Source organism: Pelecanus crispus, chromosome 6 (assembly GCF_030463565.1).
Source record: "Pelecanus crispus isolate bPelCri1 chromosome 6, bPelCri1.pri, whole genome shotgun sequence".
Taxonomy (NCBI): Eukaryota; Metazoa; Chordata; class Aves; order Pelecaniformes; family Pelecanidae; genus Pelecanus; species Pelecanus crispus.
This window is the reverse complement of record NC_134648.1, coordinates 63180037-63324215: the sequence shown is the minus strand read 5'-3', so window position 1 is coordinate 63324215 and position 144179 is coordinate 63180037. Positions and strand designations below refer to the sequence as shown.

General features: G+C 43.6%; 1 protein-coding gene across 1 annotated transcript; it reads right to left on the bottom strand.

The window, feature by feature from the left end:
* Positions 1 to 30895: 30895 nt before the first annotated feature.
* On the bottom strand, positions 30896 to 140912 carry KIF26A (kinesin family member 26A). Its single transcript, XM_075712661.1, is given in 18 exon segments — positions 30896 to 31071; positions 31613 to 31763; positions 32157 to 32177; positions 32634 to 32824; positions 37517 to 40901; positions 41467 to 41629; positions 43347 to 43506; positions 43805 to 43988; positions 44241 to 44503; positions 44978 to 45071; positions 47065 to 47274; positions 62276 to 62459; positions 84740 to 84909; positions 100971 to 101471; positions 134438 to 134680; positions 137094 to 137186; positions 137188 to 137256; positions 140828 to 140912. Coding segments are annotated over 17 exon segments (6231 nt in total). The 5' UTR covers positions 137230 to 137256; positions 140828 to 140912.
* Positions 140913 to 144179: the final 3267 nt, after the last annotated feature.

Genomic DNA, 144179 nt, shown 5'->3' with positions numbered 1-144179 from the left:
GGGGAGCTATAGTTGATCATTTGCAAAGATCATAAACGTGCACATAAAACATAGGAGGGGAGAAGAGGCAGGAATTAAGGTGTACAGCAAAGGTGCAGCAACAAATTGAGGCAAGACAATTTTAGAACAGAAGTTAAATAAGAGTGAGAAATATTTAGAGTAACTAATCATGCATAAAGCACCACAACTTGTCATCCCAACCCAACAGAAAGGCTGGCAGTAGAGATGGGGGCTGGGGAACAGGCATGACTCATGTACTGGCTAATGTATATTGTAATAGCATCCTGAAACTACTGGCAACAGCAGAAGCACAACTAAACAAGCAAGACCACTCCACTAAATATGCCATTACAATGCATGCACAGTTGTTTTATTATACACAGGCCAGTAGATTAGCAGTCATCACCTAACAACATATGATTAGGTTCACTTCAGAAGCATTTACAGACAGGCAATGTGGATGTCCACAGAAAATACACAAGCCATGAAAAGCTACATGCATGGAAAAACTGGACAAACTTTGCCCTCTGACAGATGACACGCTGATATTTTCCCTCGCCACATGTCAGGGGATAAAAAGGTGTTGTAAAATCTTCCATTTCTTGATTACACACAGCCATAAGTGCTAGCTTGTTTTAATTAAAAGGATGGAACATCAGCATTTAACAAGATTTAGAAAAACTGCTTGTGAGAGAACTTCCATTTACCCTTTGTAATATGCCACTTATAACAACGTACATTCCCCACCCCACATGTGATGCTCATGTTTGTCAGCACTGCTATTTGGGGCTCCCAATACATTTTATAAGTTACACACAAATTAAAATAATGGGTGAGATGATACAATGCCTACCTCAGTTACCTAGCCATGAACTGATTGCACTCCATTTGCTTCCACGGTGCTGCAGTCACTGCCTCTGAGCAATATCATCTAAAATGGTTCCTCTAGAGCAGAATAAAAGACAATTTTTCTAATGTCTTATGGACACTGTTGCTAGCCAGCAGCCTGGCTGTAAATATTTGTTGTGCATTATATAACAACATTGATCATCATTTCCTACTCTAATGGTCTTCATTACATGAGCCTGTTTACAGGCCTTCAGTCCACCATTGAAGTTTCCCTTTAGCTCAGGTTTGAGACACCTTTTTCCCTTTACTTTTTTGGTTTCAAATAATGGTTTTGGAGGCTTAACAGTTGTAACAAATGTAAAGAGCTTAATTTTAAGGTATAATTTTGTGCTTATATTACTCAAAAGCAACTTTGATATAAATAACAGAAGTAGACACAGACCACATGAAATAGCTAATTATTTCAAATCTTTTTTTTTTAAATCAGAATAAGACAATCTTTACAAATTAACTGAAGGCTGCAAGCCAGGTCTTCTGCAGCTGGTACAATAAGTATAGTGTCATCCACCTTCAAACAAACAGACCCTATGAGTCATGTTTCCAACAAGCAGGAAGCAGTTAGAAATGCCATCATTGTTCACATGAGTTTGGAGAAGTCTGAGTGAATCACTTTTTCAAACTTCTTACCAAGAAGCTAAACCAAGAATCTCAGGTATTAGCTTGAAATAAGGCAACAGGACTTTAAGATTACCATCAAATATTAAGAATCAAGATGAAAGCTGAAAAGCTGGAAACACCAGTGCTTCCTTGTAAGAGCAAGAGAGCCGACTCCACTGAAAACATAGCCCATGTTACCATTTCTGCAGTCAACAAATAACATGCTTTCACCTGATGCTCTGAAGATGCAATTAGGAGGCAAATCTTCAAACATTAACTCCCACTCTACCCTTCAGTTCAGGCAATTCAGCCAGGTGCATACAGCAAGTACAAAACAGGGTGACAAAATACCCAAACCTGCCAGCCAGCAAGTAGACCATTGTCTTGCTTTTTCCCTAACCTTAATCCATGCACAACCGAGATTTAACCATGACAGCATAATTCTTTCAGGAATCTAAGCCTTATGCTTATGGCAATGAGTTCTGCAAATTAACAGCAGGAGTGAGGTAAATCAATTACCTACCACATATAGTTAGTCTTGCTTATGTGTACATAAATATGTGCATATACATACAGAAATACATTGGCACAGCCTCCATCATAAGCCACAAATTACTGAGAACTCAGTGCAATGAAAGGAGGGTAGTCATGATGCTGTAGCACATTAGAACAGCCCCAAGAGTCTTGTAGCACATCAGCCTGTAATGATACCCTAAGACCATGACATTCTAGGCCAGATGCATTGGTACAGAGCACATACCACCTTCTTGTCCACAAACACTTCCTTTGGCTCCTGAGATTCAGCCACTTCCCTGCAGAGCCCAGAGGGCAGTTGTAGTTATACTCACTGACTTAACACCTGCTGAGTTTATATTTCTTCAATACATTTTTTTAAACAGAAAAACAAGAACAAAGAAATTTAAAAGCATACGTACATTTGAATAACATTAAAAACAACTTAAACATTAAAGCAACAGCAGGCAGGAAATTATGAGCCAAGACTGCTACTTGGTTCTTTCTGCAACTCACATCATCAGCAGCACTCCTTCCTGTCCTCTCTAAACCAGATGCATGGTTATTTAAATGCATTTATTTAATTTAGCTGTGCACTGCTCCTTCCTCTTGCAAAGCAGATAAAAATCAAGCAAATAGTGATCAAAGACTTTAAAAGATCAGCAGTCAGAAGGACATGGCTATTTTATCCTCCCTTCTCTCTACCCATTCTAGAATAAATTGTAGAGGCTTACTGAGAACTAAAGGGAACAGGGACTCTCCAGTTGCTTCTGACCCTTTAATTAGAGCAGCAGGGTAGAGATAAATAAACCCTGCCTTCTGCCTTTATAATCTTTGATTTCTGACATTGCAAGACACTCTGAAGAAACATTTTAATAACAAAATTCCTCATCTGAGGGAGAGGGAAAGAGTCTGATCTTCCAATCTGGTACAGTAGTTTTAGAGATGAGAATGGTACATTTCTGTTTAAAAAACAATATCCCTTTTAGTTGAAATGGCTGTTGAGTACTTCATATTACACTGCTGCTCTGTAATTAACAGGGGTGTCTTCTGAGTCTGAAAGTAAGTTCTTCCTGAATGTTACTGTGACAGATGTGTTAAATGTAGTGAGCAACTGATTCTCATTTTCATAATGGAAAAAAAAATAAGGACAAAAGCTCAAATTGACTCAAAACAAACCGCCCCATAATATTAGAGGAAGAACAAGTTAAAAACCTACTCCAATTCCAATCTCAAAAGCAAACTCTTCTACTTAATTTGGATGTAACCCTGTAAAGCTTTTCTTTATTATTTAATTATTAAACTGAAAACTCCAGTTTTGAACAAATTGGAAAAATCTTTAAGCATAAAAAATTCGCAGCTAGATGAAATCACTGAATATGATCCAAATTTGTGAGTTTTAGTTGATTTGGTTGGATTTCCAGAAGATTTGATGGTCTTCAAAAACAAATCAGTCCACTTAATACAGCTCTTCATAAAGACTTGCTCGCAGACTCCACTTCAACCTGTACTGACTTTTATTGGCCTCTTTTCATGTAAAATCTCTCTATCAGGACAATGAAAACTGAGACAGATCCTCAAGCTAGTATAAACTAAAGGAACTTCCCTGGCTGGTAAATTTGTGCTACACTGAGATTCTGGTAGTTCATTTCAGCAACAGGCATTGCTGTTATGATTAGTTCAGAAAATATATTCTGCAGAAGACTATACAACACTGGTTTAAGAAAAGTACAGCTATAATTACCTGGTGTAGTTCTTCCAGGTGTAATAATCCAATTCATTTTCATCAGCAAGTGCATGGTCCTCGTTATACGCTAGAGACTCAAGCACAAGCAGTGACAAATGGGCCAGACCCACAACTAGCAGAACTAGCTATGTCAGGAGACACACACCCCACCCCCATCAGTCTGGAGCAGATGATTTTGTGCAATAATCTTATTCTTCCCTCTTTTCCTCCACGCAAATCCTGACCTATGAAGCATTTTAAGAGTCTAACTTAAGAGACTTTTTTAAATTATTTGGGCATCTTCATTGGCAATATACTGGAGGAATAACAGTAAAGGTTCACTTCTCAAAAGGCCATCCAAGAAAGGGCCTTTTTTGAAGGAAACAGTCCTTCATTTCTCTCAGCAACGCAAGACAGCCTCCTTGAAGAGCTTCCTGCTATTCTGCAGGGTGTCTGAAAAGGGGAATTGCTGTTAACCATGCCTCTCAGCCTCCATTGTTATCAGCATCCGAGTTCTATCTTTGCCCATTTTTCCCCCCACCTTTTGCTATTTATATTTCCTCAGACATAATTTCTCACTTTTTAAAAATGGAGGCCTACCTGCCTCATGAGAAGATTTTCAGAGGTAGAAAAAAAAATCAGAGAAAAGTCATCTCCGGTTTTACATATGTTAGTGTAACATGAAGACACAATGCCTTCACTTTTCTCCTGTATATCTACACCTTCATTTTACAATAGACAGACTCACAGTATGGGAGTAAGACTGCAGGTAATTCCCCTCCCTACTGCTAAGATCCCCATGAAGCCTTGGGAGACATTTAGTCTGTGTCTCATACATACCATATCCTCCCCAAGGTGCCAGAAACCTTAGGTTTTGTTGTTATTAACACGCACTCCCTCTCCACTCTCAAATATTAAAACGAAGAGAGATTAAAAAAGCAGATAAATCCCACTAGTCTTAGTTTTCACTGGTTAAAATTGAAGCTTGTACCCCCATTTATAATTCTTTGGACACATCCCAATTATTCCCATAAAAAAAAAAAAATCACAGATGTGTTGATATTGCTTTCGTATGAAACAGTAAAATAAAACAAGCCACAAGTCCTTTAATTTGTCTACAGGTTAAATTGAAATCCAGGTATAATGGGATTTAACATAGATTGAATATCTCTGCTCTACTTCCAATATCACCAAACTCAGCTGAGTTACTGGCTACTGCAAAGTAACTGCATAGTCTAAATAACCACAAGTGTTCAAAAAAAGGACTGATAGGTGCCAAAAAAATCTCCTTCACAAAAGAAATACTTCTGCAATCTGAATGACCAATTTCTCTGCAAGTCCAAAACAAAAAAGGTCTAGACATACTTTGTAGCTAGCATCTGACATATAGTACATTTTCACCTTGGTAAAAATATAAGATCAAAAGAGCATAGTCAAGGGGTATAATTTTCTCCTCCTTTGTCACATCCCAAAATGTTAAGTACACGTTCTTTTCCAGCAATCCCCACACAAAAGGATAAAATGAACATCAGCGAACTTCAGTCTATTAAATGTCACCCCAAAATAGGTAATTACCATATGAACATTAAACTGATGCACTCCTCTCCTTACAAGGTTCCTTTTTACTAGCTAAAGATATTGCCAGATATTAATTGGTGCAGAAATGAAATCTCTTGGAGCTGCAATTCGAAGACCTCCAAAACTTCACCTATCAGCTTATTCTAAACAGTCTTGATAAAACTAGGCCAAAATAAACCTTAAAAAAATAATCACTAAGCATATGTACACAGAGCATGTGGTAGAGCCAGAATTGCATGCAGAACTTTGAATTCATGTCTATGCATATAATCTGCATGGGTCACTTCTCAGCCAGTAATGGCTGGTCTGTTCCTCTATCGAAAGGTTTACTGCACCCCTTTCTGCATCCCACCTGTGAGCTTCATGGTGAAATACAGATACATGAGCATCAGTATATTGTAGGCTACAGGAAAATAGGATATCAGCAACAGGAGTCAGCGGAGCAGTTCAAATCAAAAGCTACAGGCAAATTTAGACTGCACATGAATCTAGCACTTGGTTCATTCACTGAGGGGAAGAGAGGAAAGCCATGCATTTCAGGCTCTTTAAAATTCAGAGCTATTTGGAGACAATCTGATCTAGCTTCACTCCAAAGAAATACTTAACAGGGAATCTCTTTTCTATGATAGTTCCTTCATCAGCTCTTTCCAAAAATACAGGAAAAGGAGAGAAACCCCTGGGGAGTTGACAGGGATGGTGAGAATGACTGCATTCATGTTACATCAAGGGCAGCCATGAGAGAAGTCTTCAAATTAGGTATCAAAGAAGAAAGAATGGAAAGCACTCCACTCCAGACAGACCAAAGCACAAAGCCATGGTACACACATTATTTTAGTTCAGAATGTTCTAGCCAGTTTTGTTCCTGTATAAACTGACACAAAGCTCATTTTTCTGCTTATATAGTACTTAAAGTAGAGGGTACATATAAAAATACACTGATGCTGAGAGGCAGAACAAACCCTGGCATTAAGATTATCTACATTAACTTGCAAATACTCATCTACACCCTTCCAAATGTAAAGCAGCTGATGTTTACCATGAATGAAGAATTTTTTTTCTAGAGGAGTTAAAGAATCTGAAGTTACTTCCAAAGGAAGCAAATGCCTGAAAGCCACATATACACAAATGCTCTGTGATTTTGAGGTCATGTCATATTGTTGATCAGTCCATGTAATCCCCATGTCAACACAGAGAAGTCACATCTGAAAATATGCTACCATCTTTCTAACAAGGTCTCTAATAAATCCCATATCTTTCCATAGGCTCACTTTCTTTGATGCTCAATACTCAAAAGCCATAGCTTGTAAAATTCTTCTCCCAAGCCCACAGCTTTCCACTTCACTACAAATTTTCCTTAACAAGTGCCTGTGAGTACCTGTGTGCTCATAGTGAGAAATGCATTTCCTTGCTTCCTCACTGCAGATTCCCATGTAGGAAACATCACCACAGCCCAAAAACCAGGGAAAACAGGAGAAGAGGCATGTCAAAGCTGCAGCTCTCCAAAAGCTTTCAACACAGAAATGAGCTTTCCTATTTCTATTCCAATATGACAGTAATTTTCTCCATTTGTGTCAAAAGACAAGTCTCATCCACAGCCTCACAGGAGACCCAGTCCAACTGGCACTGCTAATTTCACACAGGCTTGATACACTAAGCTACCAACTCTGACATGTGTTACTGTCCCTACTCCACAGACCTGCTTTCTGACAGAGCAGCAGAGAAAGGGGGGGGGGAACAGGACACCAGTCTGCTTGTAAGGGTTTTATTTTCCACTCCTCAGTATTCATCACCTAGGCATTTATTTGCTGGGACAATCACTATCATCATCATGCTAAATTGACAGAAAACTGGGATTTCTGATTTATACCCACAGCAGAAAGATTCAAAAGGAGCAAGTAGCGCAACATACAATTCAACAGCAGCACACAACTTCTGCACCCAAACCTTTATGGAGAGAGTTGTCTCATCTTACCTCCCTCCCAGCTGCCACAGTCCTCCCCTCTCCAAGCTCTCTGTGAGCTCCTGGGCCTCCACTCCCTTCCATCTGCTCCAGCCTGTATGAAGCCTGGAATTCAACCCTGGACCAACAGATCATGAGCATTGGTCCCATATAGACTAAGTTTTACAGATGCTCTTCAGGATCTAAGCCACAGCTCATGGAGTGATTCATCTGAGAATACCTTGCCAGCTCCTGCACTTGGATTCTGCCTGAGGAGAGCAGCAGCAGCAGCAATAAAAAAGGTCACAACTGTCACTGTTCAGCACACACGTTTTACATGCTGAAATAGTTTTTGCAACAGTTAGCACAGATAGAAAAAAATTCCTTGCTCCAGGATGCTGGCAAGAAAATTTACTCCCTCTACCAACATGTTGGCAAGGAAAATCCACCCCCCCCATGCTTTCAGATTGGAAATTTTCCTCACATCAGGATTCTGGCCAGCGTAACACAGCCCATAAGCATCTTAAAGCTGACATTTTTTATTTGCCTAACAGTAACACCAAAATCTTTCAACACTAGCTTCATTAACTGAGTTAGACATCAGTAAGGATTACTTTCAATACATATATTTTCATCTCTTTCACTAGCACCTTCATACAGACAGATTTTTAGGTATATGAGCTGTTCTACCATGAGGTTAAGAGGTAGCTAAGAGAACATAGGCTCTGTTTTGTGCTTGTGCAGAGAGATTAATTGTGTACAGGATCTGTCACTGACACATTCTGTCTGTTCAGATAGACTTTCTTCTCCAATCCATATCACTACCTTAATTTTGAAGCAAGAACATTCTCAGTTTTGCTGCTAACATGCTACAAGCCTCTAGATTCGGGAAAAAAACAACCTTGCTCTTTATATAAAGGAGGATTTGCAAGAGCTTACTCTCACACTCCTAGGAACGTCACCTGCACAACAGGCACAGCTTCTAGTTTACAGTATATACTTTCCGCAGCATTAGACAAGTTGCTGTGAAAGAGGGAACTAGCCTACAGTTTTTCTCATCTTACACCCAGAAACCGAGGCTCTTGGAGCCTGCCCACAGCTCCAGAAACTCCACATTCACATTACTACACCCCTTAAGTGTGCTGTACACTACTTCTCAGCAGGGTGTATTGGATTAGGTTCACCAACAACTCTGTGGCTTTTAAACAGGAGCAGGCTTGGGACATGGGTACAGAGCCTTATGCATCTGACCATATTAATTGATACCCATTTTTATAGGCCTCACACACTGCAGTATCTACCAAGGGCAACTTTTGACTTCAGGCAGAACAGAGTCATGGTGAGTTTAGCAGCAGCATTTCACAATCAAGGTCTTCCACAAACAGTTATTTTCTGCAAGATGAAAGCAGACTCCCTGGACAGCAAGTAACTGGCTCCCTGCAAACTTAGTGCTCTATGCCCTTCAGATTATGGAAATTGCAGATTTGTTTTCATTATGAGAAATAAACTGATTAGCAGATGGCTATTCATTTTTCCCCCTCTGTCAACTCTAATATAATATAAATTGAAATCTTGCTTCAATGAACATTCAAAGAGCTCTCAGAAAAAAAAAATTAAAGTTCCTGTACATTAAGTGTATTTTTTTTGCAAATGAAGTAAATTAATCTTTTAAAAAGGAAGTTTGTTTTTACATTTGACCGATAGCATGCAATATGATTAAAATGCATTGATCTGCAAGCTTTAAACAGGTGATTGAAGATTAACTTAGACATTAGACCCACTTAGGTTTTACCCACTGAGTGGATATTCTTCAGGCTGCATAAATGCCATTTGCTGTCTTTATTTTGGCTCAGTATCTTTATCAACATGGCAAACCACAACAGGGTGTTAAAGGACAAAAACTCAAGTAAGAAAGTCCCACTTTCAACTTGCCACATTCTCTTTAGGGCCAACAAGTCTGAAGCTTTTGCCTAGACTTTGGTTTCACATTTATGCAGCATGCAGTGAAATGTGCATTTGAAATATGCAGGAAAGAGCTTCTGCAGCAGGCACACAAGTGTGTGCAGGAATGCCTGAGGCCATGGCTGGAAGAAGAGGTCGAGAATACCTGTCACCCTGGATATGTCATTCCATATGTCTTTCATGTCCCACCATTTCTCTGCCTGCTCTATTTTGATTATAAACACTTAGTTGGGGCTGCTCATAATAGCCCAGGGAGGCCTCAGCTGCAAGGAGCTTCCCAAGCACAGCATAATATATGAAAACAAACAACTCTGGAGGGGATTTACAGGACTATAAAAAATACAGGAGAATGATTTATTTCCTCCGTAAGCTGTTGTTCAGAAATCACTGCAAAAGGACAAAGTCACCATTACACTGGTGTCCTCCCCTACCCATTCAGCAGATGCTACTTTAGTAACAGTGTGGTCCAGCCTCACTATAAGTTGTACAAAAAAATACACCACAGCATTTCAGTGTATTGCTATCATGTTTTCACATAATTTATGCCTTCTTGATCCCCAGCTATCACCTAGCCAAGCAATTGCCATCAGCAAACACATTCTCCCAGATTCACAGAGATTAGGGAAAGTGCTGCTGCATTGGTTACAGTAGTTTCCTTCTCTTGCCCAAACAAAGCAGTCAGAGCAGCAGTACACCAGGCTCCAACACAATACCAATCAAAAAATATGAAAAGTTACCATATTGTAATAGCAAATACAAATCCGGGCCAGATAGGAGACCTGTGGAGCAAGGCACATAGTCAATGAGTGTTTGCCTCTCACTGGGAATATATCTCTAGTCAATAAAGCACTTAACCATATGTGTAAGTCACATTGCAGTCAGTGAGCCTTAAAATGATTAAGTACTTTCCTGAACAACAGCTTAAAGAGGAAATAAAGTATTCTCCTGTATTTTTATAGTTTATTTCAGAAGAAGGTCCCTTGATTGAAATAATACTGTTTGTGTTGTAACTATTTGACTCATGGCTTGAATTTCCTCCCATATAGAGTTTCCCCAAAGAACACCTGGAAATTATGAAATAAGGATTTGTCTTAATGGCCATTTCCAGTCTTGCAATAAGGGCATCAATTATCTGTTTCCTCCTAGACAATGAACAATAAATTGTTACCTAAAAAATTCAGTCCAATATTAAAACACATTCTGTAGAGCAGAATAAGATCTAAAGCTGTCATGCTAACCCCAGGCCTGAAAAGGAACTGGACATGAAGTCATCAGGGGCTCTGAGGGAGCAGGCAATACAATTGCTGTATCTCAGCTGACAAAGCCACGGATCTAGACCCTTTCTCAAAGACAGGTTTACCTGCCATCCTCAATGCGTTCAACTCCTACCTCAACTTGAGCTCCAGAGCTCTCTAGAAGTTACAGAAGTAAGAAGGGCTTGCCACTTTAACCCAACTGACATCCTTTGGGTAACTGTTTAAAGCAGGCAGGCAGGATTGAGCATGCTTCAGCCCAGTCCATCAGCAACAGCACTCAATCCTTCCTAAGGAGAGTGCAAGCTCAGAGCCCTGATCAGTCAACCACAGAAAGGAGTGTTGTGTTACAGGACGTGGTTCATGGTCCACATTGGGAAGCCTTTTCTTCATCATATGATGTAGGCCCTCCAGGGTTGCTTTATCACCAGGGATCCTTACAGCCTTCTGCAATTTGCATGGCTTCAAAACTTTAAGAACTTCCTTATTATTTCACCCCAAGAGAAAGAATTAAAGAAGTTTAAAGCCAAGAGATTGGCTTTTTACTGCATGAAATTAATTCAACCAAACACAGCAACCCAGTAGAATCCCCAGACCTCTTTAAATGAGCCCCTACAGCAGATAATCTCTTCTTAATCAGTTTGATGCTCTGATAAATCAGCTCCTGTTTCCTAGCATGGGGAGAAAAGGAGCAACTGAGAAGATGCTTGTTTGAAACAAACTATTTTGAGATAGAAGCTATTTGTATATGTAAATGCCAGAAAGCCTCTGATTTAGAAACACAGGCAATTCATTTCTATTTCAACTCCATAAGTCTGTTTCTCTAATCCTGGGATATTTTGAGGGATTTTAATGTTAGCCCATGTGCATATCATTCCACTTGCCTGCACAGCAAAATTTGCTTGAGTACACAAAACATATAGCAACTTGTTGGGCTGAGTAATAGTAATAATCCATCTAATCACAGTCAATTCAGCTGCTGGTTGCTTATGGGCATCTTTTACACATTAATTTAAAGACTGAATAAGCAAGATCAGAGCAGCTATTTAACAAAGGCATGCTCATAAAGCTCCTCTAAGCACCCAACACTCATTTTCAGAGGCTTGTGATCTAGGAGCATGCTTTTAAAATAAGTTTACCAGCTTTAACCTTTCTGCCTGTCATCAGAAAAACACTCTCAAGTCAGGGAATTTTACTTCATTTGTTACTAACACACACACATTTCTGATCACCGATTTGGGCATTGAGAAAAAGAACACAGCTACACAAACATAATGTGGTGGGGTTTTGTTTGGTTCTTTTGTTTGTTTTGGGGGTTTTTCCACATAAAACATTCATTGTGTCCATTCCTCGGTCTCAACTTGCCTTATTTTCAGTGAGTTACACTCGTCAGTCAAAATTACCCCAGTGAGGTTATGGGCAGCACAGGAGGTCTCAGTGGCACAAGCAGTTTCTTCATTAAGAAACATTTCTTGTTTAAGTGTGTTTGAGCAGGGATACCATGCACTCTAACTGGCTGAGGTTGTGGCCCATGATGGGTTGCCACTGTTGTTTCCAGCTGCCTCAGAGCTGGCTGGCAGCAGTTGTGACCAGCACAGAGCAGTTCATAGCCTAGCCAAACAGGTGACCACTGCAAACTCCCACTGCTTAAACGTGGTGACTTGTGTCCCTTACGCTGTCACAACAGGGAAATAAAGTAGTCCACTAGCTTGCAGCTTCAAGAATGGCTGTGGAAGAACTAAGGGTCAAATTCCCCCAGACTGGGTGGATATTCCCATGTGGAACAAGCACCCCCTGGTCAGGGTGTCAGGAGGTGGTATTACAAAGCATACAGTTAAAAAGCACTACTTCAGTCTTCTGTCCAAACTTGTGCCAAATGTTCTTCCAATCCATGGCACTGTAAACAGGATCTGGTCACTTGGACCATGATTCAGGGTTGATGATACCTCTATATCACTTAAATATGCTGCAGGAGTAGCTGTGCCTCAACCACAGCAACCAAATCATCACAGGGACATGTGTAGTGTGTTATAGGCAAAGGTATTGGAGAAGATCAATTAATTCCTCCCCCAAGACAACAGCACAGCAGTTTGACTGCAGAAGAAGGTGCACTCATTGCTTAAACTCAACTCAAAAGGTACTAGAAGTCAAGCATCAAGAGAACACAAGATCCCTCTGCCTTTCCAGGAGGAACATCAACAATAAATCAGAAAAGGGTTCTGTGAAGACTTGGATGAATATACAAGGGGCTAAGAAGGACTAGTATCCACCGAGAAAGAAATCTCAACATGCAAGAAGCAAGAACAGCTCTTCCTGAGAAGTTTTTTCTGGCTTTTTCCTTTAAAGGCTGAGACACTGAATGCAGATGAAAATTCCAAGGATGAAAGACAGATACATGACAAAAACCAAGTAGTGAAAGTGTCAGCGACCACAGATGTCTACCTCTTCAGGGCAGTAGTTATTCTACAAAGTGCCTGGAACATCCCCAGCAAAACGTCATTCAAGAATCAGGCCTTTTTGTAATAAAACTGTACCGATTGGTGATATGCTTCCCTACAGGCAATAATACCATCCCAACAGGTGGTTCAGGGAAAGCATAGATCAATGGAAGCCATGGTGTTAAAGAAATTAATAATGTCTGGAGCAGGGTGAGGGTTTTTTAGTGGAGCATTTGACATGACAGGTAGGCATGCATGGAGAGGTCACTCGTTCAAGTCCAATATCACATGCAGAACCCAAGTTTCAAAATTTCTATTTGAAGTTGCTGTTGTATGCATTACCTTTCCCTTTCTTCTAACTAGAAGAGATACTAAAAAGACCCCTAGTTCTTTTTAGAACACCACCTTTCTTTTTAAAAGCTCTTATTTACACATGACTAAGAATGTGCCAAGTCCTTGACCATATCTCTGGTAAATATAAATTTGACTTGTCAATATAGCATTTAAATTGGTTTATGAAGCAGCAAGGTCTCTGGGCAATGAAGTCTGCTGGTACTGGCTACCAAATTTTCATATAAAATTAGAGTCCTCAAAGTAATCACTTTTTGACCAGTAAAGATACCATTCTTACATCATTCTATAGTATATTGCATCTAGATTCCTCAAGGAGGCTTACTAATTGCCATAAGCTTCATAATATTCCAGTTAGATGCATTTATTATACCATACATTGCAGAAGTAAACAGAGATTGAGAAGCCAAGTGTCTTGCCCTCAGATCCCTTAAAACAGTCTGTGGCAGATTCAAAGTGTTCTTTATAGCAATGAAAAGGAAGGCTGCTTAATAGCTAAGCACCAGACTGATACTTGGGAGATCTGAAGTCACTCCTTTCCCATACACCTTCTGTTTTGTGGCTGGCATGCTTCCAAATATCTCCAGGTTCATCCCTAGTACGAGTGGGTGAAACCAATTAGACAGGAGCAAGATCTGGGATTCCTTAGATAAGGGCTGAAAGTGTCAAAGTAATACAGCCACACACAGCACAACAAGTACTGCTTGTGCAGTAATGTTTTCCATATGAAAGAAGGGAAAAATAACTCCTCTCTAAATTGCCAACTGTTTAGCCTTAGACAATAAGAACTAAAGCACAGGTTAATCCAAGGAGGTTATACACCTTACACAAGGCAGCTTATTCCACCTTTCTTTTCAAAGTATAAAATGACTTCACATCAAGGCAGTCTTGGAGCCCCAAGAATGTGGGCAAGTTCATGCTAGTGCACTGTAACTGCACATCACAACTTACTGCTTATGCCTATCAGTGCCATACAGACTACCCTATATAGGATCCTTTTTGATTGTGCAGCTTGTTTCATGGCAGCTGAGGCATCCAGACACATAAGTAATTTTCCCCTTTGGGGAAAAACTTGTAAATGCTCACAGGACTCAACTAACCTCTCCCAGTGGAGAGAAGCTATAGGATAAGTATTCATTCCTGTGTGCTTCAGCACCAGTGCCACCACCCCACCTCACACTAACTGGGGGGAAACAGTGACCTGCAATTTACGGAAGCAGCAATAGTTTTATGGAATTAAAGATATGAAAGCAGAGATATAATGGATTGATGTTGGCTTTGACTTCATAATTCCTTCAGTTCTGTGCTTCAATAGACTTATTCAAAAACTTGCTTAATAAGAGAACACACCTTGTGCATACAGGCTCCTAACATACTATGTTGATTTCAGCCTTTCTTTGGTATGTTCCCAGAGCCACTGCAGTACAATTCATATCACACATTAGCTTCAACCTTTTCATTCAATCAGCTGTCAAATACTTACTATACATTGAAATATCTTTCCTTCTCTACAAGAAAGCAAAATTTAAGATTAACAGAAAAGACCCCTAGGTCAGGCTTAGAAAAAAGGTACAGAAAAGATTTGGCTTTTCAAGCTTTCTTCTATAGCCTGTATGTGTTCTTCTGCAGCTCTCCCAGCATCAGTAAGTCTGTTCATCTCAGGGGAATTACATTTGATAGCATATTTAGTTCACAGGACTAGCACAGTTACATTAAACAGAGACTGCTAATAAAACATTACATCTCCCTCCCCCCGGCACTCCATTTGCCATGATGTAAAAGGCAGACACCCCATAGAGAAATTAATCAGAAAGAAGGAAAATGAATCCAAGGAGTGAAAATTAAAGACCCCATGACATCTACATCCATCTACTACATCGAGATGAAACGGTGTCCCAAAACTCAAGGATGTATTAAGATCCTTCTGAGAGATGGAAGTGGTTATAGAATTCAGCATATTATCATCAATATAAATTATAGTTATTTAAATGGAAAGATTTCTTTTTGCTCATCACCAAAGCTCCGCAGAGAACACAATGTCTTTCAGAGGAAAGCACACCTGTTTTACTCTGCAAAGTGATGAAAAAGACTTAAAGCTTAAAGACAGATCCTGTAGTGGCAGTATCAGTCTGACTTCAGTAAAGCCATACTGCTTTACTTCCACTAAGGATACAGCCTAAGAACAAACATTACTCCTATAAAGGGAAATCTGAAGAAGTGTCTGTGTTCAAAGAGACATAATTGGGTGTCCCCACATCCCAATTCTTCCCCAGGTGGTCTAACAGCTCTCAAAGCCTTTCAGCACCTGAGCTATTACAACATAAGGAGTGCCTAAAACTGTCTTGAGGACATCTTCATTTCCATTTAGCCCTTAACCAGATACTCATCTGTCAGCATCCCTACAAAAAGATGTTTGCAGAATCTATTGAGGCTGCATATGGGAAGGATCCCAAATGCTTGGGCTAACAAATTTGGCTGAAGTGGATTAACCTGGCTAGAATGCAAAAGAAGCAATCTTGGCTTTAAGCACACATGCACTACTCTAACTTTTATAGACTTGAACTTGTAGCACAGGGGACAGCTTTAACCAGCAAGGGAAACAGTAAGATGTGGGGAAAAGTGCATGCATTACGCAGCATGTTGTAAACATCCACGCAGATATGCAGGTTTTGCAACACCTTAACTAAATGCCAGGATTTAAATTTATGACATGTGAGCAAGATTATATGAAAAAAAAGCTCACAAACCTTAGCTATTACAGACAATACTAGATTTATGAAGCAATACCCAAATTAGAGCTTCCTCAGAAAGGAATTTAGTAGAGCAAGATGTGAAATGCTACTTTCAAATTTGTTATGCCTGATTCAGGTAGAAGACCTGAAGTTGGAGTGGGGAGCAGGTAGAGAAAGACCCTTAAGTAAGTCACATCCCTCTACAATACAGGATACACACTAAACACAATGTTCTTACTATGTAAGTTAAGTTACACCATATCAGGTGTTTGCAGATGAATAAGGCCAGATCAACCATGCAAGCCTAGTTTTTTTTTTACCAAAGGCTTTATTTTTTACCAAAATAAAAGCTTAACTTCATTTTAAATTTAAGCTCGCCTCTTCTAGACACACATAGCAACTTTAAGTCACTTTAAGGGAGACTGCAAAAATCCCAACAGGACAAGAATCTTAAGTATAAAGTTGCTTCTATTCTCAAACACCAAGATTATTCCAATCTTGGCAGCTCTGGGTCAGAGATCAAAACTGGGCCTTGAGAGATTATTAAACAAGTATTAAAGTACGAGAAGGACTATATTACATCTTCTTGCTAGACAGTCTCATACTTCCTGTGTCACAAAAGCCGTTATTTTTCAGCAAGTCACTGCACACCAGAAGATAGATAGGAAATGGCAAATTTAGAGCTGACTTTCAAAACACATCATAATTTTTCAAAGCAAAAAAAGTTTCTTATCTCATGTGTTTGCAGACTGCTGAGTTGGGAAGAATACAATGATCTCGCCTCCTCTACAGGAAGGATGGTAGTATCAGATTGTTTGAGGGTGGAAAGGGTCTTCCCATGTATTTAAAAGTCCTGTTCACATCCACACTCCAGTAAAAAAAAATCAATCACGGTAAAGACTGCAACCCAATAACAAGACAGATAGTGCTCCCATTAGCTGCTGTTGGTGCAAGCTCACTACTTGTCAGGAACATCTTTGGTACAGTCTTGCCTAATTACAGGAGACACACACCAAGTCCTGCCACCAAAGCACCAGAGGAACAAAGAGCAGCAGGCAATTACTTTGCTACAAAATATGTCTGCTTTTTTTCACTTTGTCCCCCCAAAATGCTCCTTCTGTTTCCCCCACCTTCACAACAGCTTCCTTACCTTGCTGCCACTGCATATGCAAAATAAAGTGCATAACTAACTAGCTGCCCAGGCCCTGCACTTTTCAGAAAAGCCCCTCTGAGCCACTCAGTTCATAAGGACCCCTTTGCTTAAATTTACTAAACAGCCCAGTGCCCAAGCAGCCTCCTATTATTTCAACTTCAGTAACAGAATGCTACAAACATTTCATTGAAGAAGTTTCACTAGATTACTACTTGCTTATGGATCAGACGCTTGATAGTAACAGTTCCTCCCAGTGTTATATTACACTAGACTTCCAACACCACCATCAACAGAACAACAGGAAACCACATGAAAGCACCATGGCTATGTCCAAGACTGTCCCAGTATTTAAGTATTTATTTTGTAAGTGATGAAATTTATCTTGGGCTGTGGCAATATTGTGATACCATGATATCTCATTCCACCACTTCAGTGATAGCAAGGTGCTATCCTGGTTACATGATAGGGAAGAACAAGTACAAAGGGAGTGTTCAAGTAACATCATTCAGTAAAATTATTTATGCTAAATGTCTTCTGGGAGTTAAGAAACATCCTAAATGCATCCTATAAACCTTATGGTGCTGTCTTTGTAAAAGATAGGAGGGGGAAGGATGAGAACATTTGTAACAAATGTTCATGACAGATGAAGTCAGTATACCTACCTATGCTTAATGTTATTTGGAGGATGTTGGTTTATTTACCTGGTAAAAGGGCTAGGTGGAATAGATCTTAGTACTGATCAGTACTACACATGCAAACACTCTGCAAAATATTAACTAAGTGAAATAAAGTGAGTTGGAAGTTGCCATATGTTTCTGACTTTGTAATGCCAGATTTTTGTAAGCCAACTCTCACTTGCTTACTCTTGCCATTTCCCTTGGTTATTTTGCACTACAGCCTTATGAAACAATAGGCATTATTTCATTACTACGTTCAATACTATAGTTTCCTCTCTTCTTAGGTTACCATTACAAGAACAGCAGAAAGAGGGCTATACCCTATAACTTTTAAGAAAAAGGTCTGGCCCCATAGGGGCTTTCTAAATAGAAATGCAGGGTTTTTTTGCCTTTGGCACATTAACCATTCTCTAATACAGCAGGCAAATGATAATTAAGATAAAGCCTTAGGTATATGAATAACTTTCAATACATATGTTAGACTGAAGTCAAGGGTAACTTCACTCAAGGGTTAATAATATGCCCAGGGTTGAGGCCTGTGCGAAATGTCAGAGTTTATCTGAAGCTGTAAGGAAGACTTGTTCTAGCTTTCAAGACTAGCAAGTAAAACAGCTTATTTTAACAAGTTCACAAAGCAAAGCAATGCAAATTTGTTGCTACCACCGTTTGCTGCCTGAATGCGTGTCTGTGCGTATAAAATAAATCATTTAGTTCACATCAGCTTTCCCCAGGAACGTGACAATATCCAATTGTAAAAATATCAATGAATTCCTACCTGAGTCAAGTTTATCAGAAATCAGATTTGCTAGTGGCAGGATGAGTGTCCTTTTCTCAGGAGCACATTTTTGTCCTGCAAATAATATTTCTGCATTTGATTCAAGATGTTTGGGCAGGTCTAGGCAATATTAGACTGGTAGCTCTGGGATGTGATGTACTTTCCAACAGCCAGAGTGAGGAACAAGGAGCCAAGTGTACTACCCACCAGCCTGACTTGTGTGCCTTTGGTCTTCCTCAGTTTACCCTCAATAGCAGTCTTCTAATAATAGCTTGCTTCAGTGTTTGCAAAATATACCAGGCATTAGGCACAGTGCACCTAAATACATATACTAATGATATCTCTTCACAGCAGGGTGCTCAGCTCTGAAAAAGTATTTTGGCATACCATACGAACATGAGAAAAGGCTTAACTGAAAACCTCTTCCCAGACTAAATGCTTCAGTTCAGACTGACAGTTTACATTGGAAGAATCCACATCCACTTCAGGCTAAGTTGTATTTCAAACTAACATAACTTTTGCACTACTACAAGTATAAGAGAACTCTGGTAGGAAATACATGCATCAGCACTTCTTCTCCCTTTAGGCACAGTGCAGGCTTTGAAGTAGCAACAAATGAGAACAGGTGTATTTTGTAAACAAATTTCTACATCAACTTGCAAGATTACCATGCAAAGTGATTAAAAGACTCATCATCTTCCTTACTGTAGAGTAACATAAACAGCTTTTTTTTTTTTGCAAAGATATTAGGTTGATCAATTAGGCCTATTGCAGAAAGACTTGAATTAGTCTGATTAGTCTCAGCTACTTAAATTCAGAAACAGATGCCTCACTTTGCAAGACTGGTGATTAAAGGCTGCATTCACAAAAAAAATTGGATTACACACACTTAAGACAATACCTACTATTTTTCAGCCCCCCCCCCCCCCAGCAGATGGCCCATACAATTAGTGGCTTCAAAAAATTCTCACTAGAACTCCTCCAAAGCTGAGACATGGCCACCCTCACTTCTAGAGACAAAGGTGTGTGCAAGCCAAGACTCTTTTCAAATGTTCTCCTTATATTAGGACTAATCAGACAGGTCAAGAAAGCCATTCAATCCCTTTATACAGTGGTGCAAGTCAAAATACAGTGCTTGCACATTCCCAAAAGAGTCACCCATATGGCTACTAGCAGCATGGGAGAGGCAGAATAATAATATAGGAGGCTCAGCAGCAAATAAAATCCACATCTCACCCTCATAACGCTCCAGCCAGCACAAGCGAGACAGCCAGGACTCAAAGACACAAAATGGCTCATTATCTACCCCAGAAGGCACAGCACTGCCAACACTGCTCTTTATCAAGTCCTTAACAGGTGTAAAATTAGCACTCGTTATTAAAGACAATGGAGTTACATGTATTGCCAGCAGCTGAAGAAATGTGCTAGAATTGTTTTCACCTCCAGTTAATTCGCTACCATTCAATAATGCACACGAAGCCCGTAAATTAGAAAAGTGCTTTCTGAAGCATAGCAGTGAGTTAAGCCAGTGTGTAAGCATCCTTTCTAAACACAGGTGCTTTCCTGAATGAAGGCCTAAGAACCAAATCCTCTTTTCATCAATACTGATGTAAGTTCAGACAAACTAAATTTACCTGAGTGTACTCTCAGGTAAAGCTGTGTCTATGTAATCTGTAACCAGAATCTGGAGCTGTAAGAAATCCTCGTAAGCAGATTCCAGGACAGAGTTATTTTCAGCTTTTCTAACGCCACTGAACAGAGATTGACTGGCTGTGCCGATATCCTCTCTTCTCAGCTACATACAAATTCATTCCCGGAAGCAGAGATAGGTGTTACTGAGAGAAGCAAAACCGTGTTTCAGATGTATCCCATTACGGGAGATGACCTCAGGTTTAGGACTAGAAGTCACTGAATCACTCAGGAGTGTGTAGCTTTATTGCGTATTTTTTCTATTTTAGTACCATGCTCAGCTTTGAAAGCAAATTATTTAGATTCATACTGCACATAGGAACTCCTTTAACTGCTGAGCCATTTTTATTCAATAGCACCGTACATCTCACCACTCCCCCTCTTATCCCCAGTAACTAGGAGGAGGGTTGGCCAACATCAAACAAATCTGACCAAGGGCAGAAATCTCAGTGATAATTACATTCCCACAGGGTTTCGTGAAAACTGGCAGTGAGATAGAGGAGGAAATTAACTCCTCCACCAAGGGAAGGGCAGACGCAAGGTAGGTATCACACAGTCCCCATGGCAGCAATTGGCCAGGCAGCCAGCACGCGAATTGCTCTGCACTAGCTGCAGCGCATGCTGCCTTTTGTCTGCTGGGGTTGGCGATGGGAATGTGCCAGGAGCTCGACATTAGTGGGAGGGGATGAAGAAGAGGCGTTCGTAAGTCAGTAAGAAATCATGCTTCACCGCTTCCCCTGCCAGATACCATGCACAGCCTGAAGTGCAAACTGTGGGGCAAAGCTCTCTTGCATTGATATATTCTGTTACCGGTGTGTGTGCGAATCGTGGGGCAAAGCTCTTTCACATTAATATATTCTGTTACTGGTGTGTGTGGGAATGGTACTGGTTTAAGGGAGAACAATAAACTCCAATATAGCTGCTAACAGCCGCAGGTTCTTTTCTGTTACAGTTTTTCTGCACTTTTCTTGTTGTCATTTTATGATGCAGTCAGAACATGTCTGAAACACCCAATATAAAAAGCAAACTGCTTCTATTCAAAGGCCTCTGGACAAGATCAAGTTTGGACAAAATGAGGGAAAAAAACCCTGTTTGCTAAGGTATGAAACATCTTACCACCGTCCTTGGTTCATCACGCATCTTAGAAAAGGCAAAAATCAACATAAGGCAAGTAAGAAGAGCAGTTTGTCTTTATACAGAGCAAGTCTCCAGCTCTTGTTGGATTGCTAGGTGTGGTGAGTAACCAAAACACTGTCAGGGCTGTCAAGTCGTCACTTAAGCTGGCTACAGTACAAAGCTGAGTCCTTCCACATGGTTAGGGCTTCCCTCTATGTGTGCAGAAGAGCTGCAAAAAAAGACTACAGCCTTTTCACTCCTTGTTCCAAATGCACAGTGAAATCTGTTATTTCTTCATCGGTCTCACATCCCTCTGGGCAATGGGAGTGATCGTAATCTGATGCATGTAAATGCTAACAAAATTCCCGTCTTGACATTAAGTGGTTTAAAACTTAAGGTACAAGAAACAGCAACTGCAGTGCGGTAAGGACAAAAGCTGGAGAGGTTCCAGGTGGCCCACAGGCCCCTGCCACACTGGCACTGACATCTGTGACATTGCTAAAACTAGACCTGGGACTTTTCAAAGACTGAGGACTAGCAGGGGAACTTGCATCATAGTCTGGTTGCCACAGATACTTCTGTCAACCAGTGGAGTTGCTCAGTCATACACCGACCCTCTCCCCAGCCTACACATGGGCACTCCGGAAACGAAAAGCAGCAACAGGTCCCTTACAAGAGCGTGTGCCAACGCGCTGCAGGCTGCCAAAACACATCAGTCATTCACTCTGATAAGGTGACAGCACAACAAAGGCAAGGCCCATGCAACACATTTGTAAACGTAAAGCCACGCTGGCTTTGCTGAAGTATTGCCACATTCTAAACTTATATACAAACAGCAGAACTACTGCCTGTGCAGCTTGTTGCTGTGGGAGATTACAGTTAAATCACCCCTTGCAAAGTATCGGGAGCTCTGTGTAAATAGCAACACAGTGGAAGCCACTTGAAATGCATGCAACAACTTGCATGGGTCCTAGAGTGCCGGAAGCAGCCCTACATCTTCTCAGTTACCGTCAGCTGGAAAATTATTAACTAGCTGCGTACATGCAAGGGGCAGAGAGAGGCTTTTGCCAGAGAAAGGAAGGCAGGGCGCTAGCATTTCCAAAGGTTCCCAGTTAGTTTGCATACAGTGCTGTCAGACTGCTGTGCTCGTTTCCAACCTGATTATTAACACTGCTAATGGGGAAAGGCCTTGGAGGGCAAGGACTGCACAGCTGCATGCCTGGTGCATACAGAGATGAAATTCCTGGCCATATTCCCAACATATACAGACCTATTATATTAACCAATCCCATAACATCAGTGACTCAAATATCACATCCATACCATGAGTACCATCAAGGGGTACGTTTTATGATGCTTTCAAACCTGCATTTACAGTTTACATTTTATGAAGCTTTCAAACCTGCGTTTACAATTTACACACCTGAAAAGGGATCTTCAGTCCCTATGGCAAAGTAGTCAGTGTGCTCTCAGTACACCTGGAAGTCCCTCCTGACAGAGTTAATCAGTAGCTTCCCTAGTTTCTGATTTTAAAGAAAATGAAGTGAGATGTGTCTTCGAAGTTTAATGCTTCCATGCTATTTCAGAGCTTGGCTTGTGTTGGGTCAGCTGTCTATCAAGGACAATCCCATCAAGTAATTTCAATATCCAGGCTGGAGAAGGGAATTTTTCCAAAGTCACAGGACTTTTGAAGGCTCAAGGGCACTCCAGGAACGTACCAGACCTTAGTTTGCAGATCCACTGCATTTTGGTTTTTTCCAAACAGTAGATTAATAAGCCCACATAATAAACTCTGAACATGTAAACCAAGAAAAACAGTTTGTTTCCACATTCAACACTTCCTTCAGCAGCCTGCTGGACACCTTATAGAGAAATTCCGTACAAATGAGCTGTATTGCTGGAGCTCTTTGGAGTACGGATATGTGGTGCATATGCATTATTTCAGTAGTTGCCTAAAAAATAGTCTTAAAAAATCCTAGCAGTGTGAAATTCTGTCTTTTGAACTCAGATTTAGTAATGATTATGGCTCATTGTCTATACCTAACAGCGTGATGAACATATGACACAAAACTGAGCAGTTCTCAAATGCAGTTTAAATACAAGCATAGCTCAGTGAAGTTCAGGAGGAAGAAATTTTGACCTATTATATATGAAGATGACTAAGAAATGTCTCAGCTGTGCATATCAGCACTGCTGGTCCAATTCTAAACTCACTGGCCCCAACACAGCTGAGTGTTGTGAAGTGTCCATTCCCAGTTTTTCTACCACATAGCTTTCCTTTTACCAACCCTTCTCTTCTTATGCTGTATCCTCTCCTGGCAGGGGCCAGCTCACATTGCACAACACCTAATGGCAAACTGCATTTACAACTGGAATATTAGTAAAGAAGAGCTGGAAGAAAATGTGGAGATACTTTAGATATCAAAAAGCATATCAGAGACCAAGCGAGGCATCAATAAGAGGCAACAGCAAGAACACTAGACAGTGCCCTACAGAACACTAAGCACTGGGAAAAGGAGAAAACAGGGAAAGCCTGAGGTTGTAAAAGTGTTTTATAAAATTGCTCCATCAAATCTATACATAGGGGGTTTGGAAATGATTCAGTCAGGAGGAGGCTGAGCAGAGATGTGACCAAGAATATAAACGGGGAGGATGGAAGGTGCAGCACATGGCCGCCCTCGGTCTTTGCCACCCATTTGTGCCTGCCCAGAATGCACAGCTTTTGCAAAGACACGCACAATCCAGGTGCTGGCATTTTCTTTCTTTATGGATGCATTTGTATGCACTATTACATTTTCCTCCTGTTTCCCTCCCCAAAAGCTGAAGGGAAAGCTTTGCTTTCCCTCCCTCATTTTCTGTCATAAAAGTAAATAACATGTCTTCACTGTGAAAACTGAGCAGTTTGAAAATGGCATCCCGTCGGAGCCTGTCTGCAGTGTTTCAGCTGCCATGTCTGAAGGTTTTGCTCTGTGCTCAGCAAAGGACATTGAGAGAGACATATTTTAAAGAACTGTTACATGCTCAATTTGGAGGGAAACACAGTAGTCCACTTTGTCCTTTCCCCTCATACCCTGTCTATTTAAGCTAAAAAATTGTGTTTGTACAGCACTTAGCCCCATGAGACTGAAGCCTTTAGGTACAAATGTAACTCATTTAAATGGTAATGTACAACAAAATGAGTGGCACCCTTCAAAACAAGGGGCATTTGTAAGTATATCTGTGCCAGGTGCTGACAAATGGAGTGTCATTGTTACAGACACAGGGAAAGGTCTCCATGAGCCAATATTTAAAAGTCAGGTTTTGCAGTCAAAGGCCAAACTCTAAAATGTCTGCTTATTTCTCTACTGCCTGTGCCCTGGAGCACTGCGCCTGCTTCCCAGAGAGCAGCGCATTAGGACTCTAAAGGTATTTCCCATACAAGGTCAGATCAATTAAAATGTGCTTTAAATACGGTCACGTGAGCTGTGTCAAGAGCTCTGCAGCCCTGATTAGGTCCCTGACGCTCTGAAGGGCAGAATCTAAGGCAATCCGCTGACCTCGGGTGGGAGAGCCAGATAACAAGGAGGTGTGAACCTGCTTTTTCACTACCCTGGGACTGAAGGCTTTGCTCCTTCTGGCCACGTAATATTGCTGTAACACCAGCGATGCCAGGAGTTAACTAATGACCTGCTGCTTCCCCTACTGAAGTTGACAGCAAAGATCCATTTAGTCTCCGTAAAAGACAGGGTTGTGCTTTCAAAAGTGAGGACAAGCTCTTTTAGCCATCCCAGGGAGACCAGGCAGCACAGTGTGTGCTGCTGCCTTCCTTTGCCAGACCTGATTGGAAGCTCCCACAGAAATATTTACATTAAAGAAATAAATTAAGCAAAACCTTTGCAGAATGAAGCTGTACTGGCTCACACCAGGACCTGGGCCATCCACTTGAAAGACAGATTAACCAAACAAAAGCTGTCTTAGAGAGACCCCCTTACTACCAAGATTTGAGTAAGGTCCTAATCTCTATAGAATATATTAATATAAAGGTACCAGTGACTTATGCTACTGAATAAGTGTTGATGCAATGGACAGAAGGCAGATATGTTACTTGTATTTGCTGTATGAGCATCTCTTTACTGTTCATCCTCCAGTGAGATGTAGCCAAGTGACAGCTGCCCTTCCCTCTCATCCAGGAGCCACAGGAATATGCCCAGGAATAACGTCTCAAGCTGAACACAACAGTCAGAAGCAAAAGGCACATAGAAAAGGTAAAACCAGGCCACTGAGGAAGTGTGCATCACCCAGAGTCCCTGTGTGGGTTGCTCTGAAAGACTGCCCTCCTTTTGCCCCCATGCTCGTGCTGCCCCCGCCCCCCCCAGCTTGTGGGGAGACTCTTGAGAAGGGAAACAAAGATGTGAAATAATGGGCTGCTATGTAAGCTGTGGTAAGGTTACTGCTGTGCCAAACACACCCCATCATCAAGCAGCTCCCCAGCAGGTCTGATAATAAATCTCTCGGAACAGCTACACTGTCAAGAGTTATGTCTTATTCTACGTATCCCACAAACAGATTTCTGCAAGTCAAATTCTGCACGAAGCCATGAGATGCTACATACGGGAGCAGCCTGGGAGGCAGTTTCTGCTTTCTAATTTGCACTTATGATATCATTGCACATCGACAGAATTATTCTTCCCTTCCTCCCAAATACTACTGCGAAGTAAAATATTTTCAGCAGGATCTTCATCTGGTGAAAGTCAGCGTAGCTCCGCTGAACCACTGCTAAGGCAATTTACACCCTCTGAAGCCCTGGAGCTAAAAAATCCAAGTCAATGGGATATAAGCCAAAATCTGAGTGTTTTGCTGGATACAAACCAGATTTACTTGCTCGTTTAAACAGGTGCCTAAGTGCTCTAGTGAATTGGGGCCCAAATACAGCACCATTTTTTATTTGTGTCCACTTTTGCCAGCTTGGACATCTGATACAGAGGTCATCTTATAGCTAACATTTTTGCCTTAAACCCTGCCTATAGCCACAATATAGAACAGCTGCCTGTGGAGTTATGTTCCACACATAACTTTAAAAATAAAATGCAAGTGACTGGAAAACATGGGTTTATAACTAGAAACAGAATACATGGGTACCTTGAAATAGAAATAAATGAAACACTTTCTGCATGCTGAGAAAGGAACAAATAATCTCCTATTTCTATTGCATTCTCTTTCAGTACTGATGTGTCAATACTGCAGTTACAGTGTCCTAGAAATCCCTTAGCTGGAACTGGTTAGACCAGAAGCACTGTAAGGAAATGGGTTTTACACATACGTTAAATAAGTTTTTGCCTACACACCATCTGATTTCTCTATAGGGAATCTATGTTTGTAATAACTGCATTTCCAAACACTTCCAGCAACGTAGCAACATCCCCACAGATGTACACTGCTTAGGACATGGTTAGCAACAGCACAGCTTACAGGAGTGACAACTGAGTCGTCCAACCCATCCATCCAATTTGCAAATTCTGACAAGCGAGTTGAACTCCCACATCCCAGGAGTAGTTTTATATATTGGGCCATGACCACTGAATGGGAAAATGCAAAAGTAAGCTTGGAAGCCGTGTCCAGAATGCAAGGTTCTCCTCTCTTTCCTGAGTCCCTGGTCACCAGGTAAGAGTCCTGCTTTCTCACCTGATTTCTGGACCAGTCAGTCCATAGTTCATCTCTTCCTGAAAGGTGCCTGACCTTGTGACGGAGGTGGTGGGGACCTCTCCTCTCCCGGCCCCTCACACACAGGCAAGCTCACCTCTGGCCTCCTGGTTAGTGAAACCTGGTGAGAGGTGGGGTTTGAGGAAAAGGGAGTTTATGTCCCACTTCCTGAACTTTAATCTTTAGGCTTTATTTAGAGTCACCATTGCACTGGTTTAAAAAAACCAGCAGCTGTCAATACATTTTTTCCTGTTGCTGGGAAATAAGCATAATGTGAGCTGCTTGGTAGACTGGGCCATCGAGGGACCTAGAAAGGGTTGCCCCAGCAAGGAAGAGGTGAGGGATTTCATGGGAAGATCTGCAACCAAGGGAGAAAGAATTCTACTGTGAATTAGCCCTGCCAAAAGTAACTCAGGCAGTTCTCCAACCCCAGTGGTCTTCTAAGGTCTTACTTGATATCGTAACAAACCCAACAGGATCACTTCTTCAAGTGTGCCATTTAATAGCTCTCTTAAATCATTAAATCTCAATAGAAAATTAATGAAATAAAGCATTCCATTTTATTTTGTCATTATCATTTGTAACTTTATATAAGTAAGCCTTTTGCAAAATAGGCTTGAATCATAAACTAAGCATATATTTGTATGAATTTTAACTGAACTGCAAAAGTGACCAAAAAGAAAGGAATATTACAGGCTCTGAGGTCTTGAGATATGAAAGATAATTTACTATCCACAGCTACCAGTGAAGAACAGAATTTGCATAGGGAAAAGTCTGCTATTTCATCCATCAGTGCCTCACCTTATTTTGCATCTCAGGCTTGTTTTGTGTCACCAAGCCAGAGGCTAAATGCATTTAATATGCATGCTATTGCAATGTTGACATGGAACTAAGCAGCCCTGAAATGCCTCTTTTGGTACTTTGTGGAAAACATAGCCATAGTTAGAAATTAAGGAGAAAGTATCAAAGGAGGCAGGACTGATCAGCAAACACTATATAGCGGAATATTTAAACAAATTGTCAGGTTTATAAAAATTGGGATGGATCATTAGTGGCTTGATTTTTTTTATTTATTTCAGAGGATTATAATATTGCCAGAGTGGGGGAGAAACAACTAAGACCTCTGAGGAGAGGATGAAGTGGCTGGCAAATAAAAGAAACAAAAACTCTTGTGTTTTTTCAAGAGGGGGTTACAGGCTACCCTGAAAAGCCTGTGAGCCCAGCCCTGCTGTGCCCAAGGCTCAGAGGCTACCACAGGTCAGCCCAGCTTGCAGCAGCCCCATTAAGACGTGCATCTCCAGAGGACACTGTAATGGCACCAGTGCAAAACCTAACACCCCAGTGCAGAGCTCCCCATGAATATCTTCTCCTTTGGCCCTCTCATTTGGAGGTTTTCCTCTTTGCTAAGAAATACTTGTCCCTCCACACACTGCTGCCTTTTTTATTTTGATTGTATTTATTCATCTAATCCTTGCTCCGAAAAAAAACCCACGATGTATTGAATCATTCCATGGTTTTGCTTCCATCTTTGGAAGAACTGACTTTCTGCACACACACAGAAAGTGAATATAGCAGGCATTTACAACTTAATAAATCTATCTGGTAATCAAGGATATCAGCAAGGGGCTCCTCCAGAAATTCTAGCTGCCACGTTCCCCTGCGTACAACCCAACACAGTGCCAAATGTCAGTAAGCAAACATGGTGCACACTTTTCCAGGGATAAATCACAGAGAGGTAGATAAGAGCAGGGCATCCTTTGTCACCTATGCAAAGTCACAAAGATATTTAAGCATCAAACCCTTGCTCTCACTCTCCCACTTCTCCAGCTGCAGAATGAGGAGGAAAGCATTTCCTCCCTCTCACAGGCCTCTTGTGAGGGTAAGAGAACTTGCTGCTTGGATGCCAGGCTGTTAGGGCTACGCAAGGAGAGATAAAGAGGGAAGGGAAAATTTCACACATTACAGGCCGTTTGGCCAAATAGCTGGAAAATACTCAAGATGGTGTCATTAGAAGCACTAACTTTACATTAAATCTGCCTGGAGTTACTCCAGCCAGCATCAGTGGGAGACAAGGAGCAGGCACAGCTACTGCCTAACCAGAGAGCAAACGCAGCAGTGTCAGGGAGAAACGAATGTAGTCGTTTCCTGTGGTGGACCTACGGGGCCCAGGGCTTGATTCTGGTTCCTAAAGATTTCTTGTGTTTTTAGACCCATTTTTAATTGCTTTGTCTCATCAGGGAAAACAAGCATGTGAGCCGCAGGTCTTTGTTCTGTAAACTACAAAGTGCTAGGAGAATATAAGTATTATCATTGCTATTTATTTCACCCTTTGGTGTTTTCTCTCTCTTTTCCGATTGGTTTATGATGACTAATGTCAAAACTCTGTTCCCAGTTATCTCTCTTGGGCAAAGAGATAATATAATATGACATTTAATACAGTGTACCAAAGGCCATCCTCTCTCTTCCGAACATTAAAATCACATACAGAGCAAAAAGCATCGTAACAATAGATGTATCTTTTATTCACAGATAAAAACTGAAGCAAGCTGTTATAATACATATTTGTACAAAGGATTTGAAAAAACCATAAAAAGGAAGATGATTATAAAATATGATTCATTGTGAAATGTGGTATTACATACACTATTAAACCTTTTCAAAAGTATTTGTTTGGCAACAATTTATCAATAGTTTCCACACTTAAGTGGCCTCCTTCAAAAAAGCACAAATCTCATGCAGCATGTATAAACTTGATCCTGAGGGTTTGCCTTCCTTAGAAAAACTGTAAAAAGATATACTATTTGTCTTAAAAGTTCAAAATGCAAATGCTATATTTATAGTCAAAACTATATAAAAATATGGACCTAACTTAACATTTACAAAAACTTTTTGTTCCCTTTTTTTTTTTTTTTTTTGCTTGTTTTATGGTTTTGGTAATAAACATAATTCTCAATTCCTGCAGTCAGAGAGGAAAAAAGAAAACCAAAACAAACCACAGTGCCCTTTGTAGACTTTCTCACATTAAGTTTACAACTCCAAAAAGACCAGGTCTGTGATAAGTGAGGTTAGTAACCAAGAAAGTAGGTAAGCAGTTAATATATATCTATATATGTATATATAAAATGGAAAACAAACTTTTATTTTGATCTGAAAAAGCAATAATACAAAACCTGAAGGTAAAACAATCATCTCAAAATGCCATAATACACCTTTTCAATAGATAAATGTTCATAAAAATATCTTGAACCCTAACCAAGAAAACAATTATAATACAGTTTTAATTCTGCTACATAAAACAGCTTTTCTATGAAACAAGAAGGCAAGTTCAGGTATGAAAACATAATTTACTTATTGCTTTTGCTACAATGTTGTTTGTTTTTTACATATAGTCATAAATACACTATACAGTATAAAATATTTCGTAGGAATACATTTTGTGGTCTGCTTAGGTTTGCTGGCTTTAATTCTAGCACCAAATACAAAAATGAGAATCAAATGAACTTTAAAGGCACTTCCATTGTATGTTTGTTTGTTTGTTAATTAACATCTTGGTTTGTACTAAATTTCTTTGCTTCCCTCTGGTAGAAGCAATCCTTGATCCTACTTTTGTCTTTGTACAGTTCAAGTCACGTTGAGGCACCAAATGATTTATGAACATTCCCATCCCTCAGCTGTTTCTTTCTCTTACAACATTCATTGTTGCTTTTTAGGCTTCACCTTTCCTTCTTCACTTCCCAGCTACATAATCTCTTTACTTCATGTCAGACGATCCAGCTTCACTTCCTTCAGTCCCTTGAAAAACCTCTCTTCAAACCTCCACTTCCCTTACTCCATCTTGTGCATCTGTTATTCCAATATCAAAACACGTCACTATCATGATATGTGACTTGCACAGATTAACACACTGCTCCAGTTCCTCTGTCACTTGTTCCAGTGCCTCCAGGTACTCCTGTGACTCCTTATCGAGATCGGGATCCACTTCAACTGTCAGACAAAAAATTAGTAAGAGAAACAGCTCATAGCAAAACATTATTCTATCACAAGGGAGCCAGTACTGTAGGGCACAATTTTATTTCTCTTGAACTAAGAAATCTTTTTCACTTAGTTCAGCAGATGCAAAACTCTACCTTAAGGCTCCAGTTAAGCACAGTACTCAGTCTGTGAACAAATCTCATGCCTCAGTTTCCCAGCTATAACATGCATATGGAAACATTTTTTTCCTTCTTTGGAAAGAAGGATAATAAAAGGTTAGATAAATATTTACTATTAACAAGCATCACAGTGAGTCTCTGCATTGTTTTGGCATTCTCTTCTGGTTGGTTTGGAGGGGTTTTTTTTATTAATTTCCAGTACTACTTAGCATTGAATAAATCCTGTATCACAGAAACAGAATGGAATCACAGAGTATTTTAGGACTCAATTCAGCAAAATATTGTGGCAAGTGCTTAGCATTTTCAGTGGGACTGCTCACATGCTGAAAATTTGTTACATGCTGATCATACTGCTGTTTTTGCAAAGTACTTACAGTCTTCTTTCCACTTATTTGGATCCATCATCAACCTGCACTTTGTCTCTTCCAACTCTTCCTTCAAAAATTCATGCTTTGCCTTTACTTCTCTGATTCGCTGCTGGCGCCTTTCTAGTATCTTCAGCTTAGTATGGAAATACATCAGACCCTTTTAAGACACAGAAAGGCCATTGCATGAATTTGCCTGTTATGAGCTGACCTCCAACAGTTTGACACAAATTGCTCCCAGCTCATTACTTGCAAGAGTTAGCAGGTGGGTTGTTTTGTTTGGTTGTGGGGGTGGTGGGGTTTTTTTTGTTTTTTTGATTTGAAGTTTATATTAATGGATTCTAATCTAGAGGAGTAGCGTACTACATCATTCAAGCATTTGCTGCACTTCTCTGAATTAGCAAACATCTCTAATACGTTCTGAAATTACTACTATTTGTAGGGGAATTTTTTTTCCAGCAGTGCAAATGATAAATAACAGCCTAATAATAATGTGGGAGTTATATTTAATCCTGAAACATATGAATTCTTATTTTCTTAAAAGCATACCTACCTTCTCAACATCCTGGAAAGGCTATTATGAAAGAAATGGGAAAAAGGCATCAGAAGAATATAGAATTCTGGTCTCCAAAATAGAATGAGCTGAAATGTTTTCCAATTACAAGTAAATTAAACTCAGTGCATCCCTGATTTAATAGAATCCTGTCATTTACATAAAGAGTTAATGACCCTATAGTTGAGGGAGGCTGTAAGGTTTCATCAGCCAGGCTAAGATTATGAAGTCTTCCCATAATGTATTCATTGGTAACTTCCATTTACACTATCAGTCATGTTAGACACAATTAATTTTAGACAGTAATCATTTTCATTTTCTGTGTTAAGGGTACCCCAACATATGAATTGTAAAATTAATAATTATAGTGCTTTAATTGCAATCAATTTCCTGAACACCATTCCAGCATTCAAGCAAGGATTCTGCCTGTATACTGTAATTTAAGTTGTCTACAGTTGTTGTAAAATATGTGCTGACCTCAGTTTCCTCTTGTCTGTGTCGTTGTAATCGTTCCACATCATCTATCTCATAAACTTTAATTTCAAATGGCTCTTTTAAAGTGCCTGGCAAAGGTGGTAGATCAACCCATTGGCCAGTGACGCTGGGTTTTCTTCCTAGGGAGGCAGCATCTGGCAACGGAGCTGGAATCAGTCTACGACGCTGGAGACCTAAAATACAAAAGACAAGCACTCCTCAGACTCTAAGAGACTATCAGACTGCAGAGTGTACTGCAGTGAATGAATTAAAGAAAGATCTAGGTTCTCAGGATACTTAGGAAGAAATGCTTTTCTTGATCTTTTCCTTTTAGTAAAATACCCTCAGGCTACTAATTGAGTTACTGCCTTGACAAAGTATGTTCCACTTGGTTCATAGACGGGAGTAACAGCAGTTCCTCTCCCACAGCAGATGTCTGAGCATCAGTTCTTTATTCTCTCCTTGCACAAATATTTTGCCTTGATTAATTTTTCTTTGGTGGGCCACAATGGTATTCATTACCTTGCAATGGCAATGAGATAGTGAGTAACTTCAAACCAATACTGATAATGGCAGACAAATCTGGAAATCTCCCACTCCTCCAGTTAAAGCCAAGCAAGGCTATATGAGATGCCTCTCATATTACCTCTTTGCAAAGAGCAAACATGTCCCTCCAGAACTACTACCAAAGCTTTAAGGCATGTATTGGGTTTGCATGGCCAGGTTTTGGTAGCGGGGGGGCTACAGGGGCAGCTTCTGTGAGAAACTACTAGAAGCTCCCCCTATGTATGATAAAGCCAATGCCAGCCAGCTCCAAGATGGACCTGCCGCTGTCCAAGGCTAAGCCCATCAGCAACGGTGGTACTGCCTATGTGATAAGGTATTTAAGAAGGGAGGAAAAAAAAAACCCTGTGCAACTGCAGCCACAGTGAGGAGTGAGGATATGTGAGAAGAACGACCATGCCAACACCAAGGTCAGTGAAGAAGGAGGGGGAGGGGATGCTCCAGGTACCGGAGCAGAGATTCCCCTGCAGCCCCTGATGAAGACCATGGTGAGGCAGCTGTGCCCCTGCAGCCCATGGAGGTCCATGGGGGAGCAGATACCCACCTGCAGCCCAGGGAGGACCCCACGCCGGAGCAGGGGGATGTGCCCAAAGGAGGCTGTGACCCCATGGGAAGCCCACGCTGCAGCAGGCTCCCGGCAGGACCTGTGGACCCATGGAGAGAGGAGCCCAGGCTGGAGCAGGTTTGGTGGCAGGACTTGTGACCCCGTGGGGGACCCATGCGGGAGCAGTCTGCTCCTGAAGGACTGCACCCCGTGGAAGGGACCCACGCTGGAGCAGTCTGCTCCTGAAGGACTGCACCCCGTGGAAGACACGAACTGCTCCAGTGTGGGTCAAGAACTGCAAGCTCATGGGAAGGACCCACGCTGGAGGACTGTCTCCCGTGGGAGCAATCCCATGGCTGGAGTAGGGGAAGAGTGTGAGGAGTCCTCCGCCTGAAGAGGAAGGAGTGGCAGGGACAACATATAATGAACTGACTGCAACCCCCATTCCCCATCTCCCTGCACCGCTGGCGGGGAAGAGGTAGAGAAAATTGGGAGTGAAGTTGAGCCCAGTAAGAAGGGAAGGGTGGAGGGAAGGTGTTTTAAGATTTGGTTTTATTTCTGCTGTGATTTGGTTGGCAATAAATTAAACTCATTTCCCCCAAGTTGAATCTGTTTTGCCCATGATGGTAATTGGCGAGTGATTTCTCCCTGTCTTTATCTCCACCCATGAGCCTTTTGTTACATTTTCTCTCCTCTGTCCAGCTGAGGAGGGGAGTAATAGAGCAGCTTTGGTGGGCGCCTGGCATCCAGCCAGGCTCAACCCACCACAAGGTCCTAAATACCAGCAGCTTTCAATGACCTTGTGGGATTAGGAGGCATTTGGAAGGCAGCAACCAACCAAGCTGCAACTTGAGCCACCTCTGATGTCAAGGCCTATCACCACCCATTTGCACCAGCAATCAAAAGCTCAGAGCATGACAAAACTCACCAATTCCTCAACGGGAGGGCTCCCAGATTTACAATCAAACAGCATACTGCCACCTTGATGCATCTGCTACAGCTCAAGTTTCATGAAGCAGAGGCTGACTTAACGTCCCTCAAAAATGGTGGTACTTTGTACATAAGAGTTAAGTGTCCAGCATTTTTTTGCGATCATAAGTCCTTCTTCATTCCCTAAAAGGCTAACCTTTACAATACATGTGTCAAGGACAAGTACATGCATAGAGCTGGTCAGGCAACGTTAACCTGGCCACAGTCCAATCCCTAGGTAAATAGGAGGGCTGAAGGCCACCAGAAACAAGCTGAAATGTCACATGCTAGCAGTAAGTATAAGCAGGTTTTGGGTGACTGGTGACAATAAATTTAGTGCCCAATTTCCTCCTTTTATTGAAACCAACTCAGAGGTAAGGAGTCTTATTTCTTCTGGTCCTCTTACAAAAGGGAGCACGTCAAATAGGCAAGACAGTGCTGCTCAAGGGACAGTGCAGTCAAAATAACTTCTGGGCTGAGAGGAGAGTTCTGGGCTACAGGAGAGTTAAATACAAGTTAAGGCTGTCAGGTAAGCCCTGTCACAAACTTCAACATGAAATGGAGACAAAATCCCAGCAGGTACCCCCAAAGCAACACACCTCCATAATACCTGAAGAGTTACCTCTGAAGAGTTACCTGCTTTATGTATTCTGAAGAAAAACATCCCTACTTCTTAATTGCGTGCTTGCTGATTTCTAAGTAACAAGAACAATTACAACAGGAATGTTTTGGAAAGGGGAAGACTTGATTCTACTTCAACAGCTGTTCATTATTCTCACAACCCCAGTTCATTTAGCCTGAATCACCACTATAGTCCTACCTGCTGAAATCACCCACTGTAATTCTTTCTGATCATGTAACCCCCTTTGGTGAGAGCAGGATCCTTCTGAAGAGGACACCAAACAGATGCAGACACACACATATTTTAAGCAGACAAACTTCATATCCCTTTCTCTGTACCAGCCAGGGTGAAGTTAAAGGATAAGAGGACAAGGTTTCCAGTGACGTATATGGGAGTAGGATCTGTCCTTCAATCCAGAGACTGCACGACTCCAACACAGTTTGGAGCAACGCAAGCTAGTCCAAGAATTTCTAACACTTTGCGAAGATTACGGTATGTTTTAGGCCAATAATGGGTCTGCACCAAACACTACTTGTAAGAAATATTTCATAAACTTCCTAGGAAACCTCATTTCATGTATAAAACACATTATTGTCTCAAAGTCTACATCACTCCAAAAAAGTAATACATAATTTACTGATATAGAGCAATTTCAATTGGAAAAAGAAATAGTTTGTCATTTTTAAAGACCTTATAAGCATTTCCTGGGGCAAAACCAAATACAAATCCCTCAGTGGGTAATGCCTTCTCAATATGTGTGCAACTTATACAGCTGTTAATATTGATTTGTAGGAAAGGTTTAAGAGGTTGATATGCTATGGAAGGAGAACTGCAGCAAATATTGCACTAAGTTTCCAAAATGATTTATCACCTGCTGAAGCAACTCAGTTGCTTTGACCAGAAAGCACCATGAGATCTACATCAGTTTAACTCATTTGGTTTTACTGCCAGAATCAAGCACATGGGTGTCTACAGGGATTGCAGTAATTACCGCTTTCCAACCAAAAGCTCAGATTCAGCGTATTGCTGATATTAGTTCCTACTATATTTCCAAGTCAGTATGCTTAGGTTGCTGAATGAGGCTGCTGGTCATTAGCTACATGGCACTGACTGCCACCGATTCTTTACAATACTACAGGGCTTCAACCTGGATCAGTAAAAATGAATACTGCAACAGCAGTCATATGAGCCTGATTTTAAAGCTGGCTACAACTAGCAGCACTGACATGAGCACCACCTGTGAAAGCAACAAGGAAAGGCAGTGGATAGCAGGAAAGGGGACTTGGCTCTCGTATGCCCACCTTTGCATGGCGTGGTCGGACATGTCTGCCTTGGCACCATACATGAGCCAGAGCTGCCTCTTCTGAGCAACTCCCCCAGTCAGTCCCCTATTGCTTATTGTATCCACATGTACACTCTAAAATTTCTTTATAAAAACACTATTACAGTGCAATACAAAACTTTGCAATTAGCTGGTAGCATTAACATAAGAGTCGCTGCATCTTACGTACGCGCCCTACTGCTCTGCCCCTAAGCCTTACCTTTGGGTCATCTAATGCACACTCAGCAATCCTCATTAATTCACACACACTCTTCTCCCCTCCAGGCCTACTCCCTTGTTTCCAAACTACAGTCCCAGCCTATCTCACTGAAATTCTCTCACAGACATCTGGCAGCAGAGCTCCTCCTTTCCTCACTGCCCTTCTATCACCGGTCTTCCCTGACACTCACTTGATCCTCACAAAAACTCATCAGCGCCCACCCAGCACCCTCACTCCTCCCAACCCACCCGTAACACCCTCCTATTTCGGGCCGCCCCGGTGCCGCGCTCGCTGCCGACCCTGCTGAGGGAGGAAGGAACGTCCCCCCACCTGCTGGCAGCCATCTGCTGCCTCCTCCCTCGCAGGGAGGCTGCCGGCGCCCCAGGGCACCCGGCACCTCTCCTGCCCTCTCCACCGCAGCACCTGTGTCACACCTGCAGCTTTGAAGTGAAATAAATGACAAGTAGCTGCTGTCACAGCGATACGCATGCACACGCAAGCACATGCAGGCAAGTCCACCTCCCCGCTTTGAGTTTCTCCCAAACCTCCTCTCCCTCTCTGTCAGAGACGCCATGAAACCCCCCCATCCTCAGGGACACAGCGGAGCACCCGTGGACACCGGGCCACTTTCCCCTTCATTTCTTACCTGTTGATCGTTTCTTGGGGGACTTGAGGCTCCTCATCCGGCCCGGCGACGACATCCCGCTTTCGCTCATGGAGTCGTGCGCTGAGGAGGCGCTGCCGGTGGCCTCGCTGTCCCGAATCATGCTCTCGTAGCCGCTGCTGCCCCCGCTGTGGTAAAACAGAGCCGTCCTCCCCATGGCCGGCGGCAGCTCCCCGCTTAGGACACTGCTGTTGTCGCTGCCATGCCCGCTGCTGTACCGCTGAGGCCGCCGGGGCGCCGTTATCTTGCTGTATGGAGACGGCAGCACTGGGATTTGTGACTTCTCGTCGCTGAGGTTAATGCCGCTGTCGTTGCCGCTGTCGGAGTCAGTGGAGCCTCGGAAGTGGCCCACCTTGGCAGAGCCGCCCGACACCAGCTCGTTCACACGGCTGTTGGCCGCCCTCATGGCCTGCTTGGTCCCCATGATGGTCCCTCGGCCGGGTTTGCCGCTGACGGGCTGCACGGAGCGGGGGGCTGCCTTCCCGCTGGGGGCCATGCCAGAGCCCTTCCCTGCGGGCTGCGCCAGGGACTTCACGGAGGAACTGAGAGACTTTGACCCGCTGGCGGAGAGGCCCCTGTTTTTATTCCCGTTCGCTTGCACCTTCTGGTTAGCTGCAGGTTTTGCCTGGCTGTTTTTACCGGGCCCTGGGGCGGTGAAGGGCAGTGGTAAACCCACACCAGAGGCAACCGGGGGCACCCCCAGCCTGGGGACAGAACGCCCTGCCCGGCTGTTGCTGGTGCTCCCATTCTCCCTGGCCACGCTTGCTTTGGATCCGACGGACGTCAGGCTGTCGCACCTCTCCAGGGACATGTGGCTCCCATAACGGTGCACAGCTTCGCTCTTCGATGCCTTTGCCTTTAAGCTGGACGTCATCTTGGGCAAAGAGTGGTCACCCTTCAGGTTCATTTTGCTGCTGGCACTTTCGCTGAAGTAAGACCCGGCTTTCAACCGCAAATCTGCTTCGTCTTCAGCCTTCGGCGTGGCAGCTCTGGCAAAGTCCAGGCTGGAGGCTTTTCCCCCACCATTTCCCAGACCAACGGGTTTCTGCTCCAGGCTCGATTTGCGTACAGGAGGCGTTGGAGGTGTTGGCCCACCTGGTCTGGGCAACACGGTCGACTTCTGTGATGCGTTCTTCTTTCCCAGTGACGATTTCAAGCTGCCAGTGGCCAAGGGAGCATCCGAATTCCCTCGGGTCACACCCTCCGACAAAGTACTGTTAGCGTGCGACACTGGCATCACTCCCAGCGTGGTGGCTCCTCTCTTCAGCTGTGGCATCTTCATCACAACTTCTGACTTCTTTGCAGCTCCGCTGGAGGATTTGCAGGCCATTTCGCAACCATCCACAACCCTCTGCGAACAGGCGAGCATAGTCTGCGACTTCGTTGGCCTGGATGCTGCAGCAAAATACTGGGCAGCTTTTCCTGGCTGCTTCTCAGTACCAAATGCGTGAGATTTTGGAGACAGCAGTGAGTCTGCAGGTTTTGCTTCCAACTGATAATCGGTGCGCAACAGCCAGGGATCTTCAAATATACCACGTGGATTCTGCAGCTCTTTATAGCTGAGGACAGTATTATTGTGGATTGGAGACGAGGTAGTTTTTGTTTTCCTGGGAAGACTAGAATGTATTGTTTCTATCACAGGCATATCACAAGAATTACTAAATTTTATTTTTACAGGCTGATCAGTGACACAAAAAGCACTTTTTGTCTGAGATGCTTTGGTAGTTTCAGAGGTTTGAGGGCTTTTGCTGATGCCTGAGGACAGCTTGCTGGAACTCAAGCTCTCACTCTCTAGTTCAGAGAAGCAAAATCCACTGTCGTTCAGAGCGCTTTTCAGGGGGACAGATAAATGGGATGAATCCAAGTTGAAGGGTTCCTCGGACTTATTACAGCTGTAAGATGACTGTGCGACAAAACTGTCACTAGACTGGGCTCCATCACTTTCAATTGTACAGATGCTGACTTCACTAAGCCACGAACTGATGGAGGAACGTCTGCTGCTCGTAAAGGGATCCTTAGCAAAGGGCACAACAATATCAATATTTACACCAGTAGAAGTCTCCTGTGAGGTATAAGCATCAAACTCATCATTTATGCTGCTGATAATACTGACTGGCCTCGAACCTGATGCAAGGGCCTGAAGGGAGCAGTCGCTGTTAAAGCTAATGATACTGGAAGGTCTTCCATTATCCATAATCCCACTAATGGATAGTTCTTCCACCACAGTGAAAACGAGCTCATCCTCTCCATTCAGCTCAACAGGCTGCTGCAAAGTCACCGTGGTGGTTAGTATATCCCGATCAAAACATTTCCCTCTGATCGCTGACCTGAAGCTGTGTACCTCTATCGCACCTGACTGATTCTGGGCATTGCTACCAACCAGGAACGTGCTTCCCACGGGGTTTTGCTCAGGTTTGTTTCCCATCTGCTTGCTCATTCCCACAGGAGGAGTGCGAACTGCATTGCTATTGTCCAGCTCCAAATTCTCAGCTTTGGAGCTCTGTACATGTTCTTTCTGCTGTGGAGGTGGAGGTGCTGGGCTTGGCAAGGGTCTCTTCACGTACAAGGACTTTTCCTTAATGACACATTCAGCTGTGGCCTTATTCTGCTCCGGATTCCTTGAAGGGCTACACCTTGGGGACTGCAGGGGATCAGTGATTGTCTCTTTCTCTCCCTCCAGTATCGAGTCTACTATTTTGTTGTCAGCTCTGCTTTGCAGCTTGGAAAGCTCTGTTTTCAGGTGAGGTGTGCTCTTTTCATGACAATTGCCATTGCCACCTCTTGGTGCAACAGCTTGGAAAGGAAGGTTATGTCCTTTTTTGGGAGATGCAGTTTCTTGTGGAACTGGTTTCTTAAATCCTCCAGAAGGAGAAGATATTTTTTCCTTTATCAGCTTAGACTGTGCATTTTCAGTACCTCCAGGGACTGGACTACAATTGGACACAACAGAGATTTCTCCACAAGCAAATTTGATGGGTTCCTCACTTCCATCAATGCACTCTAACCTTTCCTGTAGTTCAGCAAAAGTGTTGCATTTAAAATGGTCCTTGTCAGAACTCCTACCAGTAGCAGAATTGTCTTTACTTCTCTTCTTGTTTAGGGATGGGATTATGGGAACAAACTCTGGAGGACCTTCATTATCTGTCAATTCCCTGTCAGACAAAGCTGCACCATTGGGACCAACATAGATGACAGTATCACAAGACTGTTCACTGCTGGAGGAATAATCAGGATCACTAGATATACTCAGGACAGGAAGGTCAGGGTCAAGGGCAACAGTTCGTGGGTGGAATGGTCGCAAATGGGGTGGTCTTCGGACATGTCCTTCTTCACATGAACTCTCTCCTCCAGATGAGCTGGATGCATACTGCAAATGATCAATAAGGCAAAAGTTACTAATATAAATTGATATATAAGTGTATATATATATGTGTACATATAACTGATTAAAAGGTCAGGTTTGCTATATGCTCTGTGCTTTGTGTATATTATCACAACTACATCTAGTGGAAAATGTTAGTGTGCGAATTAAAATACCAGGGTCATGCTACACAGATTTTACTGTATTAGGAGTAGTATAACAAATCACACCTCTTCAGACAATTTCCATTAAATATTATGCATTGTCTTTCTCCTCAACAGTTTTCTGTTCCTTCCTTATTGGTTTTTAATTAATACAAATAGGAGCTTTTGAGATAGTTCCACATATAAGCAAAGAAAGAATACGTGTTTGGAACAAAAAGAAGGGAATTTCAGGATTAAGGATTGGGGGCGGGATGATGGCTCAGTGCCAAGTCATTTGTCAGTTCCTCTCCTGAGCTTTTATGCATTTTGTATTACTTCTTAACGCCAAGAAATCCCATGTTCCCCCACTGAGAGGTTAGGAAAACTCATTTTCAAATGAATTAATGTTTGCTTGCTTGTGAACCAACCTTGGATTTCTTCTTTCTCATTCGGTGGATTCGCGATGCAAGCTGAATGGTGGTGAGAGTTTCTGCATAATTGGCTGGGGAGTCAGAAATATGCGCAATCATAGTAGTTCTGCAGTTGATGTTCCCAAGTGATTCCCTCAACAACATTGTCAACTTGTTGTCCCTGCGTAACAAACGAGAACACTAGGATGGTTTAAAGAAATCACAATCTTTTTTTGCAGATTTTTACACCACAAGCTGTGCTTTCACTCTTATAGGATATATGCATGTATGGTACATGCAGATAAGAAATATGCTCCTATTATTTGACGACACTTAAAATGTGTCTAAATGTACACACACAAAGATACCAATATTTTAATTATTTATCTGCCTGTGTATTTGCATTATGATAAGTCATTTCATTTGTTACTTAGACAATTGTAAAGCCATTGATAGATAACTAGTTCAGTTATCTCAGGCTTAGCTCATATTACCCCAAAAAGCTCACGAGTGCTGTATTTTCAGCTAAGCAGACTTAGTACCCGGATAGCTAAGCTCTGTGAGCTCTATGCAAACAGTTTTGATAATAAGAAAAAAAAAGTCAACAGAAATGGTAAGAAATCTCTAAACAAATATAACAATGTTAGATATCAGAAATATATTATCAGTGCCCCCCCAACTAATCTAGTTTCCATTCTGCCTGCTGTGCTCTGCTCTGACATAGCAAACGGGAAGCAGAATTTCTCTCTGAAGGCTTTCCTGGTCATGCGAGTCCTCTGCCATGGACAGCAAAGCTGACAAGATAGGTGACATTTTGTCCTCCACTGGTCTCCAAGACATCTCTCCCCAGGGCTCCCTGGAGGCTGCTTCCTATCGCGCCCCTGAGGTGGCCCAACATGTGAGATCTACCATCATGCCTGCTCACTAAACCATGGTAGGTGACAAAGTTGAGGATCTGCCTTTCCCTATTCTAACCCATCCACCCTCTACTCCATCCACAAACCTACCAACTAGCCTGAGAAAATTATCCTTCTGCCTAATACAGAAAGAAAGAACACCTGTTTGAGATGCAGCACTAGATAAATATGTGAAATGACATGATTGATAACAACGGCACAAAGTTGTAACGCGTGAAGACAAGCAGCAATTAAACTTAAGGACGGAAGGCCAAGTTCTGGTAAAGGTGTTTACAATGTGGCTGTTGTCTTTAAGCTGGGCTCCCCACAGGTGTATTTGACATAATATTATTGTCAAGTACACTCCACAAAGGAACACACCTAAATGTTCGCTTCTGCTAAACACATGTGCAATGTGGTGGTCGTCTTTTTTTTAATTGAAAAGATGTATCATTCAAAAAGGCATACAGAAATAACAACCTTTGATGACCGTACTTGATAAACTCTCTAGTATTTTCTGAAATTTCAATACAATTTTTAAATTTGGAAAAAAGAGAGAAAATCCTATCAAATTTTGACGAAATTCTTTACTAATGTCCAGCTGGCTGAAATTGGTCTAAATTCCAAACCCAAGAAACAAAGAGGAAATAGAAGGAAAGTTAACATTTTGGCCATTTTCCCCTGCTTTTTTCAACAATCAAACCTTCCCCAACATTTCACCCAACTTAAGTATATACCAGTATGTATATAATTTTTGGCCATGTAATTTCATGTTACTGTGTGACATTTAAAAATTTGTGTGTATATATATTTACGTATAGACAGGTAGATTAATAGGTATATGTATCTGTAATATAGAAGTGACCTTAAAAGAAGACAGACCCCTCTCTGACAGAAATTCCTTTAACTTCATCTTAGGTGAAGAGTAAATTGTTGATGCAATTCATTGCTAAGGTAACACCAGCCACAAACTTAAGATAATGCAGACAATAATTCACTTACTTATATGGCACATGCTTAGCACCATTAATTAAGGCCAAAATTACATTGCCCAGGGCAGACAGAGACAGACACAGAGAGCCTCCTCCATCTCGGCTCTTGCTCAGCACTTTTTCACAGCTCCCTAGATCAATGAGATGCAAACGGCTGCGTCCTCCAGACACTAAAATGAAAAGGGGAAAAACAGTTGTACATCACGTTCTTGCATGGATTCAAGCCAAACTTAGCATTCAAAATGTATTCAAATGAGGAAAATAATGAATACAGCATGGGATAATGACCAAATTAAATATTAATAGTAAGGAAACCAGATATTAGCCACAGCTACTGAAGTTAAAGGTGACTCGACTGGCTTGAGGGTTCACTTCATTTTTTATTTTTACGTTTGTTGCAAATTATTGTTTAAACTAACCCCAAACCATGTCATTTAAAAATAAACAATATGCTAAGAAGATTCATACTTCCTCCTTTGCCACTCTTCTCCATGCGATACTGGTATATGTGAAGAGTAAAGAGCATATGCGAATTCCTCCTCTCTTCTTCCTCACATTCAGGTTTGCTGGTACTTCTGGCAGCAATTGCAGCATCAAGGAAAAAGGCAGCTTTCTCTGCTGTTGGGGCCCTTAGCTCACTTTGGTTTTGAAGCTTGAATATAAACAAGAAAATGACTAATTAGCACAGGGGCATTTTTTTCTTTATTTATTTTTTACTGAAGTAGCTAAATCTCTAGGGCACTAAAAGAAACAAATATGTACACCATGGGAGAAGGGCTTATAAATTAAAAGCAATAAATTTTTTTTACTGTCTTAAAATTTGTCATAATTGTTGTCAGATAAAAGGAAATAAAAAGCAGAAAAATCAGGCTCAGAAAAATCTATGTTGTGATATCCATTATACCTGGGTTCCACATATTGGATCTTCTCTCAGATAAACCCCGGGAGACTGGCCATCCTGAAGGCTGCCAGTGGCTACTTCAGCTAACAAATCCTTAAGGTTTTCATCTTTGCCACTGATCTCCACAGCAGATACTCTAATAGAGAAACGAGTCCCAGTTTTTTCTTTACGTTCATTGATTAATTTGAAGAGCCAAGAAATTGCACAGGGGATGATACCAAGGCTTTGAGTGGAGTTATCTTTCCCGATCATGGTAAAAGATTTTCCTAGAATGAAAAGACAAACAAACTTAATTCACCTTTCTTGCACAAGACAGTGTCTCTTCATATCACCACTGTACATTACATGCAATGCCATGTGCTGCACAGATAATGGGAAAGAACAGATGCAAAAATGCAAAGTATTTAATTATTAATCCATTAGTATTTATTGTTAGTTTTGTAATTTTTGTAACTGAGACCCACAGCAAATTAATGTTAAAAACATCTCTGATCTTTTGATTTTCATCACAATGCATCTATATAAACTTGTTCCTGCATAAATTAATCTGATGTTACGTTTTACCTTTTCAAATTAAAACTTACAATCCCAGTGTAGAAATAAACCATGATAAGTTTGCAAAGCTAATTAAAAAGAAATTCTAATCTATTCATATACTCCAGGTTTATTGTTCCAGAAGCTGACAGCATGTAATTACCAGACTGACATAGTAATTAACTGTAACGAATTTGGGAGCTCACCAAGCTTGACATGACCAAAGCAAAATATGCAACCATCTGCACCATTCACAACAGACTGGATTACTTCTGCTACTGTTCCAGAGCATACCTCAGCCTGAAAGAAAGATTGGAGACAAATAAGTAAAAGAGCATATACTGCTATCGTTTTTACTACTCTTCTGTAATGAAATGAATGACTCAATATTTTTGAGGCGCAATATTCTCCCCATTTTTATGGCATCAGTCCTATTATCTTAGTAACTATGCTATCTTAAAAAATAATAAAATATGCTACTACAGCCTAAAATAGTTCTCAATTCTATTAAACCAATTCTCTTGGAATATTGATTCTATGACTAATGTAGCAAACTGAATGCTATTCAACCAGGCTTCCTGCTGGTATAATAGCTTAGCCAAGGCTATTCAGCAATAGTAGCAACTCCACTGAAATTAAGCTACTCAAGAGTGCTCACAGGAATTAAAAAGACATTTATACTGGAGAAAATGCATTAAGATCCCTGAACAAGATTTCATAGTATCCCATTTTCCTCTTCCAGGGGAAACATCATCATCAGTAAAGAGAACTTGCTAAAATATTTGAGTGTACTAAAACCAGTTTATCCACGTCAGTAAAGGTTTCAAATATACAATAAGATGATCTATTAAGTACAGCAAATGGGGGCAGGGGAGAGGGTTGTGGTAAATATGTAACTACAGTGAAATGATAAGGCTGTTTGCAGGTGCATGGCAGCAAGCTTGCCTCAAGCAACGATGCGTGCACAGAAGTGGCTGCACTGGCCAACGTCGCCCAGAAACGCCACAAGCAGGCCACCCAACAGGCCCACCACGAGGACCTGGAAGAGCTTAGCCCAAACCAGGGTTCAACAACCTGAAGGACTGGTGCCAAAACCAGCAGAGAAGCAGCCTGTGACTGGCCACCTTGCAGCAGGGCTGGCAACACAAGTAAGAAAAAGCCACTTCCAGTTCTGGACTAATGCTGAGATCACTGTTGCATATTTCTGCACAAAGACGCCATCTGAGCTTATGCAGAATCTTAAAACCAGCCTCCTGGCGTGGTTGCCATTGCTTTGGGCACTGATCTGTGTGGGAGGTTATTCTCCATCTTAGTGCTTGGCTAGAACTTGGACCTAATAGATATTTTGGTATCTCTAGTTTGGGACCCAAAAAATTAAACAAAATCCTAGGAGAAGATCTGATGGTGAGATTCTGAACTAGGTCTTGTCATGTTTTCTCAGCATTAATATACCATTTTCACCTTGAATGTTTTGTGGTTTATTTTTCTTTCATCAAACCCTGATTTTTTTTTCAGGCAGTTCAAAGTTGTAGTTCTTCATACTCTGCTTATTTTTTCCCCTCTTTTTAAGGTTCTTCTAGGATTTTTTTACTGAACCCAAGATTTTTCCCGGGAGCAAATTTCAGGTGTCCAATCTCACTGAATATACTGCAGCCCACAAATCCTCTCAAGTACCGGCTATCCCATCTATGTATTCAGATTTCAGGTCTGGGGCTACTACTGTACAAATACACCCTTTTGCAGGGCAAGAGAAAGGCATGCACCATCAGCACCACCATCAAGATAAAACAATCAGTCAAAAACACAGTATAAACAAACTGGAAAAGGCGAGGAAAATATAAAAGCTCCCTAACTGTTTCAGTATAGCAATCCCACAGGGTCAGCTGTATCTTTTCTCCTAACACAGCATTTAGTTTAATGTTAAGCACATGTTCATTTCCCATTGAAAACAGTGGGAAAGGACTTTATTTCAGTGACATCAAACGGGTTAAAACCTAACTGGATGGATAAGTGAATTTCAAATTGGCTGTGTGTCTTCCTCTAACAAGAGAAAATGCAGGAAGATAATTTAGTCGGAAAATCCATCTCCCCAGCTATTACTCCTTAATTTTACATCTCCACTAAACTGAAAATGTAAGAATTTACCCACTTGTCTATTAATTACCATGTTTTTTCCAGGCATTAAGACACCTCATTCAAATAAAATTCCCCAGAAGCAGAAAGAACTCTTTAAGGCAATCAAATGCAGCAGCCATGAGAAGACTCAGGAGGTTTATGCAAGTGACTCCAGTACCTGTGAAGCATCCTGGGGGAAAACCGCATCAAAGGCAAACATCTTTGGGACAGCAACAACGCCCCTCCTGTGACCTGCATTGGAAGGACCACTTGCTGCTGGATCATAAAATGTGATTTGCTTTTTTCGTGGGTCTACCTTTAGGAAGGACATCGATTCGGACGTTTCATGTGCTCCTTGAGAGGGACAAATCCTTACCATCACTTTCACCTGCAAGAATTCAGAAGAAAACGACAACTTGAGTTCCCAGCTACAGATAAATGCATGCAAAGCATTCCTCCCAAACGCACTCCCCCTCCCATGACACATTCAATTTGTAATATTTAGGTGTGTCAGAACAACCGTGGGACAAAAACAGAGCCAGATTTTCCAGCCTGGTTTGCACCCTGGGGTCTTCACTGAACTAGCTTTTAAAGGTGCACTTTGTCCCTTCAATTGACTCTGTTCCAGTTTTCCCATTTCAATTTATAAATGTCTGATCTGCAGGTATAATCTACTGTAGGTATAATACCATGCCTAAAGAAAAGGAAACTCTAGTCTCCTACCTTTCAGGTACTTAATGTGACCAAAAGCACGAACTGATCCACTCTGAGAATCAGTCTGAATAATGCAAGGCTTAAACCGCTAGTGCATTCAAACTGAACTAAATCTAGAAACTCTCAATTCCTGGTTCACATTCTTCTAACAAAAAGGTGCTTCTCTTATAGCCTTTCCAGGCAGACGCCTTTATGCTGTCATTGCTAGGCTCTTTGGTGGTTAGTTGCAGATTTAATGGGAAAGAAGGGAAGGAAAAAAAGCATTAAAAGGTCGAAAAGCTTGAAAAGAAACCACTCACAAAAGTACATTTCTATTGCAGCACTGCAAATGCCAATTTCCTACACATGGCATTTTAAGACAGCATTTTTAGAGAGCTCAGACGTCTTGGCTGTGATTTCCAAAGCCGCTTATGGGAGCCAAGTGACTGGGTCTCACTAAAGTTCAGCAAAGGCTGCACACCTGCTTCTTTTAAGCTTCCTGGAAATCATACTCTTACTTTGAAAAACCGTGAAATATTGCCTCACACCCACTTACAACCATTTATCCTTATGAAATGCTCCCAGGTCAGAAGCAGCATGTTTTATACACCTTGCACTGGAGTAAATGACTATTACAGGCACAGTGAATCACTTTGCCGATCTTCAAGTCTGCACTGCCCAGCAGATCAAACTTAAGAGAAAAGCAATGCTCAGCCAGAGTGACTTTCCATGGCCAATGTGAAATGTTTCAGTAACAAGCTGAACAACAGTATTATCTCCTTATCCAACTACCAGACAACTTTCACAGCACCAGCGTTAACTACCTAGTTTCACTCGGTGAAGAGCCTCCATGGCTATAATGCACCACAGCCAGCAGAGCTGGAACAATATAGACCTGTACTCTCCAGAGCGCCCATCAGGAGCTTCATCTTCTGCAATGCAACTACTGACCCACAAAACACCCACTCCTTTTACAGCACTTGCGCCTGATTCGGGAAGGGGAGTGACAGATAGCGGCCCCTCTGCTGCAAATCACCAGGTGAACCCTCCAAACACAGAGCACGCAGTCGCCTGCTGATCCGAGTCAGGCCCGCTTCCAGCCCTGAGCTGCATGTTGCATGGGGACACTGGGTTGGAAAGTATCCATCTCTGATAAAGAATGATCCTCCTCTTCAGTAACTTTTTGTTGCTAAATTTAACCTTAAGCCTGCCAGAACAATTTGACTTCTATTTATTATGTTCTGAGAATGTTATTTCATTAAAATGGCGTGCACTTATTACACTGACACATTCTTTGTGTCTTTACAAAAAAACGCGCTTTACACTCAGCACTTCCCTGTCACCCCTGTATCCAAAGAAATAATGGCAAAGGAAGAACCAAAGCTGAAAAACTACTTCGGCAAAGCACAACGTGGGAAATGCAGGCAACGAACAGAGCCCAGAGCAGGCTGAGCCACCCTCTAGGACTGCCTTTCACACCAGCCAAGATGACAAGGTACTGGCATACGCACCTGCACCCAGCGGGCGCAAGCGAAATGTAGCGTCCAAGCCAGGATGATCCGCAGCAGACAGGTGGGTGCAGCAGTAAGCACCATGCTGAACTGTCCCTGCCTTTATCAACTGGGGAGGGTAGGTAATTTGAAGATTTCATTTAGGTCCTCAACCATTTCATTTTTCCAGTTCCTACTTTCTACGGGGGCAAAGCTGTACACAGGCATCCCTGCACAGTTACTCAAGCACCCTCACAGAAAATATTTTCCAGAAAGCAGTTATAAAAGCTTTTCCCCAACATTTTTTCCAAACAAAGAGGCTAAGAAACAACCGACCCCTCCAGAAAACACTGCAGGAGACTCCACCAAAGGTAGCAGCAAATTCTTCCACCTATTGACTCAAGCAGTCCCCTGATTTCAATACTTTCTTTTCTTTCCCCTTTCATAGTGATATGAATATGAAAATACAGTCCCAGAAAATAAGCAAACCTTAGAATAAATGAAACAGCTGCTTCAAAAGCAAAGTGCATCAGAGGTGACACACTCAAGGCTGTTTCCCCATAAAAGCTCCATGAAGCCAGCTTTGTGTATTAGCCTGCTAGCTCAACCTTGACATGCTACCAAGGTGCTCAGAAAAATAACTTCCCTCAGGAAAAAAACCCCAACACCTAAAAATATATATTAAAAAAAATACAAATGCCCACTTCAGGGTCACTTGATTAAAATGAATTTTAAAATATATGCTGTTTTCAAAGCACTTCTCTAAACAGTCCTTTCTGTTCTCTCTTCCACCTATTATTAGATTATAGCAGCCAGAGCTTGGATAAGAGGAAAATTGGTTTCCTCCTGACCTAAACAGCAAGTTACCTCCATCAGAGTATTGCTCTCCCTAACACAAAGATGGCTTCACTCCCAGAAAAACCTTGTGTGTCAAATCAGCTTTTTGAGACCACCTCTCTGAAGCAAAAAGATACTAAAATGGCTTCCCATAATGGATCAAGATCCCAAACATAACAGGCCTCCAGGGTCATCTTCATTTTTACAGTGGAAGTGAGCTTTCAAGACAAATGGGAGGAGGAAAAGAAAAGCAGCCCGAGGGAGTTCCTCTTCTGGTGTTTTGTGCATAAAAGCTTATTGGCAGAGTAGAAAAACACTGATTTCAAATTTAGTTTTTCTGCCCACTAAATCTATCTGTAAGTTATGCCTACCAGAAATGGTAGGGTTATGATGTGTCACACTCATTCATGATGCTGAGCCAGACTCTGACTTCACTCGGAAATGAAGCAGAAATGCTCGTGAAAATACCAACTAGCACAAAGATTACTCAAACATACCCCTTTGCAACAGCAAAACCTAAGTGCAGACGGATCCCAGGTGCATGCATGTGCTTCTAAAGAGGAAAATACCAACTAGCACAAAGATTACTCAAACATACCCCTTTGCAACAGCAAAACCTAAGTGCAGACGGATCCCAGGTGCATGCACGTGCTTCTAAATACATAAAAGAAAGGTTTGGTGTTATACTATTTATTCTTCTTACATTTCTTGCCCCCCTGTGTTTCGGGACCAATCTTAAGTGACAGGTTTATATTCTCCGCTCTGAAGTTCATCCCAGTACTCTTCTGGGATCAGTACTGCAGAAAAAGCAGTGTACTACAGAGCCAGCATGGTTCCTGCCTCAAGGATCAACTTAATGGCATCTTCTCCTGGGTCTCTTTATCTAGTTCTTACACAAAAGGCATGCTCACCTGTAGAGACAGCAACATGCAGTGCAGGAAATCATCCAGATACAGGGGCTTGCAGTGAGGGGAGGATTCAAGAAACATGGGAACCTGCAAATTTTAAAGTAACTTTGGCCCGTAACTGGGGAGCATAGCAGCAATACCTGCACTGCACTCTAATGCTTTTATTTACTTAGGAAAATTAATGACTAGAATTAAGTGCAATAACATTAATTTCAGGCCCGCTGAGGATCACACCCTCTGCGGGCAGTTATTCAACAATACGGACAGCTTTCTGGTGGTCAGTTCCAACTGCAGTGGTACCAGCTACTGGTAACACTTGCACAAAGCAAAGACAACAGAAGATAAGGAATTTAGAGGAGAATGAATGAAGAAATGCAAGAATAAGACCGGTCTGAAAGAATAAGAACAGGACGGGGGTGGGGGGGGTGGGGGGGGGTGGGGTGGTGCTAAAAGGAATGGCAAGGGGTGGGGAGAGAGAGAAAGAATACAAAAAAGGAATGACAATACAAATATGGAGATTCCAGAAAAGTCATCTCAGGCTCAGCGCATCTCTGCCCTGACCACTTTTAGACTCCTTAAGGAGAGCTAAGATGGCACATCCTTCCTGCGATGGGGGTGACCCTTCCTGCTAGAACTGCAGATTTTTAGTAACTCCTTTTTTTCCCCCCTTTTGTGTATTTCTTCTTCAATGTCACAGAAAGATGCAGAGTAAGAAAAATAATTACAAGTCAAAGTTTGTCATTATCAAGGATACAAGGATTTGTACATAGACATTCATACAGACATTGAATATTGGATAGAGGCTCCATTTTAATGAGGATGTTGATAGAAAAAGAGGACAGGTTTGTATTTGAGTTCAATTTCTGCAAATAAAAATAAAAGAAACACAAACAGCACAATACTTGCACATTATTAACATTTTTCTCAGTGTCTGAAGACAGCCTAAATCATGCAACCCACTGAAGTATCTCATTAACTGACTCTAATCTGGTGGGTTTTATACACTGGGGGTTAACACTTAGCTGCTGAACTTTCCAAAGTCATGTTTCTGCAGGAACCAGGAGGTCGGCAAAATTGCTGAAGAAAACCCTATTAAAATCAAAAGTGTTTGGGAAAAGAAGATAGCAAATACAGTGTGAATATGCCATTAAAAGATAAAGAAATTAAATAAATGAGCACATAATTTTGAAAAGCCCTAGAAATGGGTGGCATAAGGTCAGAGGCCCACCCACCCAGCACAACAATGGGTGTAATTTTAACCTTCACTGGCAAGAATGGGAGACAGATTCATAGCACTCAAGGATTTTTTTTTTTTTTTTTTTTGAAGTTTATCTGTCTGTCAGCCTACAGTGGAAGTCAGGGAAAAGAAAGGATATAAAAGCAAACATCTGCAAGCTAGAATTCATTTGCTCCAGCTATGTAAGGGCAAACCCAGTGGATGGATGCTGTAGCAGAAAAACAAAAGTCATACTGCAGTTTTAGGCGCACATAAAGAATTTTAAGGGAGACAAACTGGCAAAGGGCAGATTTCTGAATAAAATGAGAGTAGGGAGGGGGAGAAAGTCCCCTGTGCCAAGGACAATGGCTGTATGGAGGACTATGGAGCTAAACCCCATACAGTTTTAGAAACGTCTGATGTGACCACTTAGAGAACCACAGAATCATACAGTACACTCAAATATCAGTAATTTGTTGGAGCCCTGAGCCAAAACTCTAGAGACCTTGACATCTTGGACCCTTATGAAGTCAAATATAGATGCATGTTTAACAGTTCTGACCTAAACAATGAAACATCTCCGAAACTGAGGGATGCAATGCCTGGCTGGTATCTGCCCTTCCTCCTCTTACAGCCCTTCTCCTCCATTGCTACTGCCTTCCCCGTTTCACACCGAAGGGTCACAAGGAGAGACCTTCTGCCCTGTCACCATGTGGCAGTCGCTGTTCCTGTGCTGTGAACTCCTCCAGGAGTGCCATCCCCACATGCCTCCTTTGTGCAGACCCATGATTTGCAGACCCTCCCCCGGCATACTGAACCTGCTGGAGTTGAGGAGAACAGGACGAGAGAGTCACAGCAACCAAAATAATGGGCTGGCTGCAGGACTGGTCAGGATAGCGCAACAAACATCAAGCGTATGTCACTGTCAGAAAGCAGGTTTGGAAAAAGTAAGAGACAGACCAAAAAGCCATGAAACGCAAATTTCAAAGCAACTCTCTGACATGAATGTGAGACTGATGGCCAGAGGCAAGCCATCAGTTTTGTCTAATACAGCCCATATATTTTGGATATGCTGAATCAAATGGGGCTACAGCAAAGCCACGCATCAATGAACACAAAACTCCTCCAAGACCAGTGAGGCATGCATCGTCCCAGAAGAAATCACATCCAAGGCTGAATTTGTAGAGAAAAGAGCCAGTGATAACAGAGAATGACACCATCTTACACAATTTTAGACAGAAACAGCTAGGAGACTGAGACAGTCAGGTTCACATTGATTATTACCCCGTAATCAAAAGAGATGGAAGGGCTATCAACTCTGAGACCAGATGAAGGGGAAGGAAGGTCTCACACTTAAAGAACCAGATGATTTGGATTCTGTCCTAAGACTATGACAGACCTCTACTACGTTTTAGACAACGAATACAGAAAATACTATATATATATATCTCAGAAAGCTGGTCGTTCGCCTTTCAGTGGAGTGAAGGGTGCCAAATACTCTATGCAGTTTAATTTGGGGAAGACATGTAGACAGAGAAGACCCCACTAATTCACTAAGTAATGACTAGACTCCATGGCATTTTGAATGCTGAGGAAATTAAGACCCTGACCCAGCCAAATATGTTAGCACAGGCATAACTGTAACATATGGTACCTCCTTTGAAATCAATGGATGTGCAGTGTTCATGTGTTTATAGTGATGCTTTGTTAGCATTTGATGCTTATATAGTTGTCAAGTTTCAAATTAGACAGAATGAGAGGGAAAAAATAGAAGGAATGAACTAAAAAGCATGTAAAATTTTAGAATACATGCACTCAAGACTTGTTTACTAAAATGAATTCTGACTTTGTATTTTGGGAAAGTGCTGGCACTGTACTGGAATCCATTCTAAAAATGCTGGTCATATTCTGCATTACAGCAGTATCATAATCCCTAAATGAACAAGCAATTTGGTCTTTAGCAATAAATGTCATTATATCAAATTTGAATGAACACTAAATATTCCCTGGAAACACACATCCTTGACAGGCATCGTGCAGCCAGGAAGTTAATTTTGTCCGATGTTCACAAAATGGCGTATAACAGCAGGTTAATTAAATGACTATGTTTAGACATCCACCATTCTGAATTAAGATTTCTCAGCAAGAAATTACAAAGAATTCACATTCAGTTGAATAAAGACCATTTTCCAATAAAATCACTTATTTTTCAACTATGGTGTAAATCAAATTACAAAAGGCCTAGATCAGAGCCAATATTTTTCATGGATTTAATTGTAACTGACAGATATATAACCCTTGCTAAATTGGTTTACTCTGAGTAGTTCTTACAAGCCTTTCATATACTGCCACTACCAATGGATGGCAAATTTATATGCAAAATTGCCATGCTAGCATAGACCATCTAGCTCCCCTGGGAGAACCTAAAAAACCCACTTCTGTATTGTACTCTATTAAAGAAGAATTGATTGTCTACTCCCAACAGACATGAAGAAAACTATTTCATTTTTAAAGGTGAAAACAAAGTAGAAGAAATTGTGAGGTTTTATCTAATTTTTCCACATTTTTGTTTAAGCAGTTCAAGGCATTTCAGCAGGCATGTATGTACCTTGGATGATATGGGACTACATACATAGATAGAAGAGTACTTAGTATGATACATGATTTATATCAGAAATAACACTCCAGTCATTAGGAAACAAGCAGCAATAAAGATGACAAAATTAAGTACCTATTTGTTATCCGTCATCAAACCATTGTAAGAACCAGTGAATGGGACATACAGCACACTTAAGAAAACCCTGCATGATCAGTAAATCATATTAGCAGTACCTTAGCTACAGCTTGGTAAAGCATAAATGAAAGTAAATGTCTAAAACACATAAATGGAGACCAGTATGTATATACCTGTCCAAGAAACATGTCTGACAATTCAGGTTCTCTTTAAATGCTCCACTTCAATTGTCTCACATAGGAGGATTCTGTCATTCTAACATAAAAAATTGACAGGATCCTTGGAAGAGACAAGCACTTAAAGTTGCTGTTGTAAGTGATGCAGTATTATAAAGAATGAGCTGAATAGAACCCCCGAAAAAACATTTTGCATGAAAAAGGCTTCCTACCATGCTAAAGAAAAATAGCAAATTAGAATGCCACACGGCAGCCACTGCAAAAAGGATGTCTTTTTTAATACCACAATATGATAAATTATCTTAAGTAGCACATTAATGTCAGAAATTGAGCATAATCTAACTTCTTTCTAGTGACAATATTAAATGGCTTTCAGACGTCTTTCCTACTATTCTGACATTAAATTTAATAACACCCAGAGAGACCACAAAAATGATTCAGTTACAAGAATCATACTGTACTGGATCATTGCCTTTTAAGTAGGATTCAGCTAAATTATTTGGACTCTGATGTTTTTGGCACGTTCAAGAGAAAGGTATGAAATTTGCTACATAACATTTATCAGTAGTAAGCAAAATTCCTTTCAGTATCCAGTCTGCACTGGTAGTGGGATCTTCCTTTGTGCATGAGAGTTTGATTATTGTTGATTATATGAAAAACTGGTCCCAGAAGACCTACAGGGCTTTTTTTGTTTGGTTGGGTTTTTTTAAAACTTTTCCCTGCTTGGTATTCTTGAGCATGGACAAACCCTGCAAGCACCTGTAAGAATGCATAACATTTTGCACTCTTAGTAAAGAAAATTAAGCAAAAGACTTAATTAAAGATTTGTATCATGTGACAAGTCCACACACTCCTGCTGAAATTATTATAAGGGGAAAAATTTGTATCTGTGAAATGTAAAAGAAATTAATAAGACATTTATTTCCTACCTTCCAAGAGAGCACTTGAAACGATGAGAAATTATAAATAAAAATTGCAAAAGATACATATAGGCTCTCTGCTGTAGTAAGTCTCTAACAACAAACGTATTCAACCATAAAAAGCCACATAGCAATTTCACCATAGACTAACTGTATGGTATGCATGGAGATGATGATGTAAGACTAAGAACAAATGTAGATCTTGGGCTCAAATAGTAACTGAGTTCAAGTGTAAGAACTGGCCATCACAATCTTTTCACATTCCTGCTTCCTCCAGCAGTTCTGACAATGCACAGTTACTGCCTTTGCTATAGTCATACAGCTTACAGAAAGCAGGAATTCAAGCCTCTTCCCTTCCTCAAATGCACATCAAGCTCACAAGTTCAAGACAAGGTCCCACAACCACTGACAGGACCTGTCAGCCGGACAATAATTCCATTTCTAGTCACCACAGAAACACCCAAGATAGTCCTGATGCTGCCTGTGCTTGATTCAATGAGTTCCTTAGATTCAACTGTCCCTTTCCTAAATTATATAATTATATAAGAATAATTCTTATGTGTTTAACTTCAAAAACAATCAAAAGGACTTAATGCATGGGGAAGCTCTCCACTGAATTGGTGCTTTGGCCAAATGGAGTTTCTTTGGCAGGAAAATCCAATAGTCATGGTAGGGCAGCTTTGAAAGTGCAAATCAAATAAGGAAGTTAAAATTCCAAGTACAGATGTTCATTTGCTTGGTGAGATGTTTTTTGCAAAGGTTTAGGCTTACTGCTGTCCAACTCTGCACCAGCAGCGAAACACACACAGCTGCTGCTTCTGCACTCTGGAGTCTTAGGATCCAGCTCTTCCCTCACTCAGCCACAGCAATAGCTCCCCTCTGAGAAGGTAATTTAGAGATATATACAGGGGGAGAAGTGGAAATCTTTACATTTCTTCAGTTGTTACCATCCTCTATTAAACTTCTTTAAAGAGATTACCTCAAGAAAGAAGACCAATAAAGAAAAAAACATCAATGAGTGACTGTTACTTAAGCATTATGAGCCTGAAGAAGAACATGTATTTATGTCACATACTGTTAGAGACCCCCTAAAACTAAAGATACTTAATCTTCTTGCCTCCTGAACAGTCAATAAAGCATATCTTTAGAAGCTCAGACTCATGATAACAAACCTAATGCTGTAGCTTCCGTGATGGCTAGTAAAATGGGTTACGGTCATGCCTGATTTCCTTACAGCTTATTGTTTGTGCATGCATAGTTAGAGCTCCTTTTCTTATGTGCACTACTTTGTGTTAATCAATATTAAAGATCATCTGCGTCTTTATCCACTCAGTAACTTCAGTGTCATGAGATATTTTGGCAAGTCTTCACAGTCAGTTTCAGCTTTGGCTGCTCTGAATACGCAGCTTCACCATCTCATCCAAATCATTTAGGAAGACCCCGAACACCACGGACCTCCAAATGACACCACTGCTACCTTCGCTACAGTGTGAAATCTGCCCTCTTGTTTCCTACCAGTTAATAAACCACTAGAGAATACATGACAGCTTAGGGTTTTTTAAGAAACCTAGGTCAGGGCACTTGTCAAAAGCTTTTTCAAAATCCAAATACACTCAATCAACCAGACCAACCCTATTCAAATGCTCACTGACTTTTCCACAGAATGCTAATGTATGTGTTCTACCTGTAAAAGCTCCACCAACTGATCCCTATAATCCCTGCTTGCTAATTCCTACCTTTATTATTGCTTCAACCACTTTGTCTGGTTGCCTGGTGTGAAAGTCAGCCTTATGACACTATACTTCTAGATTCCCTCTAGAGCGCTTTTTTCCCTTTTGGCCCCAAAGTGACATCACATTTTCCACATTCTGTTCCTATGTCTCATAACGTATTGAATACCAGCTAAAAGACAACCTTGAGCATCAGTGGGGAGAAAAATTGTTAAGAACTACCATTGCAGGGGAAATACAGAAAGCCAATCATATTGGTCATTGTAAGCGTTTCAACACGTACTTTGCTCTAAGCTTTCAGCAGATTTACAAAAGAAGCGGGACTACCTAGAGCGTGTCATTACAGACAATAATAGTCATTGTAGTATTCAGGCCTTACTCACTAGTTCCCTCTTAATATAAACGCTATTTCCACATAGCTGACATATCATTCACCTCTTCAGCTTTTCGTAAAGGGAGCCACATCACTCCCATGGAAGTATCTTGGACACTTCATGGATTTCCAGTTTGTTACTCTATTTTTCATTCTCACATAACTTATACTCTTCTTAAATTTTATTCACAGTAAGAAAAGGCACATTTCTCTATGGAATCTTGTCCTGCTCTGAAAGAAACCATTTGACAAGAAGGGAATTAAAACTTGTCAAGCTATCTGCGCTCAGAGAAATCACCCACTTGAGCAGAATAAGGACTGATCCTCAGTGGGTCATTCTCAGCTTAGTAAAGTGAAATTAGGTGGGAATTAGGCAGCCCATCAGCACTGCTGCATTCTTACCTGTACAGCACAAACTAGCAAGGAACCAGTCCTCCACGTCATAACTAACCATGAAAGACAAAACAGCAGCAAGCCAGGAGGCGAGGAAGGAAACAGCTTCCCCACCAGCTGCTTAACCCACTGTAACCACACAGTAATAATAGGGCAAGGGACACTGCTGACCTGGGAACGATCACACAAACCAAGGAGAGCACCAGCCACAGCCACAGATGCTGCGGTAGGAAAAAGTGACTCCAGAATCCATCACTGATTCTGTCCCCTATGTGTATCTTGTACTTATTATTGGACAGGCTGCAAGAAAAAGCCACAGAAAAAAGATAACCAGGAGGAGTGTAAAGTCAAAAGCTGTTATAAAGAATAGGGACTGAAGTTAACAGAGGACCACAGCACATCTGCCAGCATTTGCTGATTCTTCTCTCAATTGCTATGATACTTAAAACAGTGAGAAAGAAAGGTAATTACTTTATCCCCATCATCCTCATAACAAGATACTAGCTGACTAAATCTTGATCAGCAGAAGCTGGTGAAGATGAAATTATAATGGAGAACGTTACTGCACAGTGGGTTAAACGCTACCAAAAGCTCCTCAGCATTGCTCAGAGAAAGTGTTTATCAGTGTTTAGGACTAAAAGAACACCTGTATAGGACTGACACTTTTCCTTTGACCACAAGTTCTAAGAATTAGGATACATGAGATTTCATTTGTGCTGACTCGTAATTTTTACCAGAAGCTATATTGCTGGAGTTTTTTTCCTATGGGCAAAAATTGTATAAAGTTGCAAAAGAGGAATGGGTTAAGAGAAACATTTAATAGGTATTGTCTATTTTTAATTGTGGATCAGAGAAGAGGAGCATTAAAACTAGTAACTAGTATACCCCATCACCATTTGGATGGTCTAGATCTTAACTCAAGACTAAAGGGCTGATTCAATTAGCAGAGAGCTCTTATTCTCTCCAGCACAGCACAGGATTCTTCCAAATTGTGGTCAAGTATGTGGTGAAAAGGACACAGCTGGGACCCTGGGCCCAAACAAACAGTACCTTCAATAATGTTTTCATCTGCGAGCTAAACAATAGAGACATTTGAGGGTGAACAGCAGCTTGTTGACCCATAAAGTCTAGAAATTCTTGGTGTAGTGTGCCAGGCAGAAGAGAAATAACACCTATATTGCCAGCATGGGATACGTATATATCCCATGTTGGAGGAGAAGCTCACACAGCTGAGCAGCATAGCTGCTCAAGGTCCTGCCATGCACCTTGGCATTCTGATAGAGCTCTTGCCTTTGAAAGCCCTCTGCTGTGCTCACTAATGAAGAAAGTAGGTAGACCACATTACCTAAAGCACAGAATCTCTTGCCATCTGGGATCATGCACTTGATCTTTATTAGACTTTGTTGATCTGTTTGAAGACACCAGATAAATGAGAGCTTTCCATGAGGCACGAGTCGTGCTGGTAAGCTCCACCAGCCATCCTCAAAGCAGAGGAAAAAGGCTGAACTCTCTTGGCTAAACTTAGCTGCAGGCACACAAGTGCAGTGAGGTGCAAAGACAGTTTTATTGAGCCGCAGGCACAAGGAGATACAAGTGTGCTTTAAAAGTCTTCCTAAGGCAAAGAGCTCAGAAATACCCCTGTTATTCCTGGTGCCACAGCCAAGTGCTAAGCTTCATGAAGAAGAGGCAGGCACAACAAATGGGCTGTGCTAGAACACGCACATAGAAAGGGTGTTCAGCAAACCCTCCTCCACCTGGGAATCTCTAAATTACTATGACAGGTTTGCTGTATTCCACTATGTCCTGGTTTCACCTGGGACGGAGTTTTTTGGGTTCCCCCCCCCCCAGTAGCTGGTATAGTGCTGTGTTTTAGATTTAGTGTGAGAATAATGTTGATAACACACTGATGTTTTAGTTGTGGCTAAGCAGTGCTTACACTAGTCAAGGACTTTTCAGCTTCTCATGACCTGCCAGCGAGGAGGTGCACAAGAAGCTGGGAAGGGGCACAGCCAGGACAGCTGACCCAAACTGCCCAAAGGGCTATTCCATACCATATGATGTCATGCCCAGTATATAAACTGGGGGGGGGGGGGGGGGGGTTGGCCAGGGGTAAACTGCTGCTTGGGAGCTGGCTAGGCATCAGTTGGCAAGTGGTAAGCAATTGCATTGTGCATCACTTATTTTGCATATTCTTTTATCATCATGTCCTGGTTTCGGCTGGGATAGAGTTAATTTTCTTCCTAGCAGCAGGCATAGTGCTGTGTTTTGGATTTAGTAGGAGAAGAATGTTGATAACATGCTGATGTTTTTAGTTGTTGCTGAGTACTGCTTATGCTAGTCAAGGACTTTTTCAGCTTCCCATGCTCTGCCAGGCGCACAAGAAACTGGGAGGGGGCACAGCCAGAAGAGTTGATCCAAACTGACCAAAGGGCTATTCCATACCATATGACGTCATGCTCAGTATATAAACTGGGGGGGGGTGGCCGGGGAGCAGCGATCGCTGCTCGGGAACTGTCTGGGTATTGGTCGGCGGGTGGTGAGCAATTGCATTGTGCATCACTTGCTTCGTGTATCATTATTATTATTATCATTATTATACTGTTACTATTAGCATTACTATTTTACTTTATTTCAATTATTAAACTGTTCTTATCTCAACCCAGGAGTGTTTCTCACTCTTACTCCTCCGATTCTCTCCCCCATCCCATCGGGGTAGGGGGAGTGAGCGAGCGGCTGCGTGGTACTTAGTTGCTGGCTGGGGCTAAACCACGACACATCATCATCATTTATTATTTTCCCTTCCTTTTCTGTCCTATTAAATTGTCTTTATCTCAACCCATGAATTTTTTTTTTTTCTTTTTTTTCCTAATTCTCTCCCCCATCCCACTGTTGGGCAGGGAGGGAAGTGAGCAAACGGCCATGTGGTGTTTATTTGCCTGCCAGGTTAAACCACAACACACCATTTAATACTACAATCTCTTTTCTAACACACTGGAAAAACAGGAGAAGAAACCACATTTTCATCTGTGAGTTTCCACCTGCTTAAAATAGCCCGAATTACTCCTTTGTTTTCCATTTAGCACAAACTCACTGACTTAAATACAGAGTATTCTCTGTTAGCAAGTGTCAGTTATAGGTATTTAGGCTGACAATCTCTTTATGTTAATGCTGATTTGTATGGTTACTCAAGGTGCGTATTTTAGCTCTCCTGTGCACATTACATACTTCAATTCTATCTTCAAACGCTAATCTCTTGTAACCTATGTATTCAGACTCTGCTGTGTGGGTGATTAAACAGTTATAAATATGAATAAAGCTCTAAATAATTGGGTTGTATTTTAATTAATTTTAAATAAAATTAGCACAAATTTTACAATTTCAAAGGTGCTGTATTTCCTAAGTTGGAGAGACATCTATTTCTCTCCTGCTAGTTCATTTCCATACTCCTGATTTACAATGACATGTGAAGCAGAGCGAAACAAAGCCCCCTCAACATATCTCCTTAACCTCAAGCAGACAGACAGCACCAGCACCAGGAGCTGAGCTTGGCTGGCAACGCCGAGACTATTTCTGCCAAAGGTGAAGCCTGTACGTGCATTGGGTTTGGACCAATGATGTCAAAGGGAATTTTGCCTCTTACTTTAATAGAGGGAAGGACAAAACAACCTTTGCCAATGTTGTTATCAGTGATGTTAACTGGCTTCAAGGAAGCCAATACTCTAGCACTGCTCTGAGGCTGCCAACTCTTTCCAAAGTCAACAAGTATAACAGCTCTCAGGCACATCCAAATGGTTGTGGCTATCTCTCTATCCCAAGACCTTTCCCTGGAGCCTATCCAACCCTGTTCTAGGCTGAAAGCTTCCAGCCCTGTTAAAATTCATCTAGAAAACTATTTTAAAAAATTGAAATCCAAAGTTACCTTTCCAATGCCAGGGTTGTCCTTGATTTTGGACACAGCTCTCAGAAGGCATGGTGGTGCTGGGGGAGGACAGAGCTGCAGGATGCCACTAAAGTTAGTAGCATAAATAGAGAAGTCGTGTGTGTGTGGCAGGGGCGGATGGTATTTCTTTCTCTTCGAAGACAGGTTAAGCTTCTGTGCTGCTCTGTATAAAAGTAATAGCAAGAAAGGACAATGTTACTAGGTGTTAATGGGAATCTGGACCAGACAAACAGATGCTCATTGTCATCACTGCCTGCTTAACAAATCAAGTCATTGCATTCTAATCTGATTTCATAAGGACAAACCATCAGGAGACTAATAGAAGGAAATATGGGTAGAAAAATTACTGGCAAAATATTCAGTTAATTTATCCCCCAACAGAGTTCCAACTATAATCTAACTTTCCCCTCTTTCCCCCAACAGCTTGACAGCTGAATCCTAAATGCTAAAATCTCACTGACATCATAAAAAGCTGAAATAATCCCCTTGTCACTGGCAGGACCAGATGGACTTTGCTGGTGATAACATTATGAAAGTGGTTCTTTGTACTCTACAAGTTACTCAAGGCAGAGAATAACACTCCAAGTCAGCTGAGCTCAAGATCCTCTCTTGTTGGCTGCACTGAAAATCCTTAGATAACAGAGAATTTCCTTCAAGACAGATTGGTTTTTCCTCCTCAATTCCATTCTTTCACATTAAAAGGGAAAGCTATTAAAGAGACATGCTTTAATGTTCTGAATGATAATGATCCTGCTTTTGAAATGCAGAATTTCAAAACATAAATGGTGAAGAAGAAGGAAAAATTAAAACATACAATTAAAATTGTAACATTCTTCCTTGTGAATAAGAATAGGAACATAATCAGTTTTTCTGCTATTCCCCTTCAGCAACACCAAGCAGTATAGCAAGAAACAAAACCAGAAACTTGACTCTACATCAAAACACACGTGGGAAAAATCACCTTGCAGAGTTAAGTAGAACAGATATATATGTGTTAGTGAGCACATGCTGAGCAACTGGAGGTGGCAGTGAGGGTGAAATCTCAGCTCTGTCAAAGCCAAGGAGAGCTTTGCCACCTGAACAAGACATGTGTGATCTGACCCTAAGACTGTCAGTAGATAGTCCACCCTCAGATACGTATCGTAAAAGCATCCAACGTGCTATCTTTTAATATTACTTTGAATGACTGTCAAGCCAGCAAAAATGCAAAGTGTCACACTGCCAGCATCTGTGGGTGACCTGAGACCATGCTACTGATGCCAACAGATCTTCTGGGTCAAAGCACTGTTCTGGCCCATGCTTGCAATATAAAGACCTGTGACTTAGGCCAAATTAGTTTACAAATATGTGACAAGAAAAGGTCCCTTTATACAATGGCTACTTTATATTTTCATCGTGCCTTTCAGCCCTGGATCTCCAAGTACTTTTCAGTGAGAATGAGCTGACATTAGCATCTGTGAAGTATTACAAGCAACAGACATACGGAGAAATTAAAGCAGTGCTTTTCTGTCATACCTAATTCACAGTAAATCTAGACCCCTAACCTTGTCACGAATCCAGTGATCGGGCAGCCTCAGGCTGAGTCAGCTCAGTAAGCTGACCAGAGAAGGAAACTCTTCCTTTGGTTATATCTGTGGTAGGTTAGAAGCAAAAATGAACACTGAGAGCAGGAGGGCTCCACAGTTTCTTCCAGCAGCACTACTTCAAACGAGTTACAGCACAAAGAACGGGTTGTGCCTGACAGCAAAGTTACTCACTTGGGTCAAGATTAGACAGCTAGTCAGTACGAGGGGCAGGACTCTCAATACAGATCTACAAAATTCACAGTCCTATGCTCTACATTCCCAAATGTGTGTGTTAAACTCCTGGACCTTTTTCCTTCATCAGCTTCTAGAGATGCAGACCCCCTACATGCTTCCTTCTCGCTCTAGAAACACTGCAGTATTTAGAAAAAGACAAAGACTCGTGTGATGAAAAAATGAGGCGTTCCAAACTCAAAGGGAGCCAGAAGCCACTGTCTTGTGAGGGATAAGTTGGACTCTGGCCTCTGAGGAAAGAAGCAGCTTTTGACTCCTGATGCATCCTGATACCAGCAGGAACTGTGTCCCACAGCAAAGCAAAACATTGCAAGCATGGGTTTATACAGAACCTCGGGGGTTTGGTGGCAATGAGAACTGATTTAACTGCCTAAATCTCAAATCCCCTTGCTAATACCTCATTCAGTATGAAAACATACGCTTGAAATAGGACACCAGGCAAACAGTTGCACAACTTCACTATGGTTGCAGCTGCACATTAAAACCGTAATGCCTTCTAAATTATATGCAGCTTTATTGAGCAGAAAAGAGTCTCTACCTGTTGGTACTCTCATTGTGGAACTCAAGATAGTCATTACCCTCTATCTCCAAGTACCAATTAACAACTGTGGTTATTATTTAATCGTCTTGTTGATTAATATCAAAGATAATGTTTATTTCCTTGTTTACATGCTATGATCCCTTGTTGAAATGATAAAAACTTCTCAAGAGAATGTCTTCAAAGTGCAATCAAGATATACATTAAATCCTGATGAAATAATTATTCCTTCAATAGATCTGGCTGAAGGAGCTCCGCTGGGAAACATACATGAGACAGAATGAGATACAAAGGACAAATTTACTCAGGAATCGTGTATTCAAGCACCTAACTAAGCACAAACATGCAATGAGTAAATGCACCCAAAAAAGCCAAGTTAAGCAAAGCATATAAACAAATAAACAGAAAATTCAGCCTTTTTAAAGCATAGCATCTCTCAAAATAGCTCAGTAACACAGTTTTGGACCATTTCAAAAAGCAGATCTAAGATACCAAACCCATTACTAGTTGTCTTAACTTCCCCACCAAGACAGAACAACTTTCAAAGTGATTCACTTCCAACAGTATTCACACACTTTCTGCACCTCCACCGTTCAAAGGACAGTGCCATATGCTAGCTAAAGCAATTAACTGCTATAGTGCTGATCAATCCTCTTCCTATGAGTCTGAAGTGCCACAATTTTACTGAGAAATTTGGCAAAGGGATTGCTGATGTCCATGCGAGATAACAGGAAACTGAAAAAGCAGAGGAACTGGAGTATCTGTTGTAGAAAATAATCAGTGCTTTGATGGCAACAGGCCAACTGCACTAATGTATGTGGTTCACATTTAAAAAGCGTCTCTTCTCAGGCAGCAGTACACAAAGCTTAATTACAGTATCTTTGTGTTTGAATGCAAGAATTATTTTGCCCGACATTGAAATGAGAATGTTTCTGGAGTAGGAACATCACAGACAACATCTTGTACCAGCAGTATCAAACAGCTTGCTGGGTTTGGTCTTGGTTTGATTTTTTTTTTTCTAAAAGGGAAAAGTTAAGGATCTAATGGAAAGTATAGGGCAATTTAGGCACAGTGAATCATCACTATCAAACTGCAGACTCTGAATATGAATGTAAGTAACCATCACCCTCAACTTCTATTAAAAGCACAATTCTTTAACTGCTACAAAAGCCAGCTGGGCAGCAGCTTTCATATGCTTTGCCTGGGCTCCTGGACTGGTCTGGGCAAAGACCACCGCATAAGGACTCATCAATCCTTACACACTCCTTGCAGCACCAGCAATATACTTGGTGGCATCCCAGCCAAGTACTCATTAGGCCAAAATACAGGCCAGGCTGGTTTGGACATGGGCCCAACTGAATTAAACAAAATCCAACTTCACAAAACATCTTACTTCAGTAAAATTCATGAGAGTATGTATTTACAGAGAGCCACTTCTGAGACACTCCAGAGAGCTGGATTTTCTACAGTCCTTATCCAACAATTCATTAATGAATTTACACGTAGGTTTTCAGTACGTTTTTTCTCTATTCCTCTTAGGTGGAATTTGTCCCATGAAGACAAGAAAAGCAAAGCTCTCATAAGCTGGGTCGTTCTTGCCAAGCACAAAAGAGAGAAGTTGGGCTCATACCAGATCACTTCCTGCAGGAGACTAATTAGGTGCCATGACTATTTCCTGATTTGCTTCTTTTTCGCAAATTTAATCTTGCACAGGAGGCCCTCATGTCCATCTTCAGCACCACAATGGCTGTTTGACCTTCTCCAGTATCAACTTCTGTCTCCTCACAGGGAAAATTATGACCTCTAGGGAATATGATGCAAAACTTAAGTGTTACAGTCATTTGTTTTTCTGGGCCTTTTCCAAGCATTTTGTCACACCTTTGACACAGATGTATACTTTCCACCTACCTTCACTCTTCCCATTCAACCTCCACCAAGCGCTCTTCTACAAAACATCCTTTGCAAGGGAAACTAAGCTCCACACTCTCATGCCTCTCTTCCAATTAAAGCATGAGAGACATCCACGTATATTATTTTTACCTCTGGCTGTGAGATCTACTGTCTGCGTTTTACTTAACTCTTTCCACGTTTAACAGAAGATGTCTTTTAAGATGCTCTGGAGAGTTCCTTTCTCATAGCTCGGTGTCACGGTAGAAAATAAAACTAATATATGGCACATGCAGGGGTACTCAAATATCAAATGACAAGGGACAGTCTCTAACCTGCTCTTTCCCCTACACAATTTACAGATTACTAGGTTTTCTGCCATGCATGGATGAGACCAGTGAGGAAAAGCATGGCCAGATCAATTACATAATGCTCAGCATCTAGGGAATAAGACTGCAACAACAGTAGCTACAAAGCCTGCTTATTAAAAGAACCGTACATTTTTTTATTTTAAATTCTATGTGGTTAACATGACATTTCAGATATTCTGATGTACAGCAAGCTGCTTCTAGCTTACTTTCACTGTACACGTTCTACACATTATAGCTGTGAAAGTAAACAGCACAATTTAAATCCCTAAAGAACAGTGTTCCTTCTGGGCATAATTCCTCCAAGAAAAAGAAAACTAGATTTGAAACTTTTATAACTATGCAAAAATATAAAATTTTAACTTTAACTTAACACTTTGTGGAATTTATTAGGCTTCAGACGAAAGAGTAATGTGAAATATACTCTGGGACATGTGCTAGAAATGGGTCAACTGAGAGAGATACGGAGGATTTAATTGACATGGTGGGTTTATGGACAAACTACCACAAGTCAGAAATAGAACTGGGACTCCTGCTTCCCATTATTAAGCTCCACTGACAATAATAAAAGAAAAATTCTGCACATTCATTTCAGCATGACTCATTACATGTTAACAGTTCTAGTGTTATTAGCCAGTCTTATCTTTCAGAGATCACTGTCAATAGTCATATTGTGAGAATGCTTAAGGGCTTCATGGAGAGGGTCAAGGCCAAAGAATTGTACAGTCCAAGCCTTAAAGTATCCTGAACTTTGGAGTTTACCCAAGAGTACACTTACTCAAGAGTTTTGGTTTGACCTTGATAGCCATCACAGGAGCAATTTTTCTCCTGATTCTGAACCCTCTGCACAGCTTGCAAAATTCTGGACACAGGTTTATGCTGGGAATCAGTCTACTCCAAAGCAAGACTCTTCCAAACTTTCTCAGTTCCCAGCCTAACAAGGCATCACTCCTCTGCCACATAACCAGTATCGCAAGCCTTTCCCACTGCAAACCAGCTCCAAAGGAAGCAGTGGGAAAGTCACAGTCTGTCATTGTATCTGCAGTTCCAGTTATTGTTTCCTTAATTACTCGTCAATACAGACAACAAATACACGGATGTCCTACAATACACCCTCCAGCACTCTGTCCCAAGCCTTCCGCAACTCACAGCATAAACTTGGTTGGCATTATTACTTTTATTATTGCTATTACTGTTCGATTTGTGGTTCTAAAATTAGAAAGGTAGCACAATGAAACAGTGCAGTTACTACCCAAAATCCCAAGCAAACTTAAAAATAAACAAGGTATCCATTTCCACTAATGGCATTTGATTTGGAAAATAAAATCTGGTTCAGAAAACCCATTTTTAAACAGAAAACTGAGAACATCTAAACCTGTCATGAAGGTTTGGAAACGACCAGCACCATCCGTATTCCTACAATAAATTTTGTCCATGGAGTCACTTACAAAGTGTATGTTAAATTTGAGGTTATGGCCTGTTCTTCCCCTTAGAACAGACTTACTAGGTTCCTGTGATGCATATATAGCTTCAGGAGGATATAAAGGCTTTCCTCACTTTAGTACCATTACACAAGTACAGCACCAAACCTTTGTTTGCTTAGCTGTCCCAGCAATGCTGTCAAGAAGCACTGCCAGGAAGAGCAAACAATTAATGTTCCTTATTTCAGTGTTCAACTTCCTCAATAAATAATTAGTTCATCTGGATCACAATGCACAGCCTCAAACAATAGCATTTTTGTAACGGGTGATGGTAATAAAGTTTCAATAGAAAACCATTATTCTGAAACATTCCAAAATGTCAAACCACATCTAATATTGTGGGGATATTACCAAGACAACATTATGAGAGAAAGTATGTCCAATATGAGATTAAGTTCATGCCTTGCCTCTTACACATAGCATAATCTTGCAATTCAGACTTGAATTTCCACCTCTCACTTTGAGTGACCGCTTAATTTTCTCTTACTATCTCTTATTAAAATCAGCAAGGCAGAAATAAAAATCAGCTATGTTGACATATTAGGAACATTATCTTCTCACAGTTGATCAGAGAAGACAAGTCCAGAAGGGATTTTAAGAGGTTATCTACATTTTCCCAATGCTCCACGGTAGGATGAGCTTTACCTAATACTCTCCCAATATATATTTATCCAACTTGTTCTTAGAAACCTCCAGTGAAAGCAAGTCCACAGCCTCCCAAGGCAACTAATTCCAGTTTTTAACTATTCTTACTGTTAGAAAATTCACACCTTGTGTCTCTCATTAAGTCTGCCTTGCTGAAAATGTTCCTTGTTTTACCACACCTCCCCAGCAGACATGCAGAGGACCTTATTTCCTTCTGCTGCAGCAGCTGTTACCTGTATGAAGACCACTACCACACCTCAGTCTTCTCTTTTACAAATTAAAAAGTCCCTATCCTTCCAACCTTTCCTCACAGGTCAAGTGTCCTTGATTTCTGACCATCCTTGTTGCTCTCCCTCTATTCAGATCTTCATGAAGTATAGAATTCAGGCTCAATGCATCGGTGAGCAATAGTTGAGACACACAAATTCAGGCACCACACAAAAAGACCAGGCAAAGCCATTTGGGATAAACTCAAATAGACCTTTGGAATATGACAAGTTAAAGCAAATGTGCAGGCTACCCCTAACATCAGAAAAGCTTCCTCATGCTGTACAGAACCAAGAGCTGATCCCTCCTCTCAGCCACACATTATTGTTTAAACAGAAGCAACCAACCAAGCTAGTAAGGAGCCCAGGGGCGGCATGGCAACATTGGGGGCAAAATCGACAGCCCAGCTTAAGTGCATGTACAGCAATGCACGTAGCATGGGCAACAAACAGGAGGAGCTGGAGGCCCTTGTGCAGCAGGATGGCTATGACATATTCGCCATCACGGAAACGTGGTGGGACGACTCTCATGACTGGAGTGCTGCACTGGAGGGCTATAAGCTCTTCAGAAGGGATAGGCAGGGTAGGAAAGGCGGTGGGGTGGCTCTGTATGTTAGGGAGTGTTTCGACTGCATAGAGCTTGACAGTGGTGATGACAAGGTGGAATGCTTATGGGTAAGGATGAGGGGGAAGGCTGGAAAGGCGGATGTCCTGTTGGGAGTCTGCTATAGACCACCCAACCAGGAGGTAGAGGTAGATGAGGCATTCTATAAGCGGCTGGCAGAAGTGTCGCAATCGCTAGCCCTTGTTCTCGTGGGGGACTTCAACTTGCCAGACATCTGCTGGAAATACCACACAGCAGAGAGGCAGCAGTCTTGGAAGTTCCTAGAGCATGTGGGGGATAACTTTCTAATGCAGCTGGTAAGCGAGCCTACCAGGGGAGGTGCCCCGCTTGACCTGCTGTTTACCAACAGAGAAGGGCTTGTGGGAAATGTCGAGGTCGGAGGCCGTCTCGGGCTTAGCGACCACGACATGATAAAGTTCTCAATTTTGGGTGATGCTAAGCGGAGGGGCACCAAAACTATTACCATGGACTTCCGGAGGGCAGACTTTGCCCTCTTCAGGACCCTGGTTGGGAAAGTCCCTTGGGAGGCGGTCCTGAAGGGCAAAGGGGTCCAGGAAGGCTGGGCCCTCTTCAAGAAGGAAGTCTTAAGGGCGCAGGAGCGGGCTGTCCCCGTGTGTCGTAAGACCAACCGGAGGGGAAATCGACCGGCCTGGCTGAATAGGGAGCTTTTGCGGGGACTCAGGGAAAAAAGGAGAGTCTACCGCCTTTGGCAGAAGGGGCGGGCAGCTCAGGAGGAGTACAGGGATCTTGTTAGGTCCTGCAGGGAGGAAATTAGAAAGGCAAAAGCCCAGCTAGAACTCAATCTGGCCAGTGCTGTAAAAGACAATAAAAAATGCTTTTATAAGTACATCAGCAATAAAAGGAGAGCCAAGGAGGATCTCCATTCTTTGCTGGATGTGGGGGGGAACATTGTCACCGAGGACAAGGAAAAGGCTGAAGTACTTAACGCCTTCTTTGCCTCTGTGTTCAACAGCCAGACCGGTCATCCCCAGGGTACTCAGGCCCTTGAGCAAGAGGATAGGGATAGGGACCAGAATGGAGCCCTCATAGTCCAGGAGAAAGCAGTTAATGACCTGCTATGCCACCTGGACGCTCACAAGTCTATGGGGCCGGATGGGATTCACCCGAGAGTACTGAGGGAGCTGGCAGAGGAGCTTGCCAAGCCACTTTCCATCATCTATCAACAGTCCTGGTTAACAGGGGAGGTCCCTGATGACTGGAGGCTTGCCAATGTGACGCCCATCTACAAGAAGGGCCGGAAGGAGGACCCGGGGAACTACAGGCCTGTCAGCCTGACCTCGGTGCCGGGGAAGATTATGGAGAGGTTCATCTTGAGCGAACTCCACAGGCAAGTACAGGTCAACCAGGGGATCAGGCCCAGCCAGCATGGGTTCACAAAAGGCAGGTCCTGCTTGACCAACCTGATCTCCTTCTATGACCTGGTGACCCGCCTGGTAGATGATGGAAAGGCTGTGGATGTCATCTACCTCGACTTTAGCAAAGCTTTTGACACCGTCTCGCATAATATCCTCCTCGGGAAGCTGGCAGCTCACGGCTTAGACAGGCATACTCTTCGCTGGGTAAAGAACTGGTTGGGTGGCCGAGCCCAGAGAGTAGTGATAAATGGTGTTAAGTCCAGTTGGCGGCCGGTCACGAGCGGTGTTCCCCAGGGCTCTGTTTTAGGGCCAGTCTTGTTCAATATCTTTATCAATGATCTGGATGAGGGGATGGAGTGCACCCTCAGTAAGTTTGCAGACGACACCAAACTGGGTGGGAGTGTCCATCTGCTCGAGGGTAGGATGGCCCTGCAGAGGGACCTGGACAGACTGGATCGATGGGCCGTGGCCAACTGTATGAGGTTCAACAAGGCCAAGTGCCGGGTCCTGCACTTCGGTCACAACAACCCCATGCAACGCTACAGGCTTGGGGAGGAGTGGCTGGAATGCTGCCTGGCCGAAAAGGACCTGGGGGTGTTAGTAGATAGCCGGCTGAACATGAGCCAGCAGTGTGCCCAGGTGGCCAAGAAGGCCAACAGCATCCTGGCTTGTATCAGGAATGCTGTGGCCAGCAGGAGCAGGGAGGTGATTGTCCCCCTGTACTCGGCGCTGGTGAGGCCGCACCTGGAATACTGTGTCCAGTTTTGGGCCCCTCACTACAAGAAAGACATTGAGGTGCTGGAGCGTGTTCAGAGGCGGGCAACGAAGCTGGTGAAGGGTCTGCAGAACAAGTCTTATGAGGAGCGGCTGAGGGAACTGGGGTTGTTTAGCCTGGAAAAGAGGAGGCTGAGGGGAGACCTTATCGCTCTCTACAACTACCTGAAAGGAGGTTGTAGTGAGGTGGGTGTTGGTCTCTTCTCCCAAGAAGCTAGCGATAGGACAAGAGGAAATGGGCTTAAGCTGCGCCAGGGGAGGTTTAGACTGGAAATTAGGAAAAATTTCTTTACGGAAAGGGTGGTCAGGCATTGGAACAGGCTGCCCAGAGAGGTGGTGGAGTCACCATCCCTGGAGGTGTTTAAAAAACGGGTAGATGTGGCACTTCAGGATATGGTTTAGTCTGGTCTACCCTTGATTAGTCTAGAGTGGGCTTGGTAGTGTAGGTTAATGGTTGGACTGGATGATCTTAAAGGTCTTTTCCAACCTAGATGATTCTATGATTCTATGATTCTATGATTTTCAAGCATTCAAGCAATTTGCATACAGGAATCCAAGAAGGAATTTTCACAGTTCTTCTCCATAATTTTTCCCCAGGTTTAAGAAACACCAAAGGGCAGATCTTCAACAAGCACCTACCGTTACACTCCAACCACTTTTTCTACTCTGCCCAGCCAGCAGTTTCTGAGGTCACTGCTACAAAACTGTCGTGAGTGATGTCAGCTCCATATTCTCCTCAGCTTGCAGATTTAAGACACTTCTCTGGCCAAAGAACATTGCTTCAGCAGCCAGGACCGGGGTTCAGGAACTGACTTTTTTATATATATACCAGAATAACAGCTAGTCACTGCAGTCTGCCACATACCATTTCCAGCTCTGTTCACTAATGATGTTAAACAAAGCAAGAGCAGATGAACATATTGGTGTACTTCCATACTTGCTGTTTACAATTGTACCATATGACAAACAGCTGAAAACCTGTGTAGGTTAATCTTTATGTAAGCGAGACTGTCAACACCTAATACAGAAATATGTCTGTTCCTGGGCTGCACACTGCATAGATAGCTACGCATTGAAAATCCAGCTACCTGAATGCCAGCAATATTTTCTTGCCCTGTTTCATGAACTGACTGAGCTAAAGCAAGCAGAACCACATCAGTCTCAGCACGCTCCTTAGGCAAAAAAAGTTGGACTTGCTTGCCAGTGACACATAGACTCATGAAACAGTCAGGGTGAGGAAAATAAAATTCTAGTCTCATTTGTATTTTATCAAGAAAAAAGTAATAAAGACATTCTTAAAACTACAAAGTAGTGAAACAGGAACAATGATGCTAACTAGCCATTCATTATTAAAGTAATTACTTAAATAGATCACTTAAAATTTTGCCCTGCAATATCAGCTCCCAGTATACAGAAAGAAACCAGTATCAAAATGACTTAGTAGGCAATAAATTATTTTTGTTACAAAGGATATTACACTCCATGCTATTCATCAAAAACAATCTGGTATGAAAAGCAAAAGCATTCTGCTCATTGAGGCTGCTCCAGGGAAGAAACAGGCACATTTGTGAGTGGAAACGATGAGGGAGAAAATGCAGGACATGGCTAACAAGGGGTTCATCTGAAGCACAAGGTTCAGGCAAACATCAGGCAGGAAAGAGGGGGACAGAACGAGGGGGATATCCAGTATTTGCACATTCCCAGTCACGTATAGCAGTCAGAATATGAGTTAGCATCTGTGACTGTAAAGCTTCCTTTACCATGAAAGCTCTATAGTGGGTTATATTTTCAGGTTACCTTCCTCTGCCCCAACACACCATCCCCACAGACACACCTTTCTCATCACCTCCAGCTCCCTCAGTTCCACATTGTAGTGCATATCTAGAAAATCTGCAGAGGATCCACCCCTGCTTCAGCCGGGTTTTATTTCAGATACTTAGTCAAAGGCTTGACACCTATACTGCCAAGCAAATAACTTCCCAGGGGGGCATTTACTTATTCCTACTGTTAGTGAGTTAAATGGTCACTGACAGCATTAAATGATGCAGTGGAAATCACCCAGGTACAGAAGTCCTATGCCCACACAATGAGTATTTTTAAACAGAGGAGGGACACATGGGCTTCTTAAAGCCCAGCATTCCTGTGATTTATTTAACTGACATCAGTTCTGAAATGATACTTCTCAGAGGTATAACAGGCTGAAATTGCAGCACTGTTTAAAATAGCATTTAGCAGGAAAATGTGAGATGCATGTTCTTCCATCACTGCAGACAGACAGATTTGACTATTTCTGACCCAAAGATGCTAACTTTAAATTTCAGTAGAAATAAGCAACTCCTGACGACCTGCTTGAGAGACATTACCAAAGAATATTCTGAAGCTTGCCCTGGACTCCCAACTAGCTTCACTAATAACATTTAGATTAGATTCATTTTATGCTGATTAACTTCCACTGAGTCATTTCCTCACAGTAAAAACTCCATAGGGCAGTGGTTCTTAATAAGTGAGCTCCACCACTGAGGACATGAAAAGCCCAATAAAGCAGAAAGCAACCCCAAGAGCATCACTCTGTGATGACCAGCAAAGCAGCACTAATGCTGAGTGAGGTACTGGCTACACTCTTTGAAATGTTGTGCCAAAAGAAACATCTTCCATCCTCCAGCAGGAAGGATGAGGGAAGCTTTAGAAAGCCAAAATTCACTACTATTTCACAGAGAATTTAAAAGTACCTTCAGAGTAATCCTGCAGTTGATCAAGCACTGCAGCTATAGTGCTGGTGCATTATTTTGGCTTGACATTTCATTTTTGTTATAAATGATAATGTGGGATGTCTCATTTTGCCACTAGCACAAGCAAGCAAAGTGATCTAGCTCAGAATAGAGACAGTCTCACTTGAAAGTCCATCTGCCCTGCAAACTGCATCCTGCACACAGTAAACTGAGCGTTAGAGTGACTGCAAGTCAGCCATGAGAACTAAATATTCAATTAAATCTCAGTCTGATTTTACTCTTTTGCCTGCTAAGTCTGTCTGTCTTAACAAAGTATTAAAATAGTTACATACATTACTGGAAGAGTCTGAAAGTCACTAATAAAGATGCAAAACAGGTGCAAACTGTCAAATTACATCCCTGCAGGAAAGTCACTGTTATCATTTTACCTATGGAATGCTCTGTTCCCACTGCAGCAAAACCACCAGTGCAGCTGCCATTGCTGCCGAGCTGAGGATCCCCAAATAACGGAGTCAGAACAAGCACTGGTGTTCAGGAGTCCAGGAACCGAAAAAGCAGGCAGACTGGGAGGGCTGGGGTGGAGGGAAGGTGAAAGAAGAGCTCCTCTTGATAAGCTAGGAAGGGCAGAAAGAAGGGAAGAAGCCAAAGGGAAAAAGAGACTCTAGTAGCTAGACAACAGTGAATTCCATATATTCAGGAAAAAAGAATAAGCAGGTGCCTTCAGCTATGGATGAATATGAAAATACAGAAAGGATCATATGAAAAATCCTTAAATTAAGGGAGAAAATATTAAGTTCAGGAAAGCAGAAGATCAGAGAGAGGACAAAGTAAGAAGAAATACCTGCATGACTCCAGTCAAGATTATCCATAAATACTTCAGATTTTCCCTAGTTTAAAACCCCTTCCACTGACGACCATTTGCCCCCACAAATAAATTCAAACTTGGGTGGCTCTGAAGGCACAGATTCTCCCCTCCAATATATCTGTGAGCACATCTGTTGTAAGTTATTCTGCTTTGCTCTTCCTCCTGGGCATCATGAATGTCTCAGAACATAGAGCTAATCCAAGACCCAACTGCTGCAACAGCAGTCTGCACTGACCCACCCAGAGCTGCTCAAAAAGTTGCCACATCTCCTGGGGGGGCTGCCTCTGGTGCTCCAGAATCTCCTATATTATCTATCCAGGTACTCAGGGCTGACCAAAATCAGTCCTCCCCAGAGGCAGCCTCACATGATAAAGATCTTTAAGGCATCTGGTCAGCAGGAAACACTGCAAGTGTTTTGTTGTGCCCCAATTCTGCTTTTGCTATGAAACTGGAGTAAAGACCTAGAACATCCTCTCCAAAATCTCAACCTCACCATGAGGTTCCCATTTCACTAGATCCATTTCTTCCCCTCCTTCGGTATCTCCTCCTTTTCCTATTTCCTGTCAATCTGGTTGGCACCAGCCTCCCTCCTTGCTTCATTTTGCCACCTCCAGTCCAGCCCAACCTGCTCCCACATGACCCCTGTGGTATCCAGGTAAGGATTCTCCTTTCAGACATCTCCCTGACACTGCTGCCTTCCACAATCTCTCCTTGGTTTGTACCACGATCCCTAAGCCTCTACACTGGGGAGCTTTGTTTTCCAATACAAATGACTCCTAGATGCCCAATGCTGCTTCATCTGCTCACCACCACCCTCGCTTTCTCAGCCAATTCCCTCAGGCTCTCTCAAATCCTCACCATTGGCTCTCCACCATGGCTAATGATTCAGTGCTTCCCCCCCTAACTAAATAGCCGTATCCTGATCACAGATCTATTGGCCTTTGGGACATTTTTCTTGCTTTCAGCAGTGCTCTAACTCAGCCGATGTCCAAAACTCTACCTTCCCTCTCCTCTCAGCTACTCTCTTTACCTCCTCCCTTTGCTGAACTACAGCTGTGTCTCATCTCCGTTTGCCCCATCAGTCTCATAGTCATCACGGATGAGCTCTTCATAGCAGGGAGCCTGGCTTACCGTTTGCTGATAAAGCACTGTGTAAATGTACGATGCAGTATTAGCAATGATACCAGTAATGATGTTCTGCTCTTAAACATGCTGTCCTGAGAGTCATTTCTGTCTCCAAGAACAAAGCCTACTAAATTCAGGCTTATCTTCTAATTTATCCTCCTTACGGGCTAATGCGGAATGGGATATACCTAAAGCATATACTGTTTTGTTTGTCCTTAATTATAGCCAGTATTATGCTGCCACAGCAACTAGGAAAGCTTAAGCTGCCCTAAGATGATACGAGATACTGCACCATGCTGCACACCCTGCCCTGTCTCCTGTCCCCACATAGCGCCATGCGACGCGCGGGTCATGTTTACTCTCCGGGGACAGCTAGCAACCACATTCCAGCAGCCACGGCGTGGCACCGGCAAGATGAGGCAAGCCCTTCGGTGATACCCGTTCCGTCTCCATTTGCCATCTGCACGAGAGCTTTCTTGCTCTCCCCAGCTCCATGCAGAGAGGAAAAGGGGGCCAGGAAGGCATCTCCTTCTCCAGCACCAGGCAGTGGGGAGGACACTCTGCAGGGGCCAGGCTGCTCCAGCCCACTAGATTTAGAGGAGGGATTCATTATGGGAAAACGGCTAATTATGTTTCTGGCTCCCCCTGAAAGAGCTGGATGCTCCACTTCATCTGCACATCTGTAGCTCCCCCCCAAGCTGCAGATTGCTCAGCCACCCTTCCTGCCTGGCTTGCAACAGTGATCAAACGTTAACAAGAGAAAGTGGGGCATCGCAGGGCATTTAACGAAGAAGGGTTGATGCACTGAGCAGCTGTTGAGCTGCATCAATGCCAGCGAGCCATCACATCCCTGAAGAGTCCCGCAGCTCCTGTGATACTGCTACAATGCTGTGAAGCAGGAACAAACCATGAATGGGGTTTTGGGTATATCTGCCGGCAAGGCAGTCTTAATTGGGAAGAGCTGGTACCGTGCTTTCCTAGACAATTAATTCAAATTTAATTTTCCCACATCACCTCAACACAGGATTTCTTGGGCATGGGTTGTGCTTAATGAGGAATCTTTAACAACTGACTCCACTTCTTCCCTTGACCTGTCATTCACCAAGAATTTACTGCGGTTACCCGTAACTATAGCAAGCACTTCTGTTTCAACTTCACAGACTAGCTTAACTACCACAGGTCAGCACAAAAAGGTCTAACTCAGGAGCCAATGAGTCACACATTTTCTTCACCTTTTGGTGAACTACTACTTACTCATAACCCAGTTATCTACTTTATCTGTCAAAGAGATTTAAATTGTGCCAGCTCTGCACAAAGCCAGGATACCAGTGCATCCCAGCAGGGTACAGGGCAAAAGTTTACAGCTATTAAATACAGAGAACTGATGAACTACATTATAAGCTTAGCAGAAATATAATTCTTGCTTTTAACAGGACAGAGAAAGACAGGCTGAAGTGATTTAGCTAGAAACATCTTAAACATGACAACTTAAAAAAAAAGTATGTTTCATTTTTTGTGCTTTTTTCCCCTGCATTAAATTCTGAAAGTACTGATAGTCATGGAATAATCAGGTTTAACAGGTTAGCAGTAATATATGCCTCAAGTGTTCCTAATACATCATAATCTTCTTTCACAGAATTTGCATCACTGTCAAACCGAACTACTGATTTTCGGTTGATGCTTTTAACATGTTTCTATGGTTACTTTCCAAGGTCATATCTCAGAAGCCTGAACAGCAGTTCAGAAAGACAAAAGGCATTTTGCATCCTTCACCATATTAAATAATTTATGAAAGTTAAGGCATCCTCGTGGAAAAAAAAAAAATTGTAAAAGAATAGGTTCTGAGCTTATTTTCTCAGCAACAGTTTGAAGCACAGTAAAATCAGTATCTCTACAAAAGCCTTCAAGAACTAGACTATTTGACTTGTGTTCTATATGGTACAAAATGCTAAGGAACACATTCTAAGTTTAGATCTATATGCACAAGCCTACATGAACTGCATGAATGGACCTTAAAGCAGAATATGTAGACGTCTAATTTGCTGCTGTCAGCTTCATCTTTTAAATTAGGCACTAGACATTGTCTCAAAGTATTCTAAATGTAAAAAATGCAAAAATTAAAAAAAAATAAAGTAAAAATGGTAATGACAGTCTTTATTATTTCCATCTCTTTTCATTCAAAGCCACGCAGATTTCATCTGTCCCCAAAATGTTACAAATTTTGACTAGTGTAATGAAAGCTTGTACACAAAATATCTGAAATCTCTGCCTACCGCTACACTAGATCAGAGTTTATTGGAACTAATTGAAGTGTCTGAGGCTTGGAACAAAAACACATTAGTCATTTAGTGGTTGTGCTAATATTGCTATGCCTTTCCTGCAGTTTCATTAGATACAGACTGCTTCAATACCCTAATCATATGCTCAGTCACAGCACAATCAGTACACAGAGTACTGACAAGCTGTCCCACCATGCCTAAAGCTGATAAGGTGTCTGCTCTATGAGTAACCTCAATTATTGACTATATTTTATGGTCAATCTAATGACCAAATGCTTATCAGTGAACCATCAGGTGCCTGTAATAGGATAGTGACCCTTAGTTTATATGTACCATTACTGCTCATTAGTGAATAATTAAATTCTTTAATCCACAACTCACAGGCATTAAAATATGATGGAATATCCTGAATCTAGAAAAAGACGACTATGCTTATTTTAACTCTTAAGATGTTCAATTGCATTACTCAGAGATTGTATGTTATATCTTGTTAAGAAAAGCTGCTTGTAAAAAGCATGTCATGTGTAATGTTTTATATCATGTTTAAATTGACACAGCTTTCCCAAACAGGCAGGCATATGACGAGAGTGGGAAGATAATGGGTGTGATTCACCACTGTGATTCTCAGATTTAACTTAAATGGTTTTAATCTAGCAAAGGCCAGCAACACTGCAAATAATTCAGAAACCCGAAAACTAGCGAGTGCATAGTGAGTGCCACGTTTGGAAGACTAATTCATCAAACAAAAGCAGACAGATGCAAGGGAAAGTAGCTGCAACTACACAGCTGTTTCCCTGCTTCACAGGCAGCAGTCCCACACCAGCAAGCGCAGCCCTGTGACCAAACCGGTTTGAAAAGATGTGAAAATAACCCAGCATCAAACAAGATTAAAATTTAAGAAGGGTGACAATACAGTTTGTCTTATGATCAACATTGCTCAGGGTTGCTTGCTTTTACACATATTTTCTTCTAAACAGCTTTGATTCCTCCTAGCTGCCCTGTCGCTGCTCAAACCTTCCTTCCAGCTTGCCCTTGTGCACCGAGGCCAGACACCCACACTCCCACCGAAACACGGTACCCCCAACCGGCAGCACAGGCGGTGCTGCCACCACTGTCACTAGCCACCAACAGGCGGAAATGGCACATTAATGGTGATGGCTTCGATTTCTCAGGGGCCTTGACTCTCCTCCCAGGGGAGCGGTATTTGCTTTTTTGGCAGTTAGCCCATTAACCTCTTCCCAAGTGCATGCCCATTCTCCTCCTCCTCCTCCTCGCTGCCCTTCTGCTGCCCAGTCTTGGAAATACCATTTCCTCTCTTCCCTAGGTGTCTGGGTGAGAAAAAACCCAACAGCTTATTACAGCTTTATACCACAATATGCCAATATTTACTTAGTTGCAAGCATAGCCCACAGAAGTGTCCTACAACTCTCTCGCATATTTTCACTTAGTAATGTAAAGTTTGTTCAGGTTCCTTATACAAAAAAAAAAAAAACCCAAATCTGGAAACAGGTAGAAAGTGTGGAGCACTAAGCAAGGCACAGCTCATGCCACACCAAGGGACAAAGCCCAGCTGCATTCTTCTTAAATCTGAAGAATGCAAGACTAAACTTCTCCTCCTGCATTGTAAGAGTAAACTGGGAGCCTCTTCACAGCCATCCATGCCCATGAGCTGCGCTTTTTGCTCTGGCCTTTTCATTCTGTCAGTGACCTACTGAGAAGCTGCATTTTCTGCTAAATCCTCTGGTCCTTTGGTAATATGACCATTGAGTAACGTCTGGCAATTTGCTTGTGTGACACAGTCAGATGTTAATCAAAGCTTTCCTCCTTCTATGACAGATCAGAGTGAGGAAAAAAGCTTAAAACTGATTTAATTTCTTAATACGCTTCTGTCTGCTGGCTCTAATATTTGGCTTTGATTTTGAATACTTAGCACTTCCATGCTTGACACTCTGCATTTCTAGGTAATGAATAAAATACTTTTTTTTCTTTTTTTTTTGAAAAGCAGAACATAATTAAGCTTGAAGAAATTAAATATGACATTCAAATGAGAAAGAGCTTTGGATGAATATGCAGATTTGGGCTGCATATATGCTTAACAAAATCAATGCAATCACTGTAAAGGCTATCTTAAAAGACACCCATTTTAACCATGGGTACCTCTTATCACCAGATAAATGTTTTGCTGCAGCATTAAGTTATTATTTCCCAGGTGAGGACATGAACTCTCTGTACAGTCTTTTGAGTTTGTGACCTTACAAACACAAAGCTATGACTCTCACCAAGGAACAAACTGGAGTAAAAAACCAACCAACCAACCAACCAAAAAAACCTCCACAGACCTCCTCCCTGCCCAAGCACAAGACAGCCCACAAGCAAGAGTCAAAGGGTGTTATTTCACTGAATAGAGACTCTAGTTTTAATGTGAAAAAGACATTTATTTGCTGCCAGGAAACCATGCCACAGCCCAAAAGCTAATTGTGCTAGGACCTGTACAAACACAGTTAATGCTGTTTCACGAAGAACAAGACTAGAATCCTTTATTCATGTGAAAAAAAAAAAAAAAAAAAAGAGTATCTAGTGTTGTTGCTGCTGCTAAGGAAATCACAGATGCAATTTCCACAAGCACCCTATGAAAGCTTTGTCTTCCAAAGTAACTAAACCTGCACCCCAATACACTGAATGTTAACATACATGCATATTTTTGCCTAGCTACTTTATTTCTATGACAAAACAGCCCTTCTCCCAAGCTAAAGTCCCAATCACAAACCCTTTTACAAAAGTGCTCTTGTAAAAAGATGAAAGTACTCAGTAGATTTGGTCAAAGAGAGGGCAATAATTTGAAAAAAATAAATGTGTGTGTGTGATTATCACTATATTAATTGCATTTATTCCAGTAGAGAACAAGGAACAGAATGTGCCAGGCTCTGCATAACACGAATAACACACAGGCCCTGCTATGAAGTTCAGAATTTAAGTGGCTGAGGAGAGAAACACAGTAAGGAAAGAATCAGCAAATACAATGAATAGGGACTACAGCAAAACACTAGTGCTATGACTCCTCTTCCATCTCTAGGTGCTTGCTGAGAGAGGATTAGCTGAACGGAGAGACGAAGGACAGAGAAGCGGATGCTGCTGCATAAGATTCAAGGCAAGGATGACCTTCTTCCTCAACATGCTCAAGGCTGGATGGTGCAAAGGGAAAGAAGAAATGGGCCCAGAAAGGCTGGAGCAAGGAAGCCTGATATCCCATCAGTACTGAACAAAACCAGCCAAAACTGTTGATATCCCAGTATCTGTGGTCCCTGGAAAAGCCTCCTCCACCCCAGTTTCTGCCAGCATCTGTCTCTCACTCGTCCTTGAAGATTTCTTCCTCCTCCTCTCCCCTCCTGCTGAGGACTGCATGGCTTGAATGTGGGAGGAAGACTCAGCATGGAAACCTTGATCTGTAAGGTCCCCATGGCAGGAGTCAGAAGAGAGGAAGGAGCCATGGGAGAGGGAGCCTGTCCTGAGGTTAATGCTGACGGTGGAGCCGCCTGGCCAGGACTAGGCAATGGTACCCACCTGAGGACCTGCTCAACATATTTATGACTGCCATATATATATATATATAAAAAATGGATCTCTCTTCCCCCACCTTTCTGAGGTTTCCTGTGTTCCAATTTGTGTTTTTAATTAGAGTCATAACTGAACTTGTTTCTTGAATGCTTGCTTTTAGGGAACCCAAGATTCTTAGGCTCTGGAATACTGAGAAATGAATTCTGAAATACATTAATCAGCAGTGTTGAAAGATCATGAAAATGCTACAAAACTAATTCAGGTAACTGATAACTGTTAAAGGAAAAAATTATTTCTCACCTAAGTCTCTCTCCCCAACAACAACCTCAAAAAAAGAAACAGAAGTGCTTTGTGCAAAAAAATTTCAACCAGTCCTGTTCTTTGCTTAAAAAAAAATGAAGAGAATCAATTCTGAACAGAGGAAACATGGGTAGGGAATAAGCAATGTACTAATGGGTTTTAAAATGTTTTAGCTAGCACATAGCTGCTAAAGCTATAAAACTCAGATTCACTCAAGGCAAAGACAGATTCATGAGAAGCAATTAGGGCCTGATCCAATGTACAATGATGTCATTTGCAGTCTTGCTGCTGACTTCAAGAATCTTTGAATCAAGCCAACGACAATCATTAATAAGGATCTGTCACTTTACAATAAAAGCAGAACTGAGTTTTGCTGACCAGTGACAGAAGCATCACTGGGAGAAAAGATTTTGGGCCTTATTTCGGATTATTAGGCATTGACTTCTTTCTCTCAGTTCCAAGGAGGGTATTTTATTTTCTGGATTCCCCAGTGAAAGTTGCAGTCTTTACATTTGTTCACACCATACAGATTCACACTGAAATAAATCCAAAGTAGATTAAGCTAGATCACACTGTTCGTACCCACAATATGAAATACAGTAATAAAAGCTGTGCTGCTGTCCAGTCTAGGTACTTTGGAGAGGATTCATCTGTCCTTATTTAGGTAACTAAACAAGAAAAGAGATGTCTGAGCTTCTCCCCTAACCTTTCCTCTCCGCTCCCACTGATTTCAGACACCTGTCTTAAAATGAAGCAAATCATCCTTTGCAGGCAACCATATTTCTCTGTGTTGACTTTAAACCTGCAGCGCTTAGCACAGAGACAAAACACTAACTTACACACACCGCTCTTGAGGCAGCCATTTCCCAACCTCTTGTGTGTACAGACAGACTGTGATATGTAGGCATATAATGCTTGAGACTCACTGTACTATGCTCTTCTGAAAAACAGAACTTGGGAAGTTGAGCTCCTTCTGAGGTCAGATTGTAACTTATAAATGTCATTTTTTAATGGTGCAAAACATTTGAAAGATCAAGAAAAAGGAAACAATACAATTACCATCATGATTACAAGATAAGAAGAATCTTCACACAGTGCATAAATCTGACTTTAATGCCATTCACAGACATACGTTTTTCAATATTGTCTCAAAACATGTTCAGTTCTGAATTAAAAAAGGAGTTTGGAATGCAAGTACAAAGCCCTGAATTTTGTTGTTTTAAATACCATCTGTTTGACAGCTTATTGCATTTAATCAACATTGCTAATTACAACAAACATTTCACAAACAAAACTAACATATCACTTTCGTTATAAGACCCAAGAATGGGGGGGAAAAAAAAAAAAAAAAGATTCTAGGCTATATCTTAAACTGGTTTAACTGTTGTTACCAACTATGGAAAAACTTTTATTTGCACACATAGGCCATGCTACTGAATAAAAGTCTAACTTTTTTTTATTTAGATGTGAGTGAAAAAACCTTGTTACTTCAGCTTCTGCTCCAAGTAAACCTACAGAATAACAGATTTGCTACAGGTGAAAATGTCCATTAAGGACTAGACGAAGACCAACACACATTTTCTTGGGTTTTGGTCAGTAGAGGTTCCTGCTCATGTCTCCAGAGAGAGACATGGGGCATCACCATCACATCCCTGCTCGGCAGCGGGAAGCCACAGTCACGACCAGGTGACCAACTCCACCTCTCGGCAACCACACGCTACACCACCTACCCACGGCAAGGAGACTCAACAGCATTTCACAAACATTTGAAGACCCATGAGCAGTTACAGAAACCAGAAAGGTGAAAAACTACCTTATGAAGAATGAAGCCGCAGCTGAGGTACCTGCCGAGACCCCAGCTGGAGCAACCAGGCTCTGGGAGGCTGCCAAGCCACCTGCTCCTCCCGCAGGGTCGCAGTTGTTCTGCCCTGAGCTGATCTGAACGTTGGGACCATCCCGGCCACTTTCTGGTGCTGTTTCTGCCTGAAAAAATAAAAACATATCTACAGGTTAATACACTTGCTGAATGGCCACGACAGGGAGAAATCTCATGCAACACTTGCAAAGAGCGTCTTTGCAAGGGTGAAGGTGAAGATAGCGGTGGCTGAGGAGTGATACAGCTGGACAAGAGTACCACAGTAGGTCCTGCAACAGAGAAGGTAAAAACCATGACCGCAGCAGACAAGCAGAATAACACAGAGACCCTTTGTGATGGTTAATGCACAGTTAAACAGTTTGACAGGCATGAAGAAATGGAAAACGATAAGCAGAACCCTTTTGTTTTACAGTGTTATTTGGGAGCTGGCAGAACTGTTTATCTGGTTCAGTTATAACTGTCAGGAATTATTTCTCAGTGGCACATCATCTGCAAGACCTATCTGTTTAAGAGCAACTAACCAAACAGTCACATTTGTAACATGTTTCCACAGGAATAACCCCAAGAACTAAATAAAAAAAAATTGATTTTTTTTTTAAAACATATATACAGCCCTGCTTTTCAGCATTATCTATCTCAGCAGCACAAGTACATGGCATTTTTGTCTCCTGCAAACCGTTCCAGTGGAAGAACAAGAGTGCCTGGAGATGCATCTTCTCCAGCATAATGCATCTGCTTTATCTGAGACAGAGGTTTGGGGGGGGGGGGGGGGGGGGGGGGGGGGTGCGGCGATTGTTTTGGGATTTTGCCAAAGTATCAGACATCTGTATTGTGAAATTGTGTCATGTCGATACGTTCATGCTTAGGCCACCGACTCTTTCAGTACCGAGTTCAATTAAGTCCCATCAGTCAAATGCTCATTGACAGTGCTGGGAAAGCCTCCTTTTAGGAAGAACCTGCTCGATGTCTAGGAGTACTGAAGATTTAATTAAAGACGACACCACAATAAATATTTGTCAAAAGAGTTAATTGCTTCATGCATGATAATATATGATGTATCTGTCATCTGAAATACTACTTTGACATTTCCAACTAATTAGCTAAAATAAATTCCAGAAAAGGAGACAGCCTTGTAATGAAGCACAAACGCAATTAAGTACTTCCTGGGATGCCACCAAATTTTAAATTTTTTGCTGCCATAGATCATGTTTTACAAGTGCAGATATGCAGACATGGTAATAGGGCCTTCCCAGTTACATACACACCCTCAATTTTCTCATACACTGACAACCCGAACAGAGTTGTTCTCATGAGAACCGAGGCAACCCCATCATTAGGTATCAAGTAAAAGAAAACTCTGCCAACCAAGCAGCATCAACTGGTGCATGAAAGGCCATCTGGAGTTTCATCGGGACTCATTCCTATCGGTTGAGTGCTGAATTCCCAGTTCCCAGCAAAGTCAACAAGAAAGTGCACCCAGCTGTTCTGAAGGTCTGCTCTTTAAAGATTAATACTATTATCAGTATCATGGAGTGGCTGACAATGCTTTACCATAGACTGCTACACAAAAAAGTACTTTTATAGAGCTCACCTAAGAGATCTGAGGCTGAGACATACGAAACTATTAACGCAGATTAACATAATCCTAGCAAAGCCACTCATGCTAGAAACCTAACTGGAACCTTTGAGTGACCCTCCGCAAAACCCTTCACTTTGTAACACAGAAGCCTCAGGAGACCTAGCGATGCAGGCAAAAAGGCAGTGACCAAGCACTGCTAGCGGTCAAGAGTGGCACAAAAAATGCTCACAATATGACCAGGTACTTGAGCATTAATAAATTGAAGCAACAAATGTGTGGTTTTGACCTATACCAGCCGTGGAAAGTATATGGCATGGCAAAAACAGTGCAGACTGGGAAAGATCCAAACGTGACATCTGAACTTCCGAGTTACATGAACTGATGCAAAGCGCTAATAATAAGCAGAGCTTACTACAGACTTAGCAGTTTACACACTAAGAAATCCACAACAGAAACTCTGGGGCCAGTACGCAGGGCTCACAAATTGGCACACCACTAGCCTGCCATGCACAGCAGCTGGTGGCATGATGGCCAGCAAGAGAAAGAAACCCTACCAGCAGCCACTGACACTAGCGTTCGAACACTCCCATATGTTCTGCCAGGAAGACAACCATAACCCTCTGCCACATGTGCTGTTGTCTCAGACTAAAAATTACAGGGTCAGGATGACTTCCCAGGACGTATTTTTCCATTCACTTTCAACAGGGGCTGTATTAGATGACTGGACTTTGAAACAAAGAAAATCACACGTTTAAGCAAAATATTGAAAAAAGAAGGCAGAAGCAACAACATGTTTCTAACTGATCATCCTTTAACTAATGCATAATCTAAATGATGGCATAATCTAAAGCTAAATATGAAATCTGCAGAGTTAGTATGAAACTTCAGTGAATTTTACAGCAAAGAGTAACAGATTTGTAAGAACTGACTGGAATCTGTTAACAGATCAATTCCTGTAAAAGCTATTCACACTTAACAAAAATATGAGTGATGTATAACATACGTTCCTTTTTCACCGCTTCTTTATTTCTAGAACTTAGAATAGAACTTAGAAGCCTACATTTCTAAGAGATCAATGATTGTGGACATATCAGGTATCTAACTTGAACTATCTTAATCAACCCTGATATTTCAGATACCAGATGGTTAATATACTTTCCAAACCAACATATCTAACTTGGATGTCTGTAAATTGCCATTCCCATATTAGATGCTTTTGAAAACTCAAACTGTAATTTCTGGGTAAATTTGGAAGTTTTATTCTATGTGTGTGTGAGAGGAGGATGAGGGTAAGCTAAGAAGGCGGCTTTAATTCTTGTAAAGGGGGAAAAAGTGAAGACATGCAAGTTAAAATCATCGGAAGACTAGTGCAGAAGACAACCCGTATCTTTTTCATTGCCTTCAACTACCCAACTAGTATTCCTAAACACAGAGGTAACATCAGTTTTGCTGAATGGTGAGAAGCTGAAAAAGCACAAAACAATTTCTTCCAAGTTTAGGATTCATTTCAAGGACTGCTTGCACCATCCGAAGTGACAGCATTTTCCAGCACAACCATGTTCAGCTCTCCCTAAGACAGCTACATCTCCCAGCTGATGATGAGGGCTCACGTATGAGGAAATTTGTCAGGTTGTTTGCCCCGAAGCAGAAAAACCAAAGACAAGTAGTGGGACCCTCCCAGGCACTCTGGTTTGTCACACCATGGTTTCAGCTTGTGTCACCTACAGCTGCTGAAGGGGTACAAGTAAGATAAGGGGGCTTTGGTTTTAGACTAAATGCAGGAATTACTTCATGCATCTCTCTCATCTCAACCCATGCTCTTCTGGGGATTGTGTGTGGAAAATATAATTCTCTAGAGGAATGGGAGAAACTTTGCATGACTTTTTTTAAGCACTCAAGTGTGCACAGGGAGAAGACTCCAGTCTGCAGCTGAGAGGGAACTGTGCTTCACTGTGTACTAAATTTTCATAAATCACTCATGATCAAACGCAGAAATGACAACGCTGTCACTATAAAGTCTCATTGACTGCACTGAATATTTAGTGTATCATAGACCTCTGCATCCAGAGATTAATGTTTGTTTTAATTTTCTAAGAAAAGGCTTGCCAGACAAAAGCCATTAACCCTCTGGAAACTAGCTTCCTCAAAGGAAGGATTTCCAAAACTGCTCTATAGGACTTCTTCCCTCTACTCACTCTGAAGCCACATGAAAACTGGTACCAGTAAGAGCACAGCAAGGACAACACTTGAAAATGTCACACGAGGCATTTTGCACATGCAGGAATGACCGATGTCTCAGTGCTTCACATCAGTGCCTGCATCATGGACAGGAGGGTTTCGGTACCAGGTCCCAGTGCCCACCCTGAGGAGATGGGAGCAGAGCTAGACATGTTGCATTTGGGCTGGCAGCATCCACAGACGCAGCAGAGGTTGGCAGGGCCACAACGAGCAATGACAGCATGAGTTGTTCCCAGTTAAGATGGCCAAAGGCTGGGGGAGAGGGCAGGAAGAGACGGAGGCGACCTGACATCCTCGGGCTTTGGAGGTGTGCTGGGCAGAGCAGGGGCATCCCCTGCCCCGCCCCCCATTCCCAGCACACAGGTTCCCTGCTGTGACCAGATGGCAGGAAACATCTGCCCAGGTTTAAACAAGTCAGACTAGTCCAAAATTACACTGTACAGAAGTTGGCCATAGATTAAATTTCCAGGTACACAGTATATTGTCAGGCCATTACCATCTAAAGGACAATTACAACCCTAACAAGCTCTTTACAAGTCTGAAGTGCAAAGCCAAAAACTAAGCCATAATGTTTTCAGTTTCCTGAATATTTCCATTCTCTGGACATTGACCTTTGTCCAGGGATCCAAAAAAGCCAAGCTAGGTGCTGCCACTTTGTCTCTGTAACTCATGCAAAATACATGCCTGGTGACAAGCAAGAAAAACATGGAAATATACAAATCTAGAGAAAAATAGATCAATCCTGGGATTGTACTGTGATGGTAAAAGAGAACTGGAAGGCTGGATAGAGCCGCAACAGAAAGTAATCAGATATGATGTCTAAATGTAAGTATCAAGAACAGATTCACAGAAGAGGGAATGGAGAAAACTACAAAAGCATCAATGGGTCTCATACACATCTGTGTAATCACAGTCAGGACTCAATACAATTTATTTTATTCAAAAAAATTGGTCCCATAATGCAAGCATTCAGCAACAGTGAATTGCAGGTGAAGCTCTACCAAGATCAAGCCTGAGTCTGTATTGAGGCTTTTTTTTTTTTTTTTTAAGTTGTTTTTACCCCCGTCTGACTAGCAGGCGGGCATACAGAATTTTGAGTATTTGCTTTAACTTACTATATTCCCCTTTCAGACTGGAACGTCACAGCCAATTAAATTGTAAAAGCTGCTTGATCAAATGATTTTGCAATATATTAAATCTACTGTTTGTATATCATAAAACAATAATTTTCCCCCTAAATGATTCATGCTAAGACTCTTATGACCTACTACCACTAACTGGAACAAATGTGACGTAAACCTCTATCTGGATAATGCTCATACTATAAACCCTTCCTTCCCGTAAGCGTGGATAAGTCCTGCATACGTCTTCTAGCCTAGCATTCTGTGAAGTTAACTGTGCAGTATATGCCAGGTTGAAGTGAAACATATTGTGGATAAACTTTTTACTGCCTTTTGATAATGTTTCTGCTGGGTCTCATTATAAAATAACTAGGGCATTTTATAACTACAATACACTACTGTAGTCATTTTATAACCTGCAGCTGCAATGTGGTAACAACAATGCCTAAACCTGTAGTTTCAGGCTTTTATGTGCATCTCATGTTCAACGTGAATCAAATGCAGAGCATAATATCCCTTCCCCCAAAATATGTTTCCAGCTACAAGAGCTCCTAATGCCTGGCTTATCATTGATCTCTGAAGATGAGGCAGAAGGAGAAAAATCACAGAGAAATAGAATTAAATAGAAATAGGAGGGCTCGTCTGCTGTCACAGACTGGAAGGTAATACAGGAGATCCAAAGACAACCTCAGGGCCCTTGCTTTTTGGATTAATATGTGAATTACTAAGGCAGGTTAAGGGGTTTCAATCTTCGCCACCAAAAATCACTAGCAGTCTGTGCTTCGTGCACAGAAAGGACCTCATCCTTCAACTGCAGGGCACATGCACGCCGCTCCATCCAGAGCTGATGCCCTTGGCAGAACAAGGATGGAGGAGAGGCAGCTTGTTCCCCTCTGACCAGGGGCTCCTGATCTCACCTTGGCCCAAGATCTCTCCTAAACCATGGTTCTCCTTGGTCCCCAAGAAATTTATTAAGGTTTTGGGCAGGTCTTGGGCAGGCCTCCTTCGTCTACGAAACGCCTGTTCCTTCCTTCAGCCTGCCCGTGTTCCCAGGCTGGAAGGTCTCTGCAGCCAGGGCTCTGGTAGCACAAAAATGCCACCAGGCAGCGATGGACCAATCACTTCACATTTCAGCAACTCAGAACAGTGGTACCGAAAGAGGCAGCAAGCGATGCTTTTGTTTTCCTTCTTCACAGCTATCTGACCATCAGTCACACAAACATCACCCTCCTATCTGCACATGTAAACGCACCACTGGGGAAGTCAGGAGGACATAAAAAAGGGCTACCAAGAAGGACGCAGATCCTGCTGCACGTAAACACTCTCAAATTGGGACTTTTCATGTGCAGTGGGTTTAAAACAGCCAGACTAGATGAACTGTTTCTTCTAATGCCTCCAGGCAAACATCAGAAAATGTTGCCCAGAGCCCTCCCTGCTGACATGTATTACAGTAGCTACAGCCTCCAAAGCCAAAAAAAAATATAGCTGTGTACTGCTCAGGGTGTTTTAATTTACTATTGTGGTCAAAATTAAAAATGAATTGTTTATTCAAGTGGACAAACATACAGTTGAATCCCTGCTTTTTTGTCAGAGGCTGATATGAGCAAGTGAAGGAATTCATTAACAAGCTCATAATAATGCAAATTTCTGCCAGCTTAGGATTGGGTTTCCTACAAGAAGACGAATGCTTTTCTATTAGGACTGACTTCCACAGGCCAGATGCGTCTCTAACAGCAGCGAAACACAGGACGCCTATAGAGCTTTGAATCAGGAGAACCTGTGTCACCTTCCTGACGCCACAACAAAATTTCTCAATTACTTTAGACAACTCAACCAAAATGTCACTGTGCCTTGATTACTCTCTATTCAGCAAAATGGAATAGCCATGTTCCCAAGAATTACAGGTCTTACAATTTTATTGTATTATTATAATACAATACATACAATAAATACAATAATGTAATTATTATATTGTTATAATGATTGACATTTTATGTCAGCAAATAAAGGCAAAGGTGGACGGAGACTGTCATACCTAATTTTTATTTCAATCATTCTTGAACTGCTTATATATTAGATGTAACTACTGTTTAAAGAGAACAACCCTTGGGACCAATTTGCCTGACAGCTACCACATGCAAGGCACCCATTGACTAGTACCAATGTACAAGGGTACAAGCCCTCATTATATGAAGGGAAAACTGGTCTCTAGTACACCCAAATCTAGAGAACAAGGTTCAATTACAGGCAAGCTCAGGAAGCAGCATTAAGTTCACAAACACGGGGACAGCTCTGACTATGTGATCACTGTTGAAGGACTGCAAGCTTCCAAATTAGGGATGGAGCTATGCAGATGCTACTCTTTTTTCCTTGTGGCTGTTTCCTGCTGAGGTGCTGTTTACTCCCCACACGGAAACCATGTAACCAGACACACAGACAGTCATGACTCACCATGACTAGAGTGAAATCTCCGAGTCTGCAGATGTCCCACAGCTCTTTCAAGTGGCCAAATGCCATGCCAGTGACGAGGAACTCCAGAAGAACTTCCCAAATGTGAGTGGGCAAAGAGGTGTCAGGTGAGATTTGACATAGATAAGACCATGTATTTAGGGAAAAAGATTCTAAACCACACCTAAACGATGCTGAACTCAAAACTGGCAGTTACAAGATCTAAAGGTCATTGACAGTTCCTCTAAAATCATTGCTTCAAGATGTAGCAGCAGCCAAAAAAAAACCCAAAACCACCACCAAACAAATTTTGGACATCACAAGGTAGGACGCTAAGAACAAGAAGGAGGGGGTCCACATACTGAGTACCAGATGCAGTCCTAGTCCTGCATCTCAACACAGTGTTAGTGGAGTAAGGGAGATGACAGAGCCAAGCAAGTAAATGGTTAACAGGATGGAACAGCTGCCTTGGAGAGGTGAAAGAGGCTGGGACTCTCATTTGTAGAGGAGAAAGCTGAGAGGGATCTGACTGAGGCTTACAAAGTTATTGAGGTGGTGGCTAGGCTGAAAGAAAGAGTACTTCTTTGCACTGGGATAGAGAACTTGCAGAACCTGCTGACCCAGGATGCTGTGGAGGCAGAGTGTCAGCAGGGACAGAGAGGCATGAGATAAATTCCTGGACAGCAGGTCCACAAACAGATACTAAAGGGAACAGACAGAAACGTGTCCCTGAGACTTCCCCAGCTGTGCATGATGGGGAGTGTGAGCAGAATGCAGAAAGCAGCAGGACTCCATGGCTCTCCCTGAACACCATTTCCAGCTCTGCTGCTGGAGACAGCCCTGGGCTAGACGGGCTGCAACTCAGACGCAGTAGGATATTTCTTACGTTGTTATCATTCCCATACAATCTTTTCACTAGAGTCTTTCTAAGCTTAACTAGTAACAGGAGGTTACGCTATTCCCACAGGCCCCGGTGCGTACTTCAGAGTCATCAGGAGAGGCTGGTAAGACTCAAGGGGATGTCTACACAGCTATTCTGCATGGACCAACTAAACCCAGACCCCTCCCAAGCCAGGCATCACAAGGGCCACTCTCCCCTTCTTCATCCTTCAACTGACATCTACCCCCCCCCCCAACAGCCAACTGCCTTGCCCAACTTTACCATCATGACTTCCGAGAAGCAGAACGGGGAGGTTCTGAATTGTAGATACATTATTTCTGCCTAACACCACCAAAAACACAGCAATGGTCTCCTGCCTATGGCACCTTTCAAATGCTTCCTTCAACTAAGGCACCAGAAGAGAACGCACCCAGTTTTGAGATAGTGGCAGCTATGCAAACCCAGCAGAATTAATTCATAAGCACTTGGGGACCAAACAAAAGTAATAATAATAATAATAATAATAATAATAATAGGTCAACTCTGGAAAGTGCCTACCACAACATCAGTTTGTATGATAATTTATATGGACTCACTTGCCTAGAAGTGTTTCACGCTTGAATCTTACAAGTACTACTTTCAGATTCAAAGCAAACCTCTAATTATTGATCCTTCGTTACACTGGGAAATTACCTCATCGTAGTTTTAAAGTTCTATTTATAAGTCTAATAATCTTATCATTGATTACAGTGACTGTATTCTAATTATAAATCCATTATCTCCTCAACAACGAAATAAAATCAATAATGCACGTAAATGGGAAAAAAGGAATTTAAATGCATACATTAATGTCATTTCAAGTAGCACTATTTTATGCACCATCTCTAACAAAACTGTGTCACATCATTAGCAATAATGTGAAAAATCTTTTTCAGTTAACAGAGCTGATTTGATGCTAAGTTCAGTAAAGTGGCAATCCATTCCATTAAACACACACATATGAAATGCTTGAAACATCTATGAACTCTATCTATACATCATAAATTCTCTCCCAAGTGCTGAAACAGAACAGTAGATACATTTTCTATTGATGCTTTTTAAACCTCCTTTCAGAAGCTACCACCCAGGGCATTTCAGTGATTCTAGTTGCAAGTAACAAAGAGCATCAATATTTGCCACACGCTCAGCCGCTCATGCCACAAAACAACGGGAGATGCTTTTGGCAACGCTCACACTGCGCACAGCTTGACTACCTGGAGTCCCACGACCTCAACATGCCATCATTCCAGTACATACCCTATGGAGCAAATGTTAAATTCAAAGTGCTTTCCAAAAAATCTACGATGTTCAATCCTATTTTACACAAGCAGGACGACTTGGCAATCCATACTTGGATCCAGCCGTGCAAATCAGTTCCTTCCATGTGGTACACAGAGACCACTGCAAAAGACTTTCTCTCCACCAGCCTGCACATGACTATGGCCTGAGCTCAACCTGAATTCATCTGGTTTCTCTGCTGCATTAACCTCTAAAACCGAAGGGCGTTATTCATCTGCAGCCCACCCTTAGCAATGAATGTAGCCACTGCAGAGCAACAGTAGCCTCCTAAAAGCACTTCTACATCAGCTATACAGAGTCTTCCTCAAACATTGGATGACACTTCTGAGCTCCAGCCACAAAGTATGAGCCTTTCTTGTAAGGTGATTTCTAATGTTGGGGTGGCATGGGATGCATCAATTAACAATCAGTTCACTGGCGAGTTCATAGTGGAGCACGTGCACAGTATACATGGACCAATGAGAAGCAAAAGAAGCTAAAAGTGAATTGAGTGAACAGAAAAGGCCACCCCAAAGAAAGTCATTCACAGGTGAGAGTAGAAAAGGTAAATATTTTGGGTAAAAAAGGCAGGTGTTTTTTTTTTAATCTTAGTGTAGCTTACGATACACTTGCTGGATGACAGAATGACCTGTGGGCCAAAGGTAAATCCTGTGGATTATCATTTGCACATAATCTCTAAAGTCTCCTTGTCTTAAATCTACCCCTGATGAGTAAAGGTGAAGTCTGAGCCAAAATTCTTTATTATTGCTTGTTGCCTTCAATTGTCAACAAATGCGAGTATGGACTTGTTTCCCTGAGAGAGCTGTAATAACAACTGCTTAGCCTAGAGGGGTGAAGGATCAAAAGAACTGTTTCCAGGTGGTAATTTAAGCCACAAGAGGGTCCAAGTCCTGAGAACAGTCACCCTGTCCCACACTGTAAAACCAATAGCATGGCAGAAGTGTCAAATATACAATATAAAGAGATGCACTCCACACCCTTACCTAAGAAAATGCTCATTTCCATCTTGTAGCCAATACCCTTTCTGTCTCTTAACATTTTTCCCAAGTCAATCTGATACCTGGGGATACTTTAAAAACTAACCTCATTTTCACCTTCAGCATCCTACACTGGGGGCAATCTAGAAAAAAAAGAGCATGAAGTCCGTGGCAACGACACAAAACAGAGGGCTACATTTTTATATGCGCGTGTTTAAGGCTGAATTTCCAACCCACACTTTCTAAGCTGGTCTGCTACCTGGCTGCTGGGGCAGGGTCTCATTGACTCTGAATGCAAGACGCCGGTAGCAGCGTCGTCCTCCCACATCACACCCCTCCTTCTGCATTTGCTAAGGCAGCAGAGTGCAATGCAAGGCAATACTGCCCAGCTGAGATGCAGCAGGCTCAGGAAAGTCTTTTCCATGGAGGCTATAAATTAGGTTAGTATTAGAAAAGCATTTAGTAACTTGGATCAAAAGGTTTCCTTCTGCTGTTCAGACTTGTTAGAGAGTGACCAACACTAGCTTTGAAGATTTTTTTTTTTCTTGACACCTTTTCCTTTATGTACTTCCTCTACAAAAGCAGTAGCACCACCACCACTAAAGCTAAAGGGAAAACAGAAAAGCCTCTATGCAACCCCGGCCCCACCACCTGTCTGGGGTTTGCTATTGACTTCTGCAGAGCCAAGATGCTATATGTAGAGGCTGAGAAATGTCCCACAGCTCAAAGTCATCCAGATGTCTCACAGACAAGATTTATGGTCAAAGTACTATATTTTAATTGTTTCGTTACAAAATATATTTCATGCATTGTATTAATAAAAGGTCACCGAGAAAGCTATCAAGAAGGATTTTAAAAATTCATTTAAAAATCCATTTGGTGTGACATTTATCAAAGTAAAAAAGTAAATGCTGGAAAGTAAATCTTGTCATTCTTCTGTTTTCCACAGTCAGCTTTTTATTTCATCTTCTAAGCAAAATGTAAGTCATCCTTCCTATAAACAAACAAAGAGGATTTAAGGAAAGTCACCAGAGGCTCAGCTACCCTCAGATGACTCCATCTGGTTTACATTAGGGTAAACAGGAGACTTATTCCTAAGAACTACAGGAAAGCTTGAACTGTGACTAAAATAACTTTCAAAGATTTTTCACATAAAACAAATGAACATAACTCCTTTAACTTTAGAGTATATGCAACCCTTTACACATGCTATGGGTGAACCCTCCCTCTCTGAACCTCGCTGAATCAGGCCATAAACTTATACCTAACTTTAAATTTGTGAATACTCTCAGGGACCTACATTGGTCTATTGATAAATTTACAATTTTATATACACGCTTTAAAAGTTTTACTTAAGTCACTTTCAATTTTCCAGTGCTCCAACTTTTCCAATTTCCTAATGGTGCATTTTTTAATATATTTTTAAAGCAACTTAGAAACTGGTAAAGATTCAAGGAGCCTCAATATTTTGCCTTATAACCAGTACCATTTGTATATATTCAAATGAGAAATATAGTGTGGCAAGGATCTCATTTTGCATAAGATGAAAGAAAAAGCAATTTGCAAAACAAGCTCTATTTCACTGTGATGTCTTTATAGCACACGGCATGGCTACTTTACCACTTTATGCAGTACATAACACTGCATACTAATAACACAGCCAATTGAAAGCATACAGTAAGACCTTTTTTTTTTCCACAATACATGCAGATACTTCTAATACGTGTACAAGGTATTTTCAGTGGTTTTAATTTTCTACTTCTCAGTCAGATTCCAACATATCTAGGAAGCCTAAACTCCCCTTGCTCCTCTGCTTCTGTGTTAAACTGAGTGGCAATGCTGAGCACTGCTAACGTTTTTTCATTTGAGTAGTAACCTTATATTCACTTGTCAGGTCTAGAATTAAAAACATCAATATAAAACTATTTATTAATTAAAGTTGTCAGTCGTCCACTACAAATCAGCTGTCTTACCCAGCGTTATACTAGCTCCCTCCCCTCCACAGTGCTCGCTGTCTGGTCAGACTACTTAATCACTGCTACTGGTGATTATTTTTTGTTATTTTTCACAACAGGCCACTTGGGTAAAGCAGCTGATTACATCTTCACCTTTTGCACCTTGGTTGCAATCCCAGTCTTCCTCTCCCTGGACCCTCCTCCGGATCCTTAATTACTGTCCCTCTTCACGGCCACCAAAGCCCACAGTTATTTTGGTTTGAGCAGCACCCACACTATGCTTCAAAGACACATTCCTGTTCAAAAAATTTATAATATATATAATGGATTTTCACACTTGAACTCCAAACATATATTAAAAATTTATGATGTCCTGCACTTCTGACCCCCAACATTCAGCCCAGAAGTGTTTTCACAACCATAAGTGACATTACAAGGTAATACATGCGAGTTTGGGGAGGGAGATGAGAAGAGCGGAAATCCAATCATTTTTTTTCTCTCTGCAGACAATTCCACTACTGCCATTACTAAAACTAACCATAAATAAAAAATACGGAACCTGGAGAAATGTTTATAGGTACGAGGTGTCCAGGGGGTTGGAAGCCATATGCTGGGGTGTATTTTCACCCCTGCAAGGCACTGGGCACACAGCACCCCGCGTTGGCCACCTGAGCAAGGGTTTGCTCTGCGTCACCCACCCGGGCTCTGCAACAGGCATCTTTGGTGGGCAAGGCAAGCCAAGACAGACATCCAAGAGATGAGAAGGACAAAGCACCTCTTAGAGGTGCCTATTGCTCTCCTGCAACTATAAAGGAAGCCTCAGTAATTAGCTTAGAATAGACACCTGTCTTTCTGGCAGCTAAAAATAGTTGAGATGAACCCCAGCCTTTATCTCTGCCTGTCTTCCCATCTAGAAAACTAATCATGTTCACTTTGGACGGAGCACCAAGTTAAATCACTGAGATGTAAAGCGCTTGGATGACAGTTTCCTACCAGGGAGTTCAGCACTTGTTTCAAGAACAACCCTTTGGTAAGAAAACAAAGCAAAATTACAGATTCCGAGTGAAACGGGGGTATTTACAGAGTGGTCAAAATAACTCACATCACTACTGAAAATGTAAACTCCCAGGGGAAGGGACCATCTTCTTCTTCTGTATTTGTGTGGTATCTTGCCTAGATGGGGCTGTAGATACCATTATGCTGTCACATTACACATAATAAGTAATACATTCAATTCTGTCCTTTCTACTGCAATTCTTCTTGCTCCAGAATTCCTCTAGCTAGGCCAGCTTCACCCCACCAGAAGATGGTAAAGGTTACTAAAGACAGACATCTCCAAAAAGTATGTATATCCACAGCTGTCTCCTGGCTTAATCTTTAACCTAAACCCTGTCTCCAACTTCAGGAAAGAATAGCCAAAATCAAACAATAAATAAATAAATAAAACTTTTCTAATGGGAAAGGAAGTTCAGACTTGACAATCGATAGAAGTCGGGGAATCCCAGTCTTTGCAAAATTGTAAGATGAGGTGAGATGAGCATTGGACAAGAATGAGCTGCAGTGGATGCTGTCCTAGGCAAGGGCTAGAGTAGCCACTTCCTGAAAACCCTGTGATCCTTCCTATTTCCTCCAACACCTGTGATTCCTCTGGGGAAAAGCTTAGGGGAAGCACCTTCTGCCTCACCCACCCAAACAGCTTCATCAGACACAGGCTCTTAATAATACAAAAGGCAGTAGGAGAATTCAGACACAGAAAGCACAGTCTGGGCAGAGATGCACAACAGAGTCATTTGGGCTTAAATGAATTAAAAAAAAATTTAAAAAAAAAAGAGAGAGAAAACAACTGAAACCTAGCTTCTCTCCAAAAACTGCTTCTAAATCTAAACTGTCCTTGCAGATGACTGGACCACATCCAAGCAGCCTCCAACACTCACAGTCTAACACTGTTTGTCCTTTCATTAAAGGTCACTGTTTTCCAGGCTACTGAGTTTCTTTGCACATTTCTAGAACACACTTAAGCTCTGTTGCATTATACACATTTTTCCTTCAGAGGGGTTAAATGAGGCAACTCACTTTTATCTTAGACTAATGCAGTGGTTAGGGAAAACCACATCTATCAGTTAGCATGGTTAAGCAGGAAGAAATCTGGAGCTGGCTGTTAGTGAATTATTTAAGACAAGAATAAGGGCAGACACGGAATGAGCAGAGAAACGGAACTCTTTGGCTTCCGGAGAGTGCGGGCTTCTTAACCCCGCAGCTTTCCCATTTTTTTCTACATTTCCATGATATACATGGAATTTAAAAGATAATTAAAAAGTAACATCATATGCCTTACATTGGCCAAATTGATCCCTAATGCATGGAGCAGCATTTTAGAGAAAAGCACTCATAGCAGCAGTTCCTCATAAACTATGAAGAGCTGAACGGGCCATTTTTTTCCCTTTTCTCATGGTCAAATGATCAGAGAGCAATCTGACATCAGTGAAGATTCACTTGATTTAAATGGGGACCCATAAGAGGTGGGATCTGTGTCCATTCACAAAGTCCCATATGAGAGAGAAGTATGGGAGGGAGGAATCACGTCTCCAAGCCTCTTCTGGAAAGAAACACAACAGCCACCCTGTGAAAGTAATGTTATACAGCAGCACTCTTAAATATTTATCTCTGATGATCTTGGAGCTCAACCAGCTGAAGCTACCAAGCAATATTAGGTAGTGTTTATATACAACAGCACATAAGGCATTATGTTAAATTTAAAGCTGCCTAGCACCAACATACCTTGTCTTGCAAGATCTCCTACAACACCTTTAAGTGAAAACCACAACTTCTATTCGTACACTTTTCATTATTACTCACACTCCCCTGTTCACTACCATGGGAAAATGGTTTAGGAATAAATCTTAGTCAAAATCAGTCACTATATCCTTCTTAGCATGGTTCCATACATAGTCACAAATCTGTAATGAACTTACTTTTAAAGTGAACATGCACCTCTATACAGCCTTTTCATTTCCCACAAGAGTTCTTAAAATATACACAGAATACAGGAAATCAACATCAATGCTTACAATCCAAGTGCAATGGTATTTACAGGCCTGTGGCTCTGAAGCAACCTTCTGAACATCCTCCTTTACAGCAAACTGTTTTGCAGCACATCTAACCTGAAGATTAATGCTCTCCAGCAACAGTCTATCAACAGGATCTGCTGAACTGAACACAGCCTTAGAAGTTCAGCGCTAGACTTGAGGGTCAAGTTCATCTTTGATATAATCCCATGAAGCTCCTAGAGTTTCATGTGTGACAAACTTGGCCTTTTATGTTTTTTCTAAAGGGGTCACCAGGTATGTGACAGCCAAGTAACATCACCTGCATACATGAAGTTAAAATAGGTGTAAAAACATCTGAGGAAAGGATCTCACCGTCTGAGAAAAGAAAGCAAATTCCTTGTGACATCTGACAGAACATTGTTCAAAGCTCTTTTTCAGCTCTTCAGCTCTTGAAACATGGTTTCGAATACCATTAGCTGATCCTCTCTAAGATAAATATGTACACATCTCAAATTTTATCTTTATCTCTCTGTATATCCACACACACGTAAACAAAACTCAAGCATCTGAATTTTCACTACTTACTAGACAAGCCTGAGGCAGGAAGCTGTTCACCCTGGAGATACTCCACATGCCCTCGAGGTACTGCTGAGCTTGGATGGTGACCGAGCTCAGGGCACCGCTGAGCCCGCTGGGAGCCACCGTGACTTGAACGCTGGAGTTCGGAAAACTGCCCGCGCCTTGAGACCATCCAAGTCCCTTCTTCCTCTCTGCCCCAGAGAAGAGATTCGGTGACTTTCCAGGCTGCCGGCCCACCTGCCCAGCAATGAGCGGCAGGTCCCTCTGGGAAGAGACCGTGACCATCTTGGGTACCATGCTGGTCACTGCCCCAGCGCTGGGCGGAAGGTCGGGCATCTCTGGGTAGCTGGCTTGATTGAGGGTGTGCATCATCTGAATGGCTTCCTGCTTCAGCTGATTCAAGTGAGTAGCACAAGTTTCGCATCTGCTCTCTCCTTCATTCCTGTTTTTCTGTAAATAGTCAGGCACTTGAAGCTTGTCAAAAATTAAAGCTGATAATCGTGGGTCCTACAGAAGGGGGGAAGGCAGAAAGAAAACACACTGAGTTAAAACAATGCAGAAAGGTAAAAAGAAAGAAAAACACAAGACTTCTCTGTGATTTGCTCTCCCACCTATGGAAGTACTTTAAATCTGTTCTGGTAACTCTCAGCTTTTTTTCCCCCGAATACCCTGAAAGACTTGCAGGTCACAGCAGATTAATAAACCGTAAGTGAATTCATTTGTATGAGACCCAGCATGAAAATTACCATCAGAATTAAACAGTGGAGCTGCGGTATACTTGATAACTACTCCTTCTTCTAATTAACTCTCCTTTGGAGACATCTAACATGCCTATGTTTCCCATGCTCAGGAACAACACTAGTTGAGATGCTGACCCCACAAATATCATAATGCGCTTCAAAGGCATACCACCACCTTAAACCCAGGAAAATTAGACTTTAGAGTATTTAAAAAAATTAGTGCATGACCTGGTAAATGTTTTGTTGTCCTCACCCTCAGAAATGATTAATCAAGTGGCATAAAAAACAGTTTACATGGTGCTGCCCACAGCTGGCTCCTCTGCTAGCGAGGACCGTTATTTCTGATCTTTGCAACCCAGATGGTCGCAATATTCCCTTACGCTACAGTTGCTTTGATGAGAAATAGATTTGAGCCTACAGCCATGTGTGAAGGTGTAACAATGTGCACACTAAGCAGCTCATTTAAAAGCAACACCTATTTTGTTTCCACAGAGCAATTTTTCCTCCCCTCCCCCTTGCTAGTTCATTTTAAGGCTGCCCAGACTTTTTAAAACCCAGCTCTGTTTCCAGTTCAGAGATAGAGTTACCTATCTCCTGAAATACACAAACACCTTCCCATCCCAAGCTTGCTACTGTAAAGATTAGTCAAGAGATTAAATCCAGCCCTGTTGTAAACCTGCTATCAAGAGTAATGCCGTGCAGTAAAACTGACCCAACTTCACACGCTGTCGTTGAGCTCTCTAAACAATTAAGGTTTTAATGAAATCACAGTGCAGCCAAAGGTTTATTTGTATAATTATTTTAAGTGAAAATATTTAATTTGCTTGTTAATAATGAGGGCACACACAGCTAGTAAGTCAGCCATCCAACATATGCTGGGGGTATCCCCAGATCAGTAGTCATTTTTAAAAATGTACTACTTTATGCCAAGCTGCAATTGCTCTCTAGGAAATGAATGTCTATTAGAAAACTAACTAATTCTGGTTTTAATTACAACACACATCAATAAAACTCTTTTAAGAAGTCTTGGCACTGGCACTTTGGCTTTGCTCATTATTCTCTTTCAACTGTGCTACTTCCCTTTGCTCTAAATTCAGAAAGTCCTAAAACACTGCCTAACTTCCGCAGCAGTGGCACAAAATTTATCTCATTTTCAGCTTCTGGACTACCCCTGCAATAGCTTTTAATCTATCTCACAAGACACAGTATGGTGTTGATAGAAACCATTGTGAGTATATCTAGCATCACATCATTCTGCAAGCCAAAAGCCATTAACAAAAGTTGCTTTTTCCGCAGTAATCTAAATTATTGTTTATTTACTGACTTAAAAAAAAAAAGGTACTTCTCAGGCTAAGGAAAGCTACTCCTGCTGCTGACTGAACAATAAATTGCATTCACAGTAGTGAACCAGTTTACAAAATCAAATGAAAGACACTGTTTCATTTTTGTCTCTTTTCTCTTTATTGAGGTTTAGATCCTGGTAAAAATGCCTTTGAAGTCGCACCATTTGCTTACCCTCAAGAGCAAACCTCCCAGAAGATTGTAATATTAAATTAACAGATATTAGTCAGGAAAAAAACTAATTAATATTTTAGAAACTTTTTTCTAACCCTTCAGCAGAAAGCGCTATTGGTTAGACTTAAAAAATATAAAGCTCAGTGCTCTGAGCACTGTTAAGCCTTAGGCAAAACAAAGGCCACGCAGTCTATCTCCCAAGAAAAACAAACAGCACGGCGCTCCGCAGGAACCTTTCCAAAGGGAAAGCCCTCTGAGCAAATTCTTGCCGAGGCTGACACACAGCATCTATTCAAACAGCCCCAGAAAACAGCACCTTCCAGCACCGGGTGTCCCGTCCGTGGCCAGGCACATCCCTGGGCTTGCTCCTTTGATCCGAGTTGGGCACACAAGGAAGCACCTGCAGCTCCCGACTGCATGAGCCTCATCTGGCAATGTTTAAAATTGCTATCAAATGTCAAAAGTTTCAAATAAGCAATTAAAGCGAATTACTAGGTGAAACAGGCTTCCCATTTAAAAGAAACAACTTCTTTTGATGTAAAGAAAATTAATGACCCCAATTCTAGCTCCATAAACACAGTTTACAGTGTAGGGCAGATCGGAGTCAAGCCCGTCTTGCAGTTACAAGGAAAGCAAGTGGATGCCATATTAAAGGGGGGAACAAAAAAAAAAAATTAATTTGATTTATTTAGAAAATGACAGAGCAAACCATATAAGCATACGGTATGCCAAAGTTAAATCTTCTAATTTATTTATAGTTTTTAAAAAAGCGCCATCTCATTTCCAGTGCTTGTATTTTGCCAAGCATTTACAAGGAGCCTTTTAACCCACTCATCCAGCCTCTGTGATCCCCAGTTTGCATGTGGGGCCATCCTCCCCCAGCACCTCACCGAGGGTCCAGCTGTACGGTTAGATTACTTTTATTTTTCCACTCTGTGCAACAAAAACACCTGGCTAACGGTTGGGCGTGAAGGGCAGAGGAAACACAAGTTGCTGTTAAAAACATTAACCATAACTTAAAAGTTAAGCCAGCCCCATTAAAGCGGTTTCACTACCTGGTGACAATGCCTGTTCCCGGGGAGCCCCCGCTTCGGCAGCTTGCGCCCTAACAAGGCTGGGGTGGAAGTTACACTGTCATGTTTTACAGAGGGAAGAAATAAAACCTGAATGACCAAATGTGTTAGACACACACGTGGGAGGAGAGGAAGCAGTTAAAGCCATCCTTGTTACGGCTCCGCCAGCAGAGAGGCAAGACAGACAAAGACAGTGTGCAAGTTGCTGGGGGGATTGGCACAAAAATTAAACATACAACATACAAGCTTCTAGTCCAAACAGTGCTCCAGAACCAATTTAGTCTGCTGTGCTACAAAGAAGGTGACTCCTTTTTTCCTGCACAGCATAAATAAACTATGCTGTCTTTGTCACACCTACTTTCCAAATGCTGTTCTTAACATTCTGAACAAGCAGGATAAGCAAAATACCATGATGCTCTAACGTTCACAGCTTCCCCTCCCACTACAGAAACCAAAACCCTAATTTCAGTCTCAGCTTGTTAACTTCTGCATACAAATTTTAGATATTCAAACATCACAGAATGTTAGAAGGGTAAAATAAATGGTCCCACTAGGGACAACTGCACTGGGGAGCCCAGCAGTCCCCAGCGAGGTCAAGGCATGGGATAATTATATGTCCTCATATAAGGAAGAATTCTCTGAAATACGCGAATTTACCACTGTTTTTCAGCAAGCAGTTCTTACAGACACAAGCAAGCTTGCAAACTGCTGCTGCGAGATTGAACACACACGTGCAAATTGCCCACATGAGGAAGAGCACACGGGCATGGTCTGCAAGTCCTTCTAAGCTCAACCAGGCAGGATGGCAAACTCGGGAAACCAAGATTGCACTCCCACTAGAACACATGGCAAAACACGCATTTAGTGCAATACCAGCTGCATTTAGCCTGGAGTTTGTCTTCAGGCTTTATCTCTGAAACCAGGAGTAGGGAAAACAAGCTCAGATTTGCAAACACACCCAGCAACATACAACAGAAAGAATGAAATAGCCATTTCTATGACTCCATGATTTTAATTCGCGCTTCCCTCTCTGATGTATACCTCAACTGCTGCATTGCCTCCCCAGGAAATCCAGCAAGGACCAAGCAGGTTTAGCTATGCAGGTGACACCAGTGTGCTGCATGTGGGGCACAGAAACAAAACCCGTATCTCACAACTGTAAAATACTACGGGCCTGAGACCACTGCCCTTGCAACTACAGACATACTCAAAGCAACCAGGATCTACAGCTTAGGCACCAAAATCATAGCCAAGTTTTCAAAAGCATGCAACACCAAATAACCTTGCTGAAGCTGAACTTTTTTGAAAATCGAAGCAGTCTGTCAGTGACACTGCACTTAAAAAATTAGACTCTCTTGACATTTTAGCTCAATCTGTAATTTTCCAAGTATTTAAAGTTTGCAGTTAGATCACTTGTTTAGTTAACAAGGAGTAATAGAGAGCTTTTCCACTGCAAAAGAGAAACAAAGATACAAGCTTGAAGTCTTACCTGCAGCTACTGACTTGTAACTCACAAACTAAGCAAGAGGAGAGGACGCAGAAAAGCATCTGGATTCTCACTTAAGAAGTCCCTGAAGTAATACCCACCCATCTGTAACCTAATCCTTTCAGCAAGGAACTATCCACAGAGTGCGAACAAACGATGACGAACAAATGATGAAAAGTCAAATTGCCAACAACCGTCCTCAGTAATTACCTGCAATTCTGCCTGGCACTAGTTTCTGCAACGCAAGTGTATCTGGAGCAGTATTCTGAATTAAATTAAATTCTTGATATAAAGATAATTAAAAAGAAAGGAGAAGAATCACTGAATGTCACACTGAAATATATACTTAAATACAGACCTAGGTAAACAACATTTTTTAAAGGATGCTTTGGGAGAAAGGAATGTACTTTCCCAGTGCAAAAGAATCGATGTTAATGATTTTTTTTGTATTAATTGTCTTTCCAGATTTCTGCCGTGCTGCTTACAAATTAGTTTTTATCTTACATGACATTGTGAAATACCCACTAATATCTTCTATATTGACAAATACTTTGAAGGCTAATGCTTGCTTTCAACTATATAGCAGTCATTGCCAGAAAAAGAGAGAGAGAACACTATACTCAGCAAAACCAGAGAGTGCTCAATGTAGTCAAGGGAAAAAAGAACGCTAATGGTTACGTTTTTTTTTTTTTTAAAGAAAAGTTTCCAAGTAGCTGACTATCTCAAGAGATTGAAAATATGAGCTGTAAGTCTTCAAGTAACTCATGTGGTGAATTCACTCATTTACTGACCTAATCTTATCGGAATATAAACAATCAAGGAAAAACAAACACGCAGAGCTTTCACAAAAACAGAATTCACCAGAAGTCCCATCTCCTGAGGGTTAAGGGTATCTGGAACTTGCAGTGTAACTTTGCTGTCCTTGAAAACAGCCCTCTGAATAAGCACAAAAGCAAGCCACCTTTCCAAAGTGAGCAAAATGCACATGCATTAAAAAACAGATAGATGCATTTTTAAAGCCAAATTCCAGCCAGCCTCTCTACCTGAATGTCTCACTACCTTTAGGCAGAAGAACAATTTAAACCAATGGACTGTGGTGCTCCTCCCATGCTGTCCGCTAGCAGGATTTCTTCAAATCTCCAGTCCCATTATTCTGTTTCTAACCACAACCTCAGGTACTGCACACAGACATATCCCACTGGCTCTACCCAGCTGAGACGCAATCCAATTTCTTTTCATCTCTGGCATCCCAAAGAGTTTGAAAAAAAATCTGAGCACGTTTTCTTTCTTACAAGATCCTGCATCTCCTTTAAACAGCGTCCATCTTTCTAACAAAAGTCAAGCAATACGATAAATCTGCTAAAAAACGCATGACCCCACACTAAAAATTACTGCAGCGTGTTTAGCTATCCTGCAGCCTCCTCTGAACTCTATTTATTTCCATTTCCTGCCCACTTTAATGTACTTCAGTGGCCCACAGTAAAGTTAAAGCAATAGGTGTCTGTCATAAAGATGAATAGTGCTATTGGAATGCATAATACAGTGGAAAGAGGAAATGAGAGCAATCTGGTTTATTTACATCTCAGGCTCCCATCAGCACCTCAACCCACCTCCCAATGGTTTCAGCCGCCTTTCCTGTTATCTTGCTGTATAGTCCCCTGCAATGATTTGGCTTTTAACCTCGCAGAACCAGAGGGTGCGAGCTGATCTCCCAGATTTGTGTTCGTGAGCTGGCAGAGTATCGGAGCAAACAGCCACGCAGTGCGTTTAGCGCAAAGGAAACAAAATAAAGGTAGTGGTTGCGATTTAAAATAATTAAAGACACAAACAAAACAAAAGACCGCAAAGAGATCTGCTATCACAGTTAAATTTAGATCAACACACAGGAACCTGACTACTTCTGAAAAACAGTAATTACTGTATCACAAAATATTACTTTTAATCTCCTTTCTTTACGATCTAATTAAACAGATATTTTACTTGCCTTTGGAAAATGTTTTTCTTAATTTCATTCAATTTTAGCATTTGGTGTATTCTATAAACTACACATCCAAACTAGTATGTAATTTTGTGCTTATTTTTAATAGTGTATGACTTCATTTAAAAATGATGACTTTTAATTTGCATGTTTATTGTTGGGTTTAAGTAATCCTTTAATTTTCCCTCTTGGGTCTGTGGCTTACTGTAACTTCACAATGCAAATTCAGTACTGATTTTGTGCAGATGAAAACACAGTCTTCCAACACTCTGTTTTTGTTTCTCTCTTTTGTTTTTTTAACCTTCATCAAAGTATCATCATTTTGAGCAGCAGCAAAAAAAAAAAACAACCCACCAGGGGAAATAGTTGCATACTCATCACCACACAATACTCTGGTGTCTGAAAAGCCTTTATTTGACTGTTACTTTCAGAAACAGCCACTTACATGAGGCTGCCTTTCAGAAATTCAGACAAAAACTTTTGATAGAAGTTAGACACTTTTATTTAAAAGATAATAGCTTTCCATCCTTAATTAGTTCTTCCTTGAAACCAAGGAGTAAATTTTGATTAGCCTACGAGCATGGTAAATCAAGTTATAGAAACTCTGCCTATCAGACTGCATAAAAAGTCACAACTTCTCCTCCCTCTTAAAAGCAAACTGAATGCTTATGACAAGTGTTAGAATGACTACTCGGGGAACCAATGCTCTCCAATACCTTCATCACACTGAATGCTACCTACTCCACATACAGTTTGAGTTCAATCAGGCTGCTTGGATAACTCTGAATTTCAGCATCAGGATGAAAATCAGAGAGCAGCACCCACTACACAGAAAACACTCTTGTCTTGTCAAAATGCCTCAGAAACATCAACTTGTAATACCATTGTATTGGAAACAAAAGGATGTTTCCACTATTACAGTTATTTAGGCAACAGCCCATGTTTTCAGAATGACAAATTGCAATGGTAAGCCTTGTGAGATGGACTCCTTCGCTGATGAACTCGGGACAGAGACCAGCAACCCAGCCCAGACAGCCCAGTGGACTAGGACAGGAATAATGCCCCAGATGAGATCTTCAGCATGTTTAAGTGATCGTAACTGCATTTGTCCCAGTAGAACCATACCCATTTGTATCAGACAGATCTTAATGAGAGAGTTCAGAACGTCTGGCCACCAGCCGCAGTGAAAGCAACTCTGGCTTAGAAAAACTGGATAAGAAAAAAAAGTGCTTGGAGCACTCAGGACATCTGTATACAAATCCTACAACTGTTTCAGTCCAACCATCTGAATCCAATTAAAAGAACGCTCAGCAAGCAGAAGTTAGGGAGTGGACACATTTTCCAAATGAACGTCATTAGCATAATGTAGATTTAAAATCAACTATGAAAACCAGTGCTTGGCATTGGATCACACCCTCTTAGTGTCTCTTTCACTTGCTCATTTTATCAATTATTTGTTTGGTAAATGAATACTTGAGGACTGTACGGAAACGATTTAGCTTTCACAACCGAAGGGCTGCCCATCGTGCACTCCTCTTGCAAACTACAAATTGCTACATATAGTGGACAGTTAGCACACAGGCAGTCTCTCTCCAGAAACAAAGTGGATTACACTTATTCTTCATCTTAATTAAAGTGCCACTGCCTCGGCTTAACTGCTTCACCAAAAAACAACTTGTTGGCTGAAAAGTTTGGGGTTTACATCTGAATTTAAGCAGTACTGTAGTGGGTTAGAGGTTTTTCCTTTTTCTCCTTGCTTGGACTTAATCAAGAAAAAAAGAAGGAAACAATCCACCTCTAAGCAGGGATGAATAGAAAATGAATGATGAAGTATATTTCTAACTCCTCACCCAGAAGCAGGCCACACACTGCCTGAAGAATCTGCTCTAGTTCCTTTGCTTACTAGGTGGCACACGTGTGAGACACCACCTCCCTCTCCCATCTCTTCATCCCACAGCAGCTCTTTAAAATGGATTCTTGGGTGGTTTAATGCCACTCCTCAGCAGAGGTACTTCAGCAAGTAAATTCACAAATTTGACGTCAGCTACCTGTTGGAAAGTGGGGTCCTGGCACCTCCAGTATCTCTGGACTTGGATGGAAGTAAGGTCCATGGCTGTCCCTTGGTTTCAGTTAAGATGCTGGTGCGTAGAAGTAATTGACCTCATTCTGCTGGCCCCATCTTGCATTAGAAAGAAAAGATAAATATGCGGATCCTAAGGGACATATACAGGTGGGGGACATTGCCCAAAGAATCAAACGATCCTCCTACGGAATCTCATTAGGGTGAAGTATGATCTCAGCCATATAAACAGCAGATGGAGACAGACCATTTGAGGAGTGTCTATAGGACAAAAAGCAGTTTAGAAAACAAGAATGTTGTGGGAAGTTCAAAGGAATGTGGTCTATTTAGTTTAGAAGACAGAAAACTGAGCAGGGTCCTCCAGTACACAAAAAGTAGCTACAAAGAGACTGGTGAGCAATTACTTTCCATATCCACCTGGGAAAGGAAAATAAGAAATCATGCTACTTTTCAGCAAAGACACCTTAAGAAAAACTGTCACAGGTGAGTGAATACTGCCAAGTGCTACAGAATGATCTTGAGAAATCTCATTCCTTTGTGACAGGTTCTGAAGAGCAGGTGAGGAACATCCATGGGAGATGATCAAGAGATAGGTGATCCCATTTCAGTGGAGGAAGCGGGAATACTTTTTAAAGATCTGAAGATCCTTTTCCAGCCCTACGTCCTTATGATCCTGGTTTTGGAAAGACAAGTAACGCATCTGTAGACAGACTTATTGCTTGGCTTCAAGTGCCACAGACATATAAGGAATATAGACTTCAAAATACTATTCTCCTTAGATGACTATTCAGTAACCTATGCTACCTTGCTCACAGCAAGTTTTCCAACTTGAATCATTCCTCTATTAATTCCATGCCTCTTGTCCTAGTTGTGACCCTCTGTATTGCCTTGAATAATTCTTCTTTTGCCAAATACTCACAGCCCATCACCATGATACCCAAAACATTCTTTATCATTAACTATACTACATATATATTCCACTTTCATTCTACCCTTACAGATAAAAAGTACAGAACTGTTACATTACATTCCCTACAGGTTCAGGGGATAATTTGAGGAATCCAAATGAGATGCCTAAATTAGATGGTGTAAGTCCAGCCACTCCTGCCTGTCCGTAACATTCTGGAAATAAACACAATGATCAAGACTGGTTAAAATCTCAGAAATGAGAAGGGGGAGAGGAGGGGGGGAGGAATCCCGACACCAGAGAGTACTAGTTGCATTACAGTAACTAGACTATCTCCTTTCAAAGGTTCAAAAAAAAAAAAACTCATTGCAACGCAAATCCCACTACAAGGAGCTGTGAAGGAACACAAACTAGCCATTCCAGATTACAAATGGAAGACAGCTCAGGGTTTCTGATGGTACACCAGAAATGTCTGTAACAGGACAGCATGAGAAAGATTAATCCACAGCTATCTGCAGGCGTATCTGTCCAGATTTTTCTAACAGGCCTGCCATCAACACATTTCACAGCATCTTCAAAAAAATTTTCTCAGTAAACCTGTTGTTCCTCTGACCCTGAGACATTTCTATCAGGTTTTCAGGAGTAACAAATAATCATTAAAAAAAAAGGTATGGTTTTCCCCAGACACCCACACAAATGACAGATGGACAGAAATACCAAAAACGTAAATATATACACTGAACACAGAGCAATAAGACTAGTTACTTAAAGAGCTCCTGAAAACTTAAAATAGCCCGGTGTGCTCTACGGCTATAACTGACTTACAGACTTCTCCTATTTCAACAGTTTCTTTAGATGAGAAGTTAAGCACCCAGCACCACAACATCATGGACCATGCACCAGTAGCAGTGTCATAGTAAGACACTACATAGAAACATAGCAAGAACAATAGTAGTAGTAGTAGTAAGATACTCTTGTTGCTGTTTTTGTTGATCACGTTGGTCTTCAACAGCCATTACCTGAACAGTATTAGATAATCCTTATCTACAAAACAACTTATTTCTAATAGTCCTATGTCAGATCAATCAGCTGCTTTGCATGAGCGTACTCTGGCTTCCCAGGAGACTACCACTTTTTGCAAGTTGGCTGCTACCCTTTGATCGTACAGTCTTGTAACAAGCCTTTCAATGGCTATACTGTATTGTGAACAATAAAGCATGTATCCAACCTTGAATCCTTAAAATACCTGACTGGGCACCAAAATACATTGTACATTTTCCATGCGACCTAAATAACAAGCAAGGATTGCCTTTTTTAACCCACTCTCCTTTGTCAGCCCAGAAAATCACACTTATGTGTGCAGAACAACTACAGTCCTGTGATTAATACCCACCTGTAATCCTTATGGCAGCAATGGTGAGAAGCCCTGCAGTGGTCCTATGAAACCTGCAAGCTGTGCAACCTCTCCCTATCCAAAGGGCTGGTGTAATCAAAGAGGAGCAACTCCCTTTGCCTAAGGTCTCTCTTCTACAAACATAAATCAATGTGGTTATGCCCACAGGCAGACAAAAACCCACTCCACCCATGGTCAGAGCATCTTGAAAGCCATGTTAATAGGTTTTATAAACTCTGCTACAACATTGGATATGAACACATTAAACACACAGGCAGAGTGAGCTTGTATCTGCCTATAACACACATACATGCCCACAGATGGCTGGCTAAAATACCTCTGTAAACTCTTTCAGGCTCCTCAGGAGAAAAAAAAAAAAAGGGGGGGGGGGGGGGGGGCGCGGGGAAAGCCTTAGCTCCTGAGACACAGAAGCAATCAAATACCTGGCAACAACTTTCAAAACCCTTCAGGCCAGATCCTATCCAAACCAGCAACTGAGAGATGAAAGGCTCTAGCTCATCCTACCAGTCACACTTACAGGGCTCTTAAACATTTACAGTATCTAACATTGCTTCTGTAGAAATTCCACAAACGTAGACAATGCCTAACATCATAGGATGCATTTATGTTTCCATTCAGTTGAAGGTGCTACATAAAAGGATGTTTTTATTTTCATTTGTGTTCTGGGACCTTGGAAAAGAAGCTGCCTCATCACCTGCTGGAAAAGGCCAAGTACAGAGGAGGAAAGGGTTCTTTTAAGAAGCAAAATTACAGCCCCAGAGCGAGACCTGGGCTCTAAAGAAATCTGCGGAAACATTCATACGGAATGCAAAGTCAGTATTTCCTCCTCTAAGTTCAAGCATCCCTGCTCCTAACATCAAATCAGCAATAAACTCTTTCACCAACCTGCCTCTCCATTTCATAAAAGGCCCATGAAATGCATGTTTGTAGTTGTTGGGTGATGAGTTAAGTTACATCATAGTGTGCAAATTTCCCCCACCATTTTAAAATGAAGTTTTGTGGCAGTAGATAATGTTATGTCAAGTTTGTAGGAAACCACTAAAAAAAATACACGTTACCCAAGTTGCCTTATTATTATTATTATTACAGATGTAAATGCACATTTAAAACCAGAAAACTGTGTGTAACCATGCCTTGCTAACATCCTTATAAAATCTGACAGCTTGTCAAACAGCTCCCATTGTAGACAGTGCTGAAGCCATTCTACAGATCATTAGAGTTAAAGGCCAGTGAAGATAACCATCTTGTCCGGCCTTCTGCACATCACAGCCCTGCTAATTACAACTAGAAGAGGCAGTGACCCTGATAGGCTTGTTTAATGAAAATAGATGATGCTTCAGTATTTTAAGAAACATTCACTTTTATTTGAGCCCACGTGTCTTCCAAAGCCACAATACTTCTGAAAGAATCATGTTTTTAAAGTACAAGGTATATGAAGAAAAAACATAAAATCAAACAGACAGGGAAAACACTTTAGGTGACATAAATCCAGAGCTGACACACACTGTTCTTTGCTCCTGGGCCAGAAACTTTACTCCCTATGGTCAACTTGAGAAATCCAAGTGGTTGACTCCGGGACTCTCAGCACTATCCCAGACACTGACTGTGTACTGGTAATATTTGATTTACACCTGCAGCTCTAGTCTCGGAGAAACCCATTATGCAGGATATGCTCAAAGATGTGTGTTTTACTTCACAAGACTGATGCTGTGGTTCACAGGGAAAACCTGCACAGGAGGCACAGACTGGGATGTTATTGCTCCAGCTCCCATCAGCAAATAGTCACTGAAATAAATTAACATCAGCATCTCATGGAAGTCCCTGCATGAGGAAGCTGAGCAAGATTTATTCAAGACCACAATCTCAGGAGCAATTCATCAGAATCAAAGGTAAGCCAAAATATAAATAAATGAAAATGGGACCAGCTAGAATAACAAAGCAACACAGCCAAGGCAGCAGCCACATGACAGCCAGAGGCATCTCCAGAGCGATCAGAACAACTGTCCACAGATCTTGCCAATGAGCCAGATGCTGCTGCTGGAAGAAGGCTTGTGTTGATATAAACTCAGAGATGCGAGATGCTTAACACCAAGAGCAATCAACCTTCACGATTCCCATGTGGCTGCCAAGTTTCACTATTATGCCACAAAGAGATGAAAACAAACTTCATAAAACACATGTTGATTCTACATGACATCAAACTCCCTCTGCCCTCCCCTTACTACTCAGAAACAAACCAGTGATTTGGGTGTAGCTGTAAATGACCTGATGCTTTTCCTGAGTTAACAACAGAACCAGGAAAGAATATCGTTGGCTAAAGAGCTCACTGCGCGCACACTGCCAGAAAACCAATAAACTTATCATACTGTATAGGAAATTCCCATCTTCCACACCAATTAGTGACCCAACAGTGATTGATTTTATAATCCCAAACTTGACTTACAAAGCGACTTCCTCTGGGGCCAACTTTCCATTACCCAGCATGTGGAAAATAGCATACACTCAGTGCACTACGAAAACCAAGGAAAAATAAGTGCTATTTAAACCCCAATTCTACCGTGCCTCCACATTCTTGCTTTCCTAAGGGAGATGCACTTTTGACAGTTACTTCCTTTCCCTGCCCCAACATCCTATCTCCACCATACACCAGCTGGGCACTCAATCAAAACAGAAACAACAACAGGAACTAGCAGCTATTCATTACAATAGGATCAAAACATTTCTAGGCACTAGTGCTCTGCCAAGTCACTGTCCTTGAAGACCCTGCCACGATCCACTTCTTCCCTCCCATCACAGACACCGTTACCAAAAGTGGCTCCACTTCAACCTGAAGCACCATGTATTAAAAATCGTGGCTTTTTAATCAGAAGCCACTCAGTGACAGGTGGTCACATCTCAGAACTGCAGGAGGCAATGAAACTGGGCAGCAGAAAGGTGAGAAAATTAACTGGCCTACAACACAGGCCAATGTTTATCTTTTATTTTAATCAAGCTAACATTAGCTCCAGTCTATAAAACCAGAATTGCACTGCACACTAACTACCAGCGTAATCACAGAAACAGCACTGCAATATGATTACTGGATGCTAATTATATCTTCTAAAGAGTTAAAGACAATCAAGTACATGTAATAAAGATTTATATGCAGTTTTCCACTGACCTGGAAAAAGCTTCATACACTAATAAGTTAACATTACTGCCAGGAACAAAGCAAACTGTTACATCTACATGACAAAATACATGCAACACAAGAGCCAGATGTTGGGTCGTTTCATCAAGGAAGAAATTATTTAATCCCTGGGAAAAGATTTTCTCTCCCTTTGTTCCATCAATACATAATATTGCTCATAAAAGACGCAGTCCTGGCTCCATGGCCTGGTCTGCGTACAAATCTGCAGTATTGCACAGGACCATGAAACAAGGGTCTCCTTTTCTCGCCATGCAGTTGCTTCTGGGCAGTAAGCACAGGGCAACTGGAGACATCCTCAGACTGCGTCCACATCTCCCCGTTCCACACACAACAGCACAGACCCCAAAGTGGCTGCCAGGAGAGACTGTGCCTCCCCTCACACCTCTCCAGGAAGGCTGGTTCTCCATGGGTCAGCATAACGGGGAACACCAGGGAGCTGCCCGTACTCTCCATCACAGCAGCTGACTTGAGCTCCCAGACACGAGGGGTCCCTTGGCCACCAAACTAACAGCTCCCTGCTGCAAGCACCACTGAGAACTGCTGGTCTTTGGTGAGTCATTTTGGCCACACCCTTCTCACCCATTGTCCCTCCTCCCAAATGACAACAGCCATCATCTCTCACAGGTGAACACCCAACAGCCACCATCAGCAGCCACCCAAAGATCATAGAATAGTTTGGGTTGGAAGGGACCTTTAAAGGTCGTCTAGTTCCAACCCCCCTGCAACGAGCAGGGACATCTTCAACTAGATCAGGTTGCCTAAAGCACCATCCTACCTGACCTTGAACACTGCCAAGGATGGCACATCCACAACTTCTCTGGGCAACTTGTTCCAGTGTCTCACCACCCTCACAGTAAAGAATTTCTTCCTTATATCCAGTCTAAATCTACCCTCTTTTAGTTTAAAACCATTACCCCTCATCCTATCACTACAGACCTTGGTAAAAAAATCTCTCTCTGTCTTTCTTATAAGCCCCCTTTAAGTATTGAAAGGCCACCATAAGGTCTCCCCGGAGCCTTCTCCACGCCAAACAACCCCAACTCTCTCAGCCTTTCTTCACTGGAGAGGTGCTCCAGCACTAAAACCATTTTTTACAGCCTATGCTTATCTGTACCCCAGAGTGCTTACAGAGGCAATAAAAGTAAATATTTCCATACTGGTCACATCCATAGGCCCAGCTGGGTCTAGGCCCTGCTGTGTCAAACTCACAATTGTAAAGCATTTAATGATTTTACCAAAAATTGCATATTACACAGTGCTCTACATAACAAGCAATTCAGCAGTTTTGTAACCGAAAAAGCACATCCCTCTGCAAGGTTACTCTAAGGTTGCCACTAGATAAAACAGCCAGACTCAGCCTGAAAATACCATATGTAAGGTACACTCCTGAACAAGACACAACAGATAGAAGCACTTAATAAACAGATCCATTAACTAGGAAACATCCCTGAAGCAATTAAAACTTTGCAAAGTACTACAATGTACACCTGGTTATTGCTCTGACATCTGCTTAAGTTTTCTGTGTGTTTGTAAGTTGGACCAAAGAGAAAGATAATTGAGTTTATGGACACATCATGACAAAAATTACAACAAGGTACTGTTAACTGTTCATGAAAAATGGCATAAAAACTCAAATAAAGCATGTGTACTGTTTGAAATGCTTAAAAGTTACCGCATTTTATAATGAACCATATACAACCAAATGGTGTTTCTCCTATTGCTGAAGAATAATTTTATTCTGAACTAAGGATGCCATCATAAAATGAGAGGAAATTCACAGTCTGAACAGTCGCAGTTGTGCTGAGCACATTTTTAGGCATATGGCAATTTTATAATGGTCATTGGGGATGAAGAGCTAAAATTCTGTTGCAGGCTCTGAATTTAAGATGTTTCACATAAAACTGCGTATCTCAGGAAACAAATAAATTGTTAAGTGTGCAACCTCACAATGTTACAGCCAACATTCAGCATATGTAAATCTGACTACCTCAAAATATGGATGCTGTTTTCAGTACAAGGACCAAATTACTTTATAAAGGGTCCAAAAAGTAAAAAAAAAAAAAAAAAAAAATTGTCTGAAGGCATCATTAAAAGAAAACAAATATAATGAGAGCTGTCTTAACTTTATACAGTCTGAGTTACCTCGGCATTATGCAGCTACAATATGTGATCCAACGTTCCCAAGTAAATGCCCTGATTACTATTGTAAGTCTGTCATTTAAACAGTTCCTTCCTGTTTAAAATGTAGAAAGCCAAATGCGTTTTCCCACCACTAAGCATTGTGTAAGACTCCTTTCTCTTCCAGCAAGCTGGCTGAAGATGGAGGAGCTTCCAAACTGATATCATTTTTAATTATGTGTTTTTCTCTCATTACTAATTTCCTAAACATGTCTCTAATCTTGCCGTGAAATCTCTGAGCACAGTAGGTGTATCCACATACATCATGCTCTAGAAAATTAATATGAGATAATGATCAGGACTGCCATCACAACATAACCTGATGTTTCAAGCAAGATACACTAGAGGTGATACATACTCATTAGACTCTGATCTCAAGTGTTTCTGGAAAGCAGCTGTTAATGGATAGTCTCCCTCCCTCCTACATCTTGGAGCGAATAACACAGTTATTGGGGCCTGGGAGAGAGAGATGCTTCAAGCAACCTCCCCTTCGCACTTTCCACCAGGCAGTTACAAGCTTGTGATGCCCAACACATATTCACCCCTTCACCCCCTTACCCTAAATACTCCACAAAGAAGCACTGTTTGCATAAAGGAGCCATGATCTGCTCCTCTACAGAAGATAAGCACAGGTATCACAGCTTATTCCTGCCACAGGGGTCCAACAGCTCCCTCCACCTAGGACAAGGTCTCCTGGTGGGGTTGTCCTCTACAAAAGCACAGAAGAGTAGAAAGCATCGGAGGTTGCCACACCCACCAAAGAGATAGGAAGGCAGATGCCCACACACACCCCATGCACCGAAAGAGGTCACACACCCAGCAGCTGTCTGCATCAGATGCTCTTTTGGCAGGCAGGAATCAGGACTATGTAGAGACCCGTCAGCTTAGGTCAACCAAGTGCCAGCCAATTATGCACACGGGATCTCTCTCATTCTCCAGGTATCTCTCGCTACCTGAAAGGCATTGCACAGCTAAACATGCTGCAGCGTTCTTTCACCATTAAACCAACAGGGCAAGACAGCAACTTTTAGGGGAAAAAGAAAAAAATGAAAGGGCAACTGTCACATCACACACCAAATTCTCAAGGGAGCGACGCTTTCGGCACACCAGCTGCTTTCTCGTCAGCTGACACTTGCCAGTTAAAAGAGGAAAATCCTAGAAACTGTTCAGAGTGGCTGACATTTAAGGAATCAAATAAAGCAAACAAGATAAATCACAAGCACTTAAATAAATTTATAACTTCTAAGTGGTCTTAAAATGCGTCACAAGTATGACTCTGCCTACTCACTCAAAGAAAAGGGATCACTGCTGTTTCACAGTCAAAAACATGAAGGTAGAGACAGAAGTACAGGTGAAGTATATGCACCAGAATAATGCACATAAAAAACGGCGCATATATAACAAATGCCAACAGGAGGGCTCTGGTATATATGCATGCAACTCACTAGTCTGTAATCACATGCTGAGAAAAATGCATATGCTAAATGGGGTAAGTATATCTAGAAGTATAATGCTAGCTGACTTGCCGTAAGTCCCTAGGGAAGCCTGTAGCACAGACAGTAGGAGTAGGCTGGTGTTGAGACGTTTCACTGTACTCACACATGCTCCTATGGAAGCTGGCTGATGGAAAAATTAAACAATTTCACATCTTCGTCTCAAAAAAAAAAAAAGTCAACAGTTTCGCAAAACTGCTACCAAAATTTCAACCTGTTTTTCTACCTGCTGTCCATCTGCTGACCAAGATCACATACTTGAAATCCAGCCCTGACTTCCTCAAGAACTTGATGAAGAAATTTGACTCCAAGAACACCAGTTCTTCTCGAAAATAAATACTTCTCTTCTACTAAACTTCACTCATTCAGCAAAGGGAAGGGGAAGCTGGGGGATGCCCCCATTTTCTCTTTCCCGCAGTGTCTTGAAAGGACCGTGAAGAGGACAGGTACAAACCCAAGGCTTCATCAGAGCTTTGCTGTGTGACAACCACCCCCTTGACTGGAACCAGCACCCACATCGGACTCGTGATAACGCTGAGCTAGGCAACGCAACCCTCCACCTCAGGTGGGACTCAACCTTGACCGCTGAAGTCAAGGCAAGCCTTTCAAGTGACTTCGCTGGGTTATGACTGGGCTCCTACGTCTTTTTAATTCTCGTTAGCATTTGCTGACAACTCCTTTACAACCAGAGGGACAGGTTCTTTATGAGAAGCCGTTTCGGCTGCCCCAGCTAATGCCTTAATCCACAGACTGAAGCAGGTCAGATTATCTACACGTATCAAAGACAACATTATGCTTCATAAGCTGTTTTTCTGCTTCAGTAAGGAGTAAGCACGTTTTTATTTCTTACTATGTTTACCCATTACCTCACCAAGCGGCATTATTGTTAGTCTTTCTGAGGCTCTCCTAGAATAGGAATGTATAAAACAGGATTTCCTCCAGCTCTGCATACCTACTTACTCCAGAGTGATTAATAACATAGGACTGGACTGAACAAAGACTTAACATCAAATGAGCATTCAAAACAGCTGGGAACAAAAGTATATCTGCCTGGAACACCGCATCTCTGCTTTGTCTTTGAAAAAAAATGCCGATGAGGCACAAATTGGCTTTAAAGACCACTTTTACAGGAATGTTTTCATGAGAAAAATGGAAGAGCTAAACATTTTCATGTGGGACATGTATCCCAGTGGGCTCCAAATTAAGTTTATAGCAGCTTTTACAGAGCAATCTGCAAATCAGATTGTCCTTTTTATTGGAGCTTAGATGTAACTTCACTGCTGTCAAAAGGAACTCTGCAGAAAAGATTCAAGTCCTGAACAAGAATCCTCCAAAAACCCAAACCAACTACATACTGTCTTCCATGTGATTACAAGCGATAGCTGAAATATCCAAGGGCAGGTAGAACTGCTCAACTCTGACATTTTAAAATACCTCTAACCAGTATTTTAAATAAAACTTACAGATGTATATATGTAAGAAAAATACAAGCGACACTGCTCCAGGATTTGTAGAAGTTGATTCCTCAGGTTGTTACAACACTTGCATGTCAGATGGGGACATTTATCAGAAGGACTCATTCCCCTGACAGAACGTGCTTCCCAGCAGAGCCACCGCCGCACGATGACACGCACCCCGTGCTCATCACACCGCACCACAGGACACGCTGCTGATAGCCCAGCATTAAAAAGCAGCACACCCTGCTTCCTTCTCCCTTCCCTCCCCACCATTCCACAGGCAGACATGCTAACTCAGGGTATGCTTTCATTTGAAGCTACCCTGCAAGCACATCTCCCCTGGAAATTAACAGGAATTTGGAAGAAAATTATAGGCAAACAATGAAAAAACAAGCCAGAGGCTACAGGCTGTCCATATAATTACCCTATATAGGGCCAAAGTCGGTAGGACATGGAAGAAATAACCCAAAAGCTACAAGGATACAGTTTGTGTTGTCTCACAAAGGGAATTCGTTACCCAGTGTGCAACAATCTAATCCACACGCTGAGTCAAGATACCAATTTTATTTCATTTCTGCGCAGAGATGGGTGCTAAGTGTAATTTCACAAAGCTAGCACACCAAACGAGATGTTCTGTGCCTTATTTATACACAAAACTTACAGAGTTAGTAATCATTCTTTTACGATGATTGGTTGGTAATTACTATCTTATCTGCTATTGGTCAAGTATATTCTAATTAGCCTCGCTTGCTATGTAAATTAGCATGCACGCTCCTTACGGGTGTGGGAGGGCAAATCTTTTTGGTCCTAAACTGAGTCTGTGGTCGCCATCTCCCCCTGCCAGAATTACCTTTCCCCCTGTTTTTTTGGCAATCATCCAGTTTCTGCAGCACCTGCTGGGGTAGGATGTTCCCTTTTATCAGTTTCTCAGTACTTCTTCAAGGTCTAGTTGCTCCAGGATGTCTTTGGCTAAAGGATACTGAATGTTTGTTCTTCTGATTAGGGATGATTAAGTGTCCTTTACTTGCCAGCTTACAAAAAACATCTTGGCCTGATACGATGTGAACTAAGTTTCAGAGTTAGCCTTCAACACTTGGGTTCAGTGCTTAGCATCCAACATTACCTTGGCAATCTCTTAAAGACCTCCGTACAGGTGGTGTACACAAAAGCAGAGGCAGCCAGCAGGCTGGGAGAAGCACACAAGCCATGAAAGGATGCTTGAGGAGAAACTCTACTGCTCTGTTTAATGCTATCAGCTCCTGCCTGCCTGAGGACATTTCCTACCTCTACCTACAAACACAGCAATTCCCCAACCATTAAGTAAACAGTCTTTGAAGATAACAAAGCTTATTCTAATCTCTCACTGATGTCACTCCTGTATTGTACTCAGCTGAGCTACAAGACTCCTGGGTTAACTAACTCCTCTGAAAGATGAGGATTATCTTAACTCTGTGCTCTTGCACAGACTTAGAGAATACTGTTGAGGTACAGAAAGATGCACATTTTTCACCCAGTGGAGCTCCATTTTTTCCTGTTGAACAATCATAGACATTTTTCAGCTCACTCTTTCAGATCCAGGTGAACTGTTACCTTAGTGAGACAAACTTCTGTACCAGACCTTTCACTGCTTCCAAAGAAAGTGGAAGTACAGTCTTTAGTAAGGAGGGGATGCCCTGGACTACTTTCCAACACTAGCAAACGGGGCTGTTGCTCCAGTGGCAAGAAGATGGACTAGCAAGAGGAATTAAAATGGAAACTACAAAAAGAAAACACAGAAAAGTAGAGATCTTCCAACGCATCACCTCAGAGAACAACGCCTTTGTGTTTTCACTTGTGTTCACTTCCCAGGGTCAAGTGTTTATTCTGCATTGCAGTTCTTTTGCTATCTACTCCATGCTTTTCATTGCACCCGATCCTACAAGAGTGAAGCCCTCCCACAGCAATAAAAAGCTCAGGGAAGAACTCAGGGTGGGTGAGAAAAGGCAGCCCTGCATATATCATATCTTTCATGTCATCAAAAGACTTGGCAATAAGCAGCTGAAACCCAACTAAATTCTTACAGCACAAATCAGAGCTATTTTGCTCTTGAGTTGCGTGCGCTTAGGAGCAGCCGTGACCGGAATAATAAAAGGATATACAACACAAATCTGAGAAAAGGGGCTCAAGTTGTGGCTGAATATTCACAGTCAGTGTCACTCCCAAGACAAATTTCTTTTGGAATGTCTGAATAATTTCTTTTTGGAAAGTCTGTCAACCTGGGTTGTTCGCCTCTTGGATAAGCTATGTCTTAGTTATACCAAACAGATCCTGGCACTATTTCCACACACACACACACAGAGATATACAGGTAATTATGTTCCCACTAAACAGAAAAATGAAGAGGATGTGCTGGGAAAAAGCAGACAGAGCTAAGGATACCTAGACAGAGAGATGGATTTGGAATACAGACATTGACCCAGTCCTGCAGTCTGGCTTCCTCTTCATTTCACCGGTGTAAATCAACTGAAACTACACAGCGCCAACAGGCTTCATTTTCCACCTGTTAACACAGGTTTTCAATTCCACTTCCAATAAAAGAACCACGATGCAAACTGTTATGAAATGAAAATCCAGTGCCATATGTAACTGAAGACAGAAGCAAAAAGATGTACAGCCAGATTCAGGACAACATACTGCTGAAAATACTCTTCCCTAAACCCAGTCATGGCTCCCCAAAGGGTTATTATCAAAGACACGACTACTTTCGACTGCCAAACACCCCACTGGGAGCCAGCAAGGCCATTAGCTGAGGCCAGGGTGTTGCTACTCATGATCAAACCGGCAAACACTGAGCATAAAGTCCACCCTTTCATGCAAACATCAGGGAAAACCATTCACAACCTGTGTTTCACAGGTACAACATGGCAGGCTGAGAAACTCTCTAAGTCACACAAATATTTTTCTAATCATTTAGCTCTTTGTGGAGGTCTCAAAGTTTAAACCCAAATAAAAAGTAACTTTACCAAAGGTCAGTCAAGCAGCAGTAAGACTGCACAAGGTGGCAGGTTAAAGCATCTCACATTTATAAGAGTGTAAGCATGAAATTCAGAAAGGGCCCCCAGGGATCCCAATGCAAGACATGAAGGTGTAATTAAAAACCATAAATCCATCAAATGAAAAATATGTAAACTTAATACATTAACTCATATATTTTTCTTCCTCAACCACATTTGTCTTACTCTACACTCCTTTGGAGCCTACAAATAAAAAATTAACAATATCAGAAGAAATATTTCTTAATATGTGGAATGTGAATATCAATAATAAATGCTTTTTATTTTATTCTTACAGGTAATTGCTGAAAGAAGCTCTCTCAGCAGACTGCTGAGACTCTGCATATTATAAATTACTTCAACTGTATCTCCTCTTTACAAAACCCACAAAAGGACAATATCTTACAGTGTTTCCTTGCCACTCAATCATCCACACAAAATTACCCTTGTGCGAGCTTGTTGGAGGAATGTCAAATGTACTTGCCTTTCTTTGCAACAAAATCTTCAGAGAAAGACAGCAAAATAGCTCACTTCTGCATTCACAGTTATACATGCTACACTAACACCTGAACATTTTACCGGGAGATTCTGGGTTTAACTTTATATTTAATTACAAGCTACAGGCAAAATAGTTACAGGCCAAATGCTGGCCTGTGTTTCACCCACAGCATAGTTTTCAAGATAGGTTACAAAAGCTCTGCAGCGCCTGTAGTTCATATTGAGGCTAAGGCACTTCTTCTAAAAGTGATATTTGGGACAAACAAGCCCTTCCATCTACTGCCCACCTACCAGAAAAGGAGCACCAACATTGCCCAGAAATGACAGTGGCAAAGACACTTGTGCGTTGCCTCCATCCCTCAAAGGCCAAATTTTGTAGAACAAATTTGTTTCTCGTCACTGATGACAGTTTCCTTGGGACGAGATGGCCCAGGGCCAGGCAGCGGTATGGGAACACCCCTCTTCCTCATGCTGCACTCAGCATCAGGGCATGCATGTGGGGATTATGTGACATTTTCATCAAAGCTTGAGCTCCATTTCCTCTGTTACCAGAGCACTTGTTCTCACAAGTGGAGCAGCCAGGTCCCTATACAAACCAACCCATGTATGCATGTTCAACACAAAACTGATGTGCCACCACAACATGGCTAACATTTCTCAAATAATACCCAAGTCAGCCGAACATCCCTTTTTCAAATGCTCAGCAATCACTTTTACTAAATCTAGGCCAAAACACTAACACAACTCTGCTGCTCTTTCAGCGCAACACACAGGCCAACACGGGTAGAGGTTGGCATGCTGTTTACACTTGTCCTAAGCATACTCGCCACATGCGAAGCAAAATCCTCCATGTCCTGGCTGCCAGGGATTAGCTCACTCAACTGTCTCTCTACCCTCCCTTCGATCATTTGGACGTTAGGTGCTCTGGCATCGTTAGTCAAGCTTCACCTGCTGAACAGAGGCCAGATCTGTCCAACTTTTGCTATCTATTGCAGCTGAAAATCATTTACTTGCATGCAATAGGCCATGTGGGATGCTCCCAATCTGGGCTGGTGACTGGTCACCCAGGCCTGGAAGTGGTCTTGGCTTCTGGATCTCAACCACCCCAGCAGGCTCACCTCTTCCAAAACACTCAGCAGTACCGCTCTGCTGAGGGCTGCGTGATGTACCCAGGGCATAGCCACCACCTCTGACCTACTCAGGAGCCACATAAGATGGAAAAACAGCAGGCAACCCCTGCAAAAATGTTTTACTTGATAAAGCTACAGGCAAAGCTGTAGGACACTGCTATACTCTGAGGTCCAGGAGAATAGCAATAATGCCAAAAAGGAGTAAATACATGCTACAACACACAATACAGCGAGAACAACACAAGGCAATAAAAAAGACCACAATACAAACCGAGTACATCTAACTTCCCAAATTACTTAAAACACAAAGCCGAACGCTGCCCATTTACAGTACAATCAGCACCAATCAATATATACACACCAACAGCAACACAAACCATGCTGTAACAAATTGTGTGTTGTGGTAAAACAGGAAGCACATTTAAAGATAATCTTTTCAATGCTGTGAGAACTAGGACTAACGCTTCGCTTTCACAGTTAATGCTGAAAGCCAGTCAGTGCCCAGCCTCGCCAGAAGTATCCCATTTCAGTTTTGTACAGAAGGCTTCCCATCCCATTCGCCAAGCAGTGTAAAATCCCTCAGCAACGTTAGGGGAAGATTTGCTAAGAGCTAAATGAAAATTGATCATTTTCCCGCAGCCGTCCAGCATTCCAGTCAATTCTGCACAGGTATTGACATATGGTAATGCCGGCCCAGCCCCAGCCGAAACTTGGAGCAGCCTGCCAAACTCCAGGAACACTGATCAAAGACTGATTTTAAGGCTTGACTCGGAAAGAAGGATAATTGTGTGCACCTAAGCCTTTTTTTGTGAGCAAGTGCTGAGATTTTGCTGATTCACTGTACATTAGGGTGATGCATACAACAGTCAGACTCTTTGTGATAAAACAAACATGCAACAACAGCATTATGCTGCCTAAAATAGGTGGATATATTTATACCAGTTAAACATTCTTTCTCCAACATGAACATCTGCCAGCTATGCCATAAAAGCTCACGCAGCTTCAAAGCAAAGAAGTCAGTCCAAAGAACTACACACCAGAAGTTTACATTCACTTTAAGTTATCCTAGAGAAGAATACATTACTCCTGCAAAGTGACATATCCCCACCACCCCTTGCTTGGAATAATCATTAGAAGCTTTGCTCTTGGATTCCTCTACAAAATTTTCCTTGTTTCCATTTAAAAATAAAACATTTTAAATGAAAAACTAATAAGTAACACACTTTGGCATAAACTTCAATGGCAGTATGAGGGACTGAAGCCACTGAAGAGTTCCCAATTTACAAGGCCACACCACATTTCCACATGGCAGCTTTCTAGTTTCATCACAGGGAGGCACAGTATGCAGATAAAGCTCTTTCAGACAGCGCCGGCACAGCTCTAATCCACGCTCCCTGAGCTGATCTGATACCTGCTACTTGATCAAGCTCCACTTCGCCTGGACATATGCCACAGCACCTTCGGTTCCCTTCCACAGCCTCACCGCTCCCCTCCTGGCGAACCGGCAGATTTTCAGGACTATCTGTTACCATCTTCACGGTTGATCTGAAGTCCCTGGCTTTGTTTGCTGTTTCTGCTGTTGCAGAGACCCCAGCCCCAGAACCCCCTCCCTGACACTCGACCTGAAAGTTCAGTTGCAAGTCACAGAGTCCGCTGTTTTCTGTGTCCCCGTGTTATTATATATTCTTCCTTATTATGCATATTATAGGAGCAGTCAGCTCTACTAAGAGCAGCAGTCGATGATACTCGATGCCATACAAGCAAGAGAGAGTCCCCACCACAAAAAAAAAGGTTTTTACTGGAAATGGACAAAAGATGTGAGCATTTTCTCTCTGCTGGGTGAAGGAGAAATTAAGCACGTGGATATTTAAGCAGCTTGCCCAAATTCACAGAGTCAGTGACAGATCTAGGAATTAAATTCAGGTTTTGCATCCCTTCAATGGGACACAATTCTTCCTGTTAACAAAGGTAGCAGGAGGCACTGTTCTCCTGCAAGGAAGGCCCAAGTTTTCTCACATAAGCCACTCATCTGAAAGACTATACATAATTAGTAGACACTTGTAAAAGAAATCAGCCTGTTCCTGATCATGAACACAGCCAGAGACAGAGACGAGACTCCTGCCTTCCTGGAGATACCTTCCATTTGGGGATATACTGGACACGTAAATACAAAATAGTTACTCCAGTGCTGCAGGTCTGAAGTCAGAGGACAGGGAGACAAATCCAGGCAAATTAAATTCCGTAGATTAGCGGTAAATAAAAAAAAAATGAGGATACAATACTCCCAAATGGACAGTTGCCTGCCATGCTTGGTGTGAGCAATATCTAGTTCCTGAAGGTAATCCAATTCTGAGAAAGGTAACAGCATCATCATGGAAAAATCTTCCAGAAGACATGCACGCATTTCCAGATAGATTCTCCTCCTCTAGCCGGGGTGAAGCAAAATCTCCGCTCACTTTTCACAACAAAATGTTCATCAGTCAGCTGAAAACCCAGGGACTAACTGTCTCTTCTCTACATCAGCATCCTCACTGTGGGAAGAAGGATTCATACCCACAGAGTGCAGTTATCACAGGGTACCCGAGCAGCAGGAGACCCACGCAGCAACTGCGTACATGGTGGGCAATCCTGGTCTTGGGAAAGAAAAATCTCGTGCTGGTTTCAGCCATTCTCGCTGCACTACCCCGCGGTGCCATGTCCAGAGCAGCAGCCACTATCAGCTGCTGTGGGCTGGGGAAGAGAAGGATGACTACTGCCTCCTACAACCTCGCTGTTAACAAGTTAGAGGTTAGGATCACTGTAGGTGGAAACTCTTGGCAAAAACAATAAAGCAGCTACTACATATTTCAACAGGTTCAAAGTAACCTCAGATGTTAGGAGCAGATGCTCTTTTCCACCCCCTGGGATTTTGAAATGGTTTATGTGTTTCCTCCCTTTTCCCTAATAGGGCAGGGTGCTGAAGGAATTAGCTACAGAAAGAGCTGGAGCAATACTAATTACCCTGAGCTACCCGGGGAGACCGCAGTACCTCGAGCTAATTGCGCGATCCCCACTCCCCCACTTCAGATCCCCCAGTGAGAAGGTCTCTTGCCTCAGGCATCTGAACTGCAAGATAATCCCATTCACCTGTATTTTAAAAGGGCATGCTTGAAAATCCTAAATGTCTAAAGCAAACTCATTACAATTAGTTTCTGCAGCCTATCATACAGCATGGAGGCTACTACACTGACTGAAACAAGGGAACTGCTCATGTCAACACATTTGACGCGGTGTTGTCACTAACCCCGTTATTAGACTGCACACTTACCTGAAATCCACATCTGAGCTCATAGCCTGAAGCACTCCACAGCCAAGTCTCTGCAAGAGCCTCTCTCACAAAATTAAATATTAAATGTGTATCTCAAAAAAATGCCCCGTAGTTTCATATTTATTAACTAAGACATTACTTTTCCACTTACGTACTTTTGAAATGTTAAATATAGAACATTTTAAGGCGCACTTAGTGCTTGTAAAGAGCCCTGAAAACTGGATTTCTCTAGAGAGGAATCTGTAAAAGTCACAGTTCTCCCACTCAATTCCCCTTATCCACGTCAACCCAATTGCAGAAAGGCCTCCCATGAAAAAGAAGAAACAGCCCCTCAGTGACAGAGGACCCCAAAGTTAGGCAAGACAGCACAGGGCTTCTAAACCATCACCAGGACTCTCAAATTCCAGGTGACCATGCCACTCAGTAGAAAGAGCTGACACGTTAATAGAAAACAATGGGCATGGGAAGAAAAACTCCAGGGTTTGCTTCTAAAAGCTTAGACCTATTCCACGGGCACCTCAAGCGTTGAAAGAAGTCCCCACGTGCTCCGAACCCTTGCTCTTTCAGGGAAGCATGAGCCCGCAGGCAAACGCTAAGGACACAGAGCCCTCTCCCAGCTCCTCCGTGTGCAGTGCAGGCTCCTGAAGCACCCAACAGCGAGGAGACAGGCACTGGCAGCCAGGGACTGCGCGAGCTCTCCTTGCTACTAGCACTGCTGATACCAAGCCATCAGAGTGGCCAAGGTGGGAATAACCTGGCCTTCACACATCAAGACCACAGTCCTCAATCCCATGCCCGTCCTCTTGGCCTGGTTTTCCAAAGCACCAAGAACTGCTGCATTGCCCTTCTTCCCATCCTCCTTGCTGCCAGCCCCCCTTAACAGCTTTTGAACCTGTCAAATGATCTGAAATTGAGGTAGAAGGCCCAGAGCAAGTTCCTACAACTTCCACAAACTGGCCGTGAGACAAGTTGGGCAGGACCCACGTGTTATTGTTTGGCAGCAGCCAGATGCCTAAGTACTAGCTTACTGTCAACCAAACTGCATGTGTGCAGCTGCAGATGCAGAGAAGGTGCTGCCTCTTACCGAGTCATCGGGGACACGGAGGGAACAGCTGGGATTAATGCAGATGGATGGGGAGAGCAAAGGAGGTGAGCAAAGCATCCATCCTACCAAACCATCCTTCCTTAGTTCTGCTGCTCGTGGAAACATGTGGGGGTTATTTAGCATACAGGAGAAACCCACAGGAAAGAGCATGCCCTTCCCAAAACTTTGTTCTTCATCTCCGCTTCAGGTGATGCAATCAGCAGCACATACAGGTGTACCAAGAGACCACAGCTTTGATCAGAAGCAGGTGTGGTGGGAGTTCGATCCAGCAGCACTGCGTGGCATCTGCGCAGCTGAGACACGTCAGCGCAAACAGCGTGTCTAAAGCCACTGCTATCCTCCCCCTTTCTCCAGAGAAGCCGGGCTTCCTCCAACTCTAACTGGTGTTAACACAGAGCCCTGCCAAGGACACGGCAGGCTAGGACTTGCTTACCTGCCTCAAATGATTCACGGTTCGTTAGTAACCAAAAGCATGTCCTGTCCTGGTCACCCAGACTCTCTGCAGACCAGGGCTGGCAGCATGCCTCTTTGTACCCAACCACAGCTTACCCGGTCAACTGGGAATACAGAGAATACTCAGTGTTTTTAGGTATCAGAGAAAAAGCATTGTCCATCCCACCAGCAATAAAGAGCCCACACTCGCTCCTCTGTCCCTCAAACTCCTGGGAAGCCGTTCAGCGGTGTGCCTCATGTAACACACAGTGCGGGTAATGCAACAGGGGAAAAAAAAAAACCAGCGAAGAAAAACAGCTCTCAAAAACTAGGACAGCAAGAACTTGGCTGAACTCAAGCTACCATACAATACGCACGTTTCTGCCCCCCTTAACGCTGCCTCCGGCCCTGCCTGCACTGACAGCAGGTACAATATAAACTGCTCAGGCTGGGGGGGTCGGGGGTGGATGGGGACAGGTGAAATGAGATGTCTGAATCCCTAGGCTCAGAAAAACACAATTCTCAATGCTAATCGCTTCCAAAGTGAACCTCTTCTGATCTTGGCCTCCTGTCAGTACTGATAAAGAAATTATTCCAGTACAACCGAGTACAATTATTACTCTTCTATAACCAAAATACTTATACCAGTATAAAACCCTTCTGTGGATGCAGTTGTATCAACGTGTGCGTTCCTCGTACCAAAAGAGCCTTCCTCCTCTGCTCGTAAGGGATTAGCTAAAACCATTTTACAGTAGCTGTATATCCTTAAGGTTACTGCCTGCGCTAGAGGGAGCGCAGAGTTTACCTCTAGTGATGCAGCTGCAGGAGCACATCTCTCCCGTCAGCCAGCCCCTGCCTGCGCCCTTCCTTTCGGAGACACACACTGCTCTGATGTGCACCTCTTTAGTAATGACAGCAGGTTCAGGTTTACCAAATAGGGGCATCACACAAATTAATTAATTAGCATTTGTGAAGCACTGTGAAGATTTTAGGTGCTAAGTATTATTATTACTAATTTAATCTACATCCCCATTCATTCCTCAGCCTCTCCTGTGAAACTGCCAACAGTGATGCCAATTAGCGGTAATTGTTGTGGTGGTTTTGTGACAAGGCTATTTGCCAACTGGGAGCGAGACAGAGACCACCAACCCATTTCCCGTGGATTGCCCCACAGCTGCCAACAGCAACAACTTCCAGGCACAACAACCTGCTCTCGACTCCAGCCAGAACCCTGGAAGTAGGAGATCCTGTATCCCATTACCAGCTCCCCAGGGACACAGCCTGCAAGGCACATACAAAACTTTTAATTAGGGATAAACCAAGGCACCTTTTTTTTTTTCTTTCCCCTCCTCCACTAGTTCAGTCCCAGCAACTGATATCAATACTGCAATACCAAAATGCTAATCTGGAATAATTTCAGATTAAACTTTGTTCATTTCCATCCTTGCTTGATGAAAATCTCATTTTGATTCACACACAGGCCTCACTGTGGTGGCAAGCGGTAAAGGCAGCAGCAGTAAAAAGAAGGGAATTGACAGCGTAGGGTGCAGTAAATCTTGTACTTGGGAGAGCTGTTACAGAGTTTTAACATAAGCAAAGAGGTGTATCTTTTTATCAGCTATCCACAGAGATTTGGAGGACTTTAAAAAGAGACACAAACAACTAACAGTATTCTGTAATCAATGCACATCATCTCAGCACCAAAACTTTAAATTATTTATATATTTTAAATATGTCTAATTGAAAGGACAGCAACACATAAACTGTATGAATCATAGCCCTCGCAAGCAATTAGATTTGTTATCCCTGCAGACTCCAAAGAGTAGGTTAGCTTTTTATTCTCATGTGAATTCAATCCCTTGTCAGCTGCCCCACGCATGAGAATACACCTCCTCTCTTTCATCAGGAAAGATATCAACAGCAGGAAACTAGCCCTTCTTTCATCTCTGAGGCACCCACCCACCTTTCCAAAGGGTTTTCAACCAGGTGTGGAAATCTTTCTGAACCTGTGCTGAAAGATCCCTTAATTATTATGGCAAAGGAGGTAAATCCTTTGAGAGCAGCATGCTCTGAGCAGTAGCCTTCTGGTGTTTACTTATCTGGTAGTTGCTTAGTTTGACAGTGCGTTAGAAGAGCTTATAAGAAACTCTTTGGACTTTTATTGCATGGGCATGAAACTCTTATGGAGAGGAGCTGCTTTTTCAGATGTCTTGTTATATAATTAAACAAGAAAGGAAGGGGGAAAAAAAAAGCAAGCTGCCTTTCTGGCACAAACATTACACAGCGCTCAACCTGCCAGCATATTGCATCAGATTCCCCCTGCAAAGCCAATTCAAAGCAGCGAGTAGCCGAACCCCTGACTGTTATCTGCCGCTAACCTACTTCACACTCCGAAGGCAGTAAGTGGGACTGTTTATTGCATCTTCCTTCCTGAGGAGCTGCTCACTACACCAGCGTTAGTGGGGGGTTTTGAGCTTGCAATTAGGCTAGAGGTCTGACAAGCATTAGAAAACCTATTTTTAAAAAATTCCAAACATCTAACTCTACTGTATGCTACTCAGGAAGTAAACTCCAGGTATCCGTTACTCTACGATCAGGCCTGTCGAGGTTCTGCCACTGTGATGACTGCTATTTTATTACGTTCCTCGGCATGCTTTGAAACCCTGCAGAAAAGGGGAATTAATTTACCCATCATCGAGTGCTTATCAAGGAAGTCCCCTGAGACTTGCAGGAAAGAGACCACACAAACAGGCCTTTGCTCACAGGTCTCCTCACCCGAACACCTGGCCAAGGCCCCCTGCCTCTCCTGCACCGGTGCCTTTTTTTTCCCATGACAAAGATCCGCTCCCGGATAGGACACTATTCTTTACGGCAGAGGCCCACCCCAACAACGGGAACAGGGGTTTACGTGCTCCTCGCTGAAGCAGCCTATCACATGCACTTCGCAAGGGGAAATTAAACTTCTTTCCACCGTTCACAGCAATCCAGAAAACAAAAGGTCCGGCGGTCCTGAATTCAATGAGAGAAGATACGTGATCTTTTACACCAGAGAAATAAGAGCCCGCTCCAAACCTGGCAAGTCAATGGAGAGACTCCTGTTGATTTCAAAGGGCTTTGGATCCGGCCTGAAAATACAAACCTTGCTGCGCATTCGGACACCGCTCCACAATGCACTTCCAAACAAAACTATATTTAGATTCAATGGGAATTCTGTAGATCATACAGGAACTCTTTGAATGAAAATGAAGGTCAGTAGGGTTTGGCTTCCTCTTCAGACCCTCCCCCCCATTCTTGCAAACATCCAGATAAGCATTGTTTAGAAAACAATACGTTACTTCCAAATGTTATCAAAAACCCAACACACGTTTTGTGTGCCCTGGAACAGAATCTCAGGGTCTTCTGTTGCATTTTCCTCATCAGCTAATCCTTAGGATCTCTTCAGGCGTCTAGGCAAGACTCTGTATCAAGACTGTATTTTTTCACCTGTATAGCTTTTCAGAAGTTTTGTTTCACGTGCTCTCGCTAAAGGAGAGGGGACAACAATAATAAAGACCTCTGACACACACAAAACGGACACGGAAAATAAAAACGGTCAGGCAGCTACAATACACACGAATAAAGCTGCGCATGGGTTAAGGGAAACCTCTGCCACGCTCGCGCACCTTCACCATTCACAACCAGACCCGAAGGGCCATCCTGAGGCGCGGACCGCAGGAAAATGACACAGCCCCAGCTTGCCCCAGTGACACCGAGGACAGGAATGAGCCCATCGGCCAGGGAGGTACGCCTGAGCACCCGGACAGCGAAAGCCCAGCAAAACCAACCCGCTCAAACTTTTCCTCCAGCGCCACAAACACGAGTGCGTGCTTTTCAGCTGCGTTTTATGGGCTCCTCGGAAGGAGGAGCCGAACCGCAGCTACCGGCGGCTTCTGGTAGGAAGGATGCAAGCGCTGCAGAGCCCAGCTGCGGCACCGAGCCGGCATCCCCGAGCCGGTGGCACCAGGGCTGGGGCGCGGGCGGGGGAGCAGCCCCCGCGGCGCGGGATGGGGGGCTCGTCTGGCACCGGGGGGCTCTCGTCTGGCACCGGGGGGCTCTCGGAGCCGCTCCGGGGGGCTCTCGGAGCCGCTCCGGGCTGGACCGAGCGGGCGTCCCGGACGGCCGCCGCTCCTCTCGCCGAAATCACTTTTAGTTTTTTTAAACCGTTTCTGGCAGCCGGTGACTGTCGGGGGGGGAGCGTCCAGCCGCACAGTTTCGCTCTTTCATAAAGCCCGGGACGGGAAATCCTTGAACTTCTGAAGAACCCTCCTGGGTTGGAAACCGGCGGCCCTGCAGTCACGCTCTCCTCCCAAATCCGCGGGGACGGCCACCTGCCCCAGCCCGGGCGGGGGGCCCCGCCGCCCCCCGCCCCCGCCCCCCCGGCGGTGCTCGGCGCTGCGCGGGCGGCCGGCGCGCACTTACCGGCGGGGCGTTGGGCGGGCAGCCGGCGGCCAGCCGCGCCGCCTGCCTCCTCAGCTCGGCCAGCTGGGCCTGGCAGCTCCGGCACCAGCCCCCGGCCGCCGCCCGCTCCAGCGGCCGCGGCTCGGCCCCCGCCGCGGCCCCCGCTCCCTCGGGCGGCGGGCGGCTGGCGCAGCGCTCCTCCTCGGCGGCGGCCGGCGGCCTCTTCCGCGGGGAGAGCTCCCGCACCGCGCTCCCCTCCGCCACCTGCGGAGAGAGCAAGAGCTCAGCGCCGGGGATCGCGGAGGCAACGCGGCTCCCACCCCCCTCGCCGCGAACAAAAGGGGGGGGGGGGGGGGAGAAAAAAAAGAAGGAAAAAAAGCCCAAACGCGGGGAGGAGCAACAACTTACCCCCGGCGCCCGGGGCTCAGGTCCCAGACCCTTCCTGCCGGCGGCCGCGATCATGATAGCGGGGGCTGCGCCCCTGCCCCGCTCCGCTCCGCGCCCCGCTCCGCTAGTGCGGGCGTTGCGGGGCCCGGCGGCGCGGCCGGCCCGCGGCGCCCATGGCGGGGCGGGGGTCGGGGGGTGCCAACAGCGATCTCGCCCGCTCCCCGCCGTCCGGGCTGCCGCGCTAGGTGATGTTGCCTCCCATGTTGGGAAGGGAGCGAAGTTTGGGTCGGGAGAGGGAGGCGGAGTGAGCTCCCCACGGCGGCACGGGGAAGGACCCGGAGCACGGGAGCACGTCGGAAAAAAAAGCTGGAAAAGTGCTCGGAGGGCAGGGGAGGAGGGGCTGGGCGGGGGCGGGTGGGGTGGGGTAAGGGGGGCGGGAGAGCCTCGGCCGGGGCGGGATGGGGTTTAGGTTTGGGGCTTGGGGGGGCGGGGGGAGATGCCTTTTCATAGTGACCCTACGGGACAGCGCCAACCCGATGTACCAAAGCGCGGGCACCCCCGCGGCTGCCTCCTTCGCGCTCGAACACCCGAGTTCCTCGGGAGCGGGGGGCAAAAAGGGCCGGGGTGGGGGTGCCGGTCCCGCTGCGGAGCCGCAGGGAAGCGGCGCAGGCGTCGGGCCGTGCCGCGGGTGCGGGCCAGCCGCAAAGGGGGGGTCGGGGGCCTGGCGGGGGCCCGCTCCCCCCCCCCCGCTCCCCTGCGCGGGCTGGGGGCACGGTGCCCCCCCTCGGCGGGCAGATGCGCGGTGCCGCGGGGCACAGCCCCCCCCGGGCGGCTCCCCAGCCGCTCGGCGGGCGCGACGGGATGTTCCTACGTGTGAAAATTGACCTGACAGATGGAGAAATTAACGTTCGCGGCTAATTGTCTACTTGGCTGCCGCTCCGGCTCGTATATTTAGCACTTTTCTCTCTTTTTTTTTCCGGGCTCTTTTCCCCAGGGGGAGGAATATCCGCCGCTGTCTGTCGCTGCTCCCCCGCGGCTGCCCGCTCCCGCAGCCCCGCGGCGGGCGGGGGCCGCGCCCGGACGTGCCCGGCCCCGCGGAGCGGCCCCGCGGCCGCCGCCGTCCCCGTGACCAGAGCGCCACCTGCCGGCGCCGCCGCGGCGCCGCACACGGGGCCGCGCTCCCCCCCGGGACGGGGACGGGGACGGGGACGGGAACGGGGACGGGCCCGGCACCCCGCGGGGCAGCGGCGGGGCCGCGCCGGCGGGCGGCGGCGCTGGCTTCCGCCGGCCGTGCCAAACGCGGCTCCTGGGCGCCCTCCCCGCCTCCGCGCGGGTGGGTGCGGGTGGCGCTGAAGCGTGGGGTGGGGTCTGCGGTGATGCGGGCAGCGCCGAGCACAAAGAGTGGGGAAAAACAGATATATGGGGGGGGGGGGGACCCACACACACCCCCTAAGAGGCACCTTCCCCGGCCGCTTAAACTTTCCTGGCTCTCCCGGGCACGCGCCTGAAGCGTCCCCCCCAAATGGGCGCATGCCCCGGGGGTGGGCTGGGGCCCCGGGCGCCCCGGCACAGCCCTGAGCCGCCCCCGCTCCCGGGGCGCTGCGGCCGCTGCCCCCCGCCCGCCGGACCGGCCGCCTGGAGCCCGAGAAAAGTTTGGGTGGGGAGGCGGAGGGGGGGGGCGGGGGGCGCGGGCTGCTGCCGTGGGCCCCTCTCGGGGGCTGGCACCGACGCGGGCACCCGGGCGCTGCGCCCCGGCTCCCTTCTCTCCCCTGCTCGGGGCTCTGCAGGTCTCCGGGAACTTGCTCCGAAATTTTATGTGCCCGAATAACGGCTGCAACCACCCCCCCCACCCCCCCCCAGCCGGCTCCAAGTCTCCGGTTGGACGGGGCGGGGGGGTAAAGGGGTGCGGGGTAAAGGGGTGCGCTCCCCGGCCGGCGCTGAGCTGAGCCCCCTCCTTGCCTTACTAAGTTAAAAAACCCTCCCGGCAATAGCGGGACGCGGTGCCCCCACTCCCCATTTGAAGCCGGGGGGCACACAAGGCGCCGCGGGGCCCGGAGGGGCTCCCCGGGAGCGGGCCGGCCAGCGCGGTCCCCCCGCGCCGCTCCGCGGAGCCGCCAGGACTGTTCGTGGTGCTGAAACCCGCCCCGGCACGGCCGCCGCCAACTTCGCACCGGCAAGTTTGCCATCCCCTTCCCGTGAGCCGGCCCGGGGCAGGGCAGGCAGCCGGACCCCCCTCCCCCGACCCCCTCCCGGCCCCCAGCCCCCCGGGGCCGCGGCAAGGTCCCCTTACCTTGGCTTTCCGCCGCAGGAGGTGGCTGGTGAAGCCGAAGATGATCTCCGAGTCCAAGCACAAGGCTCCTATCTCCAGCAGGCTGGGGTTTTTTCCTCGTGGCGTTGGAGGCATCGGGCGATTTTTGAAAAGCCATAGTTTGGGGGTTGGAAATATCCGGCTCCTTGAGCGGAGGCGATGTATTTGTATACACACACACACACACACAAAAAAAAAAAAAAGAAAGAAAAAGAAAAAAAGGATAAAATAGCAAACACCTCCCACACCCCTTAAAAAAGAAGGGAAAAGAAGGGAAAAGCCGGGCGCGGGTGAGTTACTCCATCTGCCAGGATGCGCGCTGCCGGGGTGCGGTAGGCAGCAGCCGGGCAGCCCCACCAGCCTCCCTGCCTCTCTCTGCCGCTCCCCGCCGCTCTCCCTCCCGTTTTATCCCCCCTCCAGCGCACCTTGCCTGACGAGCGGGCGCGGGTGCGGGCCCGGCTCAGCGTCCCGCCGGGGCCGGGGCCGGGGCCCGCCGCTGCGCCGGGTGCGCGGGGCCGGCAGCGCCCTGCTCCCCCGCCGCCGGCCATCAGCTCGCCCAGCGAGGGGGCTCCCACCGCCCGCTGGCCAGGAGCCCGCCCTGCGAGCCTCCTGCCTCCCCCCATCCACTGCTGGGTGGGTTCAGTGGCTGGTGGGTTGTTGGCTGGTGGTTTTTTTTTTTTTTTTTTTCTTTTTCCCTCCTCCTTCTCCTCCTCCTCCTCCGGGGTGAGCGCAAGGAGGGAAAAGCTGCCAGTGAAGTCAGGTTGGCGGGAGGGAAGACGCGCACAAAAAAGCAAGAGGAAGGAAAAGAGAAAAATAAAGGGGACGGAAAAGAAAAGGAAAGCCTGAGGGAGCAGAAGTGAAGCACTTTCCGGAAGGGATCCGGCCTTTCACTCCTCTGAAAAGCTTTCCCCTCTTTTTTTCCCCCCCGCCCTGCTTAATTTTATTTGCAGTGGGTGAGGACGGCAGGAGGGAGCCAGCTCCTCCTCGTCGAGGGGGCCGAGAAGCAGGTCCCTGGGCGGCCCCGGGGCGAGGGGAGCTCTCCCTGCAGGCTGCCTCTCCGGCCGCCCCCAACCCACGCGTGTCCCCCCGTGTGCCCCAGCCCGGGGGCCGGGGCAGAGCTCCTGCGTGGGGGGTCTCCTCCGGGGCGCGGCCGGTGCCGTCGGGGCGGGCGGGAGGGATCGGGCTCCCCGGCAAAGCGGGGGAGGGGGCTCTGGGCAGAGCGTTAATCCCTTCCCGTGTATTTTCCCGCTAAACAAATAATTCACCCCCTGACGAAAGCATTATCCCGCTTCATAATGCCTGCAGTGAAAGTGAGTTCAATAATCTGTTTAGCCGGGCTCCGCGGGGGACCGCGCCCCCCCTCCCCCCCCCCGCGGGCTCCGCGCCGGCCGCCCCGCCCGGGCACCGGGAGCTGCGGGCGGGGGCAGCCGCGGCCGGTCCGGCCCGTCCCCGCGCTTCCCACCCGAAATTGGGGCCTGGGCGGGGCTGAGGGCCTGCCCCGCAGCCTGGCGGGGGGGGGGGTGGAGGGAAGGAGGAAAGGAGGGATGGAGACGGGGAAGGGGAAGGAGAGAGGGAAGGGAGGGAGGGAGGGAGGGAGGAAGGAAGGAAGGAAGGAAGGAAGGAAGGAAGGAAGGAAGGAAGGAAGGAAGGAAGGAAGGAAGGAAGGAAGGAAGGAAGGAAGGAAGGAAGGAAGGAAGGAAGGAAGGAAGGAAGGAAGGAAGGAAGGAAGGAAGGAAGGAAGGAAGGAAGGAAGGAAGGAGAAGTAAGAGGGAAGGGAAGGGAAGGGAAGGGAAGGGAAGGGAAGGGAAGGGAAGGGAAGGGAAGGGAAGGGAAGGGAAGGGAAGGGAAGGGAAGGGAAGGGAAGGGAAGGGAAGGGAAGGGAAGGGAAGGGAAGGGAAGGGAAGGGAAGGGAAGGGAAGGGAAGGGAAGGGAAGGGAAGGGAAGGGAAGGGAAGGGAAGGGAAAAGAAAAGAGAAGAGAAGAGAAGAGAAGAGAAGAGAAGAGAAGAGAAGAGAAGAGAAGAGAAGAGAAGAGAAGAGAAGAGAAGAGAAGAGAAGAGAAGAGAAGAGAAGAGAAGAGAAGAGAGAAGAGTCAAGTCTTAAGTTTCTATGGCCACAAAAGGACACCACAGCTTCTCTTAACTGTGAACTTACTAGGTTCCTGGCTTCCAGCTACTGATGAGACTGTGTGGTAGGTGAGGGAGGTGGGTTAATGGTGGCTCTGTACGATGGAGGTGGAATACAGGTGTCACAGGCAGGCACAGGGGTGTGGGGATGGGGAGAAGAGGAGGGAATGGTGAGACGCTTACAGCAAAGGGGCAAGGATTCGTTCAGCTCCTTATGCGTCCCTTCCTGATGTAGACATCTCAGACCAGAGATGTGCCAACGTGTCAGCTGGGCCCTGAACCCACCTGGGAATGGAGTCTGCGGGGACCCAGCCCCTATGCCACCTTGCACAGACTCATCCTCTCTCCCCCCTGCCAACCCCATCCCAGCCTCCTGCTCTCTGTGCACCACTCTGCATGCAAAGTCTTCCACCACCCTCCCCTGCACAGCTGGGACGTTCCCCTGCCCCGGAAGATCCCATGCTTGGAAGGTGCCACATTACCAAGGGGGTGGGAAGAAAAGGGTGAAAGGAAGGGCAGAAGGAAAAACAATTCAAGCAGAATGGTGGTATGGGCATCAGCTGTTCAGGTAAAGAGTGTGCCACGCAGGCCCTCAGCCCAGGTGCTCAGCATGAGGTAGAACAGTGGCCATCACAGACCAGAGCATCAAATGTCATTTCCCATGCGCTGGGGAAAGAGGCTTGGGAACATCCAAAGGCAGAGACAAACATGGCCAGGCCAGGCAGGCCTGTTGCCTGCTTTGGAGACAGCCTGAGGCATCTGTCCCCGTGCCCCACATCTTCAGCCCAACCCAAGTTTAAGCACTCACATCGCGCCGGTCTGGCCCCAGGAAAGCCAGCTCCTCCCTGTGCCCAGGCCACCGCAGCCCACCAGGTCTCCCTTCCCCACCACAGTTTGCTCCTTTTCCCCAGCTCTTGGCAAGGACACTTGGAAGCTCTGGGTCTAAAATATGCCCTGAATGTCAGGCACTGAGGGTGCCCATGCAACCCCAACCTCACTCCTAATCCTGGAAAGTCTCTCTTCAATCACCCCTATTAAAGCAAGTATCTCCCCACCCCACTGCCCTCAGGTGTCTTGCCGATAAACAAGCTGAAGGGAAAGTTATTAGCTTTTATTCATGGTGTCTAAACTAAAGTAAAACATCAACGGGGTGACTGTACGTAATAATTGACTAGATAAAGTCCATTTTTCTTGGGCCCTCTGAAAGTGATCCCCGAGCATTAAAACGGGTCTCTTAATAAATATCTTATCTCCCCGCCACAGAGCCCTGGCTGCAGATAACCAGACAGCCATTACTGTACCTCTGAAATAACCCCATTTCCATCAGGGCCACTTCAAACAGTCTCCTCTCTAAAGAGCCCCTCCCTCCCCCAGGGGAGGTGGGGGAGGCTTGAACCCCCCTGGGTGGGGGGAGCCAGCAAGAGGCAGGGATTTCAGCCAAGTCCCCGGGCAGGGCAGGGGGGTTACTGCATTGCCATGCATTCCCTTCCACAGGTAACCATGGAGTGAGGCATTCCTTCTGCGAGCCAAAAGCCTAAATCCGCACACCGCCTGCCCCGTGCCCCACGTTGGGGTGAGCGGTGCTGGGCTGCCCTGGCTCTGCTCTGCAAGCGGAGAGAAGGTTGGGCAGGAGAGCAGGGCCACGGCAGGCGGCTGCCGCCTCCTCGGGGAAAAGGCCTTCCCGGCATGTGCATCCCAGCGCTGCAAGGTGAGGCTGTACAGGTTGCACTGGACTCCTTTATTAATACACTGTACAGGTGATAGTGGATTTATTAAGTATATGCTGTGATTTCACATTTAATTTACTAAGAATACAATGGTTTGGGCTAGAGGACCCAAGGGAAATCTAGGCAACAGTGAGCAAAATCCATGAAATTCAATGTAGCACACTAATCATGGAGCATTATAGTATTAATTGCTATAATGATATACTTCTAATCCTATCTTACACCGCAGTACATAATTTCATTGGGTAAGAGAGGAAAGGAATTAAATTGAGTTCAATACAGGCAAGCGTGTAACTTAATAGAGTAGTTTGACTCCTGCACACTCATGGGTTTAGGGCTAATGTCACGCAACGCCGTCCGCAGCGGGGAAGAGGGACGGCACAAGACTTTTGACACCCTCACCGAAATCTGGAAGCGATATGGAAAAGCGTTAGATTTCTGCTTTTCGAGAGGCAACCCGGCCATATAAAGGATAATTAGAATTCGTTGTAAAGATGATTTATCATGTCTATCATTGTGCTTGAAAAGGCTAGGTCACCCATGAATGCTGATGAAATTTCAAAGATCCACTCCCCAAGGGCTCTCCGCATCTGCTGCCCTCTGAGATGGGGAAGTAGCCCGGGGCAAGCTTCTCATTAATACCACAGGAAAATATGAGCATTTTGTCCGACATAACATTTTTCTTCAGTATTATACCTGACACGATCAGACCTTTAAATAACGTGGTAATAGGGCTCACTTTAAAGTTCATGTACTTGGCGTCGTGTCCCCTCCTCCCCGTTACCCCCCTCCCAGGTTTCAGCTAGGTAGTAACCTCTTTCTAACAAGGCAGCGTTTCGACCCGAAACACACTTTCTCCCGTAACACATATTGCGTGAGGTGGGCGGAGGTGGTAAAAGTAGCTTTTGATCTTGTTTGTATAATATGCAAAAGGACATCAAAGCGAGGGAAGAGGGGGAGGGAGAGGAAAGCAGGGCAGGAATAGCCCTAGACACTGGAACACCACATAGCTCATGAATAGCTAAATAAAACATAATTAGGATAACACGATAAATTAGTGGTTCTTTAAAGGCATGGATGGCGGAGCGGGCTGGGAGCGCGGCCAGGGGAGGCGGGCACGTCCCGTTTCAAAGCCAGCCCCGAGGGCAACCCAAGCGCAGCCCAAACCTCGGTGCGGGGACGGGGAAAGCCCCGGGGGTGCCGCTCAGCAGGACCCCGCAGAGCCCCCCACCCACCCCCGGCCCCAGCCCGCCCGGGGAGCCCCCACGGCCGCGCGCACCAGCGGGGGGAAGCCAGGGGGGCACCGGGGGGTGTCCGGCCCCGCTCCCTGGGGCGGGGTAAAGGGGAGCAGGTTTCCCCACGGGGAGCTGCAGGTTTCGGGGCGTTCCCGGGCGCTCCCCACCCCGGGCTGTGCGGGGGAGCCCTGGGAGCCGCGGGGGCGCCGGTTTGTTGGTTTGTTGGTTTGTTGGTCTGTTTGTCTGTTTGTCTGTTGTGTGGCCTCTCCTTTATTTTGCTCAGGCCCGGTTGCCGGCGCTGGGTGTAATTGATTTGCGGGGCGGGCAGTTGAGACCATCAAGGGAAACTTCAGCCCTTGCAGACTCGGGAGAAAATAACGATCGTATCGGTGAAACCGGCGTGGAAAGCCCACACAGCCTCCCCCCGCCCCCCTCCCCACGCAGATGGGGCTGCGGCCGCCCCGGAGACCTGGGGGAGCCCGGGTGAAGCTGCGAGGCCGGACCGGCCGCCTGGGACGCCCCTGGGGCTCGGGGGGGCCCAGAGAAGCCCCCGGGCCTCTCCCGCTCGCCAGCTGCAGCCTGGGGGCTGCAGGAGGGAAGAGGCCGGCTCTGCCATGGCTCCGCGGCAGCTCCAAGGCCGCGGGAGAGGGCGGCGTGCGGCCCGGGAAGGAGAGAGGCCAAATTCACCCGCTGAGGCAGACATCCGCTTGCCCCCGAGGTGAGCCGGGCTGGCGGGCTCCATCCTGCCTCCGGGCAGCTCTCCTGCCAGCTCCGCGCGTGGGTGCCTCCTCCCCTCTCCGCGACACTGGGGCTCTTCCCGCTGCTCACCGGTGCTTCCTTGCCACCCCCCTGGTGCTGGGGGTCCAGCCCAGCCTGCGGGACCCCTTTTCAGCTTCCACCACAGCAGCAGGGCTCCCTGCTATGGCAAGGCCATGTCCTGCCTGCACCTGGGGCAATTCAGGCTGCAGGGTGGCTCCCACGAGTCCGTAGCGAAGCAGGGGCTCGAGCAAGCCCCAGGTCGCGACCTGCCTTGTAGGGCTGGGTGAAAGAGCCAGATGCAAAGGCTCTCCTGTCGCTGCCTGGGCTTGGCGGCTCAGAGCTGATCTTGGGCCTGCTCTGGCTCGGCCCCTCGCCTCTTCGTGCCTCTGCTCTCCAAGGGGAGATCGAAAGCCCTCCTGTAAACAACTGGTGAAGGTCAGGGGAAGGAAAGCCTGACACCACCTAATGAAAGACAGTTGCAGACAATCTTTTGCTCAGTTGTCCGTGTCTGGGAGGCGTGGGGATCTCTGTGTTGAAGCTTTTTAATTTCCATTCTAATTTGCAAGTCATAAAGAGAGACAGTATGCAGTCCGCGGTCTCCCGTTTAATTTCTTGTCACCCTAATCATGCCAGTTTAACCCTCACTTGCTTGCCTAGGTGCTTCTTATGCTCGGCCCTAGCTACCACCTCCTCCGTGAAACATGCCTACCCAGGCACACTAGCATCCTGCTTGCACTGTAGATCTGCAATTCTAATACTATTCCAATGACCTCTGCCCAGATGCATTTGAGCAGCAGCCCATAGGCAGAGCGGCAAAAGAAAAACCCCACCAAACCCTCTGCCTCCTTTTTAACCTTTGGTTGGATGGGTTTTTAAGTGGCTGATGGGAGTGAGGATTACTTTTTCCGAGCCCGGTTAGAACCACCTTTGCCCTCGGTGCAGGGACGCGCACCCACGGAGTCCCTCGCAAGGCTGTGCAGTGCCGGGGGCGGGGGGCAGGGACACACACACAAAACCCGGTCCCCTTTCCGCGCTGCCGGGGGCGGGGACCCCGCGGCGCCTCCCGGGGCTGGGGCGGCGGGGCGCGGCGGGGCGCGGCGGTTCAGCACCACGGACAGCGGCACCGCTCCGGCCCGGCCGCCGCCCCCCGCCCCGCGGCCGCTCCTCGGAGAAACGGGACCCGCGGGAAGATGCCCGGACCGCCCTGCCTCAGCGGACGTGCG